General features: G+C 52.5%; 2 protein-coding genes across 7 annotated transcripts; one reads left to right on the forward strand and one right to left on the reverse strand.

Moving 5' to 3' along the window:
• The first annotated feature begins 25,570 nt into the window (after positions 1-25,570).
• On the forward strand, positions 25,571-89,624 carry Syt7 (synaptotagmin 7). 6 transcript variants are annotated; one of them, XM_045141695.1, is made up of 13 exons: positions 25,571-25,638; positions 48,637-48,740; positions 53,034-53,113; positions 56,891-57,022; positions 57,907-58,131; positions 61,457-61,825; positions 65,476-65,598; positions 70,697-70,832; positions 74,674-74,944; positions 81,424-81,593; positions 82,147-82,261; positions 82,763-82,962; positions 86,466-89,624. In XM_045141695.1, the coding sequence occupies exons 1-13, from the start codon at positions 25,608-25,610 to the stop codon at positions 86,568-86,570; spliced, it is 2,061 nt and encodes a 686-aa protein (XP_044997630.1). In that variant the 5' UTR covers positions 25,571-25,607; the 3' UTR covers positions 86,571-89,624. The 6 variants fall into 6 exon arrangements, with proteins under 6 accessions (XP_044997630.1, XP_044997631.1, XP_044997633.1 ...); XM_045141696.1 differs by having other exon boundaries at positions 61,508-61,825; XM_045141698.1 differs by lacking the exon at positions 57,907-58,131.
• Positions 89,625-93,926: 4,302 nt separating this feature from the next.
• On the reverse strand, positions 93,927-95,851 carry Lrrc10b (leucine rich repeat containing 10B). Its single transcript, XM_004667673.2, has one exon. It carries the CDS (start codon positions 95,849-95,851, stop codon positions 94,973-94,975), a length of 879 nt encoding a protein of 292 aa, XP_004667730.1. The 3' UTR covers positions 93,927-94,972.
• Between the last annotated feature and the right edge of the window lie 13,322 nt (positions 95,852-109,173).

A 109,173-nucleotide genomic window follows, 5' to 3' on the forward strand; every position in this document is an offset into this window, starting at 1 on the left:
TCACATCTGTGGAACAGCTGGGCTCCTGGGCAGCCACTTCCTGGCAGGCTCTGGCACCATCTGCTTCCCCCGAGAGAGTCAAGCTCTGCAGATGGGGTGGGTGCTGGGGTGTTTGGGGACCTGGAAGAGCAGAGTGGGACTCGGGCCCACCTGGCCTAGAGTTAGGGGCCGTCAGTCCCATCTGCTCCCTACAAAGGGATGGGGGGCTGAGCGAGGGGCTCTTGTTGGAACGTGATGAATACTAAAAGGGTTTGTTCCCCTAAAACTTGACCCTCATTTTCTACATGACGGGAAGCCTAACCAGCCTTCCTTGCTTCTCCAGCCCACCAGACGTGTGTGTGTGTGTGTGTGTGTGTGTTGGGTAAAGGACAAATGACAGCTGGATTGATGGGGTGTGGAATGCAGTGGAGGAGGAGGGGAACAGTCATGACCTCCAAGAGTCTTTTGCTCCACCCAGAGCCAGGCTGCTCATCAATTCTGGGGTGCTTCTACCCAGAGGACCTTTTTCTCATAACCATCTCTTCCTAGATCTGGGTGGAGTCATCAAGGTCCTTGACAATAAAAAGAGCAACTAGGGGTTTCTGAGCAGCTGCCTCGCACGCTGTGAAGTGTTCTGCTGGGTGGTGTCACCCATCATCCTTAGCTCACAGGTGAGACACAAGGTGCAAGTTCTCATGGCTAGCAAGTGGTAGCCCTGGGGTGTGAGCCATGGCTTGTGTGGCTCTGGACGCTCCAGGGAGCTGAGCAGCCCCACTGTGGTCCTGCACCCACTCTGGGATCAGTGGCTTCCCTTCTGAAGGGGAAAACACTTAGGCTACAGAAGCTGGCCACTCCCTGCCACCTGTCACAGAGTGGCACTCCTGCATTGGCTGGCACATGGAGTCAGTCAGCAGCTGCCTCAGGTAGAAGACAGAGGGTGCTGTAGATAAATGGCTAGTGTAGTGTCTCCTGGCCTGACATCTCAGGCAGTAAAAGGGACACTGAGACCTCACCCAAGAGAGGGACAGGACTGTCCCAAAGTTACCTATCATGCTGCTGGCATAATAAAAATTGAAACTCTGTGGATCAGGGAGTAAGATGAGGCTTTAGTGCAGACACCAGGGGCTTTCTCTCCTCCCAAGGACTGTGCCACTCTTGCCCCTTGTCTCAGGCTGAGACTAGGAAAAGAGCTGGGGTGCAACTAGACCCACTCTGTGAGAATCCCACATCACAGGAACATTAGGCTCCACAGGCTTCTGACAGCTGGCCCTCCCGATGGCTCACTCCAGGGAAGGGCTGCATGTGCGCAGTGCAGAGCCACCACCTCCTTCCCCATTGTTGACACACCCAGCTCCTGTTCAAACAGCAAACATGGAGCCTGAAGAGACAGTCTCATTGGCTGCCGGTGCGCTCCTCCGAGCTCCCCCTCCCTGCCTAAACAGACAGCCCTGTTTATCCTACCTTCTAGACACCAGGATCTCAGCGGCACTCAGACCTGCCCTGTGCTCAACTGACTCCTCTTATTCTGAAAGAATCCTCCTCCGTTGCTGGGGAGACCCATGGCAAATCTGAGAACAACCCTTCTTGACTCCTTACCCAAATAGCACTACCGTCAGAGTTACAGACAAGGAAAGAGGAAACAGGGCATGGGGGTGCCCAAGGCACACGGAGCAGGTCGGAGGAGCCAGGATCCAGCAACTAATCATTGTGTGATACCTCTTTAACTGGGCATGTGCTGCTGCTCTGGCCAGGAGAGCTCCCTCAGTGAAGCCTGACCCACTAAATGAGCGGCACCCCCACATTACCTCATGATTTCCCTCAATGGCTCATAACACCCCCTGCAAGCTCCTAGAAGCCAAGGCCTGGGCTTGCATCACAGCTTTTCCCTACCCCCAGCTCTTAGCCCAGGGTCCCCAGACGATGGCCCTAATCAGAAGAGACTCTTTCAGTCCTGGCCCAGTATGGCCTCTCTAGTCCTTGTCCCTGCTTTGCTGGGATCAGGTTGGGGCTAGGGGGCCTTTGTGTTCCTGTCCTAGAATCAAAGAAGGCTTTAAAAAAATCCTGTGTGGGGCTGGAGAGATGGCTTAGCGGTTAAGCGCTTGCCTGTGAAGCCTAAGGACCCCGGTTCGAGGCTCGGTTCCCCAGGTCCCACGTTAGCCAGATGCACAAGCGGGTGCACGCGTCTGGAGTTCGTTTGCAGTGGCTGGAAGCCCTGGCGCGCCCATTCTCTCTCCCTCCCTCTATCTGTCTTTCTCTCTATGTCTGCCGCTCTCAAATAAATAAATAAAAAATGAACAAAAAAAATTTTAAAAAAAATCCTGTGTGTAAGCCAGGCATGGTGGCATATGCCTTTAATCCCAGCACTTGGGAGGCAGAGGTAGGAGGATCGCCAGGAGTTCGAGGCCACCCTGAGATTACATAGTGAATTCCAGGTCAGCCTGGGCTAGAGTGAGACTCTACCTTGAAAAACAAAAAAAAAAAAAAAAAAAAAAAAAAAAAAAAAAAATCCTGTGTGCTTGTGTGTGCATATATGTGTTCATGCACATGGGTGTGCATGTGGAGAACAAATGATGGCCTTGGGTGTCACCCTTGGGTGCCATCCACTTCCTTTGAGACAGGGTCTGTCATTGGCCTGGAGCTCAACCACTATGCTAGACGGGCTAGCCAGCAAGCCTCACGATGTGCCTGTCTCCACCTCCCCAGCCCTAGGGGTGCAGGTACTTACTGCTATGCCTGTCAGTTTACGTGAGTTCTGGGGATGGAACTCAGGTCCTCGTGTTTGGTAAACAAGTGCTTTATGATTGAACTTCCACCCCAGTCATTAGCCTCAGGGGACAAAGGCATGGTGTCCAGCTGAGGAGTATAGCTCAGTTGGCAGACTGCTTACATAGCAAGCAGAAACTTCTGGGTTTCCTCCATCGTACCACATAAACTGGGTGTGGTAGCACATGGTAAAGGGAAGAGGATCAGGAGTTTAAGGTCATGCTAAGCTACATATCAAGTTTGAGGCCAGCCTGGGCTTCATGAGACCCTGTGTCAAAAAAAAAAAAAAAAAAAAAAAGACATGGGTTCCTTATTTCCCTGTGCCTGGGCTCCACCGGGCACAGCCTTTCCTGGGCTGTTGTGGGTGAGTCATGCCAGGCTGTAAACAACTCTCTGGAGCACCGGCTGTACCACAGAGGCCCTGGCACTTGTCCTAGCCGTGCCGGGGGGATCTAAAAGAAGACACGGTGCCCACGCAGCCACGATGGAAAGGAGAAGGTGGAATAGAACCAGGGGGAGGCTTCCAGATCTGGATCCCAACACGTGCACAGAAATCTGTGATGCAGCCCAGCCTGGCAGGGACCGTGAGGATGTGGGGGCTGAAAGGTGCATCAGCAAGTGTTCTCAGAGGAAGGGTCTGCAGCAAAGAGGCGAGGAGGCAGGGCAGCCACTGGGAACTTAAAAGCTATCGGGTTATCCAAGCACCTACTATGCAACAGGCGCTGGAGACAGTGCCTTGGAGAACACCGAAACAAAGTCAGAGAGGGGGCGGGGCAGGCAGCTCATCCTTTGCATGTAAGACATTGCACAAAGGCAGAACCTCGGAGAGAGCTTCCCAGCCACCTGAAAGATTGGGGAAACTGAGGCAGAATGGTCTGGGATAGCACAGGGAAACAGGACAGAGGTAAGTTCCAAAGCCCCTGGTGCAGTCTTCCAGGTGAGAGTGACTCTTTTGGCCTTCAGAAAGGCCCTAAACTCAGCTTTCCTCACGAGAGCCCACACGAGTGTCCTCAGCTCCATGATCCTGGGCAGGAAGGTGCTGGACACGGGCAGGCTGTGTCCCTGTGTTTCTTAGGCAGCTGGCCCCAGGAGGGCACTCAGAGAGACAGCAGAGGCTCATGGGTAAAGCCACACTCTGCAGGTGGATCCCCATAGCTAAGCATCTTCCATGTCTGTCTATCCATGGGCAGCTGTGATTCCTGGTCCAGAATGACCTGTCCACACTCAAAATGCAGGCTTCTCATCTTCCCAGAAGCAGCCAGCTGGGGCCTTCAGGACAGTTTGGCATAGGAAAATACAGCTGTCTTCTAGCCCCACACCCCCTCTTTCTCCCTCCTCCACAGCCCCAATGCTGCGCTGCTCTAAACGCTCCTGAGGTGACTCAGTTTCCCTGGCCTCAACAGCCTCAGCCACTGCTGGGGTAGAGCGCAGCTGACACTTCAGAGGCTCGTGCTCTGCTAAGCCAATGGTGGGCACAGATTACTTCACTGCTGAATTTGTGGCTGCCTCCTACATAGCCATTTGATAAGCTTTTATTGTCACTTCCCTCGGATAGTGCAGCACCAGAGACCAAGGCAGCTTGTTCATTTGGAGCCAGGAGGCTCCAGGTGGGGGAAACAGGGCAGTGGATGGCACAGAGCCTGTTGTGGAGCAGCTGGCCAGGTGTGTTCCCTTAACTACCTTGCTTGTCCCCTCTGGGCTCACATGGAAGTGACTCTCCATAGCATGGCCCAGGTTCTTTTATCCAGAGGTCCCTCTCACTGTTCCATTCTTGGGTGCAGTCCTGAGCTCAGAACAAAGCAACCCATTCTTGAGTCACTAAGGCTACCCTTAGCCCTAACCCCTGCCCCAAATGATTTGTTACCCATAGCCCTGGCCGCTCTCCCTGGGCTGGTCTGGGTTCAGCACAGCCTATAGTTGATTTGTCATAGACGTCACTGAGCATGCTGGTCCACACCTCACCCTAGCAACAGGCTGAGGCAGGAGGATTGAAAGTTCAAGGCCATGTCTAGGCATGTAGCTCAGTTGATAGAGTGCTTGCCTAGCATGCATGTGGCCCTGGGTTCATTTCCAAGCATTTCATAAGCACAGCACTCTGGAGGCAGAGGCCAGAAGATCAGAAGTTAAAAATCATCTGCTCAGGGCGCGTGGTAGTGCATGCCACTAATCCCAGCATTTGGGAGGCAGAGGTAAGGGGATTGCCTTGAGTTCAAGGCCACCCTGAGGCTACATAGTGAATTCCAGGATAGCCTGAGCTACAGTGAAACTCTACCTCAAAAAAACAAAAAAACAAAAAGAAGTTCAAAACAATAATTGAGGCCAGCTACATGAGAGACTGTCTCAGAAGGATAGAAGAAAGAGAGGATGGGAGAGAGGGAAGGAGCGAGGGGAGAGGGAGGGAAGAGGGAGAGAGGTTGGTTGCTGGGGAGATGGCTCAGTGGATACAGCACTTGCTAAGCAAGCATGAGCACGGGAATTTGGACCCACAGCACTTGTAATCCTGCCATGCCTACAGTGAGAAGGGAGGTGGTGACAGGAGAGTCAGCAGCAGCTAGCCTGGTGAACTTGGTGGTAAAAAAAGCGATCCTGCCTCAAAGTAGGTAAAAGGCGAGAATTGACACCTGATAGTGGCCCTCTGACCACCACATGATCACGATGTATATACACACATGGTAACACCCACACATGTATACACAAAACACAGGTAGAAGGAAAAAAACCCAGTAGCAGAGGCCAGTAAGCTAGAAAAGAGATATAAACAGAAGAGAAAGGAAGGAAGGGGTTACTTAATAGGATGGTATTGTATATATGTAAGTAGAAGAACAGATTGATGGGGGTGAAAAGGCCCAAAGTGAGGCCAGGGGAAGAGATCTAGTAAAGGAAAGGTGGAGGGAGGGCTAATCAAAATCTAATAGGATGTAAATAAATCATATGGAATCCTACTTTTTTGGACAATGGAATCAGGAGCCATAGATTGTTGCTAGAAAAATTTCAGTGCCAAGGAAGGGATAACTTCCAGTGAGTTCTTGGCCAGGGAGGTCCCTGATGCCCCCAAAATGTTATAGGCCATTGCCAAGGCCCTTGGTTTCCCACCAGGAATAGATGGTAAGACCCTACTTCTGAAGACTCCACATACTTGGGCTACAAGGCCACTGAGAAGTCCTGCTGGAACCGAGCTGATAACCCCCTTCATGTAGACCAGCTAGCAGAAAGCTGGAAGAAGCCATTCTGCATGCAGTTCAATGGGAGAGAGAGAAATCACCAGTGAAGATACTCAACAGTGGACACTGCAAGCTTTATATTTGGCCAGCCAGGCCAAATGAGCCAATGGGCGCAATAGTGGCACATTTGTCATGGTGGAAACCAACTGCCCTCTAATTGGACTGGAGGCCACTGGAAGGGAATACATCCCTGATACTGAAAATTTAAAACAGGGATTGTCATGAGCCCTAGGGGTGTAACGTCTGCTGCTGTCTGACTAAATGTATTACTGTGCTTATCAAACTGCCCAGTAAGCACTTCTCTTAATGTTCATACCCTTATATTAATGCTACTCTCATTTTTGGTAGAGAATCTTCTCTTTTCAGATGGCAGTGACCTTGGGACCACTCAGAAGGCATCATGGTGCTGGGAAGAAGTGACCAGAGTGCTCAGTACTGTAACATCTCTATCACACCTTCCAAGGCTCAGGGTCTAATGTGGAAGAGGTGGCGGAAAGAATGTAAGAGCCAAAGGAAGGGTAGAACTCCTTACAACGTGCTCCCTCCCGACACAAAATTGCCTGGATATCCATGACCTCACAGTGCTCAATACTACCTACACAAGACCATCATAAAAGGAGGAAAAGATCATGATATCAAAATAAAAAAGAGACTGATTGAGAAGGGGAGGGGATATGATGGAGAATGGAGTTTCAAAGGGGAAAGTGGGGGGAGGGAGGGTATTACTATGGGATATTTTTTATAATCATGAAAGTTGTTAATAAAAATTTGAAGAAAAAAAAAAGAAAGAAAAAGAAAGGGAAGGAGGGAAGGAAAGGTTAATTAGTTCAAGGCCAGTCTGCAAGAACTTACCTCAAAATAAAAGGCCTGGTAGAGAGTTTTCTTAGTATGCATGAGGCCATTCATTCATTCATTCACTAAAATATATGTATAACAAGTTACAGATACAGATGTGTATTCATAACAAGGCAGATGATTAGTGTCTCAGTGGGAGGTATAGCGGGCTTTTGGGTGAAACCTAGTGTGATGGCTTGAATGTGAAATGTCCCCCTAGCCCCATGCATTTGTGATTAAGCCTCACACTCAATTCCCAGGGACACCAGTTTAAAAAGTGGAGTCTTGCTGGAGGAGGTGTACTGCTCAAGGCAGGCCTTTTTATAGCCCAAGTCCTCACCTTGCTAAAGCTAGATCACTCTTACTGCTACCTTCCAGCTGCTGCGACAAGATGTGATGCCCAACCTCTGCTCTGCCATGTCATGACAGACCTTACCCTCCAGACTGTACGTGGAAATAAACCCTTTCCTGCCACAAGCTGCTTTTGGTGGGGGTTTTATCCCTGTGACGAGAAGATAACTGTTACATCAAGGAAGGCTTTCTGGAGGAGGCAACTCCCAAACTGAGATTGGGAAAAATGAATGGAGAAACCAGTTTGGGGAGGAGGTCTGGAGCGGAGTGAGGACAGTGCATGCTGGGAACTCACAGTAACCTGCCTAGTTTCTTTGTCCCTCCTTGTTGCCTGACTCTTTCCCTGCACATGAATAATGAGTGGATTTCCTCTCATCAGGTGAGCATTCTAATCCCCATCTCCCAGCCCAAGAAGTATTTTCTTCTACCTCAGAGTCTTCTGAAGGGAAGGGAGTCAGTGGCAGCAGCCTGTCCTGGAAAGAATGGTTGGCTGTGTATCCACAGGTCAACCCTGTGCCTCTCTGTTCAGCTTACCTCATGGTATAGAAGGAAGAACATAGCTAACTGATGACTGATGACAAGAGCTTGGGGATTACTCCTGGGCCCAGTGCCATGTCCCCACCAGAAGGGCATGCTGCAGGGACAGGCTACAGGGCAGGGTTGGACACAGGGTGGCATGGACCAGGACCAGGAGCTTCTAGGAGCCAGGGCTCCATTAGGCTTCCTGCTTGCTGAACCCCTGAGTGACCACGGCAGCTAGGCATTAGTGTAGGCGCCAGCTTCTGCCAGGGCCTGAGGGAGGCCGAAGCTCATTAAAGGGCAAAAAGCAGGGCTAAGTCTTCACAGAGCACTTTGTCTACCACCACCTGGCACTTAGCAGCTCCTGCCCAGCCATCCCCACCAGGCATTTGGAAAGGGAGGGTACATTGTGGCTGTTTTCCAAGTCCACAGAACCCATCCTGGACCATTAGCACTCGCTCTCTACAGACCCCTGTAGCCGAGTCGATTGATGACTCCAGATTGGGATACGATGGAGTGAAGTGCTGGGAGCAGGAAGCTGGACACACGTGGTACAGGGCTCTGAAACCCCTCTCAGGGCTTCCACTTCTCTTTCTGAGGTCTTTTAAATTTATTTATTTATTAACTTATTTATGGGCATGTCAGGGCCTTTAGTGGCTGCAAATGAACTCCAGAAGCATGAGTCACTTTGTGCATCTGGCTAATGTGGGTCCTGGGGAATTGAACCCGGGTCCTTTGGCTTTGCAGGCAAGTGCTTTAACTGCTAAGCCATCCCTCTAGCCCCTCTTCCTGAGAGTCTTTCTATGGTCTGTTGCCAGCCAGGCAGAGGACAATCGTCCATGTTGTCTCCATCAATCCTCTTAGCCCCTGTACACGCACATGAGACACGCCCTCAGCAGAGTCTCACACCTGCACAGCACAGCCTCTGGGAAGGGGCTAGCAGCAGGGCTGTTTTCCAAGAGCTCTAAAAATCTAGGTCTGGGGCCGAAGTGATGGCTTAGCGGTTAAGTCATTTGCCTGCAACGCTAAAGGACCCAGGTTTGATTCCCCAGGACCCACGTTAGCCAGACACACAAGGGGGTGCACACATCTGGAGTTTGTTTGCAGTGGCTGGAGGCCCTGGTGTGCCCATTCTGTCTTTGTTTCTCTGTCAAACAAACAAATAAATAAAAATATTAAAAAAAAAAAGTCTAGTCCTGGAGGTTATGAGTTTAGAAAGCTCTGTGCTTACCCATCCTGACCCCACAGAGGAAATGACCTCGAGCAGTCAGGGAGGGAAAACAGGAAGGGCTAGGCTGAGAAGGAAGTCTGAGGCTACAGCCAAGGGAAAGAAACATCATTATCCATGCTCTGTGAACGCTACTGAAAATCACTGGTGTGGCCCCATCCTTGTGTTAGATAAGGGGCTGCTCTGGGCTGTGCTGGCGGGTCTGTCCCCGGGGGCACTGCCTCCCCCCGCCCCCGCCACATCCAGAGCCTTTTAGGGAGTCTCAGATCACTTGGTAGAGTTGAGAACTGGAAGTGGGGGAGGAGTGACACCCTCCTTTTCTTCAGAGTACTCAGCATGTAGAGGCCAGGTGCAAAAGACCAACACCACAGTGCGTCCACTGCTTCACTTCACAGACGACAACTCGGGCATGGGGGCATTTTTTTAAAAAGTGCCAGGTTCCATAGCAAGTAAGGAACATGGGGGAATTCCTATGCTGGCTGCCTCACTGCAGAGCCCTTGCCAGTCACTAGGATGTGAAAAAGAAAAGACCCTCTCCAAAAGAAGCCAGGGTAGTGAGCCGTCAGCAGTTAGCAAGTCCTAGACTTGGAGGTGGGCAGCAAGCTTGGTCCTGGGACGCCCGCTACCAATCCTCGCTCCCTCTCTCCTTCCTTTCACCACCGTCTCCCCTCCCCGCCTGCTACTCACGCAGAGGTTGACCTTGTTTCCCACTCCCTGAAGACGACTCAGTCTCTCAGAAGTACTTCAAGATGTGAGTAGGCACGGTGCTCCCCCACATTCTCCTCCTGACTCCTGGAAGAGATGACTACCCAAGCTCCTCCACACTCACACACAGAGCCCAGCCCCTCTGCTCTGCTCGGCTCAAGGACATTGTTCCAGCAAGTCATCCCACATCACCTGTTCCTCCCTCTCCACCCATCACCCCCATCCTGTCAGTGAACAAACTGTTTTTCCTCCCACTTCACTCAACCTGTTCTGGATTCTGGCTCTTCCTCTGCCGGCCACTGCCCATGTCCCTCTTCCCCTAGTTATCTCTGTCAGCTCTTACCACATCTTCTCTCTCTCTCATTCTCTCTCTCATTCTCTCTCTCTCCTCTGCATCCTGCGTGTTGGGATAAAAGCAGTGCGCCACCACGCTCAGCTCCTGCTCTCCAGTCTGGCTTTTGTCCCGCCACTTTACCAAAGATGGCCCCATGAAGATTTGCGTAGGCCTCCGCATGGCTCCTTCGATGGTCGGTGGCCACCTTCTTGCTTCTTACTTTCTGGCAACACTTGGCACAATGTAGCCTTCCTGCCCCACCTCCCACACCGCTTCCCCTGTGCTCCCCGGAGTCTTCTGCTCTACTTGGCTTTTCCCTTCTTCCCTTCCCTTCTCTTCCTGCTCTTCCTCCCCCTCCTCTCTCCTTCTCTTCCCTTCTCACTTCTGGATATTCCTTCTAAGTTTTTTGCCGGTTCTTTCTCTTTTCCAAGACAACGCTAGATACCCCAAGTGTATTGGTTTTTTGTCCATTCACTCTCCTGGTGAGCTCTCTGTTCTCATGGCTTTAAATGGCATTAGATTATGTGCTGGTGGCTCTCAAATCCATAGCTCTAGCTTCAAGTGTTCATTCATCTATGTGATGTCTCTCTGTGAAAGACAACTCAAATCCAGGGTGGGAAAAGCTGAGCTCGAGTTTCCCTCCTTCAACTTGTTCTATCAAGTCTGTCCTCCATGGGATGCTGTCTTCCTCAAAAGTACAAAAATGGATTCTTAGGGAGCAAAATCATCTTAACTATTGCAATGGCTTGTGGCTGGTCAAAGCACATCAACATGTTTGAGCAATAACTTTGGTACTAAAATCCTATAGCAAGGGACACCTTGGAGAAAAGTTTTAAAAGTCTCCTGAGAGTGGGTGATAGTGAAAAAGGATTGGAAAGGAGAGTGGCTGGAACAGGAACTTTTCCTGTCAGCCATTGGCAATCCCATCCTGCCACTGCTCAGGCCAAAACTTTCCAGGCTATCTCACCTCCTTCCTTCTTGTTACAACCCACATCCAACCCATCAGGAAACCCTGTCAGTTCTGACTCCAAAATAGATCCACAATCCGCCTCCCCCAGGCACCGACCACCATCCTTTCTCACCCAGATTATCCCCACAGCACCCCCTTGGTTCCCTGCACTCCCTCAGCTTCAGATGTAGCCACAGCGGCTCTTTTACATGGAAGTCAGCTCCTGTCCTTCCTTGCTCCTCACAAAACACCCTGTGGCTTTCTGTCTCCCAAGCTCCTTGTCGTGACAAGCCTTCCCCACTGTCCCCCTTACCTCTCTTCCTCTCTCTTCTTCTGTCTCTCCTGACTGCAGCCCCAAAATCTCTTTGGTACCACAGGTGCCTCCAGTCACAGTCTCAGCTTGGACTCTTTGCCCACCTGATCTCTGTGCCCAGTCCACCATTTCCCACAGGACTATAGGGCCAAATCCCTCCCCTCCCTCAGGTCTACTCAGATGTCACCTGCTCAGTGAGGAATGCCTTGTCCACCCATTTCTGTGTTGCTTTGCAGACAGCCCTTGCTTCTCCCAGCCCAACCTCTCACTCCTGTGGACTCCTGTCTTGTAGCCTTTGCTACAGTGCGTCCTTTGTTGCTGCCTGCCTGTCTCCTGGGCGAGCTCTCCCCTGCTAGCATGCGAGCTCAGCAAGGGCAGAGAACTTGGTTTTGGATCCTGCTGCATCTCCAGCATGAGAATAGCGCCTGGAAAACAGTGGTATGCCTGATATATCCAAGGATACATTCCTTTCCCCAGGCTCCTGTCATATCAAGTTTCTGATTCTTCCCACCCAGATACAATCATGGGTGCCTACATTTGTGCCTACTGAAATGTACACACTCCCCCACAGCACTATCTTTAGGAAAGCTTTTTTTAAACTATTATTTATTTATTTTCAAGGCGAGAGAGAGAGAGAGAGAGAGAGAGAGAGAGAGAGAGAATGGGCACACCATGGCCTCTATCTGCTGCAAACAAATCTGGCTTTATGTGGGTACTGGGGAATCAAATCTGGGTCATTAGACTTTGAAGGCAAGTGCCCTAACCACTAAGCCATTTCTCCAGACAGACAGACACACACACACACACACACACACACACACACACTTTTATGAGACAGGGTTTCATGTATCTCCAAGCCACTTTATACTCAAGGCTGACCTTGACCTTCTGATTCTCCTGTCTCCATTGCTGAGATTGCATTATACGTGGGTATATGAGGTGATGGGGATTGGACCCAGAGCTTCATGAATACTAAACAAACACTCTAACATCTGAGCCACATGCCCATGCCCATTTGGAAAGTTATTTCATAACCCTGTCAAAGATTATGTCACTGCTCTGTTCAGGTCATAGAGGGGACCTGAGATTCTGTCTAGGAGCAAAGAGAACCCATAGAAGGGTTCTGAGCTGAAGACCAGCATGGCGCCATGCCTGCTGTGGTACCCATGAGGAGCCCATGGGAAGGGAGCCAGGCTGGAAGCTGACCAGGAGCCAGGAAGCAAGCCCCTGGGTCCAAGGCAGGAGGTTAGGGCATTAAGAGGCTGGGAAGGACTAAAGGACAGTGGAGAAGGGCAGGACTTATCACCACTGCAATTTGAATAGGAAATGTCCCCACAGGCTCATGTTTTGAATGCCTATTCCCCAAGTGGTGACGGCACTGTGAAGGGCTATGGCACCTTCCACAGGTGGGACCTAGCTGGTGAAACTCACTAGGAGTGAGTTGTGTTCTTGTTTGTTTTAACATGTTTATTACAACAGGTAATTCACATCTGACTGGCTTTCTTTCCTCTTTCCCCTCCCACAACCATGTTCACTGGGCTTCTGTTGGAGCAATCAATGACCTTTCAGCACATGTGCCCAGCAGTACTTGTACGGAGTGAGTTTTCAAAGTTTGTAGCCCGCTCTCTAGTTCCAGCTGTTCTCTGTTTCCTGGTCCAATGTTATGTGAAGAGCTCATCACACTCCCACTGTCCCAGATGCAAATGCTATGCCATACCTTCCCTGCTACAATGACTGAAATCCTCTGAAACCATGAGCCCAAATCAGCTTTTCCTCCTGAACTTGTTTCTGCCCAGTATCTTGTCCACAGTGACGCAAAAGTAAGTAATACATCACCAATGAAATGTGTAAAAGAAAACAGAGGAAGTAAGGACATAGCCGAGGCCTCTGCTTTATAGAATTGAGGGTGGTGATAACATTGGCCAAGTTCAAGGAGTGGGTACAGGCAGAAGCATCTCCTCCACTGCAAGGCCTACCCTTTCACCCAGGGCACCTGGTACCCCAAGACCTATGAGAATTAGGAGAGGAACATCCCAGGGGAATGCAGGCATAGGATCTAACACTGAGGAAAGAGGTCCACTCAGTGGTCTTTTCTAGAAAACATGCTCCAAACTGTGTTCCATGGTTTACAGGGGAACTTACTGCTGAAAAGTCTTCATAGTCTTGTTTGACCAAAAAGACAAGTAGGACAGGGAGTGGCCTTTGTGACATTGTATTAACATCTCACTTTGGCCCAAAGTGTGATAAGTAGGAGAGAATACAGGGTGTGCCCTGATCAAAACACTGCCCCAGGAACTATCTCACCAGTGGCCCACAGATCCTCAGGATCACATCTTTATGCAAGGGGAGAAACTGAGGTCCAGAGAGAGAGAGAGAGAGAAATGAGCTGCTGCAGAGCGTGGATAGTTTTCCCAAGGTGGGGGTAATGTGAAGCTTCATGGATAGAAAGACTTATCTGGCCCGATGGGGACAGTCTAATAATATCAATATATTTATATAGTTCCTTTCTTCCCAAGAGTTCAGAGTAGTGCACATCTTATGATCTCATTTGTCCCTCTGCGGTGGATGACAGGGCCACTTTGTGATGTAGTTATGAAAATGTCATGTCTACCATAAGCCTCCTGCTCCCCTCCAGTGCCAATTATGTTCCCTTTCTTCCCCAGGCCCACTTAATTCAGCAAAGATTTATGAGGCTCATGCTTGATGCAAGATACTGGGCATTTAAGAAGCTTCTAGATTTCCCTAGGGCTAAAGTCATTGTTTTGTCTTCTATGATCCCAAAGGACTTGGTTCATACCTGTGTTTGTGCACTTTGCGCCGTTCCATCCTGGAGGGTAAAGCTCAGTCTGTCTTATGCAAGCTTACGTACTCCACCATGACTAGGCCAGAGCTTGGCATTTGGGAGGCTGCTGAAATGAAAATATTTGCCCAGGAGCCATCACTGCCCTACTTCCACTGTACACCTCCATCTACCTTAGTAATTCTTGTGCTTAAAGAACTCTCGGGGGGTAGAGCGATGGCTTAGCGATTAAGGCATTTGCTTGCAAAGCCTAAGGATCCATATTCGACTCCTCAGATCCTACATAAGCCAGATGCACAAGGTGATGCATAAGTATTAAAAATATTAAAAAAATAAAATCTGGGGCTTGAAAGATGGCTTAGAAATTAAGGTGCTTGCCTGAAAGGCCTAAGGATCCAAGTTCGATTCCCCACTACCCACATAAGCTAGATGCACAAGGGGTGCATTTTTCTGGAGTTTGTTTTTAATGGCTAGAGTGTACTAGGTTCCACATGCACACAAGGTGGTACACCCATCTGGAGTTCAATTACAGTGGCTGACACCCTGATATGCCAATTCTCTCTCTCTCTCTTTCTTTCTCTTTTCTCACTCTCTCTCATAAAAAAAGGTCAGCCTGTTGGGCTTTCCTCAAAAAAAAAAAAAAAACCTCTTAGCCAGGCATGGTGGCACATGCCTTTAATCCCAGCACTCGGGAGGCACAGGTAGGAGGATTGCCATGAGTTCAAGGCCATCTTGAGACTACATAGTGAATTCCAGGCCAGCCAGGACTAGAGTGAGACCTACCTCAAAAACAAAAAACAAAAAACAAAAAGAAAGAACTCTCAGGGCTGGAAAGATTGCTCAGTGGTTAAAGGCACTTGTTTGCAAAGCCTCACAGCCCAGGTTCAATTTCATACTATGCACATAAATCCAGATGTACAAAACCACACATTCATCTGGAGTTTATATGTAGTGGTAGGAGACTCTGGCATGCCCATTCTTTCTGTCTCTCTGAAATAAATAAAAATACTTAAAACAAAAACTCTCAGAGCCAGGTGTGATGGTACATATCTGTAATCCCAGAACTAAGAGGATGGGGCAGGGGCAGTAGGAGTTCAAGATCACCCTCCACTGCATAGTGACACCCTGTCTCAAAAAATTAATTCTGGGGCTGGAGAGATGGCTTAGCGGTTAAGCGCTTGCCTGTGAAGCCTAACGACCCCGGTTCAAGGCTCGGTTCCCCAGGTCCCACGTTAGCCAGATGCACAAGGGGCGCACGCGTCTGGAGTTCGTTTGCAGTGGCTGGAAGCCCTGGTGCGCCCATTCTCTCTCTCTCTCTCCCTCTATCTGTCTTTCTCTCTGTGTCTGTCGCTCCCAAATAAATAAATAAATAATTTTTAAAAATTAATTCTGGGGGCTTGAGGGATGGCTTAGCGGTTAAGGTGCCTGCCTGCAAAGTCAACGGACCCAGGTTCGATTCCCCAGGACCCATGTTAGCCAGATGCAAAAGGGAGCACACACATCTGGAGGTCGTCTGCAGTGGCTGGAGGCCCTGGTGCACCCATTCTCTATCCCTCCCTCTTTCTCTGCCAAATAAATAAATAAATAAATAAAATATTAAAAAATAAAATCTGGGGCTTGAGAGATGGCTGAGAAGTTAAGGAGCTTGCCTGAAAAGCCTAAGGACCCAGGTTCAATTCCCCACTACCCACATAAGCTAGATGCACAAGGTGGTGCATGTTTCTGGAGTTTGTTTTTAGTGGCTAGAGGCCCTGGCGTGCCCATTCTCTATCTGCATTTCTCTCTCTCTCTCTCTCTCTCTCAAATAAATAAATAAAAATTTAAAAAAATAAAATAAGGACTGGAGAGGTGGCTTAGTGGTTAAGACTTTGCCTGTGAAGCCTAAGGACCCTGGTTCAAGGCTTGATTTACCAGTACCCATGTAAGCCAGATGCACAAGGTGGCATATGCATCTGGAGTTTGTTTGCAGTGGCTGGAGGCCCTAGCACACCCATTCTCTCCCTCCCTCTCTCTCTCCCTCCCTCTCTCTTTCTCTCACTTTCTCTTTCTCTCTCTCTCTGTCTGTTGCTCTCAAATAAATAAAAATAAAAAATTAAATATAAAATAAATATCTGATTAGAAAGGTAGCTCAGTTAGTAAAGTGCTTGCCTTCCAAGCATGAGTACCTGAGTTCAATCCTCAGTACGTACATTAAAAAAAAAAAGTGGGGCTGGAGGGATGGCTTGGAGGTTAAGGTATTTCCCTGCAAAGCCAAAGGACCCAGGTTCGATTCCCCAGGACCCACGTTAGCCAGATGCACAAGGGGGCACACGAGTCTGGAGTTTGTCTGTGATGGCTGGAGGCACTGATATGCCCATTCTCTCTCTCTCTCTCTTTCTCTTTCTGTGTCAAATAAATAAATAAATAAATACATAAATAAATACATAAATAAATAAAAATAAAATATTTTTTCTCAATTTTTATTAACATTTTCCATGATTATAAAAAATATCCCATGGTAATACCCTCCCTCCCCCCTTTCCCCTTTGAAATTTCATTCTCCATCATATCCTCTCCCCATAGTAATCAGTCTGTCTTAAAAATAATTTTTTTTTAAAAAGTGGGCTGGGAAGATAGTTAAGAAGTAGATCAGAGCATTTATTGCTTGCAAAGCCTGCCAGAATGGATTTGGGTCTCCAGAACCCATGTAAAGCCAGACACACAATGTGGCATGTGTCTGGTGTTTTCTGGCAGCAACAAGAGACCTTGGTGCACCCCCCCCTCCAACACACACACACACATATGTCTTTTAAGCCAGGTGTGGTGGCAGGCACTTGTAATCACAGTGCTGGGGAGGCAGAGAGAAGTGGACCCATGGAGTTCACTGACCAGCCAGTTTACCTTGTTGGTGCACTCAGGCCGTTAAGAGACCCTGTCCTCCCAAAAATAAAGTAGGATCTCCCAGTGCACTGTGGGATTGGAGAGATGCATTAAGCCATTCCACTGAGAGGCACTGATGGAGAACATTTGGGCTACAGAATGAGAGAATTCTGACTCCCCTGGGACAATCAGGTTGGCTCCCTGAAATAGTACTTGTCAGATGGGTTTCAAAGGATGGGAACCTTAGGTAAAAACTCAGAAACAGGTTTTAGCTAAAGGTGGGGCACTGAGCACACAAGGGAGGTGCCTGACCCCAGTGGTAGTAGGGGGCCACTGAAGGTCCCTGGGGGCTGGGAACAAGGGGCTTGATCAGATCTTGGCCCAGAAAGTCACAGAGGAGGAAAGGACACTGGGTGGGAGGGACAAGAGGAGGAGGTAGGTGAGGAGCCATGGCTGAGGTGTCTCATGAAAGACTGCGACTTTGACTTGAGGGCACAGAGTCGGAGCTACGTTGTGAGAAGCTATGCAGAGCAAGGGATCTGCCTGGATGAGGAGGAAGAGGGCTCGAGAATCTGCAAAACAGATCTGGGGCTTGGGAGAGTTAATGAGGCCTTCCTGGGTGGGTGGCTGTCATCTGGAGGGGCTGCTTTCTCCAGGAAGGGAATGAGTTCACTCCACCTAGGCAGTGATGCTTCATTAAGAACGCAGATGTCGGGCTCAGGAGGGAGGTCAATTGCCCCAGAGATGGGGCTGGAAGTTGGGCAGAAGCAGTTGCTGAGGCCGTGGGAGTGAATGAGATCACAAGAGAAGAGCAAAGGAAGATGAAGGCTGAGGACAGAGCCTTGGGGGCCACCCACAGTTGGGACAAATGGGAGCAGGAAGATAGGGAACCCAAGAGGCAGTGGCGCACTCAGAGAGGTGGGTAGGAGTGCCCCCCCCCCCTTTTTTTCCCTCCTTCCTCACCATTATGCACCTCTGCTCCATCTCACCTCCATGGGCAGGACTGCAAGTGGTTGAGGAACCATCCAGAGCCTGCCCAGCCTTCTTGAACGCTCCAGGGAGTCACAAGCAGGGCAGCCCCCCCCCGCCCTTCTGGCTTGACCTCAGGTGGTCCATACCACTTCACTTGCTCAGGCTCCTCACCTTCCTAAAAGGATCATGACAGGATCTTCTTTTCACAGGTTGCTGTGACAGTTGAGTGGGATAATGTGTTTTATGCACTTGGCACTCAGGCCAGGCAAGCCCTCAGAGCTCAATAAATGCTGGCTGCTGCTATTATGCTTATTACAGTGGGTATGGCAGAGTCAAAGTGCCCAGTAGCCCCTCTGGAGGCCTTTGTGGAGGAGGTTCCTAAGTGATCTGCACTCACCTCCCTCCTGGAGTGCTGGGGGCCCTTCCTGACATCTTCAAGAACCCAGAGGCAGGGGTGGTAGAAGTAGGACATCAAATCTGCCCGAACTGATCATCCTGTCAACTGCAGAGGGACCAGAACCCTGCACCCCCCCCCCACACACACACACTTACGCTCTTCAACTTCAGTTAGGACATTTATGGCCTTGGCTCAAAGCTTGGAGCTCCGTCTAGTGGGCCTTGGCTCTCGGTTCTATACATGGGTTTTCTGTTCCTGGAAGGAGCAACTGTGTCCTTTCTGGTCTAAAGCAACCTGCCAGCCCATGTGGGTTCTGCAGTTGCCCCCTCCCTGCCCCCCGCCCCCATGTCCCAGGGCATGTGCAAGCACATCCTCTTCACTTGCCTGCAGGACCTGGACTCTGCCTGCGTTCCTAGCTTCAAGTCCAGTAGGTGGATGGGGGCTCTGCCACCTGTCGGGAGGTGGCAGCTGGGAGCCCAAGTGGGGATTTCCACCTTAGAAGCAGAAGCCCTAGGTCCACAGCAATCTGCAGCTGGGCCCACCCCAGAGGTGCATCCTGCACAGCCTTAGAGGTAGATCAAGACGGGCTGAGCAGGCAAGTGAAGGTCCTGTCTGAGGAGTGTAGCTCAGTTGGTAGAGTCCTTGCCTATCATCCACCCATCCTCAGTAGTTACATAACCTGAGTTTGGTGGCTCACCCCTGCCATCCCAGCACTTGGGAGGTGGTGGCAAGAAGATCAGAAGTTGAAGGCCATCATCAGCTACATAGTGTGTTCAACACTAGCCTGGAATACTTGAGATCCCATCTAAAAAAAAAAAGGTTGGTTCTGGCTCCTCACACATGGAACCTTGAATCTGGAACCTCTCAAGTCTCAGTTTCCCCTCTCAGCATCAAGCTAATGGACCTTGGTTACTGTAACACGGTCATGGGTCCATAGATCCAATGGGCCTGCTGGCCTATCTATGTCTTCTTGGCTGCTTGGGAAACAGAAGCATAGTGTAGGGACACTAACCCCCATCCCATCCTACCTAGACCTGGTGGGAGACTCCATGGCTGTCTTCCAGATGGGCTAGAACTGGGATCCCAGCCAGACCCGGTGGGAGTCAGCCGACACTGGGAGGCCCCCATTAACTAGGTCATTGCTGGGGATGGGAGATGGAGACGAGCTGACCGGCTTAAGTCTCTGGGGGAGGTGGTGGCAAGGGTTAGGGCTTTGAACAAACCACAGAAAGTTTCTGCAATATCAAAAAGAGCTCTTAGAGGCTAATCACATGGGGAGGGGGAAAGGGGGGCAGCTGGTGAAAGAGTCTCTGCTTGGTTCCCATCAGTGGAGGATCAAAAAGCATTTGGTCAAAGAACCTTTAAATACCTTGAAAGGCAGGTGAAGCCAGTTCAATGGGTTCCAAGAAGGATTAAAACACCAGTCTGAGCTGCAGACAGGCTGGCTCTGGCCACAACAGTGCTGGGGGAAGGAATCGTGGAGGCAGGAGGGGAAAATGGCAGAGAAAGACTCCCTAGCCCACCTCCCTCATGACCCAGAGTCACTTTGGGGAGAGCAAGGACAGAAGACTGGGTTCAGACTGTTAGAGTTGGAAGCCACCTACCTTAGGCCTTTGGGACCAGGGAGATTTTTTTTTTTTTGAACCTGTAGAACACACCCTCAATGATAGACAATATGTTGTATCAGCATTTTTCTAGGGAGGAGAGATGTCCCCCAAAGGGCCTGAGACACAGTCAAGGTTGTAAACAACATTCCTATGGCCAGAGAGTGGTAAATGGAGCCTCAGAAGAATTGTGGGACTTACCTAAGGTCCCTAAGCCTGGCATTAGCAAGACAAGGAGCATCTACAAGGTCTCAGGCGTCCCAGTCCCAGAGCGTCCCAAGAGCTGAGGCCCCCTTCTGATGGATGCAGCAGTTGTACCTGGAGGGCCTGGCTAGAAGAAGGGACACCAGCTGTATTGGTTACTTGTTGCTACAACAAACACCAGACAAAAGCAGTTTTAAAAAGAAAGGGTTTATTTTTGCTTACAGTTTGAGGTTACTGTCGATGGCAGGGAAGGCTCGAAGCAGCTGGTTGCAGTGGGTCCTCGGCCAGTCAGTAAGAGGGAGGAAGAGTGACACTTGTCTAGCTCTCATGTTTGCTACTCAGTCAGGGACCCCAGCCCATGGAAAGGGGCCACTCACATTTAGGGTGGGTCTTCTCACCTCCATTAACCTAAGCTAGAAACTGCCTCACAGACATGCCCCAAGATTTGTCTCCTAACTGATTTCAGACACTCTCAGGTGGACAATAAAGATTAACCATCTTTGGGGACGGTGGAATGCTATCAGGGCCCAGCCAAGCATGTGGGGTATCATGGTGACCATAGAGGAGAGACTGATGGAATCAGGATGGGGAGCAGGCTACAGGGAGAATGGAGGTGGGAGGGCAGGCGTGGGGGTGGAGTTTCTGGCAAGAGAATGTTTCTAGCCTGCAACAGGGTCTGAGACACCTGGAAGGTCAGCCTGGATTATAGCCCTTGATGCCTTGGAGTCACCCCCAAGGAGCCAGGAACGACACCTACCGCTATATTTTCATATGTGTGTAATACATTTATTTTCCTAACTATATGGATGAGAAAACATCCATACATCTAAAGATGTCAAGTAAGAGGCCCATGCTAGACAGGCAGAGACAAAGGGGCGGCACCAGAACACAGGCCTAGGATTCTCCTCCTCATGGTAGTGCCACACACCCTGGCTCTTGAGGACCAGTCATGAGATTTGGTGGTTCCTGGGTCTAGAGAAAGAGTTAATCCACAAGTTCTCGTGTCACCTCCACTTGATGAAACAAACCTGGAGATGGCTGCAGTTGCCTTCAGGGCCCTTTCTGTCCTATCCCTTGAGGGGTAATGATGTCTAGTTGTTTGCTTGTGTGTGTGTGTGTGTGTGTGTGTGTGTGTGTGTGTGTGTGTGCTCGTACCTGCCAGTGCACAATTATGGAGACCAGAGGGCAACTTTGAATGCTTTTCTCAGTCACCACCTTATATTTTGAGACAAGTTCTCACAATGAACCCAGAGCTCACTGATTGAACTAGACTAGCTAGCCAGCAAGCCTTAGGAATCCTCTCTGTCTGCCTCCCTGGTGCTGGGACCACAGGCATGTACTACCATGCCTGGCTTTTTTACACGGGTTCTGGGGATCTGAACTCAGGTCCTCATGCTTCTGTGGCAAGCACTTTACCCATTAAACCAACTCCACGGCCTGTTTGTTTTGGAGACAGGGTCTCTTGCAGCTCAGAATTGTCTTGAGCTCCGGATCCTCTTGCTTCCACCTTCGCAAGTGTTGGGATTATAGACACAGGCCACCATGTGTGACTAGCATCCCTAATTGTATGCTTTTATCTTTCTACAGACTCCGAGCCTCTGCAGAGAGGAAGGGGCAGCTTGTGAGAGAGGGATGCTACAGAGACAGGATGGCAACGTAGTATATGCTTTAGGCTTGGCACATCTGTGGACTCTGGCATGGCCTGGCTAGCTGCTCTCTGCCTGTCCTCCTGGGTCAGGTTGATGCTCAGCCTGAGCCTCTTGCCACAGAGATGGCAGCAAGGAGAGAGGTGTGTTTGTTCTGTCACATGCACTGGCACAAACAGCTTTCTCAGCATTTTTATTAATAATTCATCCTGCAGCGCAGTGGGCGGGGTGAGGGGACAGGAGCTGTGGGGAGACAGCGGTGTGGAGACCATACTGGGGAGAGGCTGGGGTACCCAGGAGCACTGCCTCCTTGCTGTGACCTAGCAACACAGTCTGGTGGCCTCAGGGGCCCTATTTGGGAAAGTAGAGGCCTGGCTTCTGCTCCTGAGAGACAGAACATCCCTCCCTGCAACCAACCCAGGACACCTGACTCAGATGACAGCACCAGATGGAAAACAGGCCTGAGGGGTCCACGGCTTGTAGCGTGCCAGTCCTTGGGGAGCCAGGTGCTGCGAATGCTTCCTGCCACGTCATGGAACCCAGGGCACAGGGCCCCACAGCGTCATGGAATGAGAAGGCCTCTCTGGCAGGGGCCACCTCTATGGGGGCTGGAAGGGGAAACAGAATGCCAGAGGTCCAGGCCCTTCCCTACAAGAGGTCTTAGGGCTAGGGCAGTGATTCTGATCCTCCTCAGGTCCTTTCTCTAAAGACCCGTGCTCTCCATTTCCTGCCTCTGCCCATTGGTTCTGAGTGCTCAAGAGGCAGGAACTCCCAGCTGGCTGGGCTCTCAGGTTGCTCAGGCAGGAGAGAGCAGCGTTCAAATGTAGCAGTATGGCTTGAGGTTAGACATCTGAAAGAACTTCCTCAACAAGCAAAGCACGAGAATAAAGAATATGAGGTCTCAAAAAAAAGACTATGTGGTCTCTCTTCAGGATAAACAATAATAATGGCACTCAATATCAGGAATAAATCATGTGCTCCAAGTATCATTTAAGTGCTTTAGTTGTATCATCACCTCTAATCCTACAACGTCAAGGAAATAGGTATTGTCACCTTCATTATATGGAATGAATAAACCAAGGCCAGAGGTTCTGTGTGCTCAAGGTGATTTCAGCTATGAATGGTAGAGCCCTATGAACCTATATTCCTTCCTCTTTCCAATGCCCCTAAACAAAGCAACTGAGACTCACACAAAAGGGATGTTCAAAGTCTTTCTTGAAGCAGACAAGAAGTCAAAACCCATCCAAGAGTCTCAATGTCCTGAAACCTTAGTTTGCATGTGGCCACCTCATGGGTTTATCTAGAATGTCTGGGAAACTGCCCTGTTCTGAGGTTCTGGAACTGTGGCTGTCTCATGACTGCTAGGAGTGAATGAAGTGAGTTTTATTTTTATAAGGGACAGGCTATAAACTCTGGGACAGGAACAGACAGACACAGGGCTGTCTCATGAATCTCACAGAGGTTGGCAAAAGTCTGGGAATCTGACCAAAGGCTCCTCCACGTCCTTCACCAGCTCCCTAAATTGTGAGCTCTGGGGCCTTTGGCTCCCTTGGTTTCCCCTAGGGGCTTGGCCTTTACCTAAGGAGGTTGTCTGGGTCTGTCTGATATCCTCTCCATCAGCTCTGAGAGACTGGAAGCATCCAGGTGCCCAGTTAAAAACCTGTTGAGTTGCAGTGGTGGATGATCCTGCTGTCCCCATCCTTGCTGTCAAGTTGATGGGCGGGATCTCAGGAAAGGAGTCCTCTCCTCGCTTGTGTTCACAGATGGCTGAGGTGGGATGCGGGTGAGAGTGAGGCATTATTTGCTCTTTCCAGGGCAATGAGAGAGGCAGTTGGGTTTGGGAGGAAAAACAAGGAAAGGGTGGAGACCCTAAAAAAGCTGGGGTCCAAAGTGGGCTGTGTCTAGATCATGGATTCAGGGCTGCATAGGGGTTACCACAGAACAGAATGGCCCTTGACCATAGGGTTTGAGGGCTGCGATTTCTGGTCATTGGGAAATTGCAGGCTCTAACCTACACATGCCTTTTTTTTTCCTTCCATTTTTAATTAGAATATTCAATCCCAGGAAATCTGTTCTTCACCGGAACAATCTTTGAGAAGGTTTTCTGGGGGAATTTCCTTATCTGTTTCTTAACAGGAAAAGCTGTGGGTGGAGGTGAATGTACATGGGGGGGGTAGCCTTTAAGTAAGTTCCAGATGGGGGCTGCGTGTGTGTGTGTGTGTGTGTGTGTGTGCGCACACACACATGTTGGGGAAGACTTGAGACAAAGACTTTGTCCCTGGGGGTTCTGGCTACCTAATGCCATATGGAAAGGTGGAGGTGTGGCCTGGCATGATCCACACTATATAAAACCAGTTCAGTGGCTTTGATGCTGGAAAGCCTGGCTTTCCGGTGAACCACGTTGATGGGGGTGGGGGGATGCTACCATTCATGATCCAAGAATTTAGCCTCCCTGTCTGCCTGCCTCCCACAGTACAGGACAGCGCCTGCCCTGCAGAAAGGGTGTGTAGGGAGGGGAGGGGGAGGCAAGGAAACCTGATACCTGATACCACCAATGGTTTTATTCCAGGCCTTTAAAGTCCCTGAGACATGATTCTATCTCCTCCTTGTGCTAGAATCAAAGTGTTCTGACTATAGAGAAAGAAGTGGAGTCCGTTTGATTTGGCCTGCACCGAACAAACAGGGGCCGAGTGGGTCAAGAGAGCCCCAGGAAGCTTAGTCCCAGCACTTGGGTGGTCGACGTAGGAGGTTCACCATGAGTTCCAGGCCAGCCTGGGCTAGAGTGAGTTCCAGGTCCACCAGGACTACAGTGAGACCCTGATGACAGAGAGGGGAGAAGGGCCGGGAAGGGGGAGAGGGAGGGGAGGAATTTCATTCCTACCAAAGAGGTGCTGGGTCAAAGAAAACGGGGGGGGGGAGGGGTAAGGGAGTAGGGGGAACCTTCGGAAGAGCACCCTGCATATGAAGAAGCTGAAAGTCTGGCGTTCTTTTGTCGTAGGGCTGCAGTAAGTGGGCAGGCTCAGTCCTAGTCCTGTTTCCTCCCACCGCACGCGAGAAAAGACCAGACCTGCCCACCCAGGCCCTGCGCGGGCAAAAATTAAAATTGAAATACAACTCCAGTCCTGGTTTTGGCATCTACCAGCCCATCTTCGCCGGGCTGCCACGGTGTTGAGTCCGGAGCTGACGCCCTCGAGCGGCCACCGGGCGGAAAACCCGGACTGGATCTACACGCCTTTCGGAAGGGATCCAGAGGGCACCTCGGAGAAGGTGGCCGGCTTGGCGACCCTGCGCGTGCCAGGTTGCTGCCATCCGCGGTGCACTGGCTAGGTTGGGCTCGCGGTGGGGCGGGACCCTCAGACTCCGAGAGCCCAGCCGTGGGGCTCCGTGGTCCCTCTGGCGGGGTCCGTGAACGGGCGGGGCGCGCGGGGCGGCGGCCGTGCCCTCGGGGCGGCTCCGGGCGGCGGCAGGCCCGGGGCTGCAGTGCGGCGCGCGGCCGGCAGGGGGCGTGGGCGGAGGCGGTGGCCGAGGTGCTAGGCGGGCGGGCGGGCGGCGCCGGCGGTGCCCGGGGCGCGCTCACACACGCGCTCACACACACACCGCACACACACACACACACGCACGTCGCCTCGTACACACACACACACACACACACACACACACACACACACGCTCCGGCACGCACACGCGGCGCACAGGCCGGAGGGAGGAGGCTCCTCGCGGCTCGGCGGCGGCGGCGGCGGCGTGCTCCGCGGGCGGCCGGGAGGGCTGGCGGGCGGCCCCGGCTCCGCGGCTCGGTGCAGCCCGCGCGGCCCCGGTCTTCGGACCCGCCCCCGGGGGTCGCCGGGCCCCATGCCCTGCAGTGGCGGCGGAGCAACGCGCGGCCGCGGGCGGCTCTGAGGAGCCCGGAGGGAGCCGGCGACGAGGGGACCATGTACCGGGACCCGGAGGCGGCCAGCCCAGGTAAGCGCGGCCCCTGGCGGGCTGGGGCGCCCGCGCCGAGCGGCACGCAGGACGGCGGCCGCTCGCGATGCCATCTCGGAGCCCCTCGCCCGAGGCTGCCGTGGGCTGGAGCCGCACGGACTGCGCCCCCGCCAGGGCCATCCCGCCCCGGGGCTGCGGGTTCTAGCGACGGCGACTCGGACTCCGACCCCGCATTCCGGACCCTGCCAGGCTGGATGCCAGGGGCCGGCTTCGCAGTGTCCCCACAAGAACCTCTACCCCCCCCACACACACACACCCCGGCCGCCCAAGGACAACGTGTGTGGCGGAGCGAAGAGCCCGCTGCCCCTGCGGGAGACCGGCAGTACCCTCAGAGGTACCCTCGGGCTTTCCAGCAGCAGTGCCCCGGGAGGGTGCCAGTCCTGAGGGACCCCAGGACGAGAGAATCCAGGACGCTTTGGGCCGAGACTGTGGGCACAGGGAAGCGGAGTGGCATCTGCGGTGCCAACTGAGAATTGAGAGGGTTCCAGGGGGCAAGTAGGAATGCGGTGCAACGGCAGGGCAGCTGGGGGGTGGGGAGCCGCAGGAGCCGGGAAGGGGGAGGCAGGGGTACCTGAAGGGAAAGCACAGCGGCTGATAACAGTGGGGGTGCGGGGGGTAATTCTCTTAGTCTTGAGGAGGGGGAGCAAAGAACCCCAAACTCACTCCAGTCCTGACAGGGAGGGACCGCACCCCTTTGCCTTTTTCAAAGGGAGTGGCCTGGGAGCCCACTGTCTGCTTAGCATCCTCGGAGCCCAAGCCAAGCATCTCTCCTCCTTCCTCCCGTCCTCCTCGGGAAATTGCTCTGCCATTTCCTCCTTGGCTCCTGACGCCTCCCCCACGCAGTGCCCACCTGTAGGCAGGTCCTCTGCAGCTCCTGCCTGGACTCAGTCCCAGCTCCCACCTGGGATGCTCCCCAGACTCAGCACCCGCCCTGTCTGCCCGTTCTGGCTTGAGGGTCTCAGAGGGCTGTTTTCCAAGGCTGAGAGCATGATTTAAGCCTATGACCTACTCCCACGAGAGACTCTGGGCTCCCTGCTGTGGTCCCCTGGGGATGGACAGGTTCTGGGGAAAGGACCAGCTTTAAGACCATCTACATGAGGGACCTCGGACTCTGACCTTTTCCAGGGAAAGCTAGTGGGCACTGGCTTTGTCCATTCGTGCCCAACCCACTCTTTCTTTCTGCCCTCAAGGGACAGCCTCAGCATTTCTCTTGTCTCCCATGAACCAGCTTTCCCCCTATTGGTTCATTTCAGTCCGAGTCCACTGAACACAACCTACTGGGCGCTGGGGCATTGTGCTCACTCAGCACCGGGGTCTGAGGATGAAGGAGATTCAGTCTCCTTCTCTGAAGCCTTATGTCCTTCTCTGAACGTCCTCTAGGTGGGCTGAAGGGATATTACCTGTGGGGAGCCCTCCCCTCATCTATCTGGACCCAGCTCACCTACCCTGGCATCTTCTCCCAGGAGGAGACAGCTTCCCGCACTTGGACCAAGGACAGGAACATTCTCTTGCTTGGGTCACTCTCAGAAGTCAGCACCTTAGTTCAAAGCCCAACTCAGGGGAATGCAGATGGGAAGGTGTGAGTGAGGACACTGCCATCGCCTGCCCTGCCAGACTCACTGTCCTCTCCTCCATAGCTGTTAGGCCCACTTGCTTGGGGCTATGCCTTTGTCCCCTCTTTCCCCCTCTCCTTCCCTTTCATTCTTGGGCGTCATGACATCACCACTCCTGCAAGCACCTCTGCCCTCTCCACAGAGGCCAACTTGATGTGCTTGGCATCTTCTGGGCAAAGGGCCTGGACTTTAGTGCTGCCCCTGGCAGGCTGGCAGCCCCTGTACCTTCCCCTCCCCACTTGCTCATCTTGTCCCTTGGCACTGCAGGCCCACCAGTGTCATTGGCTGGGTAGCTCTGACTGGAAAGGGAGCTGACCTGAGGTTGACATCTCTCTGGTGTGGGCACTAGGCTGGTAGAGCCCGAAATAGGCCAGAGAGGGCAGAGACCATTTAGATTCTACCCATTCAGGGATTTCTGGGGGCCGGAGACCTTGGGGTAGCCTCGGTGCCCACTGGTATCTCTGCCCACTTCCTATAATCCTTATAGATCCAGGTTTACTCTTATCCCTCAAAGCTCCTTCAAGGTCTTCTAGACACTGCTACCCACAGCTAGGGCCCTATGTCCCCCAATTTCTGCCCACTCACAGTTCTCCTTTGCCTAGCACCAGGTAGGAGTGAGATATGCAAATTAATTCCTTTGTGACTCAGGCCAGTCCCTCTTCTCTTCTTTGCACTCCCTTCCCAGAGTCAGTACCTCTCACAGCCTTTTCTCATCCCCTTCCCAGGAACACCTGTAACCCAATGCTGCTTTAGAAAGAGAGAAGAAAGGAATCTGTCTTCTCCTACCCCAGGCTGACTCCAGAGTATCCCATGGTACTACCTCTGCCCACTCACTCTGCAGGTCATCACAAGACCTAGCTTGACAGGTGCTGTCCTCTCTACACCTGAGCCCCTGTCCCCCTAGGCACTACTACTTCTGTGTGTTATAGACTGTGGGATGAAACGAGCCAATGGAGAACGCAGACCTGTTCCCTCCCATGCACACCCATGGGCCCCTGCTCCAGACTCTGTCCAGCATCCCGTACCATCCTTGCAGCCTCCTCTGCCCTCTCCCTTTCTTCAGCCTTCATCTTCTGAGCATCCTGAAGCTGGCAGTCTGTCCCCAAGCTGGGCAAGGCCTCAGCAGGCCTGCAGGGGTCAGCGTTGCAGTGGGCAGGCAGGACGGCAGTAGGGAGGAGGAGGGAGGGAGAGAGAGGTGACCTTGCAGTGAGCTAGAGAAGGAATAGCTGGGAGAGAGGTCAAGTCCTGAAGGCTGCCTACCCAGCCCCTAGGCCCTCTGGAAGCGTATCCCCACCAGTGCTGGCAGCAGTGCTGTAAGTGAAGCCTCCATCTTTCCCACCTGTTAGTGGGCTGTGTCCCCTACAGACATTCTGCCAAGCAGGTCATTCCTACAGGGGAAGGAGGGCAGTCAGACTCATGTATACTACATAGGGCAGGGGCCCTTCCTCAAGGCAGACAGTCCATGAGATTATCCAGGTGGAATTGCACTCCCCAAACACAAGTCAAGGAAAGAGACTGATCAGGGGTAAGTATGAAGCTAGAGGTAGAAGCATGGGCTGAAAGGGCGGATTAGGGTTAGGGTATGAAAACTGTGGGGTTGGGTCCAGGGCCGGGCATGGAAGTCCAAGGAGGTTCCACGTACCATAGACTTTCCTTTCCTAGCCCCACCTGCACAGGCATGGGCCACCCCGCCTGCATCTAGGGCTCGAGACAGAGTACTTGGTCCTCCAACAGGTGTGGTAGGAGAGGACCGAGTTGAGTAGGCCTAACACCAGGGTGGAAGAGGATGCCCTCTGACATGCATGAACTAAAGTAGCCAGCAATCTCCACCCACCCCAAGCTGTAGACGTCCCCTCCTTGGCTCTGGCTTGTACTATTCCATGACCATGTGGGAATAGCACAGTCACCAGACGAGGTACTCGAGGACTGGAGAACAGCAGGGAGAGAAACAGTTCCAAAACCCTACCTTGGTGAAGGGGGTGGCTAGAGCAGGTTGGATTGGAATGATGGGCCAGCTGGTGACAGGTGGGGGGGACAGCTGGAAGGCCAAGGAACAGGTGGGCATCAGATGAACAAAGAGACCTTTGGGCAGTTGGGTTCTGACCCTGGCTGATCCATGGACACTGAGGGTGACATATTGTGCCCTCCTCCAGCCCTACTGTTGCAGCATGTCACATGGGAAGGGCAGAGGAGGAGCGTGTGGTGTTTTCCCACTCTTACCACCCCCCCCACTCCCACCCCTTATTCTCTCAGGGACTTTGAATCCTTATTGCATCTGATGGACCGTTTTCAATAACTGCTTCTCCCAGGGGAATGAGGCTGAGAATAGCAGGGGAGAAGCTGGTGAGGGGCCATGTGCTGGCTGGGAGGACTCAGTGAAGGAGGAGTTGGCTCTGTGGCTCCCTCAGGCATACTGAGACTTCTCAGGTGGGCGTGGACAGCTCTACGTGGAGCCAGTCCTCTCTCCACAGGCATTGTACACAGGTGGCATGCGTGGCTGATGAGGTCAGCTTTCTTGATCAGGGCGGTCACTGCCCTGGCCAGGTGCCGGAGCTAGCCCGTGCCAGGCTAAGCCTGGGTACCCTCCTGCCTTGCCAGGGAACCCGAGCCAGTGGTGCCAAGTGGATTGCACCAGTGCCATGGACATGGAGGTGCTGACCTTCCAGGCAGCAGGGGCAGCCCTGCTGGGCCCTGTCCAATCTGTGTCTGGAGGCTAGGGCTTTGTCTCACCCAGCAGAATTCCCCGAGGGTTGGAACAGAGTTGGCAGACAGCATGAGACCTGTGGAAGGGACTGGATGGCGCCCAGAGCCTGTGCCTGCATTCCCAACCCGTTGGTGGGAAGGTGGGCTGCCCCATTGGCTTCTCTGGGGAGCTCATGAGAGAGGTGTGTCCCTTGGGGAGTGGTTGGCCCAGGAGCTGAGTTATATAGTGGGCTGGAATGTTTGGGGAATGGATATATTCACGTGATTGAGCGTGTGGGGCTCCCGCGAGGAGGATGGAAAGGCGGGGCGGTGGCAGAAGCTCAGCGTCTGTGTGTACCTACGTGCATGCGTGTGCGTGCGGGCGGGCGGGCGGCAGCTGGCCAGCCGTGATAGTTGTGCTCATCTGAGTGCCGAGTGCCCTGCCCGCTGTAAACAGCAGCTAATGAGTTGTATTTGTAGCGAGGTGCATTGAGGTGCATGGGAAGCTGTAACGGAAAGCTCTGGGGAGGGCAGCCTCCTCTGGCCCTATACCTAGCCAGGCAGGGCCTGGACCCTCTAGGGACCTTGTGTGACCCCTGCCACACCTTCCAACTGCCAGCCTGGCCACCTCTAAGGCCTCCATCGTTGGTGATCAGGGTCTCACCTGGCTGTGAGCATGCATGAGTGTGGATGTGGGATGTCGATGAGAGTGCTCATGTGTATAGATCCAAGATTGCTGTGAATGTGGTTGTGCGTGTGTGTGTGTCTAGGTTAGATGAGCTCATTTGTGTGTTTGTGATTATGTCTACTGTGTTTATGTATATATGCACACAGCCCCCCCAGCTTAAGAGGACTGTCCCCTGTGTCAGTAGTGACCCTGCTAGTGACAGAGGACTGTCCCCTGTGTCAGTAGTGACCCTGCTAGTGACAGAGGTCTGTCCCCTGGGTCAGTAGTGACCCTGCTAGTGACAGAGCCAAAGATGTTGTTGGAATAGGCATGAGCTGCGAGCCCTGCACCTTTTGTCCTTCTTGGTGTGCAGGAGGCTGGGGGAGCACTTCCAGAGATGCTTAATGGAGAGAATAAGTGACCCCTTTTTGCCTATTGGAGGAGACAAGAGGGAGGGGTCTGAACCCCAGCTTCAGTGGGCTCCCATAGCTGCTGCTTGCATCAGCAAAAGGGGAAACCTTGGAGCCTTGAGCGCCCTCTGGTACTTGCATTCTCAGAAACCCTGGGAGCAAGAGAAGAAATATGCCGGTGGGTCTGTCCTAGCTGGTTGGCGGTGTGCACACCTACCTTCGGCTTGGCTGGGTGGTGTTAAAGGGGCGCCTGAGTGAGGCCCAGCGTGAAGGGAGAGGAGGAAAGAGCTATGCGGCTAATGTGTCCAATTAAATTATTTCAAACCCTGCCGCGGCAGCTGCTCCCGGTGGGGCTCTGGGTACAAATTGGATCCGTCTCATTACCACGGGGTGGTGTCAGCAGGGCCAGAGAGCTGCGGCCAGCACTGCCAGCACAAGCCAGGCCCTGTCCTCTGCCCAGTACAGGCCACCAGGACCCCCTAGAGGAGTTGTTCACCTAAGCACTGCTAAGGGCCTCTAGGCCCTGAGATATTGGGGTTCCCTACCTATCTCCTTGCCATTACTGACTCCATCTGTGGCAGTCCTGGGATCCCTCTAAAACCTTGATTTCTTTCTCCAGGAATGGAAAGGTTTTTGTGCTCTGCAGGGTGGAGGTCTAGCTTCAGGAATCCCTTCTCAGATGACCCAATATACACAACCCCATTCCTCTGATAACAGCAGAAGCACTTTAGTGTCCAGATCTTACCTGTGGAGGCTTTAGTGCTAAGTGCTTAATATATGTACCTCCATGGATGGCTTGTTTAAGTCAGGGCCTTGAGTTCAAGCTGCTGTCCTTGTGAGCTTCAACAGAGGTACTTGCTGCTATGTCACCCTTGTTTCCATGTCTGTGCAACGGGCCTGATGATGTTCCTTCTCTCCTGAGTGGCTGTAGGATGAGGGAAGATGAGGCAGAAAAGCATTCATCTGAGAGCCTAGCACATAGTAAACACTCATGATGCAGATTGGTAGCTGTTATCAACATACCCTGAACCAAGAAATTGAAGTATGGAGCAAGGGTTCCATTCCAGAAGCTTGGTGGAAGACATGTCTGTTACTTCCTTGATGGAGGAATGAGGAGGGCTTTGCTGAGGCAGTGCCAGGCAGCTACCATCTGCATAGCATAGCGCTGAGTGCTTGCTGTGTACCAGGTATGCTTCTGAGCATGAAACACATTCATCCTCAGAACACCTGGCAAGTGGAGATTTGCACTGAGAGGTCAATTTGGGATTCCAGGCATGTTGCGGGACCCAAGAACATGAGCTCGGGTCAAGCCCAGGTGAGACATTTAGTGAGGAGAGGGTGGCCCATACTACAGCTCAGGGGCTTGAGGGGTTTGGCCAGTTGAAGCAGCAGTGAGCACTTGAACTTGACTGGAAAGGAGACCTTATGGGACAGTAATAGGAGGCAAGGTTTAGAAAGGAAGACTAAGGGCTAGAGAGATGGCTTAGTGGTTAAGTGCTTGCCTGTAAAGCCTAAGGACCCTGGTTTGAGGCTCGGTTCCCCAGGACCCACGTTGGCCAGATGCACAAGGGGGCGCACACATCTGGAGTTCGTTTGCAGTGGCTGGAAGCCCTGGCGCACCCATTCTCTCTCTCTCTCTTTCCCTCCCTCCCTCCCTCTCTCTCTTTCCCTCTTTCTCTGTCTGTCTGTTGCTCTCAAATAAATAAACAAAAAAAAAAAAAAGGGGAAGACTAAGCCCTATTAGGAAAGGCCTTGCATTCAGAAATGGAAAAATTAGATTTCTTTTTACAAGATCTCACATATCCTGGTGCCTTGATCTCACTATGTATCCGAGGATGACCTTGAACTTCTGATCTCCTGTCTCTACCTTAGGAGTGCAGGGATTACAGGTGAACAGCGTGAAGCTGAGTTTTAGGGAGTACTGAGTATCAAACCCAGGTCTTCATGCATGCGAGGCAATCGCTCTATCGACTGAGTGAGCTATATCCCCAGTTACTTTTTGTGCATGTGTGTGCACATGTGCTCCTGTGTATGCAGGTGTGTATACTCATGTGTGCATGTGCATATGGAGACCAGAGGACAACCTCAGATGTTCCTCTCAGGCTCTGTGCATTACTTTGGAGACAGGGTCTCTCATTGGTCCGAAGCTCATCAAGCAGGCGAGACAGGCTGGCCAGCAAGCTGCAGAGAGCCACTTGTCTCCGCCTCCCCTGCGCAGGTATGACAAGAATGCATGAACGTGTCTCAGTTCATTCTTACTCGAGGTAGGGTCTCACTCTATCCCAGGCTGCCCTTGTACTCAGTGATTCTCCTACCTCAGACTCCTGAGTGTTGGAATTAAAGGAGTACATCACTATGCCCAGCATGTATGGCTTTTTTATGTGGGCTCTGGGGATCAAACTCAGTTCTTCATACTTGCAACTTTACCAAATGAATGAGCCCCCTCCAGTCTTTCATGTGTTTTCTTTTTTTACATTAAGACAATGGAGGCCTTTTAGCATGGCAGTGTGGGGGGTGGGAAGCCTAGAGGCTAGCAGGCAATAGAGCTAGAGTCTCAGCTGGGGACATACCTGCCCAGCCCCACCTCAATTTCCCTGACTCAGTTTTTTACTTGAACAGAGCTTTTGGAGTGTCCATAGTGCTAGAAGATTGGCAGCACCTAGCTAGACTGGGCCTTGCCATTGGCAAGCCTGTGGTGGGGAATGGGCAGTCAGTTGGTAGCCCAATGTAGATAGACGCGAGTGAAGGGAATCTCCCATTACCAGAGGTGTTAGAGAAGGCCTTTCAGGGAGGAATGGAACACTAAGGTATCAGATCCACTGCCTGGGGACATAGATAACACTCATAAGGATTGGCTCTGCACCCCCTCCCACTGTGGGCACCAGAGCCAGGTCCTGGGGGAACCAAGCAGCTCACATTCCACTGTTAAGCACACGTTTCAGGGTCCCAAAAGAGCCAAACTGTCTCCACAGGAACTAGGCAAGCTGCCCTCCCCCTCATCCCATGGTCCCTGGCACAAGAACCCATTCTTAGCAGGGCCTGGGTATGTCTTCCTGCTTACCTTGAGGGCTGTCTTGGGGCAAATGCCCTGACACTGAGACACTGACAGCACACACACGTTGGCATTTGGGCCCGTGTTTGTGTGTGTGTGGTGTGTGAGTGTGTATGCGTGGGGGTGTGCACATGCATGCAATGGGAAGCAGAGAGGTAGCTAAGATACTTGCCCACTTTAGTTGGAAATATGTTCCATTGGAGATGGGTGGTCAGACTGGCACCAAAGAGTTCATGCCAGCATGAATTGTAGGCCTCTGGCTTGGGGATTATAGCCAGAAAGCCAGCCAAAGAACGAGTAATGGTGGGGAATTGAAGGTCAGGGAGAGTCACTGAGCAGTGCCTTTGGGTCCCACAGCTCATCTTGTCTTGAATCTTCACAGCTAGTCTGAGAGAGATGGCATTATCTCTCTTTTACATGTGAGGAAACTGAGGCCCAGCAAACAGGAGCAAAAAGGTCTTGTCTGGGCCACCTTGCAGAGCGGGGATAGGAATTTGAGTAAGCTTCACTCCAAAGGTGCATTGTAACTACTGGGACACACTCCTAGGTGCCTCCCTTATTTAGAATCTCAGCCAGCCTGTCTCTCAGCCCACTTCAAAGAAGGAAGCCCTTGGAGTTGGTTTGGCTGCAGAGCAGACTTGGAGGATGTCCCAGCACTTCTGTTAATGCTTGGGGCTGTCCACTAAAGCAGTTACTCTCAGGTCACCTAAAGAAGTAGAGGCCCCTTCCCATTCTGTTTCCTGTTCTCTTCTCCAAGCATGATGGAGAGATTCTTTCACCTGGGGAGGCTCCAGAGAAAAGAGGAGGGGTCCCTCACTCCATGCTTGGTGCCTGCCAGCCCTGGAGGAGCCCAATGAATTGTCTTTGTGCCCCCCAACCTCATTCCTCCCTCTCCAGCCCCCGCCTGGCTAGGGAGGTGCGAAGGGAGCGATTTCACAGCCTGTCAGCTGAGGCCTAAAAATACCCAGAACTCTAAGATGCTTGGGCAGGGGGAGGAGAGCGTAGGGACCAGGGATAGGGTGGAGGAGTGCAATGGTAACTCAGCCAGAGGAGCCCTGGGGGGTACCATATCCCTCTGCTTCAGGAGCAAGAGGCAGACCCTACTCCCACATCCCCCAACTGGCCTATACGTGGAAGTGACCAAGGATGGCTGCCATTCCTAGAGCCACGAAAGCTGAACTATGTTTGACACTCGGAGCTGAAGAGGGGCTTGATCTGTGATAGGAGCGTAGACCCTGAGCACCACTGAGCCTCCGGCTACTGCCTCCTCCTCCCTCTCCATCCCCAGGTTGGCTGGCATCTTTGGGTTGTGGGAGCCAGGCTGTGCCTTAGCCTGCTTTCTTCCTGAAGAAGGTGCCTGCTTCTGTTAGGGAAGAGGTGTGAGGAAGGCAGTGGAGATGGGGGTGCCGACAGGTGTGTGATGTGACATGCCACCCAGGCACTAGAGGGAAGCAGAGGAGAAAGGGTGTGGTGGGCCACGTCACTGCTACGTGGCTGTGCACTCCAGTGCCCAGAAAGGAGGGGTATGTGTGTGTGTGTGTGTGTAGCCTTTTCTTGGTGCTAGGATGCATGTGGATCTGTGTGGCCCATCATGGTTGTACCAGGTAGAAACTAGGTGAAAACAAGGAGCATATGAGGAAAGGTTGGACTACATACAGGCACATGTGCATGCATGTGCAGAAAGGCAGCCAGAGCATGGAGGTGCTGGATTAAAGGTTATGGGGTTCAAATTCCAAATCTGCTGTGACCTTGGGCAACTTAACCTTGTGTGCTTCCCTTCTCACCTGTGAAATGAAGGGAATAGTACCACTGTGAGGCACTCTATGGATTAGCATACGTAAACCATCTAGAACTGTGTCTGCCACCAAGTTAGCCCCATGAATGTACATGCACTCATTGTTTTTCTGGTCCTACCCTTGAATGTTATAGGTGAAAATTCCAAGAGCCAGAGAGGGCCAGTGAACCTGTCTCAAAGTCACACTTCACACAGTAAAAGAGGCAAAGCCAAGATGAGAACCCAGACTGTAGTGCCTAAACATGAGACTTTTTCCTAGTCTGGGACCTCATGGTATTGCCCCTTTGAGGCTGAAAATGCCCTACAATACAGACCTACAGCCCTGTTGGCATCTGAGGTATCAATGCTCCCAAGCTGAGTACTCAGATAAAGCCAGATTAGAGGAGTCCTTAGGGAGGTGGCCTCAACGTGGCTGGCCACCAAGTAGAACTATTTCACTGGCTCACTCTCCTAACTCTCAGTTTCTTCACTGTAACAGGGTTGTCATGGGGATTGAATGGGATCCCACACATCATGTGTTAAGTAGCTGGCTCACTGTGCCTAGTAAGTACTCAGTAATCTTAGCTGCCATTAGAACTTGTGCAGAACCCTCCTACCCAGTGATCCCTTCCTTTGCTTTCCTTTCAGCCCTGGGCCACTCTTGCGTCCTTCTGTGTGCTCCCCCTCCCCCCCAATACACAGTGCTTTGATCCAGGTCTCACCTGCTAGAGTTCAACACCTCTTTTGCTGCTATCCTCTGCAGGGAATAGGACTCCCCACTGGGACTTGACTCCTCTGCTGCTGGCTTCACCTACTACTGTATGACCTTGGCTGGGCACCATTTCCTCTTTGTGCCTCGATTCTCCTGCTGAGACATAAATATAGAGAGGCTGGAACACATAATCCAAGAAGCTCCTAGTCAGGTTGCTGTGTGGCCCAGGAAGATACCTCACTTAGTCCACTGGAGAGGGTGTCAGGTTGGCTGGGAGGGAGGGCGAACAGCTGAGTGGAACGACTGGAAGGACATCTGGGGCCGGAGCAGGCTGGTGTCCTGTCATTGTGTCCACTTGCACCTGTGGCTGCGTAGGAGAGTGTGCAGGCCTGGCTGGCTTGGCATTGACATTTGGGAGGCTCAAGGACAATAACATAGAGAGAGCCCTCCTTGGGGCTTTGGTAGCTGCTACTCCAAGCTGTCCTCCCCTATTTTCCCCTGCTTCTCTCTGGGGTTTTCCTCTAGCAATTCCTTCTTCCTCCCTGTCCTTCTCTCCTTCCTGTACCTGTAGGCTCTTGCTATCTCCCTCTTCGCTGTCCTCTTCTGTAATCTTAGCCATTGTCTGGAGTGCCTTCTTCTTTACCCTCTCCGCAGAAGGGAAATTCCTCAACTTCCTGAGATCCCTCTCTACCTTCCTTCTGTCCTTCTTTCTGCCCTCCCTTCAGTCTGTCCTTATATCCCTGTTTCTCTGGTTTCTGGATTCCTTCGGCTGTCCTGAAGCCCAGGTCTCTCTTACTTTGCATGATGTGTCTAGACTGCTTCTAGCTCCTGGTCCCCTGGCTCTGTTCTACTTCAGAGACCATCCATGGCATCCTCACTTCCATTCTTCTAGTTTCTTGAAACTCCTTGCTCATCCCTATTGCCCTGAAGGTCTCTGACCCAGGCAGTTTCTGTGACTTGTTCTGTTATGCAGTACTTCCACACACCCCGCCCCTGTGGCTTGAGAAAGGGGTCAGCCCAGGGCCCTGGGACTGGCAGCCTTGCTTCCTAATTAGCAGGAGGTAATTGCCTGGAAAAAAATTTATTTAGAATGAGACTCTAAGACTTCAAGTTAAAGCTGAGCCAGCTGATGGCCTCTAGGGAGCAGGAAGGGGGAGCAGCTGGGTCAGGCAGCTCAGGGTCTCAGAAAGACCCTCTGGAGATAAAAGCCCTAGGACTCCTTTCTTCCCTTGTTTAGTACCCCAGCCTTAGGAAGTAAGCACTAAGCTGGAAGTCCTACCACTTTCAACTGAGTTCTGACTCACAGTGTGACTGGGGGCAAGCCATTTATTCCTTTGAACCTTAGGGTTTTCCTCCTGAGAAATCAGAGTAAGGCCATTCCTGCCTGCCTCATCCCTCAGTATCATGAGGTTCACTCCAGACAGTGGCTGTGCCAACACTTCGCAGGCTATAAGTACTGCTGAGTATAAGGTGTTACTGTCTTTACCATGTAGCTCTCAGCTGCCAGGTGAGAGTGGTGGAGTGGTCTTGCTGATACCTAAGGGACAGTGAGGCCCGGGGAACATGGGAGGGTGATGAGATGGATCACGTTGAGCTACAAGTTTCAGGGAAGACAATTATGGTTTCTCATCTCATTCCAACACTCACCAGCTGCACCACGCTGATCACCTCATCTTTCTGAACCCCGCTTTCTTCACCTGTAGGAGGCTGAGCATAGTGCTTCCTCCTGTGAGGGTTTATAAGGCTAAGTGATAAAATGTTTGTAGAGTTCTTAATACAGTGCTTGGCATATAGTAAGTGCTCAGTAAGTGATACTAGCTGGATCTACTGTAATTAAAGTAAATTAACTTTATGCCCTGCTTGGGTTCAGAGAAGCTATGATTCAGGGTGTTGCCTTCAGGTGAATTTGCTTTTTAAAAAACTTTTATTTTGTTTATGGGGGGGCAGAATGGGAACACCAGGGCATTCCACCATTGCTAACAAACTCTAGAAGCATGTGCCACCTTGTGCATCTGGTTTACATGATCCTGAAGAATCGAACCTGGGTCCTTTGGCTTTGTAGGCAAGCGCCTTATCTGCTAAGCCATCCATCCAGCTCTTATTTGTGTTTTTGTTGTTGTTGTTGTTTGTTTTTGGAAGAAAAGTAGTTTCTACACCCAGCGAGGCTAATCTCAAACAGTCTTTAGAATCACCAAGAATAGCTGCTTCTCAGGGACCTCCCCCCACTCATACATTTGTAGAATTGGGAACAGGAGTGCCTATAGATGCAGCCTCCTCCCCAAGGTCCTCACTTTTTCCTAGGGAGGGGCTGTGAGCAAAGTTCTTATGTGGGTGAATGTGAAGTATGGAATTTCTGCCCCGAGGCAGGCAACTTAAAGGACTTCATTAGCCCTGCGGTTTAAGCAAGTCATGTCCACCCACCACCTGAAAGAGGGAACAGGAAGTTTTGCCTGTCCCAGGCCTGCTTCACTGGGCTGAGTCTGCACTGTGACCCGGGCAGCACGATGCTCAAGCAAACCAGGACACGGTCAGACAAGTTGGAGCGTGCATGTGTTGGGCAACGGTGCAAGCTCAGAGTGCCAGATTGCCCCAAGAGCAGTGAGGGGGCGGCGGAGGACAGACCGTCTGCTGCTTCTTCCCTGCCTGCTCAGTACCACCTCTGGGGATCTTCTGTGCTCCTGCTCAGGGTATAGTGCCACACTAGCCACTAGGAGGTAGTGCGGTGGACTCCACTAGAGAGAAGAAGGTGTGGTATTGACATTAGTGGGAGGCTCCTTTTGTCTGGTGTTGGTGGCCCCACATCTAAGGAAAAGCAGGTCTAGAGGCCTGCCAATCACTCCAGCTGGATTTGATGGAGAGGAACTGGCAGAAGAAGGTGGAACCACTATGCTATAGTTGTGAGAAGTTTCTAGTCTCTTCTGCTCTGACTTCCTCCCACCTAAGGCTTGGAGCCATGAAGGCCACAGGGGTGGGGTGGGGTGTGAGGAATTATCTATCCTGGCTTTCAAATACTCACCCAGGGTTTTTGGTGGAGTAAAGCGCAGGATGGTATAGGCTTCTGCAGTTCTGGGATCCAGGGCTTCAGCACCAAGGACAGGAGCGACCAACAAGCCTGTTTCAGCACCGCGGACAGCGCAAGATACCCAGTGTCTGTCCCAATCATTTTCGGTGCAACCCATATTCCCTGTTAGGTAGTGAAATGGCACCTACAAGAAAGAACCTCAGACACCCTAAATTGTAACGACAAAACTGATAACCCAAAAGGTGAGTGAGTATCCCAGGGTCACACAGCTGATGAGTAACAGAGCTGTGTTCAGTTTCTCCATCCTTCCCTCCCACACCTGGAGTCCCTCTCTAGTTTCCTCTTTCCTCCTTAAAAAACATCTCTGGAAGCTGCTTCACCTCGTGTTGCATCCTCAAGAGCCCTTGAGCTGGAAAATATTAAGTGCATTCCCCTCCCCCACCAAAAACCCTGGGTGAGTATTTGAAAGCCAGGATAGATAATTCCTCACACCCCACCCCACCCCTGTGGCCTTCATGGCTCCAAGCCTTAGGTGGGAGGAAGTCAGAGCAGAACAGGTACCCTTCCTGGCCTGTAAAGAAGCCTATAGCCTGAGGAGCTGGAGTTGAGTCATCAGTATGAGGAACTCTGAGATCCTCCAATGAAATACTGTACACCATTCCATCCCCAGCTTCTTTGCAACCGTGTATTATTAATAACAATAAGATGCTGATTTAGGCCAAGGCACAACAATGCATTATTCATAGGAGTAACTAGTGGTCAAGGCCTGCACTTAATCATCACACATCCCTGATCCTGCCTCCGCTCCACACCCCTGCTGGAGAGGCCCTCCATGTGAGCTCCTCCTTTCTTGGGATCCTGCTGTTCTGATGGACAAGATCGTTTTCATGGACGCCCAGGCAGCTCATCAGCTTCAGGATCAAGGTGGGTGTGGAGAACAGCAGGTTCCTGGCTAACTTAGCTAGTTATCCCTCAGGCTTGGCTCCCTGCTCAGACCTGACACCTGTCCCTTTCCATATTGAATGGCTTTGACCCTGGTGACTGCCAGGTTCAGCAGTTCTCTGGGGTCTACCAGTGGCCGGCCTGCCTTCCTCCTCTTGAGGTTTAGGGCCAGAGCTTGATGCAATTTTGGGCCAATAATTGTGGGAGATGGCATGGCTATGATGAGGTGAGGAGGTTGCCGGGCAGAAGATATCCCCATCACCTCCATTGAGTGTGATAATGGACGTGAAACCTTCCACAAACTGCCCAGCGCTTTGCAAACTGGTCTATACAGTACAAATGTGAGCCATCATTCCCCAGGCTGTTCTATCTGCTGCAAGACAAAGCAAAGGCATGGACAAGGCCCTGTAGCTCACCAGGCCTTGCTCTCTGGTGGGAAGTCCGAGTGCTTGTGGATCCTGACGTGTCCCCATCCAGTTTCTTGCTGGAACGGCTCCTGGCCCATCCGGATAATCCTTCATTCGCTGTTTACTCACTTGGCATCTCCTCTGAATTCTAAACTGTCTGCATCCAGCCGGCCTCTGCAGCCCCTGCCAGCATGCTCTCCCTAGCTCACTCACGCATTATCTGTTTTTATTACAGTCAAGGTTGAGGAAGCTTGCTCGTACTAAGCCCCTATTTTCAGCTACTTGTAACTTTCCAAACAGTTCCCCCTGGGCCTCCTCTTTCACTGGCCTTGTTCCTACCCCAGGTGAGGCCTGAGGTGCTGTGGGTTCCTCACAGCTTTCTGAAGGACACTCAGAGAGAATGTCCAGAGGGCATGGGGGAGGGCCAAGACCCAGCCTTCCTTGGAAAGGAATACTGGGCACTCTTCCCTTCTTTTCTTCCCCTTCTCCTGCCCAGCTCATTTTCTCTTTCCTTTTACAAAGGGGAGAACTGCCAGGTTCCAAGGTGGGTGGCTTGGATGGGGGAGTTTCAGAATGAAGAAAGGACAGAAAATTCTGCAGGATGCCAAGAAGCAAGCTTTGCCTGCCTGTCTGGGCTTCAGGGTTTGGCTCTGGTTTTCACTTCCTCCCCCCCCACCATTTTTGTGATATGTATTGGGTTGGGAGGAGAAAAGGATTATATATGAGCACCACAATGTCCCCTTTCCTGTGCCCCTATCACCTCCTGAAGCTCATAGGCTGTGCCCACTTGTTAATGCCCTCCCACCTTCCCCTTTCCATCTGCTCAGCATGCACGTGGAGGGGTGCTTCCTGTGGAAACCTGTGACTCCAGCTTTCACTGTTTTCCACCTAAAACGTCATGCTGGGGGTTGGGGGAAGTGCTGCATAGTGCAGTACCAGGTGGGAGGAGGCAGGCTCAGGATGGGAAGGTGCTAGCAGATGTAGCCCCAACCACCCCCAACAGAATTCTGCTCTATCTGGGGAATAGTGGCTACACCCTAATTAATACCTGAGACAGGGCCCTGGGCACATCCTCAGGTTACCCCATCTTCCTTTTCTTCCCACTTCTAGCCAGCTCAGCTCCAGCACCCAATCCTCAGCTAGGATTCTTTTTTTTTTTTTATAAACTTTATTTTTTGAGAGAGAAAGAGGCAGAGAGAGAGGCGGGCTGGGGGAGAGGGAGAGAATGGGCGCACCGGGGCCTTTTCAGCTTCTGTGAACGAACTCCAGCTGTTTGCGCCCCCTTGTGTAAATGTGTAACATTGCATGCTTGCATTACCCTCTGTCTGGCTATGTGGGACCTGGAGATTCGAACATGCATTCTTGGGCTTTGCAGGCAAGGACCTTAACTGTTATGCCATCTCTCCAGCCCTTGTACTAGGATTCTTAAGCAAGCTGAGACTGTATCAACTGAAGGTGATTTACTGGGCCAGTGCAGGGTGAAGGGCATGTTACATGTCGGAGACATCTCTGAAATGCTTGGGGAAATGCCTCCATTTGGGAAATTCTTGAGAAAGAGGGAGCTACATGTTGCTCTTTATCTAGCTTCCATTCAGCTCATTCCTTCCTTTTTCTCTTTCCTTTTCCTTTTTTTTTTTTTTTAAGCGGGTCTTATGTAGCCCAGGCTGGTCTCAAACTCACTATGTAGCCTAAGGATGACTTTGAACTTCTCATCCTCCTACCTCCACCTCCCAAGTGCTGGCATTACAGCCTTGGGCTATCATACCTAGTTTTATTCAGTGCTGAGGAAGTCAAACCCATGCTCTTGTGATTCTTAGGCAAACATCCTATCAGTGAGCTACATGCCCAGCCCACTGAACTTCATTTATCATTCCTTGCTTCATCTCTTTCTTTTTCCTCTGTCCACCGAGGATTTATTTGGGGCACAGCACTCCTAGAGTGGAATAAATGGGAGAATCTCAAGGTATAGGTCTTGGAGAACTCAAGTCCAACTTTGACACTACCTGTCTTGTGCTGTGTGCTCCTGGGCAGGCCCTGCACCCTTCTGAGCCTCGTTTCCCTTCACTTTTGTAAAATATGCACCAGAGCTTTACTTTTAAACAGGTACTGAGGGCTTTGGACATGGCTTAATGCTGAGCATACCATAGTGACTGTGGCGAAAGTACTTGGTAAGTAAAGCAATGACCCAAGAGCTGAGAATGCAAGAAGGAGCCCTCAGGAGAGGGGACGGTCCAAGTTGGAGGAGCTTGAGTGTGGTGGGACAATTCTGGAAGAGGTGGCCGTGAGCAGAATGCAAGAATAAGTACGTTCTGGGGGAAGGAACCCGTGTTTGCAGATTTTCAGTAGGCCCCGTGGCATCTCTACAGCATGGTCTAGGTTTAAGGTTGTAGAAGACCCTGGGCAGTGGGGAGCCATGGCATTACCCATGGCCTAGCCACAGGTTCAGGTCCATCTTCAAGAGAATCAGACAGAGGATCAATTAACTGAAGCCTGGCAGAAGAAGAGTTGCTGTGTCCTTGGGGAGAGCTTCCTGGAGGAGGTGGGCTTTCCTGGAGCCCTGAATGATTCATGCATTTGTTCGGCAGTTTCTTCCCCAGCCTCTCTATAGATGTTGGTCTGCGATCATTGATCTGGGGTCTCAACTCTGCTGGTACTTCCCATGTAGAAAGGACATAGGAAGAACTAATTATGAACCCCAAATGGTGAGCTGTTCAGTTCTGGGTACATAGAAAGGCTCATGGGAAGTGATAAAGACCATCTTTGTTGAGGTGACTTGAAGACAGCGTATAAGGAAAGGTGATCCAGGCAGAGGGAACCACCTGTGCAAATCGCTGAGTGCATGTGGGAGGAGAACGCAGGGCATGGCCAGGCTGTGCACTGAGCACGCCACTGCTCCCCACACCACATTGCTATGCTCAGAGGCAGGCCACTGTGGCTGGTGAGAAAGGACAGGCTCAAAGAGCCTTGAGCATCTGTGCCTCTAATTCTTCCCCTATGTGATGGGGATGCTAATGATGCAAGCCAGATGTCCTCCATGAATGATAGCTCTCAGTCCCGACCACCCTTCACCGGGGAGTTCAGGACTTAGCACCACCATTGGAAGGGAAAGCACTGAGACTCCACCCTGGGCCTTGCTTGGGCTTGAATGCAGCTCACCTAGTTTTGAACCTACTCCACCTGCACTGCTCTACCTGAGAGGGAAAGAGGAGACAGAATGTGAGGGAAAACGAAGCAAAATCAGAGAGAGAGAGAATTCCAGGCCAGAGGAAGTATATGAACACCCAAACTTCATAAATGTTGGAATGAACTGGACATTTGCTCATGGCCATGCCTATGGGTGTATTGTGTGTGTGTAGAGAGAGAGAGAAGGAAAGAGACAGTGCCTATGTCTATGGCCTTTGTGTTTGTACCTGCCTCTTCCCCGGAGGGCAGCTAGTGAGCTTGCCTTCACAAGTCCACTCCCTCTGTGGCAGCTCCCTGGGGCATCGCAGCAGCCTGCAGCCCTGTTTGATTCTGTTCATCCATAAATCATGGCTTGCTGAGGAGATGAGAAGGAGTGGGGGTAGAGCCCTGCCAGGGACGGTGCTGGGTTTGCCATTCACACCTGAGGCCCAGCTTGGCTTTGAGCTGGTCACCCCCATCCCATAGCACCATGCCTCAGCCCTTCCCCTTGCATACTATAGGTGCCAACTGATACTTGCCACACTCCAGTTCCTGGAGACAGATGGAATTGAATGAGATGCGACCCCTGACCTCTGCTTTCCTCTGGGGGGGAACTAGAGTGGACCCGTTCAGTGTTTCATTCACTACTCAGTGAGCCCCAGATATTTTTGATACAAAGTGCAGTGCGGCACTGCTACAATAACAGTATTTAGCATGCAGTACCTCTGTCAGGCACTGTGCTAAGCGCATTATATGCACTAATTCCTTTAAACCTCCCAATGCCCTAGAAGAACTATACTATTTTGAGCCCCTCATCGACAAGTGGGGAAACCAAGGCATGCAGTGATGAGGTCACATGGCTTGGAAGAAACTAAGCCAGGATCTGAGTCAAGTAGTCTGATTCCAGGGCTCTAACACTTAATTTCTGCATTACTGAAAGATGCTCACAGGCGTGGTGTGAAAAACTCAGGCAGAAGGCATTCTTTCCCACTGAGCAGCTTAAGGAAGGCTTTATGGAGGTGGTGTTTTTGTCTGGGTCTACAAAACTCAAGAGTTGGACACAGTTGAGCCTGGGAAATGACAGGGTCTATGTGTGCGTGCTTGTGTTTGTGTAAAAGGGAGAGGCTTGAAACTGTCACTGACGCCTCTCCTATCTCTTCCTTTCTATCTTATTTGAGTGACAAATGAGGTAACATATGCAAGCATTGAACATTTTACAAATATTTACTGAGCACATCTTTGTGTGTGTCTCCAGGGATACTGGAGTGGGTGAAGCACAGCCACAGCCCCTGGCGTCACATACCCTGAAGTGTGGTACACAATGGGTGCTTAATAAATGGTTATCTTAACTCCCAGATGCCTGAGGTTCCTCCTCATTCATTTTGTTTTTTTCTGTTTTGTTTTTGAAGCAGGATATCACTATAGCCTAGGCTGCCCTGAAACTCATTCTGTAGCCCAGACTGGCATCAAACTCATAGCAATCCTTCTACCTCAGCCTCCCAAATGATGGGATTAAAGGCATGAGCCATCACATCTGGCTCCTCATTCATTCTTGCAGAATGTATTTATTGAGCACCTACTGTATGCAGGATGTCTTCTGGGTTCACAAGCTTTTCCCAGAGATCTGCTTGGGGGTGACATGAGCTGAGTCCACAGGACTCAGTGGGATTGTGAATCCTGAGCTCTCATGGGCTGACATGCCCAGTACAAGCCTGGCCAGAGGGACAGCAGCATGTATGGGCCCACACCTCCCTCCCACGATACCCCTGTGATTGGCCTGGCAAGCTCTTGGCTGGCCTTGCCTCCCAGGTCTCCCAAGGTCATCTGTCTGCCCTTGTCTGTGTCTCACCCCTGGGGACCCAGGATGTCTCCTCTACCCAAGGATAGGTCGTGGAACTCAGCCCTGGGCAAAGGCTGACAAGAGCTGCAAATGTTAATATGCTGACAATGAAATGACTTGAAACCATGTATGTCATCCGAGGAAGGGATAGAAGGGCAGGGGCAGCTTTGCCTGGGGAAGACTTGCAGGGGATGTGAGAACTGTCGGCTAGGATCCAGAGGCTTGTCATGCGCAGAGCAGCCAGAGGGCAGGCTGAGGACCATGGCCAAGACTTCCAGGGAGACCGATCAGACTGAGCACAGCAGCCTCCAAATGGGGCCTGTCCATGGAGGGCCAGCCTTCTGCAGAAACAGCTCCCTGTCACCACAACCCTGTCTAGAGAGAGGGTTGTGCATTATGGGGCCTGACTCTGACTTCCAAGGTTTCTTACAGCCCAGGGACACATGCTCCTGGAATGGTTCCCTCTGGCTGGCAGGCAAGAACAAGCTTGCTCCCCTTGATGGTAACAGCACTTGAGGGCATGCTGGCCAAGGACATCTTGTCACTTCTATTCACAACATCAATGCAATTTGCAATGGCAAGCATTTGTTTCCCCCTGCCTTCAAAGGCTGTGCAAAGGATGCTGAGGGGGCTGGGGGATTTTCTGGTAGAAGAGTCAGCTCCCTAAAAGATAAAGCATCCACTCACACTGCAGGGGGCCCTAGAGTCACAGTCTAGGATGGATCAACTTTTCTCAGCAGCAATCCCCATCTTCAGATGTAATTTTCTGTAAAAGCCCAAGATGTAGGAAATGAGGCTGACTTTATTGACGAGAGCTTGAGAAACTACGGTGTTCTCTCTGCTCAGCACCCACCTCTATTGCTACCAAGAGAGCCCAAGGAACCCTAGAAGTTCCAAAGACACACTTTGAGAACCACTGACCATTTATCTCTGCAGTGGGTGTGGTTGTCAAAGAAAAGAACATGGGCTTTGAGACAGCCTGCCTGGTTTTGAACCCTGGCTTTTCCACACACTAGCTGTGTGGTTGTGAACATGGTATTTGAGCCCTCTGAGCCTCAGTTTTCCTGTCTGTAAAATAGAGACAACTCCTAAGCTTTCTCTCGTTTGTTGGTGTGAGGACTAAATGGCTCCTGCAGGTGGCGCACCCAGAACTTTGGGCTCATCCTCTGAGTGAGGGAGGGTCAGTTCTTCCAAAGATATGGCACTTGACTGATGTCTGAGACTTCGGTGGCTTGCCCATGGCCATGGGGCAGGACTCGGTGCCTGCAGGTCATCCAGGTCAGAGCTTGTGGTTGCTGTGGGCTCTGTGGCTGTCAATAAGCCACACAGGGGCTTCCTGTGGTTCAGGCTAGGCACTTGGTACAGGAGGAGGTTCGGTGGACTGGCGAGGGCTGAGCAAGGGTGGCCATTTCCTAAGAAGACTAGGAAGTTGGTAAAGGATGGGTGGGAACCAGGCAGCGTTCTAGAAAGATCAGGCTCTGTAGTGGAGGTGGGAGGGAGCCCAGAGGCTCTGAGAATTGGGGAGAACTGACCAGGTTCTGCTCCATGAAGCCGCATAGCCTTGCAGGAGAGGCTTGGGAAGGAGGGGAGCAGAAGCTAAAACCACAGGAGCCAGGGCCAGACAGGCTTTGTCAACTTTTAATTACCACAGTCACTGGCACCAGAAAGCCTGTGCAGGCTCCTCTGTAAGTAAACTGTGTCTCCTTGACTTAGGACACACCCCATTATATGTGTTTCTATAGTGCGATCCACATGTGACCCATGCACCAGTCTCTGTTCACTCCCCACATGGTCACTTTTTGGATAAGGCTTTGTTGCTTTGTGCTAATGTTTACAACCACCTGTGAAGAAGGCGGGGGCAGGGGGTGCTTTAACCCACGTTTCCAGAGGAGAAAACTGAGTGCTTATATGACTTGTCCAAAGCCATGTGGCGAGGAAGAGAAAGGATTTGTGCAGAAACCCGGGATTTTCCTCCCAGGGTAGGTCTCTCCTGAACTGTGTGACCCTTGAGTGCTTAAGATGAAAGCTGCAAGTAGCCCCTGTGAGCTTCTAGGATATTACAGATGCAGATGGTGCAGGAGGGGGTGGGAAGGGAGCAGAGGTGAGCTCAAAGGCTAGGGATGGGGAGCACCCCCCCTCCCCAGTGAGCAGAGGCCAAGGAAAGCTGAGCTAAAGTAGGCAGAGCGTTCTAGAAACTCTACTTTGACTACACATGACTATGCGTTTTGGCCAAACCCTTAAAAGGGTCTGACAGTGCTGGAAAGCCCGCATGTTCCAAGGGACTGTGGGAACGACAGTCCTTTGGGACCATTTCACTGGAGTTGCAGCCCAGGGATTGGGGGTGGGTGGGGGAGTAAAAAGGACCAGAAAGCCGAACATAAGCAATGGCTCTTTTAGAGGGACTGATGGGCCCAGGAAGCCTAGCTACGCCAAAGGGCATGTGTAGCCTCCCTCTTTAAGGGGATCCAGTTTGGAAAGAGTTGTCAAGCAGAACCGGTTCCCCATTTTGGAGATGATGAGACTGAGGCTCTGAGCAGGGAGAGACTCCCCAAGTTCAGACTGCAAGGCAGAGCTGGGAGTAGAATGTGCCAGAGTGGAGGGTGGCTGCTGGGATGGGGCGGGAGGTGGCCTGAGGGCTGAAGGAGAGTGGCTAGCCTTGGCTCACGGCGCACCGTCTGTGCGTGTCCTCCCCAGGGGCGCCCACCCGCGATGTCGTGCTGGTCTCTGCCATCATCACCGTCAGCCTTAGCGTCACCGTCGTCCTCTGCGGCCTGTGCCACTGGTGTCAGCGCAAACTGGTGAGGTTCTTGCCGGGGTGGAGGGAACTGGGAGCACGGATCGGCCCTGCACCTTGTTGCCCTGCAAGCACAGGCGCCAAGTCAGGCGCACCTCCGAGGAACTTCACACCACTCGCACGCATGCACCACGCCCTGCGTCTGCCTGGGTCTCGACACTACTTTTTTCTACACCCTTTACACACCCTTGGGGACACATTTGGAGGACTGGGCCTTAAACAATCGTGCTCCAGCATCTACGCACGTGTACGCGCGCGCGTGGATACTCCACCTCCCGCGCGTAAAGAACCGCAGACGATCGTGCAGACAGAACCGGGGCCCCTAGAAGCCCGTGCTGCGCCCCTCGCGCACCCCCCCATTCCCCCGGTGGGCGGGGTCGAGCAAGCCTCCTGACCAATAAGGAGGCGCAGTCCGCCCCACCCCCAGTCGCCCGCACATCCATCCTGATTCTCCGGGTTTGTACAAGCACAAACGGCTTCTTTTCATTTTTAACGAGGGCTGGGGAATTAAGGAGCAGGATTAGGCCATCAATAAGTAAAGAGACCGTCAAGAGAGACATTCATTACCCCAGGGCGCGGGGAGAGGGAGTGGGCGGAGCCACCAGCTCAGCCTGGGCTGGCATTTCTGTAGGACCCTCACTCCCCGCCTCCATCTAGCATCCTGCGGTCCTTGCCCAGAAAAAGCAGTGGTACTTTGAGGGCTTCAGTGGTCCAAAGGTGTCCCAGGCAAGGGTCAGGAGAAGAAAGGCCTTGACAGGTATCATCCATACCTTGGGTGAGAATAGGATGAGTGCCATATCACCTTACCTAGCCACAGAGGGACCATAAGATCAAAGGGTGAAAGCTGGAACCAAGGGCATTGGATGAGATGAGTAGGGAGGGGCTATACGCCTATGTAGGAAGAGAAAGTCCACATTTCCTCAGGAAAGGTCTTGGGTCACGTGAGGGACCTGTAGGGAGAGCCCAAGAAGCCAGAAACGGAGTTTGGCTGCTTCAAGGAAAGCAAACTCGGGAACTGGAAGTGTGCCTCTCCATCCTGGAGTGTTGAACATCAGGCAGCTCACACTCCTGAGCAAGACCCAAAGAGGACAGCTCAGCTTCCAGTGTGAATGTGCATGACCTAATGGCTCCCTGTCTAGGTCAAGTGTGTGGAACTGGAATGACTGTCCTGCCTGTTCCTGGGTCCCCTGTGTCTGCATCTGCCTCTGAATTTCAGGGGAGGTACTGGAGGGAGTTTGCTTTCATGACTTATGCACAAGTGTCCTCCATGACCACAGGAGTAATTGCATACTCAGTGAAGCCCTGTGCGCCATGTTTCAGGTCAGGTTAGACTGTCTACCTACCTGCCTGCATTTGAGGGCAGGGGAGGAAGGATAGAGAAGCTGTGGACCTTTGAGTGAGTTTGTGTATGGAAGATCTTTGTGCTAAATGTTTTGACTTTTAGGGCCACTGGTGCAGTGGGTGTCTCCGCAGCTGAGTGATGGGATGTATATCATGTAAGATCCTTACATGAGCTAACTGTGCTCTGGCCTCTCCTGCATGCGCATGTCACCACTCTAGGTGTGGAGGGTGTGTGTGTGTGTGTGTGTGTGTGTGTGTGTGATGAGACACCCCTTTCCAAGACAAAGGTACAACTGACTCCCCACCCACCTCCAGTGAGAGGAGAGCATGGGCCCCATTTGAAACAGATGAAGGCTATCCACAGAGTATAGTATCCACATGAGAAGTACAGAAGCAGTGTCCTCCCCAGCCCCAGCACACTGCCGCCCCAGCCAGAATCCCTCCCAGAACACAGTCTGTCCCTCCTTACTTGCACTGCCTAGAACATCACTTTCCCAGCATCCCCCACCACCACCACCACGCCACCCCCAGCCTCCTGCCCCATGAATCCCAGAAGCCAGGGACTTTTTGCTCAGGCTATTTCTTTGTTCTGTGGAAGGAGATGTGTGCCACTCCCCCAACTACCACACACACCGTGGCTGGGCTGTCTTTTCTCTCCTGTCCCCTCAGCACCAGTGATATGATACCCTGACAGCCCAGATCTCCTTTCCAAACATTAATAACTTCCTTAATCTCTAGCTGGATTTTTCCAGATCAGCCTGGCCAGCCCCCTCTTGATAAGTGGGCTGATCCTATCAGGCTCCTCCCAAGCCAGTCACCATCTCTGAGACCCTGCCTGGATTTCTTATTAATCTTGGTTCTCCTGTGAAATTCCACATTAACCCCCATCCTGTCCTGTCCTCGGTCCTGTCCCTCACAGCACCCTGCTTCAGAATTAATCATTGAAGCCAGCAGTGAAGGTTCTAGGGACTGTGGAACAAAGAAGGGCAAGTAGAAGTTCCCAGAATGCCTTGGGCCACCAAAAGCACCCACCCCAGATCTGTCTGGCCTTAGGGAAGGGGCAGCTGGCCAGACTCAAAAGATATTCCTGGTCAGGACAAGTTCTTCTGTCAAGACATAAAAGAAAGAGGAGAAGATGAGGAGAATACCAGGGTTACCCTCAGAAGAGCCTGGCCCCGCATTACCTGAGTGCTGGAGAATGGTGGTGGCTAAACTACTGCTGGAGGGCCTGCTGAAAGATGGCCTGGCTATCACAGTGTCTCGCCCCCCCCCGCCCCCATGCTTCCAGTCTGTGTTGGGAGTTGTTTAGAATTTGAGCTTCTGAATAATATTGGGAGAGACCAGAGAAAGCCAAAGGAGGTGGCTCTGTAGGCCAGGAGGATCCATCGTCTCTGTATTTGAACTCAGATGATTCAGGCTCAGAACAGCTTGATGTCCAGGCCTCCAGGGGGTTGGAGCAACAGAAGGGGTGCTTTCAGTTGTTTCTTGAGAACGCCTGGTAGATACCAGGTTGTGTTCTCAGTGCTAGAGAGTATATAGCCCTTCCTTTGTGGGGCCCTGTGGCAGAGTATGGGAGCTGACATAGGCAAGCCCAGATGTGATGGTATCTGGGACAGGGATGCCATCTTTTAGGAGGCTCATCTGGTAAGGCCAGAGAAGGGAAGGAACTTTGCCAAGGTGACACAGGGGACATGTGGCCTTGCTGGGGCCAAGATCTAGGTGTCCCTGACATGTGGAGGTTGCTGCAGGTGGAATGGAGGGAGAGGCTCTGCATTGCACCCCTTCCTAGGAGCTTCCCTGCTCCTCCCTGGACCGGCAACTCTGAAAGGGCTGCAGATGGCAGGAGCGTGAGGAAGAGCCGCCGTGGTGGCTCTTATTTTGTGTCAGGAAGGAGAGAATAATTGACTGTTGTGGCTGCAGTGTTGGTACACGTGACAGAATGTTGGGGACGCCTGCATGTGAATATATGCATATGTGTATTGGTGTGTCTGTGTTTCTGAATGTCTGTCCTAACTCAGCCAGGCAGGGGTAGACCAGTGTCCAGTGGGAGAAGGGGCTGTAGGACAGTTCTAGCCCCTGCCTAGTCCCCCATCCCTCTTGCTGCCCCCCATCGGCCCTGGGCCTGGCCCAGGCCTATAGCCCATGGGTGCGTGTAAGGACGCTTGGTGGCAGCCAGGAATGTTAATGGGGCCGGGCTCTGCTTGAGCTAAATTTAGAAACCCAAACTGAGAAGGTGAATGGTGCTCACCTTCCCGGCAGCAGGCCTGGTTGCCACTTTTCCTCTCGACGGATGATCAGGGGTGCCCATCTCCTGCCCTGCCCCTCCCCTCCTCACATTAGAGTGAGGAACCCTGGGGGATGTCCAGGGCCCAGGCTGCCCCCAAACCTGAAGAGTCAGTCTGCAGCCTCCCAAGGCTGCCTCTTATAAAATGCTTCGCCTCTGTCTCCTGGCCCCAGGACACAAGGACCTCAGGGAGCCCCCGCAATGACTCCACAGCCCTGGGCAGGCCTGGGCATGTGGCCTCCTCCCTGTCCCCACTGCTCACGTCACTGGCCACTTCCAACCTTGCCCTGCAGGATGCCGCCCCCACCATCTGGGGGTGGTGACGTGGACAGTGTGACGTGGCCAGGCGCCTGAGAGCCGTCTGTCAGTGGCAGAGGGAACTGTGTTTCTGGGAGCCAGGCCAGAGGCCCAGGAGATAGGCAGACAGAATAGCTGTGTACCTGGGGGTCAGGCGTGAGGCACGCACTGTGGGCATCAGGCAAGTTGCAGAGCCCACAGGGTGGGGGGAAGCAGCCAAGAGACTGGTACCCCATGGTGGCATCAATCCCACAGACCCTAAGCCTTGTTTCAAACCAAGACTGCAATCTCCTTCCTTTCCCCTGCAGCCCCATCCTAGGGAGGTTGGGGAGTCCAGCCCTGGTGTCCAGGAGTAACCCCCGTACTTCTCCACAGGGCAAACGCTACAAGAACTCCTTGGAGACTGTGGGCACGCCAGACTCGGGGCGTGGGCGCACTGAGAAGAAAGCCATCAAGTAGGTGCCAGGCTGCTAGTTTGGGGGCACAAAGGTAGTCCAAGTGGGAGGACCCCCTTCCCCCTCCCACCTCAGACTTAGCCATACGCACATCCAGTGTCTCCCTTACTCCCTGAGCCCCTTAGTCCTAGGTAATTTTCAGTGCCTCCTTTTTCCTCCTGTGCCCCCCCCCAGACCCTTATGGTGTTTTAGACTTCAGCCCTTTTATCTGGCTGCCCTCACCACCAGTCCTGTCTTTACCCTGTTCACCCCTTCATGCACCTCTCATTTCTCTTACAAAATGTCCCTATGCCCTCTTTGGCCCCTTTGGGCCTCTGTTAGACCTTACTTCTTGTCTGGTAACCCCTCCTCATGGGCTCAGGTTCTTTTCTCAGATTCCGCCCATGTTCTGAAGGCAATCTAGAAGGGCAAACTATGGGAACCCCAGCTGACCCCATTGTTGGGCCCTGGAAAGCAAGGCCCTGGGGAGAGGCTCCATCCTCTTACATGCTCAGGTCCTGCTGGCTCTGCCCTGCCCAGCATTCCTCATTGAGCTCTAAGAGCCCTGTCCTTAAACTCTGCAGACCACCTTGGCCACCCTCTGCTGAGTCACTTGGGAGGTAGCTGAGAAGCCCCTTCCTGCCTGCCTGATGTCTCCATGGGCTCATGCTCTGGGAACAGAGCTTTTCCTCTAGGGATCTATAGCTAACCCTAACCCTATAGCCTTCATGGAGAGGTTGTTCAGGCCACCTTCTACTTGGACAGAACCAGGCCTGCCCACCAAAGGGGTCTGTCTGGAAGCTAAGCCTGCAAACCTTATTACCCTCTCCCCTGTCAACCCAAGGCCCACTGCCTTCCCCACCCAGGCCTCCTGTCCTTCTCCTTCTGCATCTCTCCTCCTTTCCCTTCCCCTACCATACCCATGTGGTGCTTCCTCCATGCCCCTCCTCTTTTTTCATCTCTTGCTCTGACCCTGTTTGGGGCCTTCACAAGAAGCTGTGGGGGTGTGTCTGGGGTGGGGGTGAGTGGAAGGGTGCGCCAGTTGAGGGGGTGGGTGGATGGAAGGCTCAGAAAGAGATCTTAGGGAGTCTTTGAAGCTGGGTTTGGTTGCACACTTTCTAGGCTTCAAAGACTGAGCTGGCAGGTCTCAGGGGCTGTTACAGAGCAGAGCGCAGGCCCTGGGCTTTCTGAAGGAGGGGGCTGGGGGATGACGTGAGGAGGCACATAGGGCCAGCTTAGTACCTGTGCTGCCTCCAGCCTGGGCTGTTGTAACTCCAGGGGAGGATGGTGGCCTGTCTCTGCCCGATGACCATACCCTTCCTGCATAGGGCCACATGCAGCAGTGGGCCCTCCTCCAGTGGGGGGAGGGAGGGGGAGGGAGGGCAACAGAGTGGACATCCAAATCTGCCAGGCTGTAACCAGGGCCTAGAAGGGCTCTTGAAGGCTCATTGAAGGCAGCAGAAGTTCCCCCTCTGTCATCTGCAAACCCACCATCTGTAATCGGAGCCTGCCTCCACCTGCAAGGCTGTCAGACCCTCTGCCCCACAGCAATGAAGCTATTGCTCAGGTCTGAGTAGTCCATGTTTCCAAGTCAGGGGCAATTTATTTACTGCACACTCCCCACAGGCTTAAGACCTCCTCCGACGGATTCTGGAATGCTACATTCTCTAGCAGTGCTTCCTAAATTCTGCTCCCCGGAGCATTTGTGCCTCAGAAATGATTAATGCACCAAGGGTTCCACAGCCAACGGAGTCTTGGAAACTGCACACTCCGTCTGCCTTTTGTTGATACTGATGATCATTGATGCATTAAAGGCTCTGAAAGTCTTGCAGTAAAGGAAACAGTCTTCCCCAAACTTCTTTCATTAGAAATCCTCTCTTCTAGAGAAAGACCGGTGGGTTTCCACAGCAGAAACCCATGGGATCTCAGAACTCAGGGTGGGAGACCAGCCTGGCAGTGACAGTTCTGGGTGGGTCTAGAACCTAGGGTTAGATGGCCTTGGATTTTGGAGGTCAAGGGGCCCTTGGGGAGAGGAAAGCTGCCTGCCTGCTCCAATCTCTCTTAATGTCTGATGTAGGAAGGCTCCTTCTAGAGTGATGTCCTGCTAGTAATGGGACTAAAATATATGTCTGACGAGCTTGGGGGCTGTTATCAAGGAGCATTTTCTCCTGCCTATCCTGCCTCCCCCATCCCCAGCTCCCACTATCTCTGTGAACTGGTTAGGAGCCTGGGTTTGAATTTTGTCTACAGAGTCTCCTATGAAATATTTCCCAACTATATTTTGAATGGGCAAAGACTATATAACTAGGAATGACCAAGACCACCATCTTCCCTGGGTCTGTGGATCAGCTCAGCATCTCATGTCTTTCTCCCTTGTTCTTAAATCTTGAATCCAAACTATCATGGGACATGAGAAGCCAACTTCCCTAGAACAGCTGCTAAGTCACTGGGGAAGATGATCCCACAGTACCTGGCTCCCAGCCATGCATCACCTTGCCTGAATAACCACCCAGCCTAGACTCCCCACCCTCAGCTCTTTTCCTCAGAAGCACTCCTGTGACCTGGGAATGGCTCCCTTCCAGCATGATCTTGTGGCCTAGGAGCCCTCTCTCTTCTCCCTAAGCTCTGAGCCCTGTCTCTTGGGACTCCAGGAGGTTGACAAGCTAGTTGAGACCTGTCCTTAGCTTCTGGGGTTTCCAGGTTATGTCCTCTGCCACCCCAGGCTTGTGCTACCTACCCTTCATCCCTTCACAGAAGTCCCCAGATTCTTTATGCTTTCAGTATGTCAGCAAATTCAGGATGACAAGTCACCCAGCAGGAAAGGTGATGATGCACTGGGACCAGAGTCCCTCCTAAACCCAGCAGCTTCTCCTTGGAAAGAGATGGGGCACAGGAAGGTCTTCCCAGGTGGGAAGCCTTATGCACACTGTGCACCTGAAGCTGAATTGGCCCCATCAGCTCCACCTGGAGAAAGGCAGGCTCCCTCCACACAGACCCCAGAACAAGGGAACTTGGTGACCCTTGGTGATTCCCTCATTGAGATCAGAGGCAAAGGCACCTCCTTTTGCTGGGAGCCCCATTCAGCTGGTCCACCTTCTCTATTTGGCTAGAATGGAGTCTTCTCTAGCTCACCAAGACCCCTGCTCACCTGTATCATGGGCACACTGCATCCCAACCTCACTAGAGGTAGTGGGGAAGTCACAGGAGACCAGGGGACACCTGAGGCCCCAGAGGAGAAGAAAGAAGAGGGAGAGACACCAGACTTATTTGAACACTTGGAGAAACTGAGGCTAGAGAGGCAAGGCCAGCAACTGGCAGCAGGACCTGATGTACTTTCCATCTCCTAACCAGAAACCAGTACCTTCCCAGTGTCTCCCCACCCCACCCCACCTCGGCCTTGGCCCCAGCCTTCCTCATTCATCCCCTCCTCTCATCATCTTTCTCTCTCCTACCAGCTTCCTAGGCACGAGACTCCTGCCTGCCTGCCTGCAGCTTCCCTCCTTCCAGTGCATCTCCCCTGTGTGCCCTCCAGAGCACGCATGTGTGTGTGAGTGTGCGAGCCTATACGTGTGTGTGCAAGTCTGTGTGCGTGCGCGCGCACGCGCACGTTTGGGTTCCTAGCTCAGGCTGCAGTGCCTGCCTGCTTCCCTTTCTTCCTCTCCAGGAGCAGACCCTCGAAGCCCCATCCTCCGCGTGCCCCCCGGGGGCGTCCTGCCTCCCTTCTGCCCCTGCAGGATTTGCAGTTCTTGTTTCTTCTTGTATCTCCCTGTTCTCTCCCCTCTCTCTCTGCCCCTCCAGCGACCTAGACAGAGACTTTTGGAATAACAATGAAAGCACAGTGCAGCAGAAATGGAGCTCCTACCCTCCCAAGGAGTTTATTCTAAACATTTCACCCTACGCCCCTTATGGCGACCCACGACTGTCCCTCAAGTGAGTGACTTTACCTGGTTTAATCATATGTACTGAGTATCCGCGCACGCCCTCCTTCCCTCTTCCCGCCCCCTTGCCGGTGCCCCTCACTTCCTCTCCTGTCCCTACTTGCCCCAACCCCGCCCCATGGGCAGGCTGGCCATGGAGACGAGCAACCCCTCCTGCCCCTCGCCTGCCTGCCCCTTCCCTCAGGGCCAGCCACACAGGAGAGCCCCCTTTTCAGCCATGCCTGATCCCCCCCCCCCAGCCTCCCGGCCTTCCACCTCGGTGCAGTCAGGATGGGGTTGCCCGTTTTGGTCCCTCCCTTTTGGTTTTGGCTCGCTTTTTCCTCCCCGCTGTGTGCTGCGGCCATGGCTGCTGGTGGTCGGTGGTCGGTGGTCGGTGGTTCGTGGCGGTGGTGGCGGTGATGGTGGTGGTGGTGGTGATGAACTCTGACTAACACGGCTTTCTCTTTCTCCCTGCCTGGGGGCCTCCTGGCCTGGACAGCCCGCTCTTCCTCCGTCGTTAACCCTTCGTTGTCCTGTGGGATAGAGTTGGAGGTGGCTGCCCTCCCCCAACCCCTGCCGCCCCTGCCCCAGGCGGTGGGGAGGGGCCCCCCTCCAGTTGTCGTGGTGCGTTGCTCTCCGACCCCAGCCCGCCCGGTCCCCTCTCTCCTCTGCAGGCTCTGCCGTTAAGCCATTTGCAGTGCTGATGTCTCTCTCTCTCTCTCTGTCTGTCTCTTGTCCGTCTGTCTCTCTCCTCCTCTCTGACTGTCTCTTTCTTCCTTTTATCTGTCATTGTTTTCCTCCTCTTCCACCCCTCCACCCCCATGTATGGCCCGCCCTCTCTCCCCCACCGCCACCCCCGGTGCCCCTCTGGCCCGGCTGCCCTGTGCACGCCTCCAGTGGCACCCTCCTGTCGGGTGCCAAAGTGGCCGCTGCAGCGGGGCTGGCGGTGGAGCGGGAAGGCCGGCTGGGGGAGAAGCCGGCACCGGTGCCGCCACCTGGAGAGGACGCCTTGAGAAGCGGCGGGGCTGCCCCCAGCGAGCCGGGCAGCGGTGGCAAGGCGGGGAGAGGCCGCTGGCGGACAGTGCAGAGCCACCTGGCCGCAGGGAAGCTCAACTTGTCCAAGTGAGTGATGGCGCCCCATGGCCGCGGGAGCCATGATCTCAGGCCTGCCCCTACGAAGGTGGACAGCGGGACCCCCGGCATGCCCGCTGCTGCCCCCAGAGGTGCCGTCCTCGGCCCCTGGCTCATTCCATCCCTTCACGAGACTCGTCATCCTCGCCATTAGGCACAACCAGCTCAGTCATACAGTGTCACACTTGAGCCTCTCGCAGCCTCCCCATCAATCTCTTCTTTTGCCAGTGAGCAGGTCACTCTGTTCTCTGTCCCCAGAGCAACTTTACTTTAGTCCTTAGGCCATCCCATCCTTTTTGACTGGCTGCCCCATCTCAGCCATCAGGTCACCCCTCTGCGGGTAGCAGGCCATGGTTGTCCCACCATGAGACCATGCCATTCTCAGAGAACTGGTCCATCTCAACCTGTCTTTTTGCCACTCACTTGCCAGTCAGTGGGCCTTTTCTCTTTTGGCCAGCAGATGGCTCTAGACCTAGCATTGAGCCATTCCATTTTGGGTGACTTCATCTGCTTGTTCCAACTTGTGCCATGACATCATCTGCCACAGGGTTTCATCTGTGAGCAGCCCCTGGGCTGCCGTAGACGTTCATCTCATCACAGCCATCCCCACTGGCTGTCCCTGTCTTGGTCAACAAGCATCCCACTGTCAGCTGCTGGGGTTGGGTCTTCTTGGGGATGGGGTTGTTGAATCCAAGCAAGCTGTTCCTTTCAGATGTTTGAGGGTGATCAAGAAAGCTGCCCCTTTTGTGGCTGTCTATGCCTACCAAACAGTGGTGGGCTGTTCGTGATGGACATAGAGCTGGCCCCAAAAATGCTACATCTCCCTGCTAAGGCAGCCTTATTCTCATCTTGGCTTTGAGATACTTTAGTTTCCCACAGTGGAGCTCTTCCAGGTCCCAGGTCCTTTGAACAACATACATCCTCATGCAGCTGTTAGTACTGCCTCACTGCCACCTAATGAAGCAAAAGTTAGAGGGCCAACAACCCTAACCCTTTCTGAGCCATTGGGCCATCCTGCTGCCTCAATTTAGAGCCCTCCTGGCTCTCTTCAGAAGTCCCATCATTGGGACCATGGGAGGGCCACTAGAACTGAGGCCTTAATTGCTTGTTGGCTTGAGTAAACACAAATCTATTTCTTCCTGATATCTGCCTCAGGAATGTCCCTAGAGGTGTTCCATACCCCACCAGACAGCCGAGTCCCACCCTATCCCTTCCCCAGGCTGCCATACTCAATATTCAGGGTGACTGGGACTCCATACCATTTGCTGGCTTCAGGCCCGGAGGAAGCAGTTTTAGTTTCCTATGACTGAAAGGTTGTAAATTGGACTAATTTTGGATGTGATAGGAAACCAAAATGAGGTCAGCTAGGAGGCAGGAGAGGCGGCAGCCAACGATATGCCATCCTCTCTCTGCTCAGCCTGCTCCCTAGGAGCTGTGGGCCTGTCAGTCTATCCAGGCCTAGACCTGCCCCTGAGGGTAGCCCTGATTGCAAGCCCGAGTCATGCAAGGCCACCCCTCCAGGACCCCAGCGTTAGTCATGTTTTGCTTTCTCTTCTTATCTGTCTCTACTATTCTCTCATTCTTCTCTCTCTCTCTTTCTATCTCTCTCCCTCTATGCTCACAGGGGCCACCTAACTGTGTCTTTTGGTTCCCAGGGTAGATTTAGGGGGTGAGCATAGTTGAGATCTGGCTGCTGTGGTGAATGTAGCTCCCAAGGGTCCTGGGGGCTCCTCCCAATACTTGGGCATACTTGGCCCTCTCATGGCCCTTACACCAGGGATTGGCAAACTTTCTTAGTAAAAGGCAAAGTGATGTCCTAGAAATATCTACACTTTACAAGCCAGACTATGTCTTTCCCACCACCCAGCCCTGCCATTGTGGCAGGAAAGCAATCATACATGGAATGCAAATGAATGCCATTGGCTGGCTTCCAATAAAACTTTATTTACAACAGCAGGCAATGGGCCAGATTTGGCCACAGGCCACAGTTTGCCAACCCTTGTACTAGACAGTTGGATTAGGAAAGGGAGGGGAGGGACATAAAAGAGGAGTGGACTACATCCTCAGCCCAGGGAAAGGGGACCCAGTGTCTGGCTTAGCTCTCTGGTGTTCTGGTGACAACCTGCCTCTGGCACTGCCACGGCAGGAGCTGAACCCCTAGCTAGAGCACAAAGCAAGCAGGTTACCCCAAGGGGAACCATAGACTCCTGCTTCTAGCCTCTGGTCTGGGAGTGTTCAACTGTAAAGCACTTCCCCATACTTGACCTCATTATCATTTGATCCTTGTAACAACTCTGAAGGAAGCTACCCAAGTGCTTGTGTTGTGCCCCAGTCCACAGTGAAGAAACTGAGAGCCAGAGAGGGACTTTCAAAGTCCCACAATTAGTGATGATAGACATGGGCCTTGAACCCAGGTCTCTCTGGCTTTCCACATCTCAGACCAGCTGGACCCTCTTTCCTGACTGTCTTTGCTCTGCTTCTTAGCATTTTCAGAAATGCTGGTGGGCTCATGACACAGACACCCCTTTGAAAAATGCATAAAAGACAGTCAGTCGGCTCACTGTCCACCAGAACTGGGGTGAGGTGGCCAGAGAAGTGGCTGCTGGGTCTCCCCTACCCCTGTGTGCTTTGTCTTTGGCCCCTTCCAGAGTGGGGGTCATTCCCAAAGTATGGTTGCCCTGAGAGGAAGAAATCAATCTTCCCCAGAACTTGAACCCCTGTGGCCACAGGGCAGATGTCTATGAGCCTGCCCTCGCCAGTTACCAAGTGTGAGAAGTGCTGACTGCCCTGCCTCCTCAGTCATTACTAGGCCAGCTCTGCGCTGGCCTGGATTTCCTTCTGTCTCCAAAGGATGATAGTACCTAGAACACAGAGGCAGACATTCCTGGTGTCCCCCAGTGAGATGACAGAGGGGCCACCAGCAGCTCCCTACTCCTCCCATTCTGACATGACAGGCTGCTGCAGGGCCCCGGGGACCTGCCTTCACCAAGCAGCCGCCTCAGCTCCTGCGGCCCACTCAGACAGCAGAAAGGTCCGCCCAGACAGGAGGTACTAGGGCACTAGTGAGCCAAGGCCAGCGGGGAGGCGGGCAGGGCCAAGCCTCAGGGTGGGGCAAGGCGGTGGCAGAGGCGGTGGCAGAGGCGGTGGCAACGACTGCAACAGCAGCAGCAGCGACAGCTCCGATGGAGGCCTGGCGAGGTCCAGCCGAACGTGCCATGCACTGGGGCCTCCCAGCCCTGGCCCTCGGCTTCTTCCTACTCCACTGTGATCCCTTCACCTGCTTCTCCTTTCTCTCCTCTCCCTCACCTGCCCCAAGTTTCGAGGATTCCACCCTGTCCACGGCCACTACCCTTGAGTCTATCCCCAGCTCCACGGGAGAGCCGAAATGCCAGCGACCCCGCACCCTGATGCGGCAGCAGAGCCTGCAGCAGCCGCTGAGCCAGCACCAGCGGGGCCGGCAGCCCAGCCAGCCCACCACCAGCCAGAGCCTGGGCCAGCTGCAGGCCCACGCGGCCTCAGCACCAGGCTCCAACCCCCGGGCCTATGGCCGGGGCCAGGCTCGGCAGGGCACCTCAGCCGGCTCCAAGTACCGGACGGCAGGGGGCCGCAGCCGCTCCAACCCAGGCAGCTGGGACCACGTGGTGGGGCAGATTCGAAACCGAGGCTTGGACATGAAATCCTTCCTGTAAGTCCTTCCCTTGAGCGAGCCGGCCCACATTTCCCCTACCCAGCCCCCTTCCCCCTCAAGTCTCCTTGGGAGCAGCTGGTCTTATACCACTCTTGGTCCTCCGTGTCCTTGGCAAGATGCCGAGCAGATGTGGCACCCACCTCCCCAGCCTGTTGTGGCTTATGCCTGAGCAATCTCCCCCATGAAAGGAGCTGTATCTGAGCCCCTGCCCCCTGAGGATCCCAGGCCCTGCTAACTATGTATGGGACTCAGAGAAGCCCCCCCCCCCCGACACTTCAGAGTTAAGTGGGGACACTGCTCTAGAGGTCCTGAGATCTGTCTCCCCCATGTGCTGGTCGCATGCCAACTTCCCTGCCTCTGCCCTCCCCTCCTCTCCCAAACCTACCCCTGTCACCCCGTCTCCAGGGCCCTGCTGTCCTCCCGCCCATTTACCTCCTCTCTGTAACTCAACTCTGCTGACCTTCCTGCCCCATTCTTCCTTTCTCCCTGTCACTCTCCCTCACAGGCCTCTGTCCCTGCCCTCAGCCCTGTCCCCATCTCTCTGGCCTTCTGTACCCACCTGTCCTTCAGCTCCTCCCATATGACCCCTCCCCTGAGAACAAACCTGAGCAAACGACCCGCAAAGCTTGCAAACATGGTGTTTCTAGATCAGAGCCTCTTTCGAGGATCCAGCTTGGACAGGCAATACAGTGCCAGCCGGCATCTAACTTTAGCCACTTGCCCCCATCCTGCCATCACAGGGACACTCTCAGGCCCAGGAGGCATAGGCTATAGTCATGGCATCACTACCTTGCCAACCGAACAGGAGCTTTGTTCCAGGCTTAGTCTCCAAGTCCTTCCCTGGGAGAGCAGTACCCCGAGCCTGGGAGGAGAAAAGGAGGAGTGTGGGGAGGCTCAAGGCAAACAAGTTCCTTGCGGCTGCAGCGTGCTCTCTCCAGCTGAGACCAGCAGGAGCTTCCGGGGCAGAGGGCAGCCTGGGAAAGGACCTCCAAGAGAGTCAGTTGCCCATCTTGTACAAGAGGCCTGTAGCTGCAGCCCACCAGATGTGATGCCCTGGGGCATGCCCTAGCAAATCAGGGCAGCCTGTCCGACCACCCTCGGGAGTGCAGCGGGGTGTTGCACCCAACAAGATGCCTTGCAAGCTCTCCTGGCGACATTCTGGTGGCAGTCATTCTGGGGTGGGTGCTGTGCCCTTGGAGTGGATCAAGGAGAGTAGAGAGACTTGGTTCTGCTGTGGCATGAGCAGGACTGCGGGCCTGCCGGGCCCACCTGACCTCAGACTGCAGTATGCGTGGCCATCACCCTCTTGCTGTCCTCACAGCCAGGAAGCTAGGACCTGTGCTTGTCCCCAGCCGCAGGAGAAGCCTTGGGTACCAACTCCTTTCTGCCGACTGCCTTCCTAACCAACCAGAATATTGCTCAGGTGCTAGCATCCCGTGCCCGTACTTCTGCCCCTGTGGCAGCTGTTATGCCCCCTTACCTGCTAGGCACTTCAAGCTCACCCTACCTCCTCTGCGTGTCCACCTAAGCCGGGGCTAACACGTTCTGACTGCAAAGCCCAGATACTTTAGGCTCTGTAGGACACGTGCGATCTCTACCACGTGCTTTTATTTCCCCTTACCCCTTTAAAATGTGGAAACCATTCACACCTGTGAACTGTACAAAAACAGGTGGAGAGCTGCAGTTTGCTGGCCCTGCCTTGCAGCTTAACTGTCATGTTACTGAGGCGCTTCCATCCCAAACGCCAGAGACCCCAGACAGCCAGCATGGGAGGGCTGCCTGAGCAAGCCCCCACCCCCCTCACAGGAGGATGCATGTTTCCTGCTAGATGGGTATATGCCTATCCAGCAAGGCCAGCATGCCCCTCAGTGCCCAGCACCGGCCCCTCGTCCTCACCCTTGCAGCCTGCAGAGCTGCAGAGAACGACAAATTGGGTGTTTATACAGAGGAGCAACCTGGTCTTTAAGAAGAGCAAAAAGGAAGTATCCGAAAATGCATTAACCAGGAAAAACATGTTGTTTTCATTGGGTTCGCCTTCCCCCAGCTCAACTAGCTCTGGAGCAGCCAAATGGAATTTTACCAACTCTCACAGTAGTGGTGGGCAGGAACAAAGGAAGCCAGGATCCGACGACCTGAAAGAAGGGGAGAACTGTTCAACATTTAGATGCCAGCACAGGTGTGAGCTTAGAGTGGCTGTGCCCAAGACAAAGACTCAGACAAAGGACATTGCCACGCATAACTTCCTTTCCTCCTTGGACTCCCATGGCATCTCCCATTTTCCAAAACCTCTATACCCTCATCCCTCACCCTAGGTGCCATGTCTCCCCTGAATCCCCTCTCTGACAGCCTCTCTGAGGAATAATCACAGAAGCTCCTGCCTTCCATCAGTGGTTATAGTGGTGGATTCCTGACCCAGGATCTCCCTTTTGGAACATTCTGTGAAACTCACTGCCCTTTTCCTTGGGCTTTCTTGAGATGTTCTTTCATGCCTGCCCTGTTGGAGAATCCTTCTCTGTTCTGATGAGAGATGCAGTATTGGGTGAGGTCCACAGAACTCCCTCCAAACACTCAGATGAGGATGATTTTAAGGGATAGTGGTCATGGAAGTTTCTTTCCCACTCTGAAAGATGCATGTGACCCCAGAAAAATCCAAGGCAGTTGCTCAATGATTCTCTGAGAAAGCTCCATACTCAAAGTATCCACCTTGACCTCTGATCCCATGTTGATATCATGTATCTCCTCCAAGTCACCCATCTCTCTGAGCCTTGGCCACCCTCCCTCAGAGCAGTCTCTCATTGTGGGCACTGGCTCCATGAAGCCCTGCTAAGATTCCTCTAGGCCTTGCCAAGTTCCTGCACTCTCTGCCTTGGCTTTCTGGGGCCTTCTGGACTGCTTCTTTAAGGAAAGGCTTGCCTGAGCAGGTCCTGTGGACCTCAATGGCCGTTCTCTGGGTCTCTAGGAAGGTGGACACAAGAGATGACCCACTATGCCTGGGATGCCATATGCTAGAAGAGACACCTGTTCTCCTCTGATTGACTGTGTATCTGGGAACCTAAAAGAGGGACATCTTTTTACCACAACCAGAGATCTGTGGCAGGCACCCCCAAACACAGGGTGCAGCACCCATCGGATTTTCAATTTTTTCAGCAATGTTTCCCACCTGGGGTCCTGAACCTGCCTATGTCATTTGTATACAAGATGGCAACAGAGCCCTTCCCTCTTCTCCCAGGGGCCAGATGATCAGAGCAACTTCCAACTGGGGATGCCTTTGAAAACTTGCCCAGGACCTCTGTCCCACTCCCCAGCCTTCCCTGTGTGTTCCCTGGGGACCCAGCCACTGGCCTTTTCTTCAGGCCTCTGTGCAGCGCCATCCCTCATGTCACCCTAGAGAATCCTGCTCTTGGCCTGAGGCCAGCTGGGCTGCAGGCCATGGACACCTCTGTTCCCTGCCTCTTCCCCCAACTCTGTTCTGCAACTATTGACATGCTAAAGTTTGGTTTCTTTCCTCCAGGGCCAGTTTCTTACACTTTTCTCTTCTCTCTCTTTGTCTGTGTCTCTGTGTCTCTCCTCTCCCCTCCCTGCCCCTGCCCCTGCCCATGGGGCCTCCCTCTTTTCACCCCGGCTGGTGGGCTGCCCATCCTGGGCAGGGAAGGCCGGATGGTGGTGCTATCCCTGGTATTAGGGCTTTCGGAACAGGATGACTTTGCCAATATCCCTGACCTGCAAAACCCAGGAACCCAGCAGAGCCAGAACGCTCAGGGGGACAAGAGGTACGAGCACGGGCAAGGCCTGCGGCGGCGGCGGCAGAGAAGGAGGCGTGGAGAGGCCACCTGCCTTGGCCGGCCCTGGCTGCTGGACGAGGCGGTGGTACCTTGAGCGGATGCTGGAGCGGGAAAATGAGCCCCTCCCCAGCTGGTGTGCCCTTTCCCTGGGATACCTCCATGGTGTCCCTTGGGTCTAAGAAGGGACCATCCTGGGACCATTCTGGATCAAGCCTGCTCCCCTAGCATGCTTGTCCTGGCCCTGAGCAAGCCCGGCTTCCTCGGTCCATCTCCCTGCTTGGCTCCCTTTGCTGTTTATCCATCTTTCATTTCTGCCCCTCTTCCCAACCCAGAAATCCCTGTTTCTCTGGTGGTTGATGAATGAAGGGGGATGTTAGGGAAGGACATCAGCCTGTTCTCCCTCATCCCTGCCACCTCAACCTCCCTCTTGCCTGGAGGGCCTGTCATGCTGCTCAGACATGGAAGTGGAGCCTCTGATCAGGAGGGTCTGGAGTGAGAGACCATGGGAGAGGCCTGGTGACCAGAAGGAAACAGAAGGCAGTCCCCAAGCCCGGCGGTCAGGAGGAGGGGGTGTCGCGCTAGCCACGGAGAGCAAGGGAGTGGTCGGGCTCAGCCAGACTCTCTGTCCTTGTCCTCCTCTGAGTGTTGTGGGGACCAGGAAAGCGAAGAAGCATGTCTTGCTGTCCCTGTGTCAAGGAGAGGGTGGGCACTGCTCATAGGGAAGGGGAAGGTTGAAGAGTTCAGAGTTTAGTGACATCCCAGAAGTAGAACCACCATGTATGTGCCAATGTGTTCTGCTGACCTGGCCCCCTCGGGCGACATCCGCCTGTGCTCAGGTCTGCTTTCCATGGGAACAAAGGCTTATGGGATAGTATGGCATACTGCAGACAGGACACCTAGCTCATAACATTGATTCAGCCACAGCCTTACTCTGTGACCTCAGACAAGTCACACACACACACACACACACACACACAGACCGCCTCTGCCCCTGCCTCTATATCTGTAATGTGCAAGGCTGAGCAGGGTGACCTCTAAGGAATACACTAAGCTTATAATGAGGAAATGGTTCCTTGGGCTGGGGCACTCCTCAGATCCTATGTTTGAACAGGTGACCCTAATGCTCATGAAGAGGCCTTTAGGGGCAAGAAGGGACTGTGGCTTAGGAAAAGGTAGATAGGTTATATTTGACAGCTAACTTGCTTGCACAGTGGCTTCTGGAGACCAGCCCTCTCATTTCCATCCTACCCTGAGTCCACCTTTCATGTCTGGTTGGCCAGAAGTCCCCAGAGAGTAGGAGGGGAGAGTGGGACCAGCTTTTTTACTCCATGAAACAGATGGTGCCAGGCCCTGAGTCCATGTCTGGGACATAGGAAGGAGCAGAGCCTGCCACTCCCAACCCAGCTGGGCCCAACAGGAGCCATGTCTCAGAGCTGTACAGTCAGGCCCAAAGGCAATGAGGAGAGGGCCAGGGCCACAGCGCAGGGAAGCTGCAGGGCTGGAGTCCTCTGAAAGCCTGCTAAGAACCTGAGCCACTTGCTGGGGAAAGGTGTGAAGCGTGAGGGAGCAGATGCAGGCTGGAAACGAGATTTCACTTCACCCATGTGTTAATTAACTGGTTCCATTTTCACCCAACAGCCTATTTTTACCTCCTTGCCACTCAGGTCTCCATATTTTAACACACCCATCCCTTCTGATCATGACATCAGCTGGTCCTCTGCCTTCCTGGGAAAGGTGGGTGTGGAGGTGGAGGCCCAGGGCCCTCGCCCCCACGGGCCCCACTTTCCGAGTGGACACATTTCATTTTCACTGCTCATGCCCACCCATCCTCAGAACTCATCTCACTCTCACTCTCCTGGAGTGTCCTCCCAGTGGTGGGCAGTTGCAAGTGGCTGCAGACTCTACTACTTCCTTCCCAGTAGATTTATCCATTCCATGGCTTGGCATGGGTGCCCCACCAGGCCAGATACCTTAAAGCCCCACCCTCTGGGCTCTCAGACCCTGCTACCTCGTAGCTGCAAGCCGGGTCATCTACCCCTTCCTGTTCACCTTCAGAACTGGTCTGCCACAGTCCCCATACCCTCCCCAATCCAACTGAACTCTTGGCCAGCTGTCTTGGCTGGTGCCAGGGAGAACACCCAGCACCACTCACTGGTCTGTTAGCTTTTGCACAACTGGGTCCCCTGGGGAAGAGATGCTACTCCAAGTCCCAGGCAAAGTGAGTATGTGTCAACAAGCTACAGGGGACAGTAGGAAAGACAGCCCTGCCTCCAGCCCTGTGGTTCTTGGTGCCCCTGAAGGCCTTCCTCTAAGGTCCCCAACCCTGGGGCCTCAGCATGTAGCTCAGCAAGCTCGCGGGCCCAGGAAGAAGGGAGGCCAAGCCTGCCTCTGGCCTCACCTTGGCTGTGCCTATCCCACTCATTCAGCCACACATCCACCTCCTGCTCACAGTCATCCTTACGTCATTTCACCTTTGCTCCTCGGGATCCGAATGGTTTCCACCGTGGCCCCACCCCCACCCTGAGTGGGGGGCAGGGCGAGCCAGGCCACCCCATCACTCGCCTACTCCAAAGCCCGCCATGTTCCTTCTGCCCCTGTGTGTCCCCTGCCTCCTCTCTGCCTCTCCTGTTGGCCGCCTTGCTCCTCCTTGTCCCCTTGTCCACCCAGCAGCCTTCTCCACATGTTTCTGACTAACCTTTCTTGACCTCTCCTTTCTCTATCTCTATCTCCGTCCTCCCATCTGCTCCTCACAGGGGTTGCCCTGGGCTGTGACGAGCCCCTCGGTCTCTCCCTCTGCCTGTCTCTGTCCTGTGACCTCCAACAGCTTTCAGGGCCGCTGACCATCTTTTCCCAGGCTGCTTTGCAGCTGTGCTGACGCTGTGGTGTGGCCAAAATAACTCTGACTTTCTCATACCTTCAGCAGTCAATCTCGCGCTCTCTCCTCCTCTCCCACTCTATTTTTAACCTGACTTTACCTCTCCAGCTATTTCAGTCTCCTCTTCCTCCCTGTGCCTGTGTGCGTAAGCACGTGTCCGTGTGTGTGGCCGTGTGTGGGGGGCCATGTGTGTGCCCGCCACTCTGCGCTGGTGTGCCCGTGCCTATGGAGTGAGGGAGGGCGGGCTGGTGTTTCTATGTTGTGCATTGTCGAACACAGCCAGGTCCTCACAGCAGGTGTATCTGTCCTGTGCCTGATGATCCAGTCTGCCTTTCCTGCTTCTGTATGTCCCAATTCACATGCCTGGGTCTCCTCTCTGCGGATCTAAATGTACCCATCTCTAAGTGTGCCATCATGGCACTCCAGTTGACCTGACCCATTGCCTGTGCCCTCTTTCTCCTGCTTCTGTGTCTTTCAGACTTGTGTGTGTGTGTGTGTGTGCACGCGCGTGTGCGCGCATGTGTCTATGTGTGCATGCACTGCTTTTGGATCCTGGTGTCTCCCCCAGGGCCTGGCATATTCTGAGCATGTCTGTCTCTGCCTGTTGTGGCTGCCTGTGTGCTGTGGCTGGTCTGTGTTAGGGGGTGTGGCTTCTGTTAACCTGTGTGGCTCTGAGTCTGTGGCTCTGCACTCTCACAGCTGTTCTGTTTTAGCGCGCCCTCAACCCCAGGCATCTCCTCACTGCCTGTCCTCACCTCTTCCTCCTCATGGGACATTCCAGCCTGGTCCCTGGGAAGGCTGTTAGTGGCCCCTTCCTGAGTCCAAGCTACTGGAGCCTGGGCTCACCCCCTGGCCATTGAGCCAGACACCTCAGCTTCCTGGGAGTGGCATGAAGTCAAGTGCAGACAGGGCTGCTTAGTGACAGCCCATTTTTCTCTGACGTTAGGTGAGAGTCTTAAGATATGCTGTTCTTGGGGAGCAGGGTGGGGACTGGGGCACATGGGAGTGTCACTTGCTCTACCCAGATGTGGCTGTTAAACTTAAATTAGCTTTTTTTTAATGGTGGTGCTGGGTATTGAGCCCAGGGCACTGAATATGCTAGGTAAGCACTATACCGCTCAGCTACATCCCCAAGTCCTGAATTCACTTACATTAAGTCAGTAAAAATACAGTCTGGAGCCGGGCGTGGTGGCGCACGCCTTTAATCCCAGCACTCGGGAGGCAGAGGTAGGAGGATCGCTGAGAGTTCAAGGCCACCCTGAGACTACATAGTGAATTCCAGGTCAGCCTGAGCCAGAGTGAGACCCTACCTTGAAAAAACAAACAACACAACAACAACAAAATACAGTCTGGGGCTGGGGAGATGGCTCAGTGGATAGGAGCACTTACTGCAACTATGAGCGTCTGAAACCACCTAAGTTTGATTCCCCAAGACCCACTTGAACAGCTGAGTGTGGCCATGCTTATCTACACCACCAGTCCTGTGGGGGACAGAGACCAGAGAATTGATTGGGCTTGCAAAAACCTAGCTCTGTGTTCAAAGAGACTCCCTCAAGGAAAATACACAGAGGAGTGATAAAGGAAGAACACCCCACATCCTCTGACCTCTGTCCCCCTGCCAGCACATCTGCACACACACATGCAAAAAAAAGAGAATCCTATCCAGTCACTGGCCACATGGCACATGCTCAGCTTGCAAGCAGCAGGTGCTGCGTGGAACAGCACAGACACTTAAGTCTTGGTAGAATCTCTGCTGGACAGTGGACCCCACCCCAACCAGGCTATGATGAGGCTGAGTAAACACGGGTGGGGCTCAGGAGACAGACTCTGGCATGTTTACAGAGAATAATGACATGGGGAGGCCACCTGGAGGCTGCCTTCTCAGGATGGGTGGAGCAGACCCTGCAGAGGAGGGGTTGCTCAGGGAACAGCCATGTAAGCCAGGGCATGAGCACTGGGGGCTTTAGGGAACAGGAAGAATGGGAACCCAAAACAGTTCCCACAGGGGCAGCAAAGCCAGTCATCGGACAGAGCAGCTGCAAGAAAAATAGGCTCTGAGTGTGGGTCCCGGGAAAAACCGAGCTGCCTACGAAGCAGAGCTTTTACTCCCGCCAGCCCACAGGAGGTGATGAGGCTGTGTCCTAAGAGATCCTGAGGCCATCCAGATCCAGGGTGTCCAGCCTGGGCTCATTGGAATTCCCTCCCTCGCAGGTTGCCTGCAGGAGGGAAAGCAGTGAACACAGCCCCAGTGCCCGGCCAGACACCTCACGATGAGTCCGACCGCAGGACAGAGCCTCGCTCCTCTGTCTCGGACCTCGTCAACTCCCTCACCAGCGAGATGCTCATGGTGAGAAGTGGGGGTTGGGAGGCAAGGGGAGGGGCCTGAGCAGAAACTGGAAGTGGCCAACTGCATCAAGGGAAAGTGTCCAGAGGCAGTTTGGCAAGCCAGGCTCAGTGTGATGACTGCTCAACATTTGCTGACTGGATGAGAGAGATCTGGGTTCTTTTGTATTGAAGCAGGGTCTCACTCTAGCCAACGCGGACCTGGAACTCACTCTATAGCCAGGCTGGCCTCAACTTCACACAATCCCCCTACCTCAGCTGGGTTTTGGGAAGGATGGGAGTGGGTGGGTACAAAGGCCCTGCCCCTGGGATTAAAGGCCTGAGCCACCATGTCCAGCTATGTCTGGTTCTCATCCTAGCTCTTTAGCCAAAACTGCCTCTCAGGGCTTCAGTTTCCTCACTATAAAGTGGGAATCAGAATGCTTGTCTTCCTTTGATCTCTTTATGGGTTGACAAAATTAAGGAGGCTTACTCATGTGAGATATTTTTATGGTCCTTGGAGTAGAAGTTGTCCCTTCCTTCTGGTGTCTTCCTTGACTGGAGTTCTGGGATGGAGTTTCCAGAGGTGGCAGTCTCATGTCTCACCACTGACCTCCCCGACTCCCCTTTGCTGGGAGACCCAGAGTACAGGAGAACCGGAGCCACACCCCACACCGAGGCCTCCTTCACTGAGAGATCCCCTTCAGCACAGCTGGGGCTGTAGTTTGCATGTCGCCCCCTGGTGGCAGCAATAGGTTACAGCTATTGGTACTTTCCAATGAGCCTGTGGATTAGCCTGGAGGGAGGCCTCTGGCAGAACACCGGGATTGGCAGACAGGAACCAGTTAAAGATTTGGCGGATCAGAAGTCCTCCAAAAAGAGCCTGTAGAACATGAGACGTTCTCCAGCAGCCTGGAGAGGGCTTGCAGGTAGGAACCCTGTACCTGCTTGAGAGTCTAAAATTCTTTCATGTGCCTGCCCCCTGTACTGCCCTCCTTCCTGTCTTCTCCCTCCTGTGTAGACCAGCACAGCTTGTGATCTGGACCACCACAGCCCACCCTGCCTCCCTGCATAGCCGCTTAATTAGCATCGTTTCCTGGTAGCCAGGTTCCCAGAAGGGACGGCCCTTTCCCAGCCAGCTGGCCAGGGCCTTTGCTGCCCTCAGGGAGGGGCTGACAGACTCAGGCAGTGGAAGGAAGTGCAGACCCATCTCCCTCACATGTGCTGCACAGACGCCCGGAGATGGGAAGGCAAGTCTAATTGCCCAGTCCCCTGTTAGTGCCAGGTTGTTGGCATTAACGGTGACAGTTAAGATAAGCAGGGCAGAATATGTCCTGTGACTTCAACCTGTGGGGATCTCTAGACCCCGGATAGGAGAATCTGGGATTCAGGAGTCAGGCACGTGGAGCTGACCAAAGAACTGGGAGAAGAGAACCAAAGTCATCCCCACCTGGGGCACATGCGCCTGGGCATGGGCTGGCTTAAGGCTCTGGGAGGCTTGCATCTCCTGAGAAGGGGCAGGCTGGCTTCCATGTAGATGGCTGGGCTTTGGGAAGGGTGGGAGCAGGAGGGTACAGAGGCCTGCCCCTTTCCCAAGTGAGTCTAGTCAGCCCAGGTCTCCCTGGTTGGGAGCCAAAAGCCAAAGGGAGTTCAACGCCTCAGTGGCCCAAGACTTCACCCTAACTTGAGAAGAAATAGGGAGGCACAGGTGGATTTGTCTGGCACTGTCTGGTCATGCCTTGCACCCAGCTGTGTGGCAAGGTCATAGAATGTGACCCATTTCACCCTCTGGAGAGCTCTGCAGGCTACACGTCCCCCTATTCTGCAGGTGCAGGAACTGTGGTGCAGGTGGAGGATAGCTATGATGAGCAGAGGGAAAGTGCATGTCAGGGGAGCAAACTCTGGTGGGGCAGCCATATTCTTGGGCCTGGGTGGAGCCGGAATGTTGTGGGAGCAGCCAGAGGTTCAGGTGGGAAGGACCCCCTTCTGTAGTCAGAAAAATCAGCATTGGGCTGGGAATGTAAGTCCATTGGTAGAGTACTTGCCTAGCATGCATGAAGCCCGGGGTTTGATTCCCACCACAGAATAAAGCAGGTGTGGTGGTGCATGCCTGTAATCCCAACACTTGGAAGGTGGAGGCAAGAGGGTCGGAAGTTTGAGGTCATCCTGTCTTATGCAATGAATTCAAGGCCAGCCAAGGCTACATGAGACCTTGTCTCAAAAAGAAGAAGGAGGGGCAGCTCACCAGCCCACCCCTGCTACCACCACAGGACTTGGGTAGAGTCAGGGATCAAGTTCAGACTTTAGTCTGAGCGAAGAAGCCAGGACAGGTGGCAGGGCACTCAAGTTTGCTGGGTACCAGCCTTGCTTAAAGTTCCAACTCTCTTGATTGAATCTGGGCATCCTCTACTGGCTGCCAAAGTGACAGTCCGTCGCTGGGAGCTTGAAGGGAATTGTCTAATATCTCTGCTCCAAACCAAACATGGGACATGATAGTATCTTTTTTGTTGCTATTTAGGAAGTGAGTGAAGGTGAGATCTGTGGCACACGACATGAATTCTGTGTGGTATGATTTGGACACCTCTTTCCTAGTGCAGGCAAATCTTTGCTGGTGTGTGTGTGTTGGGGGGGGGGTGTCTCACTGTGATCTGAGGTGTGGATCTGCTCTTGTGGAAAGAGTGGGTAGGCCTTCAAGCCAGAGGGCCCTTACTGCTACGCAAGCTTGGACATATGACTTACCTGTCGGAGCCAGTCTCCTCAGCTAGAGGGCGATAACAGCTGCCTGGTCCAGCTGTGAGAAGGTGATGTAAGAGTCTTACCATGGTAGGTGCCTCTGTCTGCTTTACTGTCACCTGTGGAACAAAACGTTGCAGCACCTGGGAACCCAGAGGTTTCTGAGAAAGCAGAAGACAGGTACCTGCAGTTTTGCTCCACGTGCAGTCCCCTGGGGCCCTCCCTCGACCAGAGTAGCTGCAGATCCCTGGCCAGGTCTGCTGGGGTGGGCAGTGGACAGGGCCCTATGGCCTCCCATTATTTCCAGTGAATGGCCACCGGGCTAGAAGATTCTCCCTTAATTGCTTCCCACCTTCCTACATCAGGATGGAAATGCAATTCCCATTCCTTCCCTGTGACCCCCCAATGCTGCTTATGGCTGTCCAAGAATCCACTCAGCAATGGCAACTGGGCACAAGTATGGCCTTCTCGACAGTGTCTCTAGCTCAAGTATGAGACCCCAATGCCCAGGGTGCCCCAGCCTGACTCAGTCAGACTCCCCGGGAGGCCGGGCCTAGCAAGACTTTGTGTCCCTAGTGGTTCAGCCTCTAAGTGTGCATTGCTCCTGAACATGCCTTACTCATCTTGAAAATTGCATCAACCAGACTTCCCCAACCCCGCCAGAGAGCCCTTTCCATAAGAAGTAAAGTCTTGCAGTCCCGGCTGGGGTTAGCATGTCTTCCAGGAGTCCAGGGGGCTGGGAAAGAAAGGTAGAGGAGACAGCTCAGGATATGTGCACACACTAAGGAACTGTAGCCAGGGAGGCTAAGAGAGCCTGAAGCCAGGGAGACCCGGGGTCATAAGGGGAGGTGGGAGAGTGAACCGTCCTGAATGTGGCCCTGTGGCTCCATAGATGATCATCCCAGCTCTGCCTTCTTCCCTCCCCTAAGAGCTCTGTCATGGCAAGGATCTCTGGGCCTGAGCACCCTCCAGCGTCTGTGAATGGGACAGACCACCCCCCTCAGCCAGGGCTTGTGAACAGGAGAGGTCGGCCCCCAGGCCTCCAGCACAGGAGGGCCTCTAGATCCTGTCAGGCTGCCCGGCATGGCGAGGAAGCAGAGTCCCTGCCAACCTGCCGTCACCTCCCCCTGCAGCTCTCTCCAGGCTCTGAGGAGGATGAGGCCCACGAGGGATGCAGCCGAGAGAACCTGGGGCGCATCCAGTTCAGCGTCGGCTACAACTTCCAGGAGTCTACACTCACCGTGAAGGTCATGAAGGCCCAGGAGTTGCCAGCTAAGGACTTCAGTGGCACCAGTGACCCCTTTGTCAAGATCTATCTGCTACCTGACAAGAAGCACAAACTGGAGACCAAGGTGAAACGGAAGAATCTGAACCCACACTGGAATGAGACCTTCCTCTTTGAAGGTGAGGCTGCTACCACCCCACACGCATGGCCACAGAGAACTCACCCAGGCAGACCCCTTCCTGTGGGCATGCAGTGCACACGCATGCCTGGGGGATGCTTGCTGTGCAAGCATGGGGGCCTGAGTTGGAGCTACGGCAATCATAGAAAAGAGGAAGGGCATGGTTGTGCATGCCCGTGACCCCAGTGCTGCGAGGGGGCAAAACAGGATCACCGAGGCTTGCTAGTCTAACAAAACAAAAAACACCAGCGAACTCCACATTCAGTGAGACTCTGTCTCAAGGCAATAAAGCAGAAGAGTGGTAGAGAACACCCAGCTTCTTGTTCTGGCCTCTGTACACATGTGCATGGGGTATACATATCTGCACACAGAGGTGCATGTAGACAGATATGCATGCTCATGAGAATGCACTTACACAAGCTCATGTCTTGGCCAGGTTAATCTGATGTATTTTGCATCTAGCTGATGTTGGTCCCAGGAACCAAGAGGAGCCAACATCCCCACCACAGGACAAAGAGGAAAACTGGGCATGGGCTGGGGTTCCAACTCAGATTCCAGGATCCAACTCAACCCTAGGAAGGCAGGAGGGTTGGAGGCACCCATGGGATTCAGAGTTGGAAAACTTTTGAGCACAGTACATGAGTTAAAGGCCTTTGTGCCTCTGGCGAAAGTGCTAGAACCGTCTGGGGAGTCTTTCCTTCATTTTCTTCATCTTAATCTCCATCAGCCTGTAGCTCAAGCTGCCTGGTTTGGAGTCCCAACTCTCCTACTTAGTAGCTGTGTAACCTTGGGCAAGATCTTAAACCTCTCTGGGTCTTGGTTTCCTCATCTATAAAACAGAGGTATAATTAAACCAATTAGTAAAATTTTAAAGTGTCTGACACCCAGAAAATACTGATTGCCAATTTGTTGAAGACACAGACTGACACTTTGCCCCCATGAGACATGTTGTGGCCTTGAGCCATGCCCTCTGGTTCTGGGAGGGGCTGAGCTGCAAGTCCTTGCTTGCTTCCATAGACTGGTCTTACATCTCTCATGTCTGAGGATTCAGGCATTGAAGATACCAGCATGTCATTGGGAACTGTGGTAGTTTTAATAGATGGCCCCAGTATATTCAGTGTTTTATTAGTTTGTAGTTTGGATCTGCAGCCACCTGGCTGGATAAGGTGTTAGTTGGTGGATCTTAAGGTGTGGTGGTGGGTTTGAAATTCCAATCTAAAGATATTAAAAATGTGCCTAGCTGGAGTTCCTGAACTGTGTTATGTGGTTGTGGCTTTTGGCTTGTGGGCTTGTGGCTTCTCTCTCTTTCTGCTTGGACCTGTGAAAGCAGGGCCAGCTTCTTTTGCCATTATGGAACTTCCCCTAGATCTATAAACAATAAATATCTCTTCCTCCATAACTGTTCCTAGTCTGGAAGTTCATCTCAGTGAACCTAAAACTGTCTGCCACAGAAATTGGTACCAGGAGTGGGGTGAGATGAAACTGACCATGTGGATTTTGTTCTTTTAGAACTTTTGTTTTGGAGGAATGAACATGAACTTGGTACTTACAACTGAAGGTAACTTCTAAAATGACAAGCCAAGTTTTATAGACTATTCTGATGAGAATTTGAGAATTCTAAATGCAGCAAAACTTGTATTTGGGGCTTTAATTTATAAACTTATGAGCTTTTTAAGGGGAAAAAAAATGACTACAGAGGACTTCCTTTAAACTGGGCTACTGGTATAAAGACTGTGTTCTGCTGCCCAGGCCCAGAGTGTTTAATCAAGGTTAAACCTGTAATAGACTGATGTGCTTGGCTAAAAATATTAGACTGAGAGATTTAAGATTGTGAGTATAAAAAAGCCTCAAATAAATTAAAATTACAGACACCAAAACTGGGTTTAGACTACTGAAGCTGCTATTGTCAACACATTAACAATCTTATAAAACATGACCCAACTGTTTTACATTAAAACAATAAAAAAGATTCCTGGGTTAAAAACTATGATAAAAGTATAAACTCTTTTGGAAAAGAGTTAAATTTTTTAAAAATCTACCTTTCAAAGTTACAATTTATTTTGTCCCTAAATTTAAAATATGGCTGTGTCCTACAACCTGATACTAATTTTAGAAACATAAAAAATACATAAAATGGTCATAAAGTACACACAATTCCAGAAACTGCTGCTAAGATACAAAATGAGACAGGATGTGATACCCCCAATAGGCTGACAAAGACATTAAAGATGGGCCATGCTTTACATAGAGACCTAAAAATATTTTGGATATACCAGGACTATACAAGGGCTACCATGGAGTACACTGTTGGCCTAAGCTAAAAGTTTTCCCTAGATACTCTGCCCAGCTGGAGAGACAAAATTAAAAAAATCTAGAGACTATATGAGACTTAAACTACAAAAGTTTGATGTTTGCTTGATGGTGGTTGAGTTTACATTGTTCGAGTCTCTCCTTCTATGCCTTATACCAACTAAAAATGTTTATTCTGTGCCTTTATATGTTAAAAATATATAACTTGTTTGATTTTAATAAAACTCATAGCTAAAAGACAATCTTAATTCTCAGACTTTAAAACTATCTTAAGTTGGTCAAAACTGTGGGGACCTTTAAAATTAGACTAAATACAATTTATAATGTGTGATGGCTTTAAATCTATTGGGGGACAAGGACAAAATATAATAATTTTAATAGATTCAGTGTTTTATTAATTTATAGTTTAGATCTGCAGCCACCTGGCTGAAAAAGATGTCACTGGGTAAATCTTAAGGTGTGGTAATAAATTTGAAATTCCAATCTAAAGATATATAAAATGTGCCTAGCTAAAGTTTCTAAAGTATGTTGTGTGGTTATGACTTTTGGGCTTATGGGCTTATAGGCTTATGGCTTCTCTCTCTCTCTCTCTGCTTAGACCTATAAAAACAGGGCCATCTTCTTCTACCATTATAGAACTTCCCCTAGATCAGTAAGCTTCAATAAATATTCCTTCCTCCATAATGTGCCTGGTTTAAAAGTTCGTCTCAGCAAACCTGAAGCTGTCTGCCACAGAAACAGTTCCTATCCCAGGCCTGTGTGTGTCAGGGCCTTGGCTCATGAAGGCTTAAAGCTTTCCCCACAACCTGGTTCAGTCAGTGAGAATAAAAAGTTCCTGTGGTTCTGCTTCCCCAGTGCCTTGGCCTTCCAGAACCTGCTTGTGCACTCCAGAGACTCTTCCCAAACTTGCATTTAAGTCATTTGGTACCTGCCCATTCTGACAAAACAGTGGGACTGTGTGTGTTTCTGAGCCCCTCTCCCATAGGTCACTATGGGTGCCAGGTTACAGGTGGCATAACTAGCCACAGACTTGGCAACTGGGGCCATGTGTCTCCAGTAGATGGGGTGAGCAAAGCCCTAGTCCCCAACTCCATACAAGCATGTATTCACCAGCAGCTCTTAGCCAAATGTTAGGAGCTTAGAAAAGAATGAGGCACCACCAGCCCTCAAGTCATTCTTGTTCTAACCAAGTTCAAACATTAGTTGAGGGGCTAGGGAGTTGGCTCATCAGTAATGTGTTTGCCTTGCAAGCATAAGGATTTCAGTGCAGATTCCCAGCTGGATATGATGTATACACCTGTAATCCCAACTGTAGAGGGAGACACAGACAGATCCCTGGGGCTCATTGTCCAGCCAGCCTAGCCTAATTGGTGAACTCCAGGCCAGAGACTGACCATGCATCAAAAACAGGTGGATGTGGGTTGGAGGGATGGCTTAGCGGTTAAGGCATTTGCCTGCAAAGTCAAAGGACCTAGGTTTGATTCCCCAGGACCCATGCTAGCCAGGTGCACAAGGGGGCTCATGCATCTGGAGTTCATTTGCAGTGGCTGGAGGTCCTGGCACACCCATTCTCTCCCCCCCCCTTTCTGTGTCAAATAAACAAAAATAAAATATTTTTTTAAAATAGGTGAATGTAACCAGACATGGTGGCACATGCCTTTAATCCCAACACGGGGAGCACAGGTAGGTGGATCACTGTGAGTTTGAGGCCACCCTGAGTCTACATAGTGAATTCCAGGTCAGCCTGGGCTGGAGTAAGACCCTACCTCGAAAAAAAAAAAAAAAAAAAAAAAGGATTTAAAAGGATTGCTGTGTGTTCAAAGCCAGCCTGGGCTACAGAGTAAATTCCAGATTATTCTGGACTAGAGAAAGACCCTGCCTCAAAGAGAGAAATTAAGTGGTTCTGAGGAACCACACCCAAGGTTGTCCTCTGTCCTTCACAGACCATGTGCACACACATATACACATAGTTTTTAGCCACACACAGCATGACCAACATTGAAAGAATTATGTCTGACTTCCCTTTAGTATGAAGAAAATCTCTCCAAAGATGGGCCATTCAAGAGGAACGCTGTTGGATGAGTAGGAGTTTGCCAGATAGGAGACTGCCTCCTGTGGTGTTGGAGAGAGCTGAGTTTGGTACAGCGACCTCTTGTCTTCATACATTTTTTCCTTAAGAAATACCAAGGGTCACCTGGGCAAGGTCTCTCAGAGCCACCAAGATGAACAAGACACAGCCCCCCTTAACAGAAGGAGACTAAACAAGTTCAGAGCAATCTTATTCCAACTCTGCCACAGGCTCCTGTATTTCTGGCAAAGTTTCTAGAACTTTCCAGGACTCTTCTCTCCCTTTCACCTTCTCTCCCTAGATGGCCCCCTCTTGTTCACCCCAAGACCTCCAGGCTAGCTTATGTCCCCACCCAGGTCATTTAAGTCCCCCAAGGGTCAGAGGCTCCCAGCTCAGACCTGTTTTCCTATCATCTCCTTTCTTTCTAGCCCCTCCATCAGACCATTTCACTAGTGCTTATCCATCCATTCCATTGTTTATTTATTCTCTTAACCATATTTATCAAGTACCTGCTACATGCTGGAACCCAGCATTTGATCACAGAGGTGATGTTCTGCAAACCTTGGCCCAGTGGGCAAGTCATGCAAATAATGGAGGAAACAGGTGTATAAATCTATTCAGGAACAGGGCAGCCCACCCATCTGGGATATCAGGAAAGAAAGTCAAGGCCTAAGTGATTAGAATGAACTCGAGCAGACATGCTGGGGCTGCGTGCAATAGGTCCTGAGGCAGGCAGAGTCAGGATGAGGAGGCCTGGAGCCCTGTCTCTTAGGTAAGAACAGGCACAGGGGCAGGTGTCTGGGCAACACTGAAAGGACTTGCTGCCAAGGTAGGCCAGTTTTTCCTTTTTTTAAATTTTTAAAAATATTTTATTTTTATTTATTTATTTGAGGGGGGAACAGAGAGAGAGAGAATGGGCATGCTAGGGCCTCCAGCCACTGCAAATGAACATGCACCACCTTGTGCATCTGGCTTATGTAGGTCCTAGGGAATTGAACCGAGGTCCTTTGGCTTTGCAGGCAACCACCTTAACCACTAAACCATCTCTTCAGTACTCTGGAACATTGAAAGGCTTGCAGAAGGAATGGGCCACGGCAGAGGGAACTTGGGAGTAGGAGGGTGGCTTGACACTTAAACTGTCTAGGCAAGAGATGCTGGTGGCTTGGGCATGAGACACAGGGTAGAGAGGGGAGAGCTATGGGATCTGTTCAAGAAGGACACACCAATGCCTGGAAAAGAGGCAAAGTGGAAAACAGTCTAGGACACTTGTCCATCCACGCCTAACACCTTTTGAGCCCCCCCCCCCATACTCCTGGGGCTTGCATGTAGCCTCCTTCAGAACCACTTACCTAGACTTGCCCCAGAGAGCATGAGGCCATGAGCCGGCCCCTCGAAATGATCATGCAAGTTGTGATATCGGATGGTCCCAATCCTACAGTTAGCCATGGGACTGTCATGTAGGTCATCTGTTAAATGAACAGGGTATTCTTTTTTTTTTTTTTTTTTTGAGGTAGGGTCTCACTCTAGCCCAGGCTGACCTGGAATTCACTATGGAGTCTCAGGGTGGCCTTGAACTCACGGCGATCCTCCTACCTCTGCCTCCCGAGTGCTGGGATTAAAGGCATGCGCCACCATGCCCGGCTGAACAGGGTATTCTAACAATCATTTTAACAATTAAGAGTTATTTGAGTGTCACATGAAACAGAGTTTGTTGGTTTGTTTTTTGTTTATTTTTGTTCTTTTGAGGTAGGGTCTCACTCTAGCCTAGACTGAGGAATTCACTATATAGTTTCAGGGTGGCCTCAAAACTCACAGCAGTCCTCCTACCTCTGCCTCCCAGGTTCTGGGATTGAAGGTGTGTGCCACCATGCCTGGCAAAACAGAGATTTTGCTAAAACTCTAGAGAATTATACCGCAGTCATGTGTGGCCTGATGTCCTATAGGCATGTGACAGGGAGAGGACACAGGGTCAAGCCCCACTCACAGGGCCTTCCTTCCTACCTCCCTCTCTGTTCTTCATTTCTTCCCTTCTTTCCTCCCTCTCTCCCTACCCATGAGGCCTGTCGGTGCCCCCTCCTCACTTTGTTTATCTGTCCCCCCAGGGTTTCCCTACGAGAAGGTGGTGCAGAGGGTCCTCTACCTCCAGGTCCTGGACTACGACCGCTTCAGCCGTAATGACCCCATTGGGGAGGTGTCCATCCCTCTCAACAAGGTGGACCTGACCCAGATGCAGACCTTCTGGAAGGATCTGAAGCCATGCAGCGATGGGAGTGTAAGGGACCCGTCAGGCCTCTGGCTGGAAAGGAGCTGTGGTCAGGGCTGGCAGATGGGTCCTAATTCTTCCTCAGCCATAGGATGCTAGCAGGCTTGGGGAGGGATGCAGATGAGTAGCCATGAGGGAACGAGTTCCCACTGCAGGAGAATCCCCTGAGCTATGAGACGGCCCAGGACCCTGTGCAGGGAATTGGAAACGCTGAGCTTGTACAAACCTGCCAAAGAAAAGGAGTTGGTAGATAGTGGTGACAGACAGAGGGGCTGCAGAAGAGCCAGGTCAAGGTAGAGGAGGATGAGGGTAGCAAGACCCACCTCAGGGCCCTGTAACCTCCCTGCTGGTCTCTACAGCTGTTGTTCCTGCAAAGGAGTCAAAGGGAGCAACCCTACTCCCTGTGGCCGAGCCTCACCCCTCCTGTTGCCCCTGCAGGGGAGCCAAGGATATCAGTCCCCCTCCTCGTGGTCCAGCTTCACCCTGCTTGTGCCCCTGGAGGAGAACAAGGGAAAGGGCCCCCCTCCCTGCAGTCCGCCCTCACCCTCCTGTCCTCCTGCAGGGGAGCCGAGGGGAGCTGCTCTTATCTCTCTGCTACAACCCCTCTGCCAACTCCATCATCGTGAACATCATCAAAGCTCGCAACCTCAAAGCCATGGATATCGGGGGCACATCAGGTACTGAGCCTCCTCCAGGCAGAAGATGGCAGGGTGGGCGGGCAGGGGAGCTTCCCATGACATAGATGTCACCCTAGTGTGGAGAGCAGGAATGTGCAGAGGCCCTCCCTGCTTACCCACCCCTGCCTCCTGTCCCAATTGCTCTGTGCTAAAGATGTTGGAGACCCTTTGAGAAATCCTCAGGGTAGTACCATCTTGTACTCTGCGCCTCCTAGAATTAGAAACATTGGTGTGGAGAGCCTGGTTTGAGCCCCAGCCCCAGTGCTGCTTGTACATGGCCTTGGGAAGACCTGGCCCTGGAGCTATCATGAGGACGCTAAGTGATGGCCAGGACTTTTTCTGGATCTGTACCTGCTGATGGTCCTCTTGTCCTTGCTCTGGCCTGTCCTCACCTCTGAAGAAGCACACAGATGGCCCTCACCTCAGCTTCTACTCCTGGAAGGTCACAGGGGTCCTCAAGATGCCCCCCCACATTGTCCTTTGGTCTTTCCCTCTGTCCAGACCCCTACGTGAAGGTGTGGCTAATGTACAAGGACAAGCGGGTAGAGAAAAAGAAGACCGTGACCATGAAAAGAAACCTGAACCCCATCTTCAATGAGTCCTTCGCCTTCGACATCCCCACAGAAAAGCTGAGGGAGACCACCATCATTATCACAGTCATGGACAAGGACAAGCTCAGCCGCAATGATGTCATTGGCAAGGTAGGTAGGGCCAGGTGAGGCACATTACCAGTGCCCATGAGGGTTGAGAGGCAGCAGAGGGTACAGTGAGCACAGGGCTAGACCCCAGAAATGACCCATCCAGCCCTTTCTCTCTCTGACCTATGTTTCTTTTGTGAAAAGGAGGATAGGGGATGGGGAGATAGTCCAGTGTTTATCTTACAAGCATGAAGACCTGAGTTTGATCTCTAGAACTCATGTTTACACAAGCAAAGCCAGGGTGGTGATGTGTACTTGCAATCCCAGTGCTTGCCTGGGGTGGAGATGTGGATCCCTGGGCCTCACTGGCCCCAGTCTACCCTAATCAGGCAAGTTCTAGGCCAGCAAGAGACCCTGAGGAGTGACACTTGAGGATGTCCTCTGGCCTTCACACGCACCTGCACACATGGGTTGGGGGGGTGAGGGGGAATGATACCTTCCTAATGTTTCTTCTCCCTATGTCCTCAAAGGCTCAGTCTGCTCAGAACAGATTGCCTGGAGGACAGGGGGAAAAGGAAGTGGGAGAGAGAAGTGTACTGAGTCCCCAAAAGAAAGTTTCCTGAATGAGTACTCAGGCTTGTGCGGCACTGTTCAGAGGGCGAGTTGGGTGGGGCGGCGTCCAGAGCCACAGTCACACTCCAAAGCCCTGACCTCAGTTCCCATCTGGTCTGCCTACAAGCAGCTGGGGTTACTACAGCAAGTCACATAGCCTCCCTTGACCAGTCATGTTGTTTTCTTTAAGATTTTAAAAATATTTTATTTATTTATTTATTTGAGAGGGAGGAGAAAGAGGCAGGTAGAGAGAGAGTGACAATGAGTGTGTCAGGGTCTCTAGCCACTGCAAATGAACTTCAGACACTCGCACCACCTTGTGCATCTGGCTTACATGGGTACTGGGGAATCAAACTGGGTCCTTAGGCTTTGCAGGCAAGTGCCTTAACCAATCTCTCCAGCCTAGCATCCATGTTCTTATCTGTAAATGGAACTACTAATACCAACCATGTAGAACTTTCTAGAGTGATATAAGATTGATTAAGATAAGTAGAAATTCTCACTAAGGGTAACCTTGCATATTATCCTGTGAATCTAGATGTGTCTTGAGTTTTTCTATACTGTGATTCTGACATAAACCCTTCCAATTATCTTCTTTGAAAAGCCTGTTCCTGTGTTGTTAAGAGTGTGGGCTTGAAAATCAGGCTGCTTAGGTCTGGGTCCCAACCTAGCCTCCATCTGTCTATCTATCCATCATCTATCTATCTGTCTGTCTGTCTTTCTGTCTGTCTGTCTGTCTACCTACCTACCTACCTACCTACCTGACAGGTGCTAGGTGTGAAACCCAGGACCTTTGTGCACACCAGGCAAGCACTCTTGTCATAAGCTATACTTCCAGCCCAGCTATCACCTCTCTCAATCTCATTTTCTATGTTCAAAATGAGAGGCCAGTCTCAGCCACACCATGTAATGGGAGGATTAGATAAGAACACATGGAAATGTTTAGCATAGTACTTAGAACAGATGTGGTAGCTGCTATTATAAGAGAAACTATTCTTGAAATGGTTCTCCAAGGGCACGTGTGTCTGCTCAGTCATGAAATTTTGACCAGGAGCATTGCATGGCAACAGTGTTTCTGGCTTTGCTCCAGGCTGAAGCATCATGTAGGGCTGAGGATGCAAACATGGGCAGACACCACCACTGTGACTCTGTCAGCCAACCAGCCTCAGGGGACCCAGAACTCCAGCTGGTGGAAGGCAGGTGTCTTACAGAGGAACCTAAGGCTAAGATGGGGACCCGCATGACAGAGCTGGAGTTCATTCCCCTGCTTTTGTTTTTTTCATTTTCTTCCTCTTTTAATATATTTTTATTGGGATTGTTTTATTATTTATTTATTTGTTTATTGGTTTTTTGAGGTAGGGTTTCACTCTAGCCCAGGCTGACCTAGAATTCACTATGGAGTCTCAGGGTGGCCTCCAACTCATGGTGATCCTCCTACCTCTGCCATCTGAGTCCTGGGATTAAAGGCATGTGCCACCACACCCAGCACGGGGTTATTTTGTTTTTATTTGTTTGTGTTTTTAATTTCATTTTTGAGTATTTCACTCGTGTATGTAATGTGCTTTGATCATGCTCACCCCCCAGTTACCCTCTCTTATACCTGTCCCATTCAACTGCTTCTTCCCAACTAATTCCCTTCCTAGTTTCCTGGGCTTCTGTCTGTCTCTTCCTAAGTCTTTGTGACCCACTGAGGTAAGTCAGGGTTACTTGCATGAACATGGAGTCTGAGCACCATGGCAGTGGTTACACCACTGAAGAACGTGACCCACATGAGCAATCATTTACTACCAGTAGCTCCTCCAGAAAGGGGGTGTCTCCTGAGCCTCTCCCCTCCCACGACGGATACTTTCGGTTTTTTGTTTGTTTTAAGACAATGCCTTGTTCTGAAGCTCAGCTTGTGCTGGAACTTTCTATGTAATCTAGGCTGGTGTTCATCTCATAGCAATCCTCCTGCCTCAACCTTCCAGGTGCTAGGACTACAGGTATGAACCACCATACCTGGGGAACAACTTTAGATTTATAGAAAAATAGCCAAGATAGTATGAAATTCCTATATCCCTCTACCCAGTGTCCCCACTTGCCATCTCTCCATATTGTGATGGTGCATGTGCCACAATTTAAGGATCAAAAGTGGTGTCTTACTGTGAATGAGCCAGTCTCTATCAGTATTTCACCAGTTCTTCCATCAATGTCCCTTCTCTGCTCCAAGACCCCACTAGCTAGCCCATTGCATGGAATTGTCACAGTCCTCAGGCTTCTGTGTGCTGTGACTTTTTCATCCTTCCCTTTCTGACTTGTCGTCTTGACACCTTTGACATACTCTGGTCAGGGCCCTATACCGCTCAGTGCTTTTCTCCCATTGTCTCTGTTCTGGGCACAGTAGCCAGGCTAGGCTCAGCTGGGCCTACCTCATGGAGCAGGGTTCTGAAGGGGTCCCTGCAAACAACCCCATGAAGCTGTGGAGCCCTGACACAGGGGCTTGGTAGCATGGGTAGTCTAGAATTCCAAAGACATGCCTTATGCCTCTTTGCACTTTCAAACTCTGTGGTTATAGGTAAGTCTGTTAGCTTCTTGTACCTTAGTTTCCACATCTGAAAAATGGGACTAATAATGAAGTCTACACACCTTATAGAGGTAAGGATACTGTGATCCATTGACACAAAGCCCCTGATGCAGAGTGGGAACTAGCCAGGAAGTGGAACAACAGTAATAATGGTACCCGGGTAGGGCAGGAAGGGGATGCCCCAAACCAACTACCTGGGCCTCTTTCTTCAATCCACTGCAAAATATGTTGCAGCCATATGCCAAAGGGCCAGGCATGCCCATGCCCTCCAAGGACCGGCACAACCCAAGAACTAGGTCAGGCTGAAGGCAGGGTCTCTGTGGGTGAGGCTGTTACAGGGTAGATGCCATGCCCAAGAACCTAGCATAATGTTTCTCCACTTTTTCCCCAGATCTACCTTTCCTGGAAGAGTGGTCCAGGCGAGGTGAAGCACTGGAAAGATATGATTGCTCGTCCCAGGCAGCCTGTGGCTCAATGGCACCAGCTGAAAGCCTGAGTGGGGCCAAGGGAGGCTCAGGGGGCCGAGGCCTGGGTCCCATCATGCCCTTACCACTTTATGCACAACCATCGCCCAGCCTGGCCCCCTACCATGGGCGAGGGGAGGATCCTGAGGGCTCAGCCGGGGCAGTCTCAGGCCTCCAGTGGGCCTCATCTCTAGGAAGTAGCAGCCCAGCCCCGTGGGCCCAGCTTGGGGGTCTGGGAGCCGTTTCCCTGCTTTGCCCCTGTCCTTCCTGCCCTGCTGATCCTGAAGAGTGGGGGAGGGTTCCAGAGTCAGGTGGGCAGCTCCCTCCAGAGGCCCGCCAGGTGGGCTTAGCCCCCGTTTTCTTTAAGGCAGTGCCTGGAGTGGAGAGAAGCCAGCCCTCTCCAGCCCCCCATTGCGGGCTCAGGAGAGGGAGGCTGAGGCGTTTGGCCTCAGCTTGGTGATCAGCCCCATTCCCAGCTTCAGGTGCCGGCTGGGCCCTGGAAGCCAAGGATAGTATATAGCCCTCTCCAGAATCCTGGAGCCACGGGCCTGTACCTGTGTTGTGTCCATTGTGTGTGTGCGTGCGCGCGCGCGAGACTGCGTGTGTGAGGGGGATGCTCACTCCGTGTCCCCCTGGGGTCTGTAGTGCTGATGCCATAGTTTTATAAAAACAAGGTGGAGCTGAGGGCAGGCAGAGGCTAAGACTAGAGTGGCAAGATAGGAGAGGGATGGGGAAGAAAGATGCCTCCTGTTGTACTCCTCCCCCGGCAGGGCCCCTCTCTGCTTAAAACCCTCCGGTAGCAAGCAGCTCCTCAGAGCAGTGTCATCTCTCGGGCATAAGTTCACACTTTGTAGGTACCTACTGTGTATATGGTATTCTACCAAGACCCCACTCCCTTCCTTCTCAGGCATCCCCTCCAGATCTCCCCAACTTCTCACCCAGGGAGTCCTCCACCTTCCCAACCCTCATAGTTTAGCCCAGTTGGCATCTGCTTATACTCTCCAGCGTCCTCGCCTCTTCCTGTGGGTACAGTGCCCCCAATCCCTCACTCCTTTCTGTGTGGAATATGATATGCCATCCCCTGACTTTCTCCAGGCTGTCTTGGCACTTTGGTCCCCCAGATCAACAGCTCCTTCTGCCCCTCCCACCCAGTGAGCAGGCAGAGGACTCAGGGAACATTCCAGAAGTCTGAGGTTGCCACACCCAAAGAAGCTGCCGTTTCTCTTCCTTAGCTACTGCTGAGACTAGAACTGGCTTTCCCTTGGAGACAGCAGACTCCAGGATGATCCCTCTTAAGCCCTGTCATCCCTATGCTGATCCTGGTATTGATAGAACCAAACAGGTGACAAGAGCCTCAAATTCAGGGGTTCTGAGCCTGAGCCCTAAACATTCCCAGCGCATACCGCCAGGTGGCACCAGAGCGCTGCAGTCCTGGACCACACTGTACCCTGGATGGGCCTGACACCCCACCCAAGAGGATTCTGCCCCCAATCCTCACTTCCCGGCACAAGGAAAGCATAAGCATTGGGAAAGCAGTTTTTTCCTTCAGTGAGCTTTCCCCTCAAGCCCAGAATTCTGCTCTAGGCTTTCCCACCCCCTTTGCCCTATCAAAATATCCTGGAATTGAATTTCACCTCCGGCCCTGCCCTCCCCTTGACGTCTGGAGGATTCATACATAGTAGGTGAATCATTTTGTAGAATGAAGAATGCCATTGTAAAGCTAACAGTCACCCACATACTTGTAAATCCAGATGTTTCAATATTGTAGCTTTGCTTTAAGTGGGGTCTGCCCCAATTGCCTAGATAGGCTGGGTACAGCTCCCATTGGGGACCCCAGAGGCTGTATGGAAGTAGAAGAGGGCACTGGCAGGAAAGGTATAGGCAAGAGGATTCCGCCCTCAGATCCACTTCAGTTTTCTGTGCCCTGTCCCATTGCCCAAGGGAGAGCCCCGGAGGGGAGGAAGGCAACTGACTCTCGCCAGCCCACTTTATCTGGGCCATGCCCATGCAGTTCTTAGCTCTTAGTATGCAGAGAGCATCCCCCCTCGCAGAGTCGGTTCCCCCATCAGGCCTCACCAAGGCACATTGGTGATCAACTTGGGGTTCCCCAGTCTACTTGGCACAGCTGGATCTGAGGATGTGGGCAAGAGGCTCCGTGTGATTGGATGGAGGGCAGAGTCTTTTGGCACAAGAGGCCGCTGGAGGATATAGAGTGGAGACAAGAAGGTCTAGGGAGTTCCGAGATCAGGGAATGGGGGAACTTAAGGGTGAGGAGGGCACAGGAGCCCTGCCACCACTATCCCAGGATCTCGGGTGTCACCCACACTCCCTGGGCTTCAGTTTCCCCATCTGTAAATGATGGTAATTATACTTCACCTACCTCATGGGGGAGGTTGTGAGGCCACCATCACCTGACCTGGGTGGGGGTCAAGGCAGGAGGACTCTGAAGGTGCTACCCGGAGCAGCGTGTTATCACCACAGCCTGAGAGCAAAGCCGCCTGCCCTTTCCCCGAGGAGCCTCCAGGGACCTGGGAGGAGGCTGGCCAGGGCCCATCTGTTTCTTCACTGTGTCCCAGGCCCCTTCATAAGCATCATCTGCCACCTCTGTGAGCACCCTAGACTTAGCTGTTACCTTGTTCGGGTACCCTTTCTTGTGACACCTTCTCCACGTTAACTGCTGTACAAATTCCACCTGCCCCAGCATCCCTCCCCCTGCCCTCCAGCACCAGAGGCCAGGGAAGGGACAAAGGAAAACAGCCACAAAAAAATATAAAAGCCAAGGGACTTCCAGCCCAGCTGGGGCCCCAGGGGTGGGGATTGGTGGCCACTGTTTGTACTGTGTTTGAGTCCTTGAGCGCAAGTGTTTTATAAAAAAATAAAACAAAAACCCACTATCACAAAAAAAAAAATACAGCAAAGAGAAATGAAGAAAAAAAAAGGAAAAGAACCATACAAAAAAAATTTTCCACCATATGCACCCTCTAAGCCAGCAAGAATTCCTCTTTGCAAAATCATATTTTTGTGGGAATGGGCCCTGCTTTTTGTGGCAAGGCCTGTTCTGATTAATAAAGGATCGTGAAAAAGTAGGGCCTTGGCTGTTTCCTCCATGGGTCCCAGCCCTCTCACCTTCCCGAGGAAGCAGCAGGTGGGTGAGGGGTAGGGGTGGGGAACTTGGGGCTGTCTTCTCTCACTCAGCTTGTCACCTCTGGAACTTGACTTTTCTCTGGTAACCTGGGCCTGCCTGAGCTTCTAGCCCAGCCTCAGATCTAGACTGTGACCCCGAAGCTCATCAGCTGCTGAAAAAGGGGCAAGTAGTATATCAGGTGAGGCCAAGAGTAAGGCTTGTTAGTAGTGAGTCATCTCCCTGGAGCTCACCCAGCTCCCCTCCGTCCCTTGCCAGGGGACCTTGACCACCTTGTGAGCTAGATGAGACAAATCAAAACCACCTTGCTACCATACTTGTTCTGCTGCTGTGGTTTGGGACCAAAGTCTCCTTCCTGGTCCCAGGGAGGAAAGGGGCAGATGGACTAAGGATCTCCCAACAGGACCTGTGGTTTCCTCCACTCTTCTCTAGCAGATTCTCCAGGATTCAAGAAAAGAACCCCTCAGCAAGTTCCTGGGAGGTTGGGTTCCAGGCCCTCTTATCTGTAGCTCTGTCAGTCCTTCCTCCTGCCCTTGATTGTCCTCTGTCCACAAAAAAGCAATAACTTCCCAGGGCAGCCGGCCTGACAGCTCTCAGGGTATTTCAGAAGGGAACCGCACACATCCATGGTCCCTGCTCCATTCTCACTGCAGTGAATGGGGTCACATGCCTCCTGTTCTCCTGCACCTGGGGCCAGCAGCTGCAAGCTGCACTAAGTAACCCCCACCCCCCCACACACAGTCACCCCCTGCACACTCAAGCCTCCTGCCTTCCTTTCTGCCCCAACTTCCGCCAACCTGGTGTGAGCATCTCTTTAAAAGGTGTAGGGGGCTGAGCTGTAGGGGTACAGTAGTTGCAAGTGTGCACAAGGCCCTGGGCTTTGTCCCCAGCACCTAAGATGGGGGCCAAGGATGGCTTCTTTGGGCTTCTATTCCAAAGGTTGGAGGGAGCTCTGGGGTCAGGTAAGTAGCCTCAGGGGTACTCCCTTGTCTAGGCTTCTGTTCAGCCTTTGTGAAAACAGCTTGGAGAAAGAGCCACATAGCACAGATGGCTCAGCCCAGCAGTCACAGTCCCTGGCCATTGGCTCAGGGCTTCTGCCCTGGACTTGGGGCCTATTTTTTGGGCTTCTGGTTCTGTCTCCCTCAATGCCTTGCTTTGGGCTATCTGCCTGTCCCTCTGTGTACCTGGGACTGCTGCTTTCTGTTGTCTTTTTCCTGCAACTCCCTCCCAGACACTGCTTCCTGGAAGGCCTTTCTGGGGCTCTCCTCTTCTTCCACAACAAAGATAGCACGAAGGACAATCGACATTTCAATGATCCAAACATGCTGGATTCCTCTGCCTGTGGCTCCTGGGACCATCTGTTTCCCCCTGAAGACATCAGCTTCACGTGTCTGAGTCCTGCGTGTGTTATGTGTGTATGTGCATGTGCGAGTGTGTGTGTGTGATGTCTCTTAGATTGTGAGCCCCCTGGGCAGGGGCCCTGTCTGAATACACTTTCTGTGTGGCACGACTGAGCGTGCTAATAAATGTCCATCTTCAGAATTACAGTGCCCAAGTGTCTTGAAGAAGCTTTGAGACAGACTTCTGAGAGAGAGAGAGAGCAGGAGACATGCCCCTGGGCAGGTTCCCTACTTCCCAAGCACCCTATTCCCAAGCCCCTGAGATGGGGGAAGGGCAAGGAGTGGTAATAACAAAGCTGAAAAAGGACCCTCCTGACAGAAACCCCCCCAACCCCCCCCCTCCGCACTGCCTGCCTCTGCTGTTCAGGAGGTCGGCTGGTCAGGAGGCTGGAGGACCAGAGAGAAAGGGAAGAGCTAAAATTCTCATCCATTCCACTTGCAGACCTGACAACCAGACAAGGATGCAGTAGCACTTTTCCATGGTGTGGGCTGAACACTGGGTTGAGTCTTCACACCCCACAACGAGCAAGTCACATTCCCTCCCCAACCTGTTTTTGGCCCTTTTCTGCTTCCCTGACTTTTTCTTTCTCTCTCTCTTTCTTTCTTGTTCCCAAGATATACAGTTTCACTCTAGCCCACGCTGACCTGGAATTCACTATGTAGTCTCAGGCTGGCCTTGAACTCATGATTCTCCTACCTCTGCCTCCGAGTGCTGGGATTAAAGGTGTGTGCCACCATGCCTGGCTCTTCCCTGACCTTCCCTCACTATGGTTCCCATAGCCCTCTCTTCTGTTCTGTCAGTCTCCTTGGCCTCTGCCCCTGTATGCTTGGAACAAACAACTCTCCTGAGTCTCCTGTGCCTGCTCTGCTCCCCAGCACCTCCCACCCCACTCCCCTTCATCTGTGACTGCTCTAGGACAATGTGGGGGTCAGATAAGGCTGGGATTACCAGTGTCCCACACCCCACCTTCTATCTCCAAGAGGCTAAAGGAAATGTCATATAGGAAGTTGTGAGGGGAGAGAGACACTGGGACTCCTCACGCAGTGCTCTCTATCACCAAGGGCAGCTGTGCTGTCCAGGGGTCCCAGCAATAGTGCCTTCCTTCCCAGGCTCCCTCATAAAAACACTTGACAGTGCTCTAAAGCCAGGTATCAGCACCCACTCTAAACAAACTAACTTTCCAGAAGAAACTGGTTCGTGAATAGCAAAACACCCAAACAACCCCTCCTCTTCCCCAAGGAAAAATGGTGTCAGTAGGCCCTGCTTGGCTGGCAAAAAGACATAGGTGGGCTGGAGAGATGGCTTAGCGGTTAAATACTTGCCTGTGAAGCCTAAGGACCCTGGTTCAAGGCTCAATTCCCCGGGACCCATGTTAGCCAGATGCACAAGGTGGCACATGCTTCTGGAGTTCATCTGCAGTGCCTGGAGGCCCTGGTGCGCCCATTCTCTCTCTCTCCCTCCCCCCCATCTAGAGCTCATTTGCTGGAGACCCTGGCATGCACATTCTCTCTCCCTCTCTCTCTCCCTCTTTCTCTGTCAAATAAATAAAAATATTTTTTTAAAGACATAGGTAAGAGTAACAAGCTTGACAACACAAAAAAGGAAGGCCTTGAGAACCCTGGGATATTCCAGGGCAGGTGAGGTGCATCATAGAGCCTGTCTGTAGATCTGCAGATCTATGGCAGAGAGGAGGTGGTCAGGGAAACAGATCTGCAAATGGAAGGGAACCTGAGCTCTATGGAGACACAGAAACACCAGGATGTGTGAGCACTGAGCTGCAGCCTCAGACTTAAATCCAAGTTCGCATGCACAGATGCAGAAACAGAGGGCCAGGGGCCCAAGATTTAAGGTCACTAAGTTGACAGCAGAATTAAGAGGGTGAGTCCATGCCTAAGGAATTTCCCCAATACCCAACACAAGTTCTGGGTCAAGAGGACAGTCCCTTGGGTGGCAAGTCCCACCCAACCCATGTGAGCACCCGACCTTCCAAATTCCCACCTCCAAGTTCCCAAGCTTCAGGAAGATCCCGGCCCCAAATGAAACCTCAGTACAAACAACACCTACACCTGGGCCCCAGACTCATCTTCCTTGGAAATGAGGCGGCCTCCAATCTCCCTACCTATTCCTTCTTTCTGTCTATCCATGATCTTTTCTTTCACTCTGATCCTATGCCCATCCTCCTCCCTACCCATGGCCCAGCCCAGTGTGCCCGCCCAGCTACTGAGCTGAGCCTGACTTTCTGGCCTCGTATGACATCAGCCCATTGCCATGGTGATGGAGGCCTACAAGCTCTTCTCATGGGAGATGGGCCTCTGGGCTTGAGGTTTTATAATTTTGTTCTTTTCTTTAAATCTTTTGTCTCCTGAACAACAAGGTGGGGAGGGGGAATCACATCAAAACTGAGCAAAAAGAGACTAAGAGGGAAAGAGAAAGCAAGAAGGAAATGGAGCGGGTCTATAATGAGCAGGAGGGGGTGCAGCCCAGCTAGTGGGAGAGTCAAGATCATCTAAGAATCTGGGGCCTGAGAACTGACCTGCAAGACGCTACAGCACAGTCAAGAGAGGGTGTGAGCTAAGAACAGGAAGAAACCACCCAAAGACACCCTGAGAGCAGGCTTGGGAGGCCAATGCCATTTCTGTCTGCAAGGAACACTTGCTCCCTAGACATGCAGGTCACAACAGCTGGCCAGGATCAACTTGACACGGAGCTGGGCTCACAAGCAGGGTTGGTGCACCCACAGCAGTGGGACCCAGTGCTCCCAGGACTTAGCAATAAATAGACATGTGAGAAACACATATTCCTTCTCCAAGAAATATAATTTATGTTAACAGCCAGGTTTTTTTTTTTTTCTTCCTAAATAAAACACTACCTTGTGGGGCTCCAGCCCCTGACAGTGTCCCTGAGTGTCCTCAGCCCTGACACCTCTTCCCATTATTGCTTGGATGGGAAAGGTCTGACCCTGGGAATTGCAGAGCCTGTCTCCTCAGCCCCTCGGGGCTGTCCCTGGTGACGGAGTAGAGGCACACAGTGCCCGTCCCATGCCCCATGCCATGCCAGCCACCCTGGCTGTGCCCATGTAAGGGAATGGAGAGAGAACAGGCAGTAGGAGAGGCGCTGAGCAGCTGCCCAGAGCCCAAAGCCCCTCTCTCTTTGGGGCAGAAGACCTTGGAGGCACAGTGGCTTCTTTTCAAACTTGACAGCTGGGAGTGCAGGATGGAGGGGAAGAGAGGGAGATCTCTCTTGGCCCAGCATGATTCCAGACCCATGCTGGGAGAAGAGACCAGAAAGAAAAGTGAGGACTGAGGGCTTTCTTGCTGGACTCCATTGGAGGTCCTGGCGATGAGGATATGAAGAGTTGGCCTGGTGGGTGTTAGATCCCAGTCTCCCTCATTTCCATCCTGGAAGGAGTCCCCAGCGTTCTGCCCCTGGGCCAGGCCCTCCTCCCAAAAGGGAGTTTTACCCTACACAGTTCACCTCAGAGGTAGTGGCTCTGGTACCAGAAAGGGTACCTAGGAGAACCAAACCCCGGGAGGAGGGCGGTAGACACCCTGGACACTCAGATTCACTGAGTGGGGCAGTTCTACGGACAGTGATGACAAGACTTCCAGAAGGAAGCTGGCTCCTATGTTGTATGGGCAGTGGTTCTATCCCATACTAGACAAAACCCGGACTTCTTGGCCTGAAGACTGCAGGGATGTCTTCCTGGGGATTCTTCTTGCTACCCAAGTGTGTCTAAAGATGACCCAGGCCTTGCCTGTTCCTGGCAGCTTGTCCAGTGCTACTCCTCCACTACCCCAAATAGGGGCCCAGCAGCCTACTGATCCAGGCAGCCACAGCCTCCCACAGCCCTTTCTTCCACAGTGGCCAAAGCACAACAGCCAGGGCAGAAGCTCAAGTGCCCAGTCCTGGTGCGGCTTCTAGGGCACGGTGGCTGCCCCCGGAGGGACCCAGGGCCCTAGGGCCAGTGCCTCCTATGAGCAGGTCTTCCTCCTCCTCATCGTCAAAGGCCCGTGCTGGACGTCGGGGCGGCGGCCGCGGTATGGGCTCATCGCGCTCAGCCATGCGCTCCACCGCCCCCTCACCCACGAGGAAAACGGTGTCGGCGACGCGCGGGGGTCCGGTGACCGGGTTGTGGTCGTAGGAGAAGACGCGCAGCGCGCGCAGCGGGTGCAGGTCAGGAAAGCCGCCCAGGCGGTTGCGGTCCAGGTCTAGGATGTGCAGGCGACCCATGCGCAGCAGCGCGGGCGGGAACTCCTCGAAACGGTTGCCGTAGAGCCAAAGGCCGCGCAAGCCCGTCATGCGCGGCAGCTCGGCGGGCAGCGCGCGCAGCCGATTGTCGCCCATCTGCAGCGATTGCAGCGCCACCAGGCGCAGGAGTGGCCGCGGGAAGCGCCGCAGGAAGTTGCCCTCGATCCAGAGGCAGCGCAGGCTCTGCAGCTGCGCGAAGTCGGCGGGCAGCGCCAGCAACCGGTTGCCGCCCAGGTAGAGGCGCGTGAGACGGGGCAGGCGGCACAGCCCGTCGGGCAGGCGCTCGAGCTTGTTGAAGTCGAGCGCCAGGATGCGCAGCTCGCGCAGCTCCTCGATCTCCTCGGGCAGCTCGCGCAGCCCCGTGCCGCTCACGTACAGTTTCTGCAGGCGGCTCAGGGCGCACACGGCGCTGGGGAGCCGGCGCAGCCGCCGCCCGCTCAGCTCCAGCTGCTGCTCGCCGCTGCGCAGCTGCTCCTCGGCGTCCGACGGCAGCTCGTCCGGCGTGGATTCCGCGATGCCCATGGTCACCGGCCCCAGCCGGGGCCGCCGCTGCCACCAGCACACGGCATCGCCCCGCCCCGCCCCGGCCGCCCCGACGGGAGCCCGGGCCGCTCCGGTTTCGGGGGGCCCCCCGCCCCGGCCTGCCCCTGCGCCGGGAGGGGGGGCCGTGCCGGGCCGGGAGGAGGCTCCCGACAAGGGCCCCGCCGCCCCGAGCCTTGCTCGGCCGCCCGCCCTCCGGCCTCCCCAGGTGCCTCCGCTGGAGGCCGACTGGCTGGAGTTCGCGCTGACTCGCCGCCTAGCGACCCGTCGCCCTGGCAACCCCCAACGCGCGCGCGGCTGCCAATGAGGCGGAGGGAGGGCGGGCCGGGGCGGGGTCCCGGCACCCTGGCCCGCCCCTGCCGGCCCAGCGCCCACTCGCGAGCCTGGAGGTCGGCTCCCGGTACGTCCGGCGCTGGCGGGGGTCCCGCCCGACTTCCGAAGCAGACTGCACCTCCAGCCGCAGCGGGCGGTTCGGGGCCATAGCGTGCGTGCGCCCCCGGCCCAGACGAAGCAGTGCGGGGACCCTGGACGAGGGGCTGAGCGGGGCGGGCCCTGCGGGTCATTCATGTTTAGCGACGTGGGACTCGCCTCCCAGTGGGGTTTCATCAGGCTAGCGTAACTCGAAGCAGTGCTGTGGTCCGGCCTCCTGTCTCTGAGGATTTGATGGATTCCGGACTTGGCTCTGCCCCTCTGGCGCTCACACTCCCCTGCTAAAATGCTCCGGATCTGTGTGTGGTCGTGATGGACGAGAAGATTAGGACAGGTGAGCGCCTTTGAGCGCCACCAAGAGCCACCCTGGCTCTGTGGCTTCACACTGTTGCCCACCAACAGACCTGTCTCTCACTCCAGGTCCTCGTCCCATAACTCCAGGCAGAAACGAGCACTTCGATTTATTTCGAAGCAACCAAAGCGCTATATACTAAAAGCCATTACCTCAAATTTATAGAAATAGACACTGAGGCTCAAAGAAGTTTGACTTCAGCTGGTTGAGCTAACTAGCTGACTTGGCCAAGGTCATCTAGGTGCTGAAGCAGCCTGGGATGTGACACCAGGCAGGGTGACTCAGGGGCTGGGGTTCTTAACCATACACCTTGCCAGCTAATGGAAGCCATGATCACCATCCCTGGCAATAAATGCTTCTCCAACAGAGTCTCCTATTCACAGTGCAAAAACTAAGAGGAAGGCGTTATTAACCCCACAGGAAAGAGGAGGGAAGCGGGCCCACAGAGATTAGGCAACCTTTTCAAGTTCATGCCCAGCCTTCAACTTCATGCATCCTCCACCTGCTTTCTCAGAGAGCCGGCTGCTGTGATTCACGTCAGTGGGCACGATGGATAGACCTCATAGACCCCCGATGAAGCAACGTGTTAATTTAATGGAAGCGAAGCACAATCACACATGCCTGTACTATAGACCTAGCTGGTCAGCCATCCTGAGAAACCATTTCAAAAAAAATTTTTAAAGCTGGGCAGGTGTGGTGGCTTATGTCTAGAATCCCATATATAACTAATCCCAGCATTTACTTGGGAAGATGAGGCAGGAGGATTGCTGTAAGTTTGAGGTCACCTAGGTTACGCTAGCCTGGGCAACATATTATAACCATGTCTCAAAGGGGGGTGTCAATGGAAGGGGATACAGTGATGTTTATAGTCCCAGTTGTCAGCCAGCCTGGGCAACATGGTGAGACCTTTCTCAACAAAAATTATATATGTATGTATGTATATACATATAAAATCAGGCATGGTAGTGCATCTCTGTAATTCCAGTATTTAAGAGGTGGAGGCAGGAAATTCTGGAGTCCAAGGTCATCTTTGGCAAGTTCTTGGCATTCTTGGCGAGAACAACATAGCAAGTTCAAGGTCAGCCTAAGCTACATGAAGCTCTATCTCAAATAATAATAAATAAGAGATGGCTCACTGATTTCGGTATTTACTTGCAAAGCCTTAAAGGCCCAGGTTTGATTTTCCAGTACCCACATAAAGCTAGATGCATAGAGTGATGCATACATCTGGAGTTCATTTGCAGAATAGTGTACCCCTTTCTCTCTCCTTGCAAATAAATAAGAACATTTCATATGTATTTGCATATATATAATGTGTGTGTGTGTGTGTGTGTGTGTGTGTGTAGATGTGACTCAGTGGTAGCATGCTTGCCTAGCATGTGGAAGGCCCTTTGGTTGGCTCCACAATACCAGATTTTTTTAAGTAGCTAAAAAGGGAAAAGAAGGGCTGGAGAGATGGCTTAGTGTTTAAATGCTTGCCTGTGAAGCCTAAGGACCCCGGTTCAAAGCTCAATTCCTCAGTACCCACATAAGCCAGATGCACAAGGTGACACATGCGTCTAGAGTTTGTTTGCAGTGGCTGAAGGCCCTGGCACGCCCATTCTCTCTCTCTCTCTCCCCCCCCTTTATCTGTCTGTAGCTCTCAAATAAATAAATAAAAATTTTAAAAAGTTTTTTAAAAGGAAAAAAAAAAGAAATTGGAGGCAAACTACATAGAGTGAAATGCTTATAACTAAATACACAATTGGATATATTTTGTAAATGTGCATGTCCATGCCACATGTCCACTCAAAAGTTCCCTCAAGCCTTTTCTACCTTTCACAGACAACTCTGATCATGACCTCTACCATCAAGAATCAATTTTGGGGGTGGAGAGATGGCTTAGTGGGTGAGGCATTTGCCTGCAAAACCAAAGGACCCAGGTTCGATTTTCTAGTACCCACGTAAAGCCAGATGCACAAGGTGGTGCATGCATCTGAAATTTGTTTGCAGTGGCTAGAAGCCCTGGCATCCCCATTCCTTCTCTCTCTCTCTCTCCCCCCTCCTAAATTAAATAAATAAAATGAAAGATTTTTAAAAGAATCAATTTTGCCTATTCTTGAGTTTTAGAAATTAAAATATTCATCAGATCCTCTTAAAAAGTTTATTTATTTGAGAGAGAGAAAAAGAGGCAAACAGAGAAAGAGAGAGAGTGAGTGAGAGAATGGGCACACCAGGGCCACTAGCCACTGCAAAAAACTCCAGATGCATGTGCCACTTTGTGTATCTGGTTTATGTGGGTACTGGAGAATCAAACCTGGGTCCTTAGGCTTTGCAGGCAAATGCCTTACCAGTAAGCCATCTCTCCAGCTCCATCACATCCTTCTTGTTCTGCCTTCTTTTGCCGTGTGTGTGTGTGTGTGTGTGTGTGTGCGCGCGCGCGCGCGCTGGATAAAGGAATGGAAGAGCAGAACAATAGCAGTGGTCCCTGGGCAAGGAGCTTATTGGAGTAAGCAGGTGTGTTGGTACATGGACAGGAGTAAGGGTTGCTCTAAGCCAGGAACCTCTAGCCTAGGAGAAGCTGACAAGATGAAAGTGGGGCCAGGAGATGGCTTGGTGGGTAAAGTGCTTGCTATGCAAGCATGAGGACCTGAGTTGAATCCCCACAACCTACATTTAAAAAGTTGAGTGAGCCAGGCATGGTGGCACGCATCTTTAATCCCAGCACTTGGAAGGCAGAGGTAGGAGGATCACTGTGAGTTCAAAGCCACCCTGAGACTACATAGTGAATTCCAAGTTAGCCTGGGCTAGAGTGAGATCCTACTTTGGAAAACCAAAAATAAAAAAAAAAAAAATGGATGGTGCTCCTGAGGAACAACACCCTAGGTTGTCCTCTACTTCCGCATGAACTTGCACACACATGTATACATAAAAAGTGATAAATAAAGTTAAAGATGAAGTGGGTAGCCCAGTCAAGATAAGGGACCCAAGGCCAGAAAGAGACAAGACACCGAACCTGGCTGTGCACAAGGCTTCTCAGCTTCAAGTTCCTCTCCCAGACCATGTTGCGCTCCAAGCCAGCCCTCTCCCTTCTTAGGTGGGAGGACTTCTCAGAGGACCTGAGCACTCACATAGCAGGAAGCTGGGGCAAGCCCAGCCAGCCAGGTGGCTTTCCCCCAAACCCCACCCTTCTACTCAGCAAGCCACTTTACCAAGGGACATTCTCTGTGGAGGAAGGAGCTCAGCTAGCCCATCCTCACATGTTTGGCCTGGCAGTCCAGCACCAAGGATCCTGGCCTCCCAGGCTCTGTGGGCACAGCCAGCAACCCCATGAGCCCATCTACTCCAGTGCCAGCCAGGCATTGCTGGGAGGCCAGGAGTATGGAGGCCAACCCTCTGCTTTCTCTGGGTCTTTTTCTTGTTCTCAGTAGATCTTGTACCTTCACCTCCCACCAGGCCCTTCTCACTGGGTAAAGGTAAAATGTGCTGGCATTCTGGGGCCCACGCAGGCTGGCAGTGAGGCAATCATCCTCATGAGTCACTCTAGCACTACGGGCTCCTGGTCCCTGTTGAGGCATCACTAATGAATTAGCTTCACCCTCCGCACGGGGCCTCTCAGCCTTTCCCCATTCCACAGGGAGGCAGGATACCGACCAGCAAGAGGCAGGGAGGGCTCCGAGAGCCTCAGATGGAGGCTCAGACCCAGCCATGCCCTTTCCCACACACGGTGCAGAAATATCCAAAAGGCAGCTCCCCAGGCCCCCCAAATGGCCTCTCCATTCCCAGCAACCAGCTAGAACGATCCTACCCACCCCAAAACCTGTAGAGAAGTCTTTTGAAACACAGAAAAGGCACAAAGCTCTCTGTGGTAAATACCCCTGGTGCCCGAACTCCAGCATTCGCATTTCTCATATTTGTTCTAAATCTGTTTTCTTTTAAATAAAAGAAAGAAACCGCACAAGTACTACAGAAGTCTCCTTTTGTCTCCCCACTCCTGTGACCCTGCCCGGGCCCCCTCCAAGTGACCATTCTTATTGTGAGTCAGGACCACTGGCTGCTGAGACTTGAAACAGAATATCAGAACAACACAGCCGCAGAGGTGCTTAGGAAGCAATGGCCGGGGCTCATTAGAGCCAACCAGGAGCCGCGAGCGCAGGGAGGGGCTGGCACCCCCGGGAAGACACAGGTAATGCCTGGAAGAAGCTAGGCACTCTGGCCTCCACAAAGCATGCTGAGGCAGGGACTTGGTCACTGACGTGTACAATTCCCATGGGCTCTTGGTATCCTGGGGTATCCAGTCTAATTCCTTCACTCCAAAAAGACAATCAGCGGTGTCCTTCATGCCACGGTCTGCTTCCTTTACCTGCACTGGTCAGAACTTCCCCCACCCCCGCTGTAATTCAGCCATGCACTCAACAAACACTAAGCACCTGCGTCTAGGTCTAGGGACTGGGAATTGAATGAGCCCCCCATGCCAAAAATCCCTTCCTTTTCAACTATATTCCTGCCAGTGGATATGGTCAATAAATGCATGTGCCAGACTGTGGAGGCAATGAAGCAAGGAGGAGGCGGAAAGGAAGTGCCACTGACAACTGAGCGACCAAGAGAGGCTCCTTTCAAAGGATAGCAAGAGGGCTGGAGAGATGGATTAGCGGTTAAGGTGCTTGCCTGAATCTAGCCTAAAGACCCACGTTTGATTCCCCAGGACCCATGTAAGCCAGCTACACAAAGTAGCGCAGGCATCCAGAATTTGTTTGCAGTGGCTGGAGATCCTGGAGTGCCCATTCTCTCTCTCTCTCTCTCTCTCTCTTTCTCTCTCGCTTTCCAATAAATAAATAAATAGGATATTCCAGGGGAAAAAAGGATAGTAAGAAGACAAGACAAGGGAAGGTGAGGGTGAGGTATGAAGATGTATACAGGGGGTGTATCTGAAGGAGGGGACAACAGTCAGGCAAGAGTGGGCCTGAGCTTTGCAGAGAAGCTAGGAGCCTAGCGGTCTGGGGTCCAAAGAGCCACCAGGGGGATGTGGCCGCAGGTGGGGCAGAGAGGGAAAATGAGGAGGAGGTATTGGTATTGACTTTGGGTGTGAGCTCACTAAGACTTGGAGCAGAGGCCACGTACTTGAATAAGCTTCCTCTTGGCTATAGCTGCAGGAAAGGCATGCATGAGCTGGGGGAAGGAGCCTGTCAGGTTCCCCTCGGTTCTCTCCCACACAAGTGAGCGTTGTCATTCACTGAGCACCTACGGCTTGTCTAATTTACCCTTCACTGCAGCTCTGCCAAGCAGGCACTATATCCCCCACCGCCCTCCCACTCCACAGAGGAGGAAACAGAGAGGGCAGGCAGCTAGATCAAGGTCACACAGCTGCTGAGAGCAAAGCTTCCATGCAAAGCAAACCTGCGCTTCTGCAAAGTCAAAGCTTCTCAGCCTCTGGCTTTTCTCTGCCTGGGTGAAAGACTCTGAGGAACCACCTGGGGTGCCCAGATGCTTGCCCCATCCTGCTCACTGGAAGAAATGATTTTCAGGAATGCCCTACTTGGAGACTTTGTTGTGGCTGGAGAGAACACCAGTGGCCAAGAGATATGATACTCCCCATTCCCACCACAGGAACCAAGACTCGGTGTGTTTGACTAACTCGGGTGGGGGAGGCATAGGGGGCTCTGAAACCCACAAGACAAGCCTTAGACCCCCAAAGCAGGTTCAAGAGGACAAAAATAGGCCCCAAGTCCAAGGGCAACCTATGCCCATGATCCGGGATCGGGCTCATGTGATAGCAAGTTCCAGGTAGTCTGTAGCCTACTATTAGCTCAAAGTCCTTCACTGGGCAGCTGAAAACACCAAGGTGGGTGACCACTGCCAACTTGCTCCTCCACCCCGAGCAACTGGATCCCAGGCATGGGCTGGGGATCATGTTCTGTGGTGCCCTAGTTCACAGCCACCTGCCTGGCATGTTGAAAACCAAGTCTTCTCCCAACCACCACCCACCCCCAGAGCTAGAGTGGCACAGGGCGAAGGAGTGTGAGGAAGGAGAGAGGCTGACTGGTGCCCAAGGCCGAGACTCTGGGCCGGGGCAGACCGTGCACATCCTTGTGGGTCTGCGTTGCAAGGTGGGTAAAAGACATGGTGACCTATTGTTGTAGTTGGTTATTGGGTTGGAGGTTGCTGAAAAGTACAGTAGGCCGGGAGTCGCTCCTTCCAGGCTCTCTTGGGGTCACCTGTCTGTCCTCCTCAGCTGCTTACCCTCTCTGAACATCAGTTCTTAGGCCTGAAGATTGAATCTGAGCTGGGCCTAGGAGAGGGGGACACTTGCCCTGGTCACAAAACTGAAAAAGCAGTAAAGTCACATATGGAGGCACATATCCTAGAATGCTGGAGGTAAAGGTAGGAGGATTAGAAGTTCAAGGTCATCCTCAGCTGCATATCAAGTTTGAGACCAACATGGACTACATAAGACTCTGGCTCAAAACAAAGACTCAGGAAAAACAGGCAGGGTGGGGGGGGGGGTCACAAAATCCCTCCATAAGTAATATAAATTGTAGCTTCATGAGCTGCGTGTGGTGGCTCACACCTATAATCCCAGCACTCAAAAGGCTGAGTTAAGAGGATCCCTGTGAGTTTGAGGCCAGCCTGGGCTACATAGTGAGTTTCAGGTCAGGCTAGGTTCAAGTGAGGCCTTGCCTCAAAAATTAGTAGTAATAATAATAGTATTAATCTTTTTTTAATGCAAATTTAGGAGTTGTTGCAGTCATTTTCAAATTGCTGGCAGAAATCACCTGACCAAGAGCAGCTTTTGGGAAAAAAAAAAAAAAGATCTATTTTGGCTTATAGGCTCGAGGCAGAAGCTCCATGATGTCAGGGAAAACGATGGCATGAGCAGAGGGTGGACATCACCTCCTGGCCAACATCAGGTGGACAATAGCAACAGGAGAGTGTGCCAAACACTAGCATGGGGAAACTGGCTATAACACCCATAAGCCCGCTCCCAACAATACACTGCCTCCAGGAGACGTTAATTCCCAAATCTACACCAGCTGGGAACCTAGCATTCAGAACACCTAAGTTTATGGGGGACACCTGAATCAAACCACCACTGGGGTTGAGAAGGTGACACAGCAGTTAAAGGTACTTGCCTGCAAAGCCTACCTGCCTGGGTTCAATTCCCAAGCCACTGATGTGGGTAAGCCAGATGCAGAAGTGGTGCCAGCATTTGCACTCGTTTTCAGTGGCAATAGGACACAAACACACACACAGGAAAGAAGTAATAGTAATCCTGACTTATTTAAAGTGTTGATATTGGCTCATCATGTAATGTAAGAATTAATTTTAGAAAGATTGCATCAGGGATTGGGGTGTAGCTCAGTGTTTGGGTGCTTGCCTAACATGTGCAACCCCCTGGGTTTAATCCTCAGTTGTCAAGAGGGAGGGAAAGAGAAAAAGGTAGGAAGGAAGGAGAGGAGAAGAGAGGAGAGAAAAGAAAAAAGGAAAGGAAAGGAAAGGATAAAGATCCTCACTGGGCATGGTGGCGCACGCCTTTAACCCCAGCAGAAGTAGGAGGATCGTCGTGAGTTCAAGGCCACCCTGAGACTCCATAGTGAATTCCAGGTTAGCCTGGGCTAGAGTGAAACAACCTTGAAAAAACAAAACAAAATAAAAAAGGATCCTCAGTAGGGAGGACAGAGGGAGAAGGAAGGGAGGACAGAAGAGGGAGAAAGAAGGAAGAACAAGAAAAGAGAGCTCTTGATTGATGATGGAGGGGGGTTGGGCACTTCTTAAAATATAAATACCTGGACCAGTACCCCGCTCCCTTAGCCGGGTCTACGATGGGCAGAATCACCCGGCCCTGGAAGGCTTTACATGAAGCTATGGGCCATGCAGGTGGCTAGTCAAGCAAGGCATTCAAGGTGGCTGCACGTTCCTTCACAGACACTATCCTATATCCATTCCCCTCCCTTCACTGGCTAAGCTGGCCTCCTCCTGTTCTCCTGGGAACCAGAACAAAGAGGTAAATCCTTGGCTCTGACTTGCAAACAAAGCTTTGAAACTCAGAGCTGAGACTAGATAGCCTTACAAGAGCAGAGATTGGAAAGAGAATTTTTTTTTTTGTAAGTCCAAAAGCCTGCCTTTGAACTTGAAGAGCCGATAGCTGATGCCATAAATCTTGGAGAGGGACAGCGTGTGTCATCACAGAAGCCAAGATCCCACCCAAAAGGAGATACAGGCTTAACCTGCAGGTGGGAGAGAAAGAAAGCCATTAGCCCACAGTTGCGGGAGAAAGGGTAGCGTGAAAGAAAGCCCCGCTATATTGTGGAGGGTGAGGTGGGGCGCCCCAGGGCAAGGGGACCAATTGCATGGCCTAATATTACAACTGACCTCCTGCAACCTCAGAGTAGAGGTGGAGGTGAACTTCCTACCAGGAAGAGGGTGGAGACATTTCTGCGCCTCCGAAATGGACATGGGTGTGGCTGGGAACAAGCTGGTGGCCTGAAGGGGCTGGATAGTTTGAACGCAAATGCAAAGTTGATTCTGAGTCAGGCATGGTGGTGCACGCCTTTAATTCCAGCACTCTGGAGGCAGAGGTAGGAGAATTGCCATGAGTTTGAGGCCACCCTGAGACTACATAGTGAATTCCAGGTCAGCCTGGACTAGAGTGAGACAAAAAAAAAAAAAACAGAAAGAAAGAAAAAAAAGTTGATTCTGTGACCCTCGACACTGAGGTCGGGTCACCCTTGACTCCAGGCAGGTGCTCTTCCTGCCTTTGCCTCCCAAGCGCTGGGCATACAGGTGAACATCACCACATGCGGTTTTGTGTGGCACTGGGGATAGAGCCCAGGGCCTCATACATGTTCAGTTAGCACTCTGCTAGCCAAGCTACAGGTTCTGTCTTGTTTTTTTCCTTTTCAAACACTGGGGCTTAAACAATCACCCTGCCTCAGCTTCCCAAGGCTGCGCAGCACTACACCCCAGGTCTAGGAACTTAGACTAGAGTCAAGTGTCTTGAGACTCACTGGGCATCTCCACATGTCTCTGAGGCTCTTTCCAGTCCCTACCCCAGCAGCTTTGTGTTGCCCTGGGCTCACAGAAGGCACCATTTCTTTTTTACAATGACATCTCATACTCATTAGACATTTGGAGTTTTGGGGGCTCCTGTCCCTTTTTATATGGGAGAACCCCACCGGCTTTACAAAACATGCCTACCCTCACCTTGCCAGAGAAAGCTGAAAACCCTGCCAACTCAATTTCCAAGCACACTTGTAAACTGAATACAGGCATGTGACCTGGGAGACCTGAGGGCCATCCTCCAATAAATATAGCAGACTTTGAATCAGAAATGAGAGGAGAGACCATGCAAGATCCTTAAGGGAGCCACATGCAGGGTCTAAGGACCGTAGATGATACTGACTCTGACTCATGGGGGGTGGTCTCTGGTTTAATCTGGGAGCCACCTGAAGATCTGTGAAGGTCTAACTCCTTCTGATATTTTTTTTTTTTTCTGTTTAAATCAGTCAGCTGGGTTTGATGGCTCACGCCTCTAACTGCAGCACTGGGGAGGCTGAGGCTGTGAGTTTGAGGCCAGCCTGGGCTACAGAATATCTCAAAAGAAAAGAAAAAGAGGAGGAAGAGAAGGAGGAAAAGGAGGAGAAATAGAAACTAAAACAGTGTGATATAATAAAATATATTCTTCAAAGTTACTTTCTGTGGCTTATAAGGAGTTCTAATACCTACGCTGCTATCATTTGGGGAATCATATGACCCACCCCTGCCATCCACTGGGAACCTAAGGGCCCCGTATCACCAGATGTCACCTCGGTGTGCTTAGGAATAAGTCTGTCCTGAGCCCTCAGTGTTGCCTCCTGCCCTGATGCCAGAGCCCACCAGGAGTAAGACTCTCGTACCTGAGGATCTCACCCTGCCACGGGGCCCGGCCGTCCCCCGTCTTAGGTCAGATGTCTGTTAGACTCTGCCATTCACCTAGGACCATGGACACACACACACACACACACACACACACACACACACACACACACATGCCCGCACGTGCAGGTGGGGGGCAGAATGGTGCCTTCTGTGAGCCCAGGGCAACACAAAGCTGCCGGGGTAGGACTGGAAAGAGCCTTGGAGAGAAGTGGAGATGCCCAAAGGAGTATCCAGACACTTGACTTCTAAGTTCCTAGAGCTGGGCACAGTGGTACTCTCTTTAGCAAAAGAAAACAAGGCCCTTGCTATCACTGGCTGTGGATCAGAAGTTCTAGGTTCCTGCCCACTCCAAGCCCCCAGCTGAGTGAGATGATGGGAAAGGCCAGGGATAGTATGCACTCACTTAAGCTGCCTGGTTATTACAGACACCGGGGTAGGGGTGCGGGGGTAACACCTCAAAGAGCTTTCTTGGCAGATCTGTTTGGAGCAGCACCTCAAGGAAGCTAGGAGTGTTGGACAACCTGCTTCCCTGCCCCCACTGACTCTTCAAGAGAGACCCCAGGTGGGTGGTTCCTGGTCCTACTATCCCTCTGACTTTGCCTGTTTGGTTGTTCGGAGAACAGTTCCTGGGGAATGGGTGGCTCTCCAGATGGCCAGAGAGGAAATTGGAGATGCGATTCTGGAGTTTCACGCGCTCCATCTGTCTGTGTGTATCATCCCCATCGTCCTCAGCCCCCACCCCCACACAGGGCTCCCCACCCCTCAACGCCCTCAGGCCTCCGGTTCTTATGGACAGACGCCCTTGAATAACCCACCCTCGCCCCCACTCTCCTGGGAGCCCTGTTTCCCCAGCTGGACAGCTGTCAAGCCCAGAATCTGGTGGTTCTGTGTCATCACGTGCTCTGGGCCAGATGGTACCTGTCAACATCAGCTGTCACACTGCCATGACGAACAGCAGCCTCACACATGTCCCAGTGCGTCAGAGGCAAGGCCTGACCACATAGCACCTGCATGGGTCCCCTTCCTGCTGTGATTTCCGCCTCTGGGCCCTGAGGCACCCCCCGTCCCAATGCCGTCAGCACAGCACTGTGCCCACGCACGTCCCCAGCCTGCCCCCCGAGGGAGGCCTTCTGTGTTCCTGCTGAAGAGGGGAAGGCCCACGGAACATCCTCAGCACCTGGCAGGCTGTGGGAGCTTAATAAAGGTTAATCACGATCACTGCACACCTAGAAAGTTTTCTAAACTCTCTGTGGGGAGGGGGAGGAAGCTTCCAGGAGTAGCTGACAGCAGTCACTCCAGGGAGAGCAGGTAGCTACCATGAGGGCCTGGCAGAAAAGGTGACCCCAGGGACAGGTCAGGCCTAGTCCCCTTGAGGGACAGTCTCCCTTGCTAGGCTGGATAGATATACCACCCACCTACCAGGTTGGGCCATGAGGTCCCTTAGGCCATCACAGGGAAGTTGCTAGGGCTGCTCGGAGGCTGGATGCCATGTGAGAGGCAGACAAGGGGCAGTCCAAGCAGGAAAGGCATGGAAGGGGCACCCAGGGACCAAAGCCCAGGAGGCCTGGCAGAAGGTAGCACAGCAGGGACTCAGCTGCCAGCTGCACAGATGTGGTGGGTTTAGTGGCTGGCGTTCTGTCATCAGGACAAGTGACACCCAGGAAGCCACAGCTGGTGCGTGTGGAGGCAGTGCTCCCGCACCCAGCCATCCCGTCCTAGGCAGCCCAACCCTGAACTCTGGAGTCTGGGCTGTGCACAGGAGACGCCCTTCACTGGCCCAGATGGGGACACAGAGGACTCATTAGCTCAGCCCCCAAGGCTTCTGCAATCGGAGTGGCGGTACTCTCCAGGGTGCCCACTTCCACCTCCCACAGCCTCACCTCCTTCAGGGCCTGCCTGCTACTTGACAAATTCTCCATCACCCGCCCCCCACCCCCGCAGTGAAACCTGCGAAGTCACTCAGTGGGCAAAGGTCCCCAAGAAAACAGGTGCCGCTTAGAGTTGAGTCACCCTACCAGGTTCCAGGGGCTGCTTCAGGCCTCCACTCCACCCCTTATCCAGCAGGTCTCAGCCTCATCCCTTATGGCTATGTGACCTGGGACAGCCACCTAGGCCTGGCCTTGACCCTTCCTGGACACTCTTCACCCTTCCTGTCACTCCAGGTCCTGGGATACCCCATCCTCACACAGCTTCTAAGACCCAGACAGGAACCTAGAGATGGGCTGCCTGGAGGCAGCCTCAGCCCCTAGTCTGCGCTGGAGACAGGGGTCAGGGGACACAGGAGTCTGCTTGGCTTCTCCCCCTAAGCGACGCACAGCCCCTGGTCAGGAGTCATCTTGACTTGGCCCCAGCTCACGTGTCCTGGAAACTAGGCACGGAACAGAAAGTGAGGACAGGCAAAGGAGAGGTGTCATCAGATTCCAATGTCCCTGAAGTTGATGCTATGTCCCCTGTCAGGCCAAGTAGACGAAGGACAAGCAGGAAACATGAGCTGTAAAATGACTCTCATAAGGAAGGAGATGCGAGAAGTGAAATGGGGCTGGTGTGTGTGTCTGTGCGTGTGTGTAGGTGGGCCCGGGATGGTGCATGTGTGTGCCTGTGTGTGGTTTTGCTCTATAAGTTGATATAT

The sequence above is a fragment of the Jaculus jaculus genome, chromosome 1 (genome assembly GCF_020740685.1).
Source record: "Jaculus jaculus isolate mJacJac1 chromosome 1, mJacJac1.mat.Y.cur, whole genome shotgun sequence".
Lineage (NCBI taxonomy): Eukaryota > Metazoa > Chordata > Mammalia > Rodentia > Dipodidae > Jaculus > Jaculus jaculus.

Excerpts from the sequence above, each read along its gene's own strand:
- Syt7 (XM_045141695.1), top strand. The coding sequence starts at position 25,608 with ATGTACCGGGACCCGGAGGCGGCCAGCCCAG. Across the intron at positions 48,741-53,033 it reads ACTGGTGTCAGCGCAAACTG|GGCAAACGCTACAAGAACTC; the intron begins GTGAGGTTCTTG and ends ACTTCTCCACAG. Across the intron at positions 65,599-70,696 it reads AACGCTCAGGGGGACAAGAG|GTTGCCTGCAGGAGGGAAAG; the intron begins GTACGAGCACGG and ends CCTCCCTCGCAG.
- Lrrc10b (XM_004667673.2), bottom strand. The coding sequence starts at position 95,851 with ATGGGCATCGCGGAATCCACGCCGGACGAGCTGCCGTCGGACGCCGAG.